This window comes from Melospiza georgiana, chromosome 3 (genome assembly GCF_028018845.1).
Source record: "Melospiza georgiana isolate bMelGeo1 chromosome 3, bMelGeo1.pri, whole genome shotgun sequence".
NCBI classification, from domain to species: Eukaryota; Metazoa; Chordata; class Aves; order Passeriformes; family Passerellidae; genus Melospiza; species Melospiza georgiana.
The window spans coordinates 76107259-76251437 of NC_080432.1; the positions used below are offsets into that span (position 1 = coordinate 76107259).

General features: G+C 40.2%; 3 protein-coding genes across 8 annotated transcripts; 1 reads left to right on the plus strand and 2 right to left on the minus strand.

Annotated features, from left to right (window-relative positions):
- Positions 1-572: 572 nt before the first annotated feature.
- On the minus strand, positions 573-54528 carry PKIB (cAMP-dependent protein kinase inhibitor beta). 4 transcript variants are annotated; one of them, XM_058021783.1, is made up of 3 exons: positions 54361-54528; positions 5101-5275; positions 573-1439 (listed from the first exon to the last, which is right to left on the minus strand). In XM_058021783.1, exons 2-3 carry the CDS (start codon positions 5246-5248, stop codon positions 1354-1356), a joined length of 234 nt encoding a protein of 77 aa, XP_057877766.1. In that variant the 5' UTR covers positions 5249-5275; positions 54361-54528; the 3' UTR covers positions 573-1353. The 4 variants fall into 4 exon arrangements, with proteins under 4 accessions (XP_057877766.1, XP_057877765.1, XP_057877767.1 ...); XM_058021782.1 differs by lacking the exon at positions 54361-54528 and adding an exon at positions 53932-54008; XM_058021784.1 differs by lacking the exon at positions 54361-54528 and adding an exon at positions 53731-53839.
- A 20694-nt stretch (positions 54529-75222) lies between these two features.
- Positions 75223-93342, plus strand: SERINC1 (serine incorporator 1). The gene is made up of 10 exons (XM_058021777.1): positions 75223-75368; positions 81734-81895; positions 83371-83564; positions 86382-86461; positions 86650-86787; positions 88058-88227; positions 88327-88417; positions 89573-89714; positions 89822-90052; positions 91802-93342. Exons 1-10 carry the CDS (start codon positions 75330-75332, stop codon positions 91938-91940), a joined length of 1386 nt encoding a protein of 461 aa, XP_057877760.1. The 5' UTR covers positions 75223-75329; the 3' UTR covers positions 91941-93342.
- A 701-nt stretch (positions 93343-94043) lies between these two features.
- On the minus strand, positions 94044-109065 carry HSF2 (heat shock transcription factor 2). Of its 3 annotated transcripts, XM_058021774.1 has the most exons (13): positions 108839-109065; positions 105454-105562; positions 105134-105261; positions 103618-103742; positions 101579-101654; positions 100367-100428; positions 100168-100252; positions 99198-99367; positions 97627-97905; positions 96953-97058; positions 96016-96075; positions 95354-95420; positions 94044-94980 (listed from the first exon to the last, which is right to left on the minus strand). In XM_058021774.1, exons 1-13 carry the CDS (start codon positions 108998-109000, stop codon positions 94691-94693), a joined length of 1719 nt encoding a protein of 572 aa, XP_057877757.1. In that variant the 5' UTR covers positions 109001-109065; the 3' UTR covers positions 94044-94690. The 3 variants fall into 3 exon arrangements, with proteins under 3 accessions (XP_057877757.1, XP_057877758.1, XP_057877759.1); XM_058021775.1 differs by lacking the exon at positions 96016-96075; XM_058021776.1 differs by lacking the exons at positions 94044-94980; positions 96953-97058.
- Positions 109066-144179: the final 35114 nt, after the last annotated feature.

The window sequence follows — 144179 nt, forward strand, 5'->3', positions numbered from 1 at the left end:
TACCTTTCAAAATTGGAAAAAAAAATCTGGGATGTTGCACTTGTTAAATGAAAACAGGTTTAAGAGGAGGGAACTAATTGTCAGTTCAGTTGAATTAAACTTCATCCTTTATTGAATGGTCCCCAAAAGCCCAGGGTATGAGTAAATGCACAGTAGGAATGAAAGTTGTGCCTTACAAGCTCTCTGCCGGGTTTAGATTACACAAATGTTTCATAGATGGAACACCAATCACATGTGGGATGTACCCATCAGAGATGCTTCTGCCATTTTCATGCTGTACATAAGTGGCTGCTGCTCAAGGAATCGTGGAGGTTCATGTTTGTACCTGAATCTTAAGTCTTCTACAACAAAGGAATGAATGCCAAGTATTTTCAAGAGGATGACTGCCAAAACAAAACAAGTCCTTTCAGTAGAGAAAAAACTTTGCCTAAAATTTTTGTAAAAGTCACAATGATTGAAACATTTTTCACTGTCAGCAGAAAAGAAAGCAAAACACAGATGAAATAAAAGAAATATGCATTATTGGGTTTTAAATATTGTCCTACAGGAGAAACATTAAGAAATCAACTGAAGACAGAAAAGATTATAGGTATTTAATTTCCACAGTGAGATTAAACAATTTTCATCATATACAAACATACCTTCTTTACTTTAGGTACACATGAAAGCTACAATATTCAGCATGAAAACAAATGGCCAAAGTGGCGAGACTGCTAAGAGTGGGAGAACTGAGAAGATCTGCCATAATCAAACAGAGGTAAGGAGAGTCTGAAAACAAACACTGATGTTTATGTAGTTTACAAAGCCTTCTGGCGACAGGAGTAGGAGAAAATTTTATTTTATGTAATTAATTTTTTTTCTCACGCCCATCTACATATGTCTAATGAGAACAAAAATCTCAGGAGATAAATTACAGATAATGTCTGTAATCTAATATATACTTAATATCACTTTGTGGGAAGTGAACACATCTCTGTGCCAGAGAGAAAGAAGCTGGTTTTGGAAATTAAGAAACAGAATTTTTATTTTGAAACAATGATTAGTTCCTGGTAGGTATATTAATTGGAACTGTCAAAGAAGATTAGTTAGGATGAATACTATAACCAAAACTAGAGAGAAAACTGAAAACAAGAGATACATTTTTTAATTGTCTTCCTATTTGGATATGTAGAACATTGCTTTAGAAGGATGACAGTGGAAAGAACTGTATGCCATCCACAAAATCATCTAGGTACAAGTGTGTTGCCAAGTCATGTCTGTGCTGCTAAAGTTGCTACCACACTTCAGAAGGGGTGACACAGGGAAACTGAGAAGTCTGTTGATGGGATTCATTAACCCAGGAGTCCTTAGGTGTTAGGAATCATTGCGTTTTCCTTCCGCCTCTTGACTTTCCAGCAAGGCTTTGGATGATGACTCTTCTCCACCCTCTGCTCCTGCATCTAAACAGAGACAGAGTTAAACATTTACACCACACACATTCTCACAGCTTTTTTAATGTGGTTTTATTTGGATTCACTGATCATCTCTGTTTGGACTGGCTCTTTACTACCAGTCATGGGTGCTTTAGAAAGAGAGATTAACTCAAGAGATTGAGAGGCATCTGTTGATATTGATTTTCCCACTTCTTGTACAGGCTGATCAATCTGCATTTGTCTGTAAAAAATAGATCGGAAATGACTTTGTATTATTGTGGTTTTTTTTTTTTGATAATTTCCAAAATCAAATTAAAATGTCACATTCCTTTGAGCACTGTGTGGTCTCAGGTAGATAACATTTCAGTTTATGGACATGCCAGTGTTCTGTCTGACCTTCTTTGACAAGAAATACCCATGTGAATTTACCCTGTCTTCACAAGATTTTTTGTTACTCTGAGTTGGAAGTTCACTTTTCCACAGATTAGAGTAGAATGCTCGCATGACTGCTATAAATAAAAGCTTCCCAGTGTTTCTGGTCATTATATGTACTGTTCCATGCTGCTTTTTTTGATCAAGTTTACTCACTGAGAAGCAGAAACTCCTCTTGCCTTGGTTTCCTTGCAAACCATAATAATAATTTTCACATTACCTTCAAGCCCCACATGGTAGCACCAGTGGCAATAGCATACCCAAACCTATGGCAGTCCATAGCTTTTGGGGACAAGGAGAGGCCTGCTCAGCACATCTGGCTGTACAGTCCTCCACTTTATACTCCTCCCTCTCCTCCACAGTCAGAATCTAAGGGGTACATTTTCGCACTTGCTATAAAATATCAAAAACACCCAAAAAAGTTATATATCTTGGTCTCTACATATCACAGCAAATACATAATGCTGTACACAATTATACAGCTAAAGCCCTTGGCAGAAACTACTTGATGTTTTAAGTCTGCTCAGAGATTCAGAGGCTTTGGAGTTCTATAGCAATAAAGAACCGAGTTACTTGTCACCCTCCAGTCTTATGTAGCACACCACTGTTGTGGAAAGGGAGACAGAGCAATATCCTCTATTGGCTTTTTCTGTGCAGGCTGGACATCGAATATCAGTGGAGCCTTTCAGACAGGGCAGAGGAAAACAGTTTGTTAGAGGAAATCTAATCTCATACTTAGTGGCACTTAGGAGTGCAATAGGTGCTAGTTAAGCTCCTGAGTGTTATTGGCAGAATGGTGCCCTAACACAGGTTACCAAATGTGGGAGACCAGTATAGCTTCTTGCTCTCAAACTTCTTGCAGCCTTTGGATCACCAGTGACACCTATCAACTATTCAACGAGGTTCCAGACCACCTGTGGAAAGTCTCAGCACTCCAAAACTTACACACCACCAGAGGAGGATCAGATATGATACAGATGGTCTGCATTTCAGAGTTAGGCTCCAATATAAATAGCTGGTGCCAGGATATCTTCTGTTCATCTCACAAGAACGTCAACTCTGTGTGGCTTACAGAGCACATGGATATTTACATCATACAGGTATGGTCCTTGTGTATTCAAAAAAAAAATAGAGCAAAGTCTCTTTTCTCTTCTAAACCAGTAAGTATTAGCACATCCTGTTCCTGACTTTTCATAGTAGCTGACAGTGTTTTAGAAAGAGGAAATGTATGATCCAATGAACAGTAGCTAAATTTGAAACAAGATGGAGAGAGTCCTCCTCACCATTTCCCGTAATCTTCACTGAATCTGAATTTGAGAGTAGCAACAAAATAGGGCATACTTTATATAGCCACATGTTCCATCTTCTCCACTTCTCTCATTTATCTGAAATCTTTGTTCGGAGCTACAAATGACTTTCCTTTTTAAACTACTTATTGTTAGTCAGAAATAGGCAAAAGAAATGCCTGTGAGAGTCCCAAATGTTTCACAAACTGTTTCCCTGCCACCACATTTGAACTTCAAAACTGTCTCTCCATTTTGATGAATTCTCCTTTGCTTGCTGCCTGATCAAAACTTTAACTTACAACACAATGAAGCTGAAATTCCCATCTGATACTTGTGGATTTCCCATCCCCAGAAAGCACCCAAGCTGTCAGAGTGGACCTAACTGCATTTTGTACTCACTTATTATCACTACTGTAAACTGCTGATAACAGAATGTGCTGCATTCCAACGTTCTCTGGCACAGCTATACATCAATGACAAAAGCCAAGGACAATTCCAGGTTCTTAATTGTTCTTCAAATCCTGGCAGTGCTGGTCCTGTATTTTTAAGAAAGCATCAGTACATTTTGCTAAAACTAACATAGCTACATTTCATTTCTTCTTCTTAATGAATTGGATGGAGACCAGGAGAGGAGGACTATTGTGTCATCTGGAGGGCTAGACACTTATCTTATGCCATGCAATAAGTTTTCTTATTGAAAGACTTGCACTCTTTCCTTGTGTTTGTTTTGTAGGGACATGACTTTCATGTTCATAGGAAAAAATGTCTCTTCAATACAAAATAGTACCTTCTTCCAGAATCCATTTAGATTCTTATTTTCCTCACTTGTTCAGGTTCAAGTCAGGATGTGGTCATTCCACCCTTCTCACTCCACCAAGAAATGTTCTTTCTCCATGCTCAGTAGCTAGGCCCATGTGGGGTTTAGATTACAGAACCCCAAACACATGACTATAAATTAAATCACCAAAATAACAATTTGAGATCAAATAAATCCTTCTCCCTGGCCTTTACTGTGCTTTAGGAGGCTGTTCACCTAGCATCCTGTAATTTCTCTGGGCAGTGTAAAAGGAGGATATACAACCCTAGAGACCAGGAATCCCTTTAATCATCTACTTCAGTTCTGAGATTCATGAACTGTTCACACCTTAGCACAGGCTTGCTTTCTCCTTTGCTGCACTCACACCATCACTGCTCCTGGATGTGGGACCACCTGTTGTGGTGACACCACAACAGCAACCATGAAGGGCACGAGAAGAAAAGTTTTTCTGAAAAAAAATCTGATTCAGATTAAAAAAAGTAGGGACAGACCATGCTCAGGCCCAGTTCATATTTTTTGTTTCTTAGGTATTAGAAATCCGATTTTTTCTGAAAATTCATCTGAAGTAACTCTGAAAGTGAAAAGAACTCACAAAGCTGGTGTTGATTACACCTGTGCTATACCATCAGAGCACCTTTCAAATTAGAGGACATGGTAAAACAGGGCACTGGTCTCAGATAGCAAAGTTGAAAGACTACTAAGCAGGAGTAAAATACTCTAAACACTGCTCTTAATGTATATGCCTGTATATTCTGAGAGCTGTCATTGTACCAACAGTACAGCTCTGCTGTCTTATGCAAAGTTATCTCAGTGCAGTAGGACACTGGAACTTATAGCTGATGTGTTTTCCAAGTTGCCCGGACACACAACTGTGTTTTCTCACCCTTAAGGGAACTGGAATTCAGTTCCCAGCATTGAGCTGTTTCCCTAAGCTGCTAACACTGGATCTGTGGGTGGATATGGGTTAATATTAACTCGTGTCATTTGGAGGCACAAGTGATAACTGCTTTGGAAGGTTGAATTTAATTCTAAATGATGAAAGGAATAGTAATATTGGTTTCAAAACTGCACGGTGGTGGAAGTCTTTAAAAAAAAAAAAAAAAAAGAAGGACGACTTCATATAAATGTCCTTTTCTGAATGCCCAGCCATTACCTTCTGAAACAGAGAGCTCAGCCAGTTTGTGTGGCAGGTCTGAAGTCCCAGCACCAGCAGGAGAGCCCAGGATATCTGGTAAGGCGTTTCGGCGGCCTGACCGTCCTGATGAGGCAAAATCTGTGACCACAGGCTCTACATCAGTCATTGCTGACTCCTTTCCTCATAGCAACATCTGCATACAGAACAAACAGAAGAAGAAAACAGCTGTAGCCTGATAGATGCTAAGCACCTGCTCAATGGTCCAATAGCCAGAGGCTTTGCCCAATGGTTCTTTTGTTATTAAAAATGATACATTTCAATACTGAGTGTTTAAGCTTCATTTCTTCCCCTGAAGAGGCTAGAAGAATGTCTGTGCGTGTCCTTACCCCTGCCATTGGCACATCAGACTACCACAATGAAAAACTCTGCATGACAAGAAACCAGTGAATAGGGTCAGCAACAGCCCTTTCTGCCAGCCATCTCTACATCCTTTTACAACAACCTATTCCCTTTTTTCAAAGCGTTTTGCCATACAACCACTTGGAAGAAACTAAAACTTTGTTGTCGTACAGTCTGTGTGAAGTAAAGCATGTTTTCCTTATTATGAATCTTGTTCAGATTCTTATTTAGAATCTTGTTAGAACAAACTTATTTCACAAAGAAGCAAACTACATAAAATGACCTCTCAAAGCACAAAATGAAACTCTTTGTAGAATTTCTTTATCCTTCACAGATCAAACCACTTGTTTTCCTCTGCTGCTTGTTAGCCTGGTTTAACCTTCACTTGAGCATGTGACTTCTATCTAATAAATAACTGAATACTGGAAATAATGAAACCAACTGTATTCAGCTCCTGTGATCCCTGTCTCAAAGCCCATTGAGCAGAATGGGAAAACTGAGGACTACAATGGGCTTTCGATCAGGCTCAGAGATGTTTGCATGGTCACTATCAACAGATGAAGTGTGAACACCTAGACCAGAAGGATACTTGGCTGCAAGTGGCACATGGAGTGTGAAAACTGCCCTTAGCAGTCCCAAAAGGCTATAATACAATCAATTTACACAATAATGTGATAATTAACAGACCAATTTATAATAATTAGGTATCCATTACTCAATTCAAAACAATAGTTACTTGCTCCATATGAATGGAGTTTTGTTTGCCATGTGGGAGCAGGAATGTTGTCTCTGTATAAATATGGTCAACATTTTGTGTGGGAAGGGATACAGATGGTACTGGAGACCAATCTGACTGAAGGCTGTCAGCTTTTGGTTGACAACTGGCTGTATTTAGACTAAGAACTGGATATGGAAAGCATCAATCATGTTAGTGTTGATCATATAAGATGCAGAGCATCACAGTCCCCTTTTAAAATTCTGCCATGCTTGGAAAATATTATTGCTTTCCTTTCATGGATAGAAAAAATTATACAAATAGATATCAAACATTACTTGCTCTGATGTGCAGGAAGGAAAGGCAGAACTTAGATTACTGATACTAACCTGCCATTTCTACCACAAATATTTTCTTTTCTCCATCAAAGTGTCTTTCATCAATCCAAAATCAAGAAGAAATGTTCTTAATTTTCTTTGTATCTCTAAGTACCTTGTAATAGAAGAAATGAATCCTTCTTGATAAGAAACAAAGGCACAAGTAGGACCACTAAGTCTGAGAGGCGACCTGAACATGCAAATAAACTGCTTAACCAAGGGCAGTAAGGGAAAGGTCTCACCTAGAAATTTAGCAGAAGGTTCCTGCTCTGCAGGAAAACAGGTCAAATCCAAATGAAACTTTTCCATCAGTGGTAAAATGTAGAAACTATACATGGGCATCAAGAATGACATTTTTCAGAAAACAAGTGAAAATCATGGAGTCATCAAGGTTGGAAGAGACCTTTAAGATGATCCAGTGCAATGGTCAAACATGCCTTGACATTCTCAGTTAGATTTAGCATTATACTATCAGAGTGTGAGATCAGCACTGGCCACAAAATATGAAAAGAAGGAGTACGAATCCATTATTATATACACAGCCTCATGGCTTTTGGGGGTGTCCATATTTATTAAACTCTAGGTGTCCTAAATCCTTTTCCTCATACACTCACCACAGAAAGTAAAGAGACTGTAAATTACACAGAAAATGTTTGGGGTCTCCTTTTGTTTAGCAAAATTGTCAAAATTACTCTCAATGCCAAAATATCAGCATGCTTGCATTTCCTGCCCATTTCATTTCATAATGAATTTCATTTCATTAATATGGTGGAGCCAAAAGTACTGTTGTGAGTAGGCTGTTGTTCAGTAAGATCTACAGAATGACATTAACATCAAAACACACTTTCTCAAGCCTGCTTTGGGACTTTTCATCTCCCCACTTTTCACTCTTGCATGGATGTTTTGGCCCCTAAATTATTACTTTTTAAATGGAGAAAATCTGGTCTACAACTCATGCCATATGAAGCTACTCTCTTCTGCAGTGCAGTTTGCACTTCTGCACTTGTTTCAAAGCTGTCCCTTTCCTCTCCAGCACATCTCCTTCCCCTCTGATGTAATCTCCCTTCACTACATAATACTAGACAACCCAGGAAAATGATGAAGGACACGGTCTGACGTGCCTCCGCATAAGTGAATTTTGATTTATGCACTTGATTAAAAAAGTATGCAAATCTAGACAAATCTAGAACATCTGTCAGACAGAAAATCAGCTGATAATGATCATTATCCATTATCCATCCATCTGGTGGCCATAATTAAAATTTGGTTATCTAAAAATACATCCTTTATATACATAATATTTACCATAAAAGGTTTTTACCTTTGTTTTTTTCTATCAACACTGCACTAGCACAGCATGTTCTCGAAGTATATTTGAAAGATGAGGGACTACCTCAAGAGGCTTAGAACTGACATTGCAAACTCTAAGTCCATTTATAGGTCCATATAACCAAAAACTTAAGCTCAACTCCCAACATATGACAGACATTATTCAAAGTAGTTTGCAGCTATACTTGAGAGAAATGCCATTTTGTTCATTAATGTTCTAAGGGATTTCTTCAATTTCATTTCTGAGGCTCTCTTTTATCAGTATTTTCTAAGGCCTACATCCAAATAAGGATACAGAATTTCTCTGCTTTTCATATGTTTCTACCTTTACATTTTTTAACACATTCATTGGAAAATATCTACCTTTCTGGCATCTCCTTGCATCTGTTAAGCACAGTATTATTCATGCCTCTTCACAGAGTAAACAACAATTACAGTGTGCACAGCAACTATTTTTCTCAAATCCACTCCTCCTCCTCCTGCTGCCAACATCTTCTTCTGCTTCACTGAACCCATTTTGCTCCAGCCTTATCCAAGACAAAGATAATGTTGCCCTGTTGCCAATGCCTGTGTGCAGTTGCTTCTTTGAGTTTCCAAATTACTGTTGTCATTTTTCTCCTGTGTGACTGCTCACCAGACTAATGGAGCACAGTTCCAAAAGAGCAGTGCCAGATTTCCAAATCACAAAGCTCTGTACTACCCCGGTTCCCTTTTTGCCATAAATATAAGGCAACTGGGCAGGGAGGGATGGAGGCTGTGTGCAGAGGGTCAATAGCAGGAAGGCAGGTGCATGTCCCAGAAGGGCTCATCTACCAGTGGAGACTGAAGGCTATGCTGGCATCCCAGATAGCACTCCATCACCAGGACTAACTTTGCAGGTCATTGTTGGGCCAAGACAGTGTTAAGGAGGTTTTGGGAGTATTAATCCTCTCATATGTGCCTCTGAAATGCCTGCAGGATCACCCAGAATGCACAACAGATGAGTCAGGCGTGCGTGGGGGAAGGAAATGCTCTGCTTGTGAAAACTCACTACAGCCAAAAGCAAAACTCAATTAATGATGTATCAGATATTTAGGTAAATGTCCCCAGACAAAACAATGGCAAGTAAACTACAAGTGGCATTTTCTCTAAAAGACAGCTAGTTTGTTAATCTTTGAGTCTTCTTTTGCTGACAGCATAGCCAGCCCTTTGGGGGGAAATGATTCAGAATCTGGTGACAATTTCTTTAAATAAATGACAGGAAAAGAGCAAATAATTCTCCTGAAACAGTTTGTGTTGAGAATCAAGGGAAATAATGCTTCAAGGTGCTCAGTGGTAGCAGGTGGCACAGTCCACATTTAATGTCAGTGTTCCTCACTCTTATCTGTTAGAAAACAGATAAATCACCATCTTAAGTGTTTGTGAAACCTAATTTTGCTTCTGATCTTTCTACTGTCTAACACAGACAAAACACCAGATTTGTTCTGCTTGGAGGGACAAACTATTCCTCAATAAATATCAAAAGGTTCCCAGCATTGGCACTGTGGCAACTCCACTCCATGCAGGAGCCTGAAAGACCAAACACATTACTCCTTGCTATTCAGGCACTTTTGTCAAAAACTTAAGAATAGTCTCTGCCTGTGCTATCAGAGAAAGCTACATTTCCTGAACAATGTTTGTTGTGAATGCCCTTTAGCAGAAAAAAACTGGAAAGCATGAAATCCTCTCACAAAACAGATGAAAAATTCAATAGCCAAGTAGTACTTTCAGAACCAGAGTGACTGATTCTGTGTCTTGTGGGTCTCTCACAGTGAGATGCATTTCAGCATCTCAATATATTCAGAAAAAACTTTAGTCCTTCAAGTGGTGTTTAGTTTGTCTTTATTTACTTGTAATGAGTCTTCTCCGTGTACCTCTACCCCAAAAGCCTGTAGGTTCAAAACTTTCTAAGTAAGGAGAACAGAAAACATATTGAATGAAGTGCTTCCCACTGTGCAACTGAGATGGAAACCACAACTTCTTGCTTGCAGTTGCCACGCTTTCACATCCACTTCTGCTGCAGCTGCATCCTCATGTCTTTGTCTCCTCTTACCAAAGGTCTCAAAATAGGAACATTCGCATTATCCATGCTCACGTAATCATTATGCTTTATCCTGAGGTGTTTCTGGACCATAGAAAAGGAAAAAAAAAACCACCTAGGAACATCCATGCTTTTAAGGAAGACAGTCTAGAGATTACGATGATGACTAAGAGTAACCTGGGCACTCGCATAAATTTTGTGAGAAAAATTTCTCTTATGTGATTTTTCACATCAGGAACATCTGTTACACACTGGCAACCCTACTGCTGGGAAGCACACAGAAAGATAAGCAAGTGTTCTTTACCAATGCATCTTTACCATATATATATCCAAAGACAGGGGTCTCCATTTTATTTAGGGCTTAGGACAAGAAATCACACATTTCTGGGTATGCAGAAGCAATATAGCTAACTATATGAATATTAGAAGTGATCCACTAAGGAAAAACAAGTATTTTGTTACTTTTCAGGTTTTTTAATGTATCACTAAACTAGAAACAAGAGTCATTTTTATTATTTCATGTAAAAAGATGGTTTGGGTTTCCTGTACAGAGTTGGCTTTTCTAAGAAAAATGTTCTCAGAAAATTGTTTTTGTTTTTGTTTTTTTTGTCCCTATGCAGGGAAACTGCTTATATCCCATCTCAGTAAATCTACAGTGAAGAAGCATGTCCTTCTACATATGTTTCAGTATTTCTGTTACGGCCCATATAGGACGTGGTATTTTTGGGATGATATTTCAAAGTTTGGTACATTGTATAACAGGTTTTCCCTCTTGGTTCTTTGCAGTGTACATGGCTGTATAGACATTTTACACAAAGGTCTTATGATTTACTTCTGCTCTGGGTACATGACCTGCTCTACACTCTTCCACCAGAAGCAACATCCTTATCAACAGTGTGCAAAAACGGCTTCCATACATGATCTTCTTAATACCAAGATGGTCAGACTGGGATATCATGATGGCACCATTCCTCCATTTCCTGCTCTCAGAAGTACCAAATGAATACCCAAGATCTTGATCCTTTTGTTCAGAAGTCCATAATTTTAGGGCACAGAATCTGAAGAACTTAGCCAAAGCTGTAGGACTCTTTTTTCCTCAGAATGGAACTTTGAAACTTTCAGTTGAATTTTCTGATCACTTCCATAGAGCCAATATTATACTCATGGGAAAAACAAGTAGGGAAAAAAGGCAATATAAGATTGATCCTGCTGCTTTTAAGCTTCTGGAGAATGTGCAGATACCAATGGGGCAGTTCACCCTCTACAAACATGTACAGAGGAGAAAGCTTGACTGTGAGCTGCATTTGACCACTGAGTATGCAAAGTGCTCTGATGCACAGGAGAACACACTACAGAACTAATAGCACTTCTAAATAATGGCACAATTTTCTCTTTGTGAAAGAAATAAGGGAGAGAGGAGAAGGGGTCATGATTCTGACAACTGAATCAGAAGTTATCTGCAGTGAGTAATAAATGAAGTGACATTAGCTGAAGGCAGTCGATACCAGGGAACCAAGCATGTCACTTTCCATATGCCTGTGAGTGACCAAGAGCAATGGCAGACATAAACGTTAGTCAACTTCATGGGAAGCACAGTTCAATCCTAGCTCATCGGCCATGCTGGAAAGAAATCAAACACATCCCCTACTATGGAATGAGAAATGAAGCTCAGTGGTAACAAATCAACTGACCAACCTAATTCTTCCTCTTATATTTCGTCCATTCATCCCCACAGAGTTTTCATTTCCTGTTGCAAATGCACACACCAGTTTCTGAGTTCAGCCACACAATTCTAACCTGCTATAAATCCTTTCTTAGAATTTGCATCAGGCCTGAAATTAAGAGAATTTTGCCCACTTTCAGGAATATATATGAGGAGTAATTTCAGAACTAGAAATCATTTTTACAGCTAATCTTGCCATGCAGAGTCCTTGCAACTACAACATTGCAGTTCAATTTTATTTATAATCTTTTGTACTTTCAAAAGCACACAAGGAAATGAGTATACCCCAACCTCTCCAATCTCCTTTCTCCTCAGCCATTTGACTGGGAATTCCTTAGGGAAGCATCAAATAAGTTTTTCCCTCTGCTTTGATATCTGCTGCCCCCGCATCCCACAGACACTTCTGTAACACAGACAAGTCTTCTACATAAACCAGCATATGTATGTCAATCTGTATTCTTCGTTAGAAGCAGCGAGGGATTTGGTTCTTTACTTGCCAGCTCTGTGGAAGAAAACTATTCTGACAAAACCACTGGGAAAACTGAGGCAAGCAAAGAGCTTGAGGCATACTGGAGTACACTTACACAATGCACTCCAGTAAAGGAATCAGCCCAGTGACATGTAAAATGTTTTTGTGAAAAGATGAATTTAGAATTTAGCAGATATATGGGAATGTAACAATTCCATGCACGAAACCAACATGGCTGTGTACCCAAAGTCTCTCACTGGGGAAGGCCCAAGTCTCCTTGAGATCTTACTGACATAAATGAGGGATGTTTCCATCTGGCTCAGAGTGAATCCAAGTGTACCAGTACGTACAGCATGTTCCCAGGAAGGGAAGTCCTTGTGGAAGTGCTTACAGAAGAGCAGTTGTGGAGCAAGAAGAATTTCCTGGTAGCAACATGTGGGCACAAAGGGTTGAAAGCTGGGAGCACAAGACCGACAGAGAAGTAAAAACCACAGGGAGCTTTAACTGTGCTTCTGTGTAGAAAAGAGAGATCACCTGAGGGTCTGTGTGAGACAAAGAAATTACACAGGAAGCTAAAGGGACATGGAAAGAAAGGAGGGCTCTGCAACTTTACTGAGGAAGAGGAACGAAATTAGTAGTGAGGAGTTTCTTGGGAAGGCAAGCAAGATGGGAGGAAGAAGCTTGTTCAGTTCTGAGGAACACTGCAGGAGACCAGCTCTGGTGCAGGATGAGCAGAGATATGGGCACAATGGAGACCCTACACTTAGCAGCAAACAGGCTAGGTAAAAGTATAAGAGGTTTGTTTGGTTTTTTAACTTAAAAATGCTTACTACACCAAGGATCTTTCTTCTCAGGGTTTTTTTGAGGGGGATAAATTATTGTGTTAATTTGACATATGCTACAACACCTTGGCCACCAAATATGTAGTACTTGTGACAACCTTTACAGACTGATAATGTTTGGAACCCTCAAAAGAACAAGCAGCTCCAATAAGAGCTTCTGCACAGATGTGCATTCTCTTTGCCCTGCAGGCAGCACCATTCCTAGGAGAAAAGTTCCTGTTATTTCATATTAAGACCTCCAGAGTGTCCCTAGGAGGAAGAAGTGGGTTTGTTGAAAGGGTTACCTTTCCATTATGGAATTGGTGAGGGACAGAAGCTTGTGCTTCTTTCCACTTTCCAGCAGTTGGGTGGTAACAGACTGGAAGCAAGCAGGAATTGCAGTGTGAATAGCTGCAGGCACCTTGCTAAGCTCCTAAGCCTTCAAAGCATGGGACCGAGACCATTTCCACTAAAAAGCAAGGACAAGCTCTTAGAAGTACTTTATTGATTTAGCTATGCAAATAAAACCTGATATTTTATTTTGTCACAGCCAAGTAACATTCTATAATTATATATAAAGCCAGATTAATTTTATTTAATTTGTATGATTATTCATTCTTCACACCTAGAAGCTGTATTTTTTTAGCCTGGCTCAGACCATCCCATCCTCTTCATGGACTTCTTCCCTGCTTATCTCAGTTTCACTTGACTGATGTGGAAATACTTGGGTTTAGCCAGTTTTGCAGTCACACCCCCCAGCATTTCTTCACCTGAGCACAGGAGAGGATACTCTTTGCCTTACAGTTTATGTCTGATGAACACTTTGGAAAAGCTAAAGCCCAACAAAATTCATACACCATAAACCTTCCTATTTAAGTTTTTAATTTCTGCATTCTGGTTTCATAGTGCAAGCACACACAAGGAGGAGTCACAATTTCCAGAACAAGAATTACTCATAGCTGTCTGTTCTAATAAAAAAAAATCAAAACCAAAACAAAACAAAACAAAAAAAACCCAAACAAACAAACAAAAAAAAAAAACCACAAAAACCCCCAACCAAACAAAAAACACCAAACACAGCAAAAATCCCAACACAAACCAAACCAACAAAAATGAAGTGAAATTTAGTATTAAATTGCTACTTACTCATAGAGGACTGGAAACAGCATTTAAAACAATGTAAGCTTAAATCTATTTTTTATTGAGTAGTAAAAGTACTAACATACTAATAAAGGCTAATTTCATTTTCTTTACCATGGAAAGCTGCAAGAAAGCCTGCTTGTCTTTGTCATAAGCAAGTCTGTAAATCTAACACTCCAAGTTTTTTTATTATTCTGCCTGACAGGCAAAGCAGTTGACAACTTCAGCTATTTCAGTAGTGCTTATTGTTGATGGGAACATCTCTACCACCCTTTTCAGCAAGTATCAGTCTGAGAGCCACGCGGGTATCTTGCAAACATCACCCCAACACTTCTCTCAAACACGGTTCTTGGAGTCTCAGTGCTCTTTGCTTTTGCCATGAAGCTCTGCATAACTATTTCCCCCCAAATTATTCATCTATTTCTCACTTCAATTATGTCTCATACTCCTCAAATGATCTGAGCTTCCTGAACTATTTTACCGGCTCATCCAAGACTGCTCCTGGAAATCCAATCTAAAAAACCTCATTTGGCATTCTTCACTGAATAGGATGGTGGAAAGAAAATACTATTTGCTCAATTCAGTAAACGTTTAAATAGTTAATAAAATATTATTTTATTAACTCAGTTCAAGGACAGTAAAAGTTCTTTGATTTTGCTTATATAAGTGAACTATTGCAGGATAATTCTATAAAGCTATCTCTACTGGTCTACCCAAAGGTTTTTCCAATTACATTTTTCTAACTAATAAAAGAAAATTTCTTTCCCTAAGAATTTTTTCTTAGACCACCACAGGTGCTGCAAAATTCTGCAAAATCATTCTGGTTCAATTTGTCCTCAGGGGAAGATGAACCAACAGAGAAGAGAACACTGTGTTTTTCAGATTTAATGTGGTGACTGTTAAAGTGAGCCCAGGCAGGAAACAGCCATTTGGCAAGTGAAGTCTAATACAAGGAAAATGGAGCTAACCTCCAACTGCAAGTCAACCTGGTGCCCTGAAACAACCTTTAATGAGTTACTTAAGTTTCCTACTGCTCTCCTTGACATGTCAGTGGCTTTAACACTCACAAAGATGAAAAATCAATAGGACATATGGATACATTTTGAGAAGTTATATGACTTTGCTGCACTGTCTTCAACAATTGCATTTTAAATGAGGACCCTCAGTTCCTTGCTCGGTATGTTCCATTTATACTATATTATACTTTACCATATTTTTTTTTTGCTTCAGAAAAAGTATTTCTTCAATATTCAATGAATAATCCTTCATTTTAATTTCATTCTCCAGCATACATCATGCTTGCTCTAATACAATTTCACTGAGGTCACAGTTTACCCGTTCAATCTTCGCAGTGGTCCTATTTACTGATTTTGATGAAATTACAGCTAGGAAAATGTGCCCCCTCTCATGGTGACTCACCAAGAAAATAGACTGAGATTTAAGAAATCCGTCTTCTTTTAGGCTTATAATTTAAGTTAGATAATGACCTTGATTCACAAGACTTTCTCAATTATATTTACAATAGACTTTAAATTGCAAGTAAAAAAATAAATTCAATCAATTACAATTCACTGAGACATATCCTGATAGCACAGGTTTACAATTTGACCCTGCAGTTCCCCACATATTTCACCTAATTGCAAGGCTTGTGTTGCTTCCACTGAAATTTGATAATACAGCCAGGACACAGTACTAGGAACAAGCGCTTTGACATTCAAGAGCGGATCACTGAGTCAGATTTGTCCCAGTCAGATTTGGTGATTAGAGCTATCTCCAGGGGAAAGGACACCTGATGATGCCGTCTCTGGTTACCTGTGCACCAGAAAAATCTGTGACTGCACCATGGGCAGAGACCACAGGGTATTTACACCCACAGGCTCAAAGGATCAGAATAACAAAACCCTCAGATTAAATCCTCTGCCAGAAGATTCAGACTGAGGGAAAAGCTTTTTCCACAGAATAAGGAATATAGGGGCGTAAGTATTTAAGAGCATCTTATTCTTAAATTTTCTGGAAATAAGCCAGCTAAGTACTGATCCACTGAGTATCACCAATGAAAGAAATTAAATAAATCAAAAGTCCACAATTCCACAATCTCTTGAGGTGTAATGAAGGAAAGAAATAGGCTATATGATTATCCATAAAGCACATTAAGAATTTTCCCCTTAAAACTTATTTTGGATTAATTTTATGCTTCAGGTGAAGGGTTCATCTGCAGTGCTATACTTGCTTCCCCCTTCCTACTTTTAGATGATTCTGTTTCCTCTGCTGAAAGGATATCATCGATCACAGCAATTTATAAACCTCCCTGACTTTCATGCTGTTTCAGAGTGTCCCTTTTTCTTAGGAGAATACGTCTAATAGGTAAAATTCATAGTAGCTACAAGCCTAAACAAGTCAGTAAAATACACATGGGATTAATTTGGTTTAATTTCTTTAGCCTTTCAATATACTTCTATTTTATGAAAATATGAATCATCTCTATTACACTCTAATGATCTTAGCCTGGGACACTAAACCAGCCTTCCTATCTTAGGTCTTCACAGTTATAGACCCTTTTTCATAAAAAGAAGACATATTTCAATCAAAATTCTACTAAAATGCTACGGAAATTATTTTATGGACTCAGCAAGCTTACTTGGCAATTGAGAAAAATTATTGTCTCTCAAAAAATCTAAGCCATAAAAGCAAATCCCTACCTCCAATTATTATAGCCTATCTGTTTTTCAAGAACAAGAACCACAAAACAGACCTTCCCAGGGCATGTATGAGAGTGGCAGGCAGGTCATTTCCACACAGCTGAATTAATGTATTTTAAATTAATTCAATTAAAAATATCTCTAATTAAGGCAGATGGCTTTCAAAGAGCCCTTTCCACTTTGATAAATGATCCTTCAATGAACATGCCCAGCTATTGAAACACCTGGATTAAGTGCTTTAAATAGGGACCAAAAAAAGGTGTATTTATATCTCAATTGATAAGGAGGCTATGAAAATCACCAGTACATATAGGATGATTTAAAAGATGACAGTAGAAGGTTAAAGTGTGCTTTTTATAAATTATTTGAGTGAAATACTCAGACTTTCAATACTGAAAGGGGATCTAGTATAAAAACTTCTAGCAGGACCTATTGTAACAGGACAAGAGATAATGGTTTTAAACTGAAGGAAATTGATTTAGATTAGACATAAGAATGGTTTTTTTACAGGAGGTGGTAAAACACTGGCACAGGTTTCCCAGAGAGATGGTGGATGCCCCATCCCTCAAAACTTTCAATGTCAGGTTGGATGGGGCTCTGAACAACCTGATCCTGTTGCTGGTGTCCCTGCCATTGGCAGGGGGGTTGGACTAAATGAAGATCCCTCCCAACCCAAACCATTCTATGTGAATGATTCTAAGTACGGCTGGAACCTTAAGCTATTTTAGCTTGGATACCATGATCCACAGAACATTTTTTAAACTTTCTTAATCTGCATGGGCCATTGACCCATGGGCTCTCATGGGCTTAAGGAAAGTGAAGGAATGAAACCCAAAATATAAACAAGCAATCAAGTCTTGTTCCTGTTTGTCATACAAACAACATTGAGTGGAAGTTCCACATACTGAATCCTTTGGATTTAAAAGTTTAACCATCAGCTTGCTTTCTCCTCATCTTTTTAGTTTTAATTTAACATTCAGCCTGCTATATTCTGAGTGAGAGGTGGGTGATTTTGACATGTTAGAGCAATGCCATTCTTTCACAAGAGAAGCAGAAGTAACAAGCAAGGTCTGTCTAAGCAAACATTGCTTCCCTTTGGAGCAGAATTGGATAGGATTTTCATCTTGAAAGCTCAGAGAAAAAGGTTAATCTGCATTTCCACTCTGTAGGGATGGTACCATGTAATTCCTGAATCAATTTTAATAAAACTTTTTCACCAGGTCTAGGAAAGACACAGATCTCTGCTCCTGAAGAGTTACTTCCCAGTATTCAGGGACTGGCACAGGGTGGGAGGACAGTGAGCTTGAGTTGCTATGGATATGGCCACTACTTAAATCATCAGGTTCTTTGACCCTTCTGAAAATTTTCACTTTGTGGTTTCATCCCTGTAAGCCCACAAACATAACTTGCTCTGGAAAGAGCCCATACACAGCCTCAGTAATACAGCACATTTTTGCATGGCAAGGAAGTGCCAGTGTCCCCCTCCTCACCCAGCTTCTCCCACCCTGCCCCACAGAAGGACCACAGCAAAATTCTCCACCATCCCTGCAAAGGCTCTTCCCCAGGCAGCACCAGAGGCGAATCTCCCCACAGAAAGACACAAGAATGAGCAACACAACCTGCAGAGGGGGAGTCACACGCGCCATTTGGAGTTACTGACACCTGCCATTTCAATCCCTTGTTGAAGACACTCTGCTGCAGGGGGATGAGGAACACAAAAGGACCCATTTCCCCTTGTATAAAGATTACTGCTCAGCACTGACATCCTGTAGCCTTCAGATTTTATGTTTAACTGGAAATAACAAACCCCTGGCAAACTCCTAAGGTTTTGCAGCCTCCACAACATTTGGTCAGAGCATGTATCTACCTGTGTAATGTGTGAATTCAGGAACTGCAGAATGCTTAGAAACAATTTTTCCCCATCTGCTAAGCTAATGACCTCTCCTAAAACGCCTATGAGCTCTGAACATTTCCTTTTCTAGTTTTTTCAGCATAATCATATTACAGTCTGACACTCGACAGTGTAAATTAATGTTTTCTTTGATTTTTTTATTTTCCATGCAGATTCCTCAGAAGTTTTTTTTTTTCTATTTTATCTTATTAAGCACAGAAAGAGAGAAAAGGCAAAAAACAGACATTATCTCTGAGCGAATCTTTCTGCAAGCTGATACATCTGTTTCTAGATAGACTGAAACCAACACCAAGACCATTTCAGAGGACATACTCTGCAAACATGTGTCTTTCCCAGAAACACACAGACCTAAGTGCATTCCTTAATGGAAATTCCATAGGAGGGTTTCTTGGGGTTTTTTTTTGTGGAAGTATGGGTTGAACATTTCAAAAGAAAACCTGGAAGTGATACTGACAAGTGTAGATCATTGAGGGATTATGCTGATGTTGTAGTATCCAAAATATTTACTCCTTGGTTCATATACTGGGATTTGTAGCCATGATAATTTTATGAAAAATCCTTTGCCAGGATTTTTCTCCTGAGAAGCCTCAGAGGAAAAGAAAAACAATAATTTGCTGATGTGGAATGCAACAGGTGCATCTTTGATTGGTCTCATGTGGTTGTTTCTCATTAATGGCCAATCACAGTCCAGCTGTCTCAGACTGTCTGGTCAGTTATAATATTTTATTATCATTCCATTCCTTTCCTTTCAAGCCTTCTGATGAAATCTTTTCTTCTGTTCTTTTAGTATAGTTTTAATATAATATATATATCATAAAGTAATAAATCAGCCTTCTGAAACATGGAGCCAAGATTCTCGTCTCTTCCCTCATCCTAGGAGCCCTGTGAACACCACCACAGGGATTTATTACTGTATTAAGACCTATATATTAAAAAGGTCAAAAATATGAAGATGCTTGTCATGGTCTCCCGTTGAGTGCATACCCTTAGAGATGGTGGATTCTCTTTTTCTAAACTTCACTCAGCATTGGAGATGAGTAGAGCCTACATCTCCTCTCTAGAGCCTTGCATGAATCTGGATGGAAAACTGCAGACAGGGAGATTTCAAGGGACTCTTTCTGCAGATGATCTCTTGTTCTTGAAGAGCTAGCAAAGATTACAGGCATGGTAACATTTTTCTCTGCTCTTCTCTGCTGCATCGTTATGTATCACTTTAAAATGAGCAGCTAAAAGGTTTATTTCTAACTTGTGTTTTTCTTTTAAAAAATGCAGAAATAGTTCTGCATTGTCTTGACTGCAGATGAACAGGCACAACCTTTCACTGAAAAGCCCCTGTATGCTAGTCTCTTTTTAAAACCATGGATCACATTCTGTTCCTTACAACATCAACCAAACCATTTCAGCTTTGTTCAATGAAATGGAGGTTTAGGAGAGCACTGTCAGAAAATAAATCCCTGTGGATGCCCCCTCCACAAAATTCCTGCTCATGTATGCTGACAGAGGGGAAAAAGTAAGAGCAAGATTTGTTCCTGCCTGAGAAGTTTCAGCACTTCTCCCTCAACTGCAGTCCCTCACATTTGTGATGACTGCGTGAAGGCCAAGGACAAGCAAAACCAGCTATTCTTGCTCAGTTCAGGGCTGTTTGTGTCCAATACTCCATCTCAGATTCTGCATGGTCACAAAGAGCTCCAGGAACCTGGCTCTGATACAGATGTCTCTGCAGGGCTGACCTGACAGTCTGCATTTTAGGGCCAAATAAATGGTTTCACCCAATGAATCCCTGTTCCCCTCTGAAGGAGGAAAAGATGCACCCACAGAGAAACTGAACTCATTTCTGTACTTCTCAGCAGGGAACTCCCTAAAGCACTGGTAGTCACAGCCAAAGACAATAATTTTAACATATAATATGGATGTTTTTTGGCTTTTAATCTAACACATTTATTACACCAAACAACAAGCTAGCTCTAGCATTTCAAAGGGGAGCCTAAAAAAGACAAATATGACACCCACAGTGTGCAAAACCCAGCAGAAGGAGAACACTGGCAAAGCTACGAACATTTAAATAAAGGGGAACTTCTCTGTTTGCTTAGTCTGTTCAAGGCAGTAAAGAAACAAGCATAGCTCATTAACTAAAGTTCTTTAGGAAAGGCAGATGCTAATGAAACCCTGTCAAAATGTTTTAAAAACAGCTCAAAAAGATACAGAATACAATACAGCAAATGAGAGCATAAGAAAAAAGCTACTTACAGGACAGCAAAAAGAGGAGGCTGATGAATACCAGAAACACCCAGAAACAACTGGAAAGTGATCTCAATGTCTGTCTTCTCAGCTGACTACAGCAAAACACCAAGGGAAAGCTGAACTGTTGCCAAGAAGGAAGATAAACTTGCATACATTTGAACAGATGACAAATTCCCATACAGAGAGCATGCCATACAGGTAGACTTCTGGACTTCAGCCTTTTCATTCAGGGCACTTCTGGTACAACAGTAAATCCTTAACAACAGTGCCATTAAAGGAATTCTCCATCCTCTCATAATGGAAGGCAAATCCCTCTGCACCAGCAGCGCTGTTACGTTCACCCCAAAGGTGGCAACTGCTGCCTGGACAGCGTGTAAGCAACAAGCCGTGGCTGTTCTGTGGCATCCTGCTATCCAAACAGAGAACACCTAACTGCGGCATAAAAACTGCCCTCACACTGCTCTAAGATGAATACTACTTTGCCAACACATTTTCAGCAAATATCTAAACAGGAGTTTGTATTCCAGCTTCTCAACATGGAGAGTTTAGCAGCAGACAAGAAAGCTAGCTGGAAATAACCACACTGCTTAATTTTGTATTAGCTGTCAGTTGATCTGGATGAAGAATCAAGAAGCTTGTAAGGGGGTGGGGGTCATTTAGTACGGCTTCTTGGTGATCTGCACAGTTCTGCCCCCCAAAATGCTAAGTACCCTGAAGTTCATGGTTCAGGTATGCCTTCAGCCCCACAGCACGCCTTCAAGAGGGACCAGCATGAGCTACAGAAGAGAGCCACTGCTCAAGCTGTGCCAGCAGCTCCACATTCCACTGTCTCCACAAAAATAACTTGCCATGACATAACTACAAGAGAAGTGAATTGCCACTGGAAAAGCCTCTCTGCTTGTAAAAATCAGAAAGGCTGCAGCAATTTGAAGCCACACACATCTTGTGAGCCATGTACGTCAACAGGGCAAAGAGGGAAAGAAACAATCAAGAAAAATTAACTTCTTGGTTGAGGAAATGATTCAATGTTCTGTACTAAGTCAAGGTTGCTCCTATCTGACATTTTTCAAGGGTCACCTACAAATAGAGGAGGGCTGAAGGGGTTTATTTACCACTGAATAGGTTTCTTCCAACACAGAAGACCCAAGCTGAATAAAACTCACCTGCTGTAAATCTAATCAATCTCACAGGAGTTATGTTTCTCTAGATATGCACTGGGGCAACTGAGATAGGGGTCTTACCACAAATTGTTCATATCAGCTGATTTCTTATTTACTAGAGTGAAAAATGGATATTTCAGTGGATATCAGTGGACACAAAGTTAGGTAGCAGAAACAGAAAATAATTTGCCTACATACAGATTCCTTTTCTCTACAACATCATCTCTATTTCAAATATTTAACCTAGACAGGAAAAAAAGGTTGAAAAAGGAAACAATTTGTTTAAATGGCTATTTATTTAGCCTTCAAACAACTTATGTATTAATTTGGGTACAATATGAAACCACACTAGAGTCTACACCAATGTATTCGACAATTCAGCTCTTGGCAAGTATAACCTTTTCTTCTCCAGATTCTCTTTTGGATGAACATTCTTTTCACTGCACTTTCATGTTGAGAAATAATGAAATCACTTCATGCAACACTGTACAAACTTTGTGAAGGGCTCAGAGAACTCCTGCCTGTTTCACAGCTGCTAGTTACAAAAATGCTGCTCCAGAGTTATTAGAATATTAACAAAGGTCAGCATTTTGAAGTAGATATGGGTATACCCCAGAGATATTACTGGATTTCAAAATACTTCAAAATAAGTTGTGCTACTTTTCAGCTTCCACCTCAACATTTCTGCCACAGCAGCTAATACAATAAAGAGAGCATAAATGTACAGGAAAACCACAATCTTGCCTGAAGCTTTTAGCACTCTGTAAAATTAGTTTACTTCTTGTGCATATCAGCTATGCCTATTTTATTAGTTTTGCTCAATTAACACCATCCAGAAGAAAATTCAGCGATGTACCTTTCTTTGGCCGCCAGTTACAAAATATGCTCCATTTATTTTAGAATAGTTGGCAAGGCAAAGCAAGAATGGGTTTCTAATTAAGAACCAGGATCTGGAGAGAGTAATGTGATTACAGGGAGACAGAAAATGTTATCAGAGTCACACTACCTGTTCTACAGTGGCAGAAAGAAGGTACGTCCTTGATACCATGCTGATGCTCACACACAGCCCAGCTGGGGTAATGCAATGGCAACAGCACCATTAGCCCTTTTCCCAATCTGTTGTCATCCTTCCATTCCCCTCCCTTCAGTAATTCATGCCTGCTATAAGCAGGGAAACATCAAATTGAATGTTATCTCAAGCTAAAATGCTGCCTTGTTCCAAATCTGTTGCTCACTTGAAGACCAAACCCCTTGCTTTTACTACATTACTGGACAAACTGTTAGTACAGTCAGTGCTTTGAACCACAGGCTTAGCCCAAAATGCTCTCTTTGCACACATGCCCTTTCAAACCTGACATTTTGTGTATTGATTTTGGCTGCTTTATAGGTACCTAAGTGCTGAGGAGAGGCAGAAAACACCATGCACATACAAAAGGTCTGCTGATAGGCTCTCTCTATTCTACTTTGAAGAACAAAAGCACATATATTACATATCTTTGCAGCTCTTTAGGGATTCTACCAGCTAAAGGATAGATTTTTCTGAACAGTTACTGCAGCTTCCAAAACTGTGACTTAGAAACCAAACTTTCACACTTTGAAGTTTAGGAAGTGGTTTGGTGCCAGATAAAATGATGATCTAAGAGCTTCCTAATATGCAGCAGAACACTTTAATGAAAGTTTGCCCATTACATATGCAAGGACAGGTTATTTGCTGTAAACCCAGATGAACTTTGTTGGTCTTGCAGCATTGAGTACATTCAGAGACTCCCAAACAACATACTTGGGTTGTGTAAAGTCCACTCTGACATGTCATCATTTATGAAATCACTTTTGCATTTCAAGAAATTTATTTTTCAGGTATTACTTCTGAGACTCTTACTTGCTGACTTTTTCTACAATAAGAAGTTCTATTTATTAATTTGTTAACATATGGGCAAAGTATTCTGAACTTGAATTTAGTGCATTTGAGAAGCTCAGTTAAGTCTCTTTAAAGGCCAAATTTTTGAAATTTTTGATGAAATCAAAATTAGACCATGAAACATTAATGGATTGATGAATGTTCTTAGGTTTATGAGACACATATAAAGGCATTTCAGCTTATTTGTAACATGCATTTATTTTGTATTATTAGATGTGGACATTCCTACACTGATGTCTGAGGAGATACATCATCCAATTTTGTTTATTTCTGAATACTCTTGCCATAGCCATTAAGGTGAGATAACTAAGGCTGAAAAGAAGTTCTCTGAATTTCATTGGATATGAAATTGTTTAGGGTTATCCTAAAACTAATAAACCCAGACCTTTGTCTAAAGCGAATAAAGGAGCAGCTAAGCCCAGTGCAAGTAGTCATTTGCAAAGTGAAACCTTTTGTGGACTGCAGTGATGAAGGCCCACTACTGTCCCTGTAACTGATGGTGCCTTTTTTTCTCATTTCACACACCACAATTCTTCACAGCATCTGGGGGTGGATTTTCTACATTCTTCAGCCAAGAACATGTCTATGTATGAGAGGTGCTGTGTCACCTTTGCTTGAGGTAGCAGATCTGCTAAGTACAGAGAAGCCAAACTGCAGAACTGGATGACAGCGTTTTTTCTCCCAAGCTGGATGCTTCAGAAAATTACTTCAGTCTACAAATTTCCTATATGAAGGGAGAGCCACCTGGAACTAACCATCAGGTAACACCTAGGAGAAGGGCCCGCCTAGGGATCCCACTCATCACAGACTTTGCCTTGCTCTGGTTGCCAGGCAGCACCTGCATCTACTCACTGCTCACTTCAGCTGATAAAGAAATCATCACCTCTGCAATGACTCCTTCAAAGCACCAGGCATGGTTCATTCTTCCTTTTGAAAACATGCACAGAGGAATACCTTGGGATTTGAAGAAAAACTGCCTAGAGCTGTTGTCTCCCAGGCGAAAGCTTTGATCCCCAGGGAAGAAATTAAATTGAGCAACAGCACTTTCCACTGTGCAGAAGTATTGTAACTGAAATTCTATTTTTTGGATGTCAACTCCAGTTTTGCTCCAGTCTTCACACTTCAACCACTAAGGCAATGCTTTTATTGAGTGAAAAAAAACCCCATGTCACAAAATTTGGGGGTCAGGACTGGCATTTGTCAGGCCACCACTTGAAATACAAAGGAAAAATATTATAATTGTAACCTCAAGAAACCTGCTTCTGTAATTTATGCAGTGACTATTTCTTATACAAGAAGAGTCCCTGGAACCAAACATTCATAACTTCCACTTTTCCAGCTGAATACTGTAGTAACTGTGCTTGTTTTCTCCCCACAAGCCATGAATTCTTACCTGTTCTTTTGTCCAATTAGCTCCTAGCTAAAAACTGGAAGCTAAAAACTGTCTAAAGCACAGAGCTTTTAGAAAGGGTTAAACCAAACATGAGCAAAACCAAAACAAAATCAAACCAAAACACTGTATATTTATTTAAGTAAGACTTGACACTAATAACATTGGCTATGCAGCAAGGAACTGCTGAATGTTTCTCCGAAGGAATATTTTTCTTGTATTGCCAACATTACATTACCAAAATACTGACAAAGGACTAAAAAGGACCTCAACAAGACACTGTTCTCTTGGGGACAAGAGTGACAAAGCATCTTATGACATTTACATGTTTCTTGCAACTGGAAGTAAATGAGATTAATCACAACACAGACCTACTGATCTGATGACAGGACATTTGTAATTGCCTCTCTTTGCATGCTATGTTGACTCACTACACCTAATAGTTTGTTTTTCTAATCTCCCTGGGGGAAAGGTTGCTAGAATTTGTCCCTGCCAATGAGGAGTGACCACATCTATAAAGAAAGTAACTGCATTAAAAGAAAGTTGAAGAGTCAGTTGCAAATTCTTTATATTATGTGCATGTACCAAACTCAAACAGTGATTACTCACACTGGAGAGAGAGTTATTTGACAGTTTTAATACAAGTATACTCAGGAAAAAAACCCTATGCCTCTTGCCAGCCTTTGGTAAAGTTTAAGTGCATGGCATACATTAGTTTCTAACTCGAGTTGCTGAGGAACACTGGAGTTAGAATTCTGAAAATACTAAAGGAGGTCAGTGTAAGCTGTTAGATACACACAGTTCCAGAGATAAAGAGACCACAAACACGTCCAAAATAAGCAGAAGTTATTTATGCCATTACTTTAGACCCTCTGGGCATCAATTTTTGTGTTTGTTATGTGACTCCTACAGTCATCCCAATTGCCAAACAATGACAAGCTGCACCAAATTCAAGAGCTGGACCATCACACAGAGAGGCCTGAACTGATGACAACACATCTTTCATCACACGTCACAAAACGCCCTTTCTTTTGCTCCCCTCACCAAATAGAAAGCTGATTTGCCCAAGTTCTGAAAAGCCTTGCTTATATGGCTTTTTTGGAGAGAAGTTTTCAGACACATCTCAAGTTAATAACTGAATTTGAAGTTAATGAATTCTGCAATTGCTAAGGAAAACAATGAGGACCAATTTTAAACGTGGCATAACTGGATGAAATGAAGTGACTTTTGACAGGCAAACTTATCATTCCACCTCTCTGTCAACCCAAGGCCCCGTGTTTTCTGGGAGAGACCCTTTGTTCTCCTTATTGTAAGCCAATCTTGCAATTTTCCTCTTCAAAGTAACATTTTTAGAGAAAAATGCAATACCAAGCACCCAACAGTGGCCAAAAAAAGTGTTCTTGTAATATACTTCAACACAATTTTAGAAACTCTACACTCATTAATCCACATAAGAAATTTGACCTTGCAGTCTCTTCAATTTCAGGAAAGAAAATAAATTCTGGAATTTTCCTAACATTATTTCAGATTTATTACTAAGTCATTATTTCAAACTACTCATAGGCACACTTTGGATGATGTCTTTGTATCTGCCCATTCTATATGAATTCTGACTCTGCTGCTGAAGAAAAGCATGAGCTTGCTGAGCTCTTCTCAAAGTCAGCTGAGGAGGAGAAGGGAACAAGTAATATAATTAGGAAAAGTACAAAGTAGCTCAACTTTATTCTGTTTAGTCTTCTGAAAAAGAGCTCTGCATATAAAAATGAATTAGGGTCACTGCTTCTGGGACAACTAAAAAAAACCTATTTAAATCAAAGCAAGGAATCCTGCTTGACTTTGCTGAAGACTTTCTGAACAGATGGGGTGCATGAGACATGAAGAAAGGTCTGGGAGGAAGCAGACTGGTGGCTTCTCAGAGGCTACAATCCACTGATGCTTGCTTCAGAATTTCAACACCCATAAATTTAGGAATACACTAAAATGTCTGCATCTGAAAAAATAGAAAAGAACAATCAACTCTTTCATGGTGAAAACAAGTTAACAAAACAGAGTTCTTCTGTTCAGATGGGAGTAAATGGATGAGGCAGTCAGGTAGAAACAGTAGCTTAAACTTCAGCATTGGTCATAACCAATGTGTTCTTCTTCTCCAAGCACATTTACAAGGCCACAGGGACAGGCTGGCATAGGTTTGAACCCTGGCACAGAATCAGTAAAGGTGTTGACTGGGTGTGAAGCATGTTTTACACTTTTCTCATGCAAGAAGTCATTCAGTCTCTTGCCAATGACACCTGGTTTTGATGTATGTGGTTTAATTTTTTTTCCCATCTGTCTTTTTGCCTAAATGAACATGTATCCACTGTCTTTGGCTCATTTCCTGCTCCTGCTCCCAGAAATTCCTCCACTTTTGGACCCTGAATACAAGTTATTTGAACTTGCTTGAGGCTGGAACTCTAGACAGTATTATTTATTCATTTGCTGAAGCAGAAAAACCCCTTCATTTTTGAGATACTAAAATACCTCAGCTAAGTGTTGGTTGGAATTCTGTTCTGCCTTCCTGCTAATTACTGCTATGGCTTCTTGCCAGCCACCATTTTGAAAAGTCAAGTACCCGATTCCAGATGAACAGCAATGTGAAAGACAACAAAGAATCATTCTAAATAAAATATATGGCAGCATGAAAGGAAAGCAAACATTTTCTTGCTGAGACAGCTGCCTAAAAGTCCTGGCTAAGCAACTCTCTTATGAAGACAAGGCAGGGTTTTGTCCACATCTCAAAACCAACACACTTTTCATCATGTCACCAAGGTTGTCTTGTGAAGAACAGCAGTGTTACTCTGCATTGCGTGTAGGTCTCTGAGAGCAGGACAGGAGGAGGTGACTGCGAAAGAGCCAGAAGCAGAGGATGTATCAAGGCTGAAAACTCACTGTTATAAAATCACAGAATAATTCAGGTTGGGAAAGACCTCAGGAGGTCATCTACTCCCACCTCCTACTCAAAGCAGAGTCAATAACTAATTCAGATCACATTTATCAGGGATTTGTCCTTTCAGCTATTGAGTATTTTCAAGGATAGAAACTCCACAACCTCTTGTGCCAGGGTTTCACTGTCATCATGAAGAAAAGGCTCCTTCTTAGCTCAGGTCTGAATCTGTCCTCTTCTAGTTCATAAGCATAGTCTCTCATAACCATAGTCCCTTGCTGTGTTGCTGTGCAACTCTGTGAAGAGCCTGGCTCCACTTTCTCAGCAACATGAGAGAACAAGCCCCTCTTCCTCATCATCTCCTCAAGTGTTCCTCCCTGACCAACTCCTTCTCCAGTTTATCAACATCCTTTTGGTAAGGCAGGAGCAAAACTGGACAGTATTCCATACGTGGTCTAATGAGTGCTGCCTAGGATGTTGTTATGCTTTCCTTGGTGAGTAAAGTTTAGTTTACTGTGGGCAACGCACAGAGCAAGGTAAGATGGTTACATTATAAAGAGTTTTCAGGTTGAGCTGCTCAACCCAACAGGTGTGAAAAAGATGGGGAACTATCCACTGATACAGCAGGAATCTGTATTCTAAGAGTCTCCATGTTTTGGAAACTGGGCACGGTGACAGATTTCCAGTTTGGCTGTGAGACATACAGAACAGAGCATGTGGTACTCCAAATCAGGCAACAAAAATCAGTTTTTTTTATTCTCAATAGGGCTGGCACTGAGTCCGGTTTCCAGACGGTTTTCTTGTTGCATGTTTCTGTTGCTTAGAGGAACACAGCAAAAGCAGAAGGGGAAGCGCTTCCCCACAAAGAAAGAAGGAATCAGAGAAACAGAAGTAAAAACATGAAGAATGAGTCAATAATTAGTAAGTTACATCACCTTCCGTGTCACTTTTCTCCACTAAGGAACCAGCCATGGAAGCTCTCACTTTTATGCCAAACAATTCAGTGTTTGATTGTGCTGTCTGTTGTAGCTTTGGCTGGCATTTTCCAGTCTTATTTACACAGTTAGATGCAAAGCAACCCATTATAATGCTTGTTATTTATTAATAAATGTAGTGTTTGAAAGGACAGATGCTCTTGTTTACCATCCCCTCAGATATCAGTCAGTCTTCATATCATGCTCTACCTTATGCAAAGTCTGACTTCTTTTGTTCTTCATCTGCTTTTGATATTTAATTATTCAAACTGCTCGATGACTGCATTAGGGTCTGGTTTAGTTGTTTCTATATTTGGAAACTTTCCTTAAAGCTCACTGATTGCACATTCATTTATTAATCTAATTAAAAGCCAATGGGAAATTTCAGTTTAAGAATTTGAACACTGGAGAAGCTGTGGCTTCTAAAAGATGCCCAGCACAGCTGCAGGGCACATACTTAATACAGTGGGGACATGACAAAGTTGACCTAGAGGACTGCTAATTACACTCACCTTCAACTCTGTGTAGGTGTTCGATTTATGTGTGGTATTAAAGCCCACTTAATACCTAGCAAAAGACATCTCAAATACAAGAGAGGATAATGTAAAATCAATAAACTGAAGCATACTATACAATCAAATGCCATTTGAAATCCAAGTTGCAGCACAACACACCATTGTAGCGCACAGCTCCGGTACACATGAGCACTCGATTGCATGTCCAGTTTTCATAGCTGCATCCTTAAAACAATTTCTTTAGCACTCTGTACAACTGGGGCCATAAATACTTATTTCATCTTATTTTATAATTTTGTCTTCCAAAATAGCAGTTGGAGGCTTAAGAGAGACTACCAGGACACAGAAGGTCCAAATGGTCAACTTCTGTTCTTAACTCTGCAGAGTACTGAGTTCTGCTGATGTCTACAATTCTCTGCCTCTGCTGGGGAGAGGTAAAAGCTGTTTAGCAACTTAAAGGATCGAGCCCTATTAAATTAAAGAAATGTGAAAGAATTAATCAGAAAGGTTTATTTAATTGGGGAAATTTTTTTTTCTAACAGTAAGAGTTTTTCCTGCCATCTGATCTCATGCAACAGACTCAGTCATTCTTGTAGGGCTCTTTTGCTGCTGTGGTCTTGAACCCAGGCCCTCTGAGACCAACAGAGCAAAGATACAGCCGGTTATAAAAAACATGGTTCCCAGGATACCATCCTGCCTAAGGGCATCCATAGGAATATGAGCCTGGGACTTTTGGCTGCTGCTGAGAAGCAGTAGCTGGGATACAGAGAAATTGGGGCATGATGCACAATAGCCTCTAACTCTACTGCACTTTTGGCCTTTGCCTCTTGACCTTCAACCCATCCTAATAATTTCCTCACTCTTTACCAACTTTTCTCTTTACCTTCCATCTTACTGATGCAGAATTCAAGATAATAAATAAGCATTGCAATCTTACTACTTTTTTGTGTCAACTACAACTTACTTGGCTTGAAGCAGAAATGCAGATTGTGGCAGGCAAAATGGAAACTACCTTTGCACAGACATAAGCAGTGTATGGAAAGAGGAGCAGCTCTGTCCCTAATCCTGCAGAACCTAAGGAAGAAATGAAGCACTGCTGCCAGCTGCACTGGTAAAAAGGCAAATGAGTGTTTGCAGCATAAGGACCCATGCAATACAAGGGTAAGCAAGCAGCATTTTGAAGGGTAATTCAATTTTAACCCCTGGTCAGAGATTTGCCACAGGCAGAGAAGGCGGTTCAGGCTTGCCACTGTCTGGAGTACAGCCACACAGACGCCAGTGTGTCAGTAAAACACCTGTTCTTCACGTGCCCTAGCAGAAGGCAGACACAAGCAGAGCCACACAGACACAGCAGAGCTCCAACCAGCTTTATCTCCTGGCCTGAGACCAGAAAGAGCCACAGACTCAAATGGGGCTGGGGAGGAAGTGTGGTGAAAATAATTTAATCTTTCCCACCATCTTGTAGGGCCTATTGTACTTGTTGGTCTCATGTAAAAGGGAGAGAGGAAAGAAATCTCTCCCAAACATCAGTATACAATCTTCTGTGGCTTGCAGTCACAAATCAGCAAATTCAGAGGCAGACTGTGTCTGAGCAAGGCTACAGCTTATTTCCGTGCAGGTTATCACAGTGCGCACAGGATTTTTAAAGCACAATTATAGCCTCTGACAGCCTGCCTAAAGGAGTGGAGTGGTCACCATGGTAACACCTGCAGCACATGGCAGTGAACACCTGATACCAATCAATCTTGAAAACATCTTTTTAAAGAAACAGCCTCCCGGAAAACTGCAGATGGAGATTTCTTTCTGAAACTATGAAGATGCTCTCTTATAACAAAAATTGAAGTTTTACCTTACCATCTTTTCATCTGACTCTCCTTCCATACAATCCTATCCTGTATAAGTTTATGAAAGTGATAAAAAATAAAAAAGGCAATGGTGCTGTGTTGAGAAGAGCAACAAACATTGAAGTACAGCTGACATGTAAATGATACTTTGCATTTTTCCCCTAGAGCCTGAATTGTGGTTTCTGAGAATACAGCCATGCTCTGGTTGCTAAAACAAAATAGAAATATGCCTACTGTAGTGCCCCCCCACCTTCCCAGGACTACAGATTTCCCTCAAATGTTTAAAAACCCCAGAAATGCCATCAGTTTCTTTCTCCCTTTTTGCTTTCTAAATCCGCAATTCAATTTCATTGATTAGAGTTGTATTCCTTTGTGGGGCTACAAGAAGAACAATATATTTAAGGAAGTGATGTTTGCACTCAGTTTGGTACTGTGGGTTTCTGAAGCACATTCTGCCCTCCAGACACATCCAGCAGCCAAAGAGCAGATATAGTTGCTAAAGTCTTTGTGGATTTTTTTGGCAGGTTGTTTTTTTTATTCAGCTCAGCTCCAGCCCAACAGCCTTTGGGCTCTCTGTGCTGTGACTGCTCTTCTACCTCTTTCAACTCTCTGACACCTCCTCTTACCCCAGTAAGGACAAATAATCACAGAAAATACCTCATGCACAAAGTTCAACAGCCTCAGCAGTATTTACAACATAGTCTTGTTTAATTATATCTCAAGTTATTACTATTTTCATTATTTGAAACTCTGCTTCTTAATTTTCCTATGAAAAAGACTTTCTTTTTCAGATGGTTTCCATCTTTGTCATCTTCCATTTCCTCTACATTCACTTTTTCAAGTAATTCTGAGCTGTAATAATCCATTCTGACAGTGCCTCTCTGTGACTGAGTAAGATTTCAGAACAGGAGAGGCACTGAATCTGCAAATACCATTGACTGACAAAAGCTGGATATCCAACTGCTGTAGAACTGATAACAAATATGCACAGAAACTCTCTGAGCATCCTGGAGATGCGTGGAAAAACCACATGAGTCCAAGGAGGTAACAAGACATGCTTTCATAGGCTCACTGAAGTCACTAGAACAGAGCCCCCTCTGCCATGCCCTCCTCACTGTGAGCAACCACAGCAGATTTTGTGCACAGGAACTGCTGCCACAGGGGGCTTGAGCTCATGTCTACACTGCACACAAAAGTTGATTAGGAAAATGCTTCCAAAACTTATTTCCAGACTTCTGCTTAACTCATCAGATGGCCACTTTGAAAAAAGATGTGACTGTTGCTGTTCAAGAAGACTGCTATCAGGATTTTTCTGAGAAAGAAAGTGTAGTAACTGGATGGGTATGATATATATATATATATATATATATATATATATATATATATATATATATATATATATATATGTCACTTTGCATGTATCCAACTGAAAGATCAAATTGTACTTGTTTAGCTCAGGCAGGTATAAAAAAATCCAATTGTCTCCCATTTTAGTATAATATTGGCCTCTACCTACAGGTGTGTTTCAGGAGAAAAGCAAGGCATGTTGCTTTGATGCGAGAAAAATAAAGGGAATTGATGATATGTAAAATTTGTGGCAGTTGTTCTCAGCCCTCAATATGTTATGCAAATAATTCCCAGCAGCTGTACCAGGTATTTATACTGTCTGTGATGTTCTACGAGTCAGCACTAGCTGCCATGCAGTCTTGTTATATATGAGGAAGTCCAGCTCTAAATCTGCTTTCATAGTGTGGAAGTTGCATTTATTCAGTGTGGTTCTGACGTTTGTCTCACAGTAAATGGCATTTCTGCTCAACAGGGCAACAGATTCCAGCAGTAGAAATACAAAGCTCCAAAACCAAAACGAAGATGTCCTTAACAGTGTACTGGGTTTTCATCTGTGGCAGGGCCCAATTATGATTTTCAACCTGCACATAATCAATGACAGAAGAGACCCATTGATTCCACTGATTTTGGCTGGGATCCGACACCATACTTCAATTATGCCCAGTATCTTTTGCAAAGGTAAGTGGCAAGGGAATATCAGGCAACTGCAAGAGAGCTGTTGAGAAAGCTCTTATGACTTCCTGTGCTTTATCAGCCTGTAAAACAGCACTCAAAACCTGCCCTTCCCAAATCCATGGTTTAAAGATAATAACACAATGCACGCAGTGAAACAAATGCACACACAAATGCAGTCTACCCTCGCTCTGGAAGAGCACTGTCGTCAATAACTAATTAACTACCCACTTCTGCCTGGAAACTGAACCTTATACTTGCCACAAAATGATGATTCATTTGTTTCCCATATCCATTTATAAATGAAGGGTCAGCACAAAAAAATAGCAGTGAGGGTCAAAACTGCCATGAATATTTTCATTACCTTCTCTATCAGGTCTACATATGCTTTTGCTGACAGGAAGATCAGAAATCTTTCACCTCTATGCAGCCAACTCATCAGTGCTGTAGGAGCTGTCAGTACTGGAAGTTTTGAAATATATGCTAAACTGATGCTTTCTGATAAGGCTGCTACTATGCTTATGTGTATGAACTTCAAATACCAGATTCCAGATAGTGGACATGGCACCTGCCTTTTAGGCTGGGGCTCATTTTTAGAGCTCCCTTACGAATACAATATTTGTGTAGGCACATCTACACCGGGAGTCTTTTTTATCCCCTTGATGCTGTGCAGTAACAATAAATAAAGAGTTATTTATACAAGTACAAACACAAACCCACTAGATTTAATTATATATTTTCCTTTTGCACTTGTGCAAGAAAGCAGTGAAAAAATAATTTCATAAAAATTTGGCCCATAAAGAGAAAGCAGGAAAAGAACAGCAGACCTTTCCAGCAAAACAAGTCACACAGTCTGCCTTTCAAGTTTCCCTGTCAGATTCAGACTTCCATTCCTGGCACCTATGGTAAAAGGTTTTTTCCCCAGTCCAGTTACAATTTCTGAGTCTCAGTACTATCACTCAGACACATCTGATGTCTTTTTTTCTCCTCCTTTCAGTGTCTCAAAAAGCAAAAGGCAAAGATAAAGCCTGGATTCTCTGACAGGGTTTTTCTTCACACTGTGATTAATGAGGTTAATGTGCTTTATTGAATTTTCACTCGAAAACATCAAAAACCAACATCCTCTGAAGCAGTGTGGAAGAAAGGCACAAATTCACCTCCTTGCTGCTGGCAGCATGGCCTTAAATTGCTTAAAAAGGCTCAAAAACATTTGGAGACAGACGGTCTGCATTACTCCTTGTATTTCCCTATGAAGTCCTTTAGACATAAACCATTGACCAAGCCAGGGACTAAGATTGGATTCAGCTGCACCAACACTCCAGTAGGAATTTAGAAATCAAAGGGGTCCTCTTAGCAACCCATGACTCATCGGGATCATCTGCCTTACCTTTTAGATCTTGATCACTTTTCATCCTTGCTCTCAACATAAATCTTCTAAAATTTGGTTCTAATCCAAGTTTGCTCTGTATGCTTTGTCTGTATAGCCACTCATAGAATGAACCTTGCCACTGAATTTTGTCAAGATGCACCTTCTCAAATTCAGATTAAACCAGATGCTGCTATTACCTTTGGCAGTGATTCCTTAAGTGACCTAAACCACTCATCTGTGACAGCCTCCTAAGAGACAATTAGAGACAATTCATGCTAACTGTTGCCTCACTCAGCCTTCAGTTGAGTTTCCATCTGTGTTAGGAGCAGCCTCCTAAGTGCTAACCTCTGTTAAGAGGCATTTTATACCACTTGTTGAGAGGCACAAGATTGCTGGCTGAACTCAGCTCCACTGCAGGGGAGGGACCAATCTTCAGCCTACACACAAACTCTTCTCCTTCATGGTTCCTCCTTCCATCCTTCCTCCTGCAATTACAACATCTTATAGGCTGTAAGAGGCAAACTTGCTCCTTCTTCTGCAATACACAAATATGGTACCAACTTAGATTGTGTACTGTTAAACTGTATTGATCTGGACCACTGTTTCCCCACTTCAGCGTGGTGCCCGGTCTCCAGAGGCTTTGAAGTAAAAAAAAGGTGCCTACGTTAAAGAAATAAAGATGTGATGTTAAGGTGGATTTAATAATTTATCCAACTCACACTTATGTCAGTGGGAACATTTCCAGGATCTCAAATGCAGAACAGGGGTCAAAGAGGGGGATTTTGTACAGGTTTGGACTAGCAGCAAGTAATTCTGCCTTCTGTGAAGCATCTTTGCAACCTGAGAGGATGCACAATGACTTAATCCTCCTCACACAGCCTCTGCTGAACATGAAGGATATTGGCAGGCAAGATTTCCACATTGTAAAGCCATATTTAAGGAGCTTATCTTTCAAAAATTGATGGAACTTATCAATTTGCACATTTTTGCCATTCCCATACACAGAGAGGGGTGGGCTCTACATCTGAACAGATACTAGAGGTCAATTCAATTTCCAAGCCCATGGTTGTAACTATTAAGCTAAACAACTTATGCCATAAGCATCATCTGCAGTGAAATACGTAAAAAAAAATGACATTTCATGAGTTCTTTTATCAAGGTTAAAAACAAATCTATAGCTCCTTGGTAGGTTATCTTATGCTTAAGCCAAATTTGCTTACAGTTGCAGTTCTTTCCTCTACCAGCAGCTTGCATAAGGACATCCTCCTACTTTCAAAAGAAATTTCACAGATGCAGAGAAAAAAACCCCAAACTTTCCATACACAGTGTTATTAATATTTATTGATAAGCATTTAAAACTCTAAATCTGTTCTAAACATTTAGGAATGAGCAATAAATAAAGATTGTTTTGAGCAGCAGGAATTATTTTTTTTAACAGAACTGTCTGTATTAATGAGGCTTAATTAAGTAACATTTCCTTAACAGTCCTGGCTGTAAGCACATACTAAATTACTTATTTGCAGAACTGCTGAGTGTCTGCACTTCTTATGTGGAATCCCTAAGAATTTAAGTTAAATGATAGAGTGTAAAAAGAATCTGCTGTAATTAGGCTTTAAGTATTAATTACACAAGTTCAGATGTTTTGTTAACATACATTTTCTTCAGATCTTCAAATACACCGATAACTGTTCTCCTCAACAGAGCAGAGTTCCTGTTTCTCCAAGAGTTGTAAATAGTTCCTGTTTCATTCTTTTATTGTGACACATCTCAACCTAAACCATTGGCATAATCAATAGATTGGTCATCTGAGGGGTGCTCACTGCACATACACCACTTCTCACCTCACACGATTTATGTGTGTGCTGAGAGGCACAAGAGCAATGCTTTTGTCTTCAAAGCTGCTCAGTCTGCAATGAACTGGCAGCATCTCTACATACCTGAAGTAGGCAAGAAAACATTGGCAACAGCTGTGGCAGAGACAATGAGAGAATCCCACCAGCTTGCAGAGGGTCATGATGAGACCACAGTACCATGCAAAAGAGAGGTGAAATATGGCAGCAACAAGGCTTGGCTTTGGGAAGATTGTGCTATCATTCCAGATGTCCTGTCACTTGGCCAGATGTCTGTCAGAAACCAATATGCTGCAAATTCACACACCTCCACAGATTTATGGTTTGCTTTCCATTACACATCATCTTAGTATTTCAAATATTCACAGAATTAAGAGGCAACAAATATCAATTGTTTGCAAGACAGAACCTGCTTGATGTCAGGAAGGTGGTTTCAGGGAGCAGTTTCTGGATATCTGTAGCAAACCTAACCTGGATTTGAAACTGCGTTCAATCTGAAAGAGCTGAGTGGGAGGCTCAGGAGGTAATCGATAATGTTGAGGAGGTAATAAAAAACCTCAAGGAAGAAAAATCTATCAAAAGCTATTAAACAGAAAAATATTATGTCTTACTCAAATAACCCATGAGCTGCTGAGCACAGAGACAATACAGCAGAAAGCAACTTCATGTGTTCATAGTGTTTTCCCTTATTTTTGACCTCCCAGCAACAAGACACTCACACTAAATACCCATTTTGTAGGAACCAGCTCAACTGTTCCCAGCTGCTCTGGACAGAAGTATAGAAACAAAAACTTCCCAAAAGAAATCTCCATTATGTCAGATCTTAGCAAAACTTCCTTTCCATACCAAAAAAAAGTCCAAGTCATTTACTCAAAATTGGTTTAAGAAAATGTATTCCTTTCTGTGAAAAGGCAGAACATCATGTTTCTAACAAAAAGAAGACTACAAAAAAAAAATTTTAGTTTTGATTTCAACCTCCAGAACTGCTAAGATAACCTCCAACTAGCCCCACAACAATCTCTGGCAGAGAGGAAGGACTATCCTCTTCTATGTCAAGAAGTCTACTGTGTCTGCTGATTTTCAAGAGGTAGAAAGCAAAATCTGAAAGTGGAAAATTACAAGGGTATTTTGTGCTAATAAGCCATCAGCTTTCTGATGAAAATGGGAAAGGATCTTATTAACTTCAAAGAAGCATTAGACAATGAAAAAGCACTCTAAAGACTGAAAGAGCTCAATCAGAAAAGAATCTAAGATTATCAGTTTTATCTTCCTATTGAAATTGTGTTACCCCTTCACTTGGGCTACACTCTGCTTGAATGGTAAAATGGAAAGTTTCACAGTGAACAAAGACATGAAGAATACATCGTTTTTTCTATACTGATAATTCCATAAACCCAGTAACACTGGGTTGGTGGCTGCAGAGGCAGCCCTGCAGTGCTGCCCTTCTGAAAGGGCACCAACACAAGCAACCAAACCCTTTAGCAGTGCCCTTAAAAGCAAGGTGATGATGAGGAAATTTAAAAGTCAAATGTCCCAAAGAATGAGCACCTGCTTTCCTGTCTACAGAGACATCTCCAGTAACATCTCTGACATTGGGCAGTCAAGAGCAGGAGACAATGACAATTTATGTGATGCCTCTACCATTAATAAAGCCATCAGCATAGATGTGAGAGCTGAAGTCAGCAGTTCCAAAACTAAATCCCTCTTTAAAACCTATGACAAAAGGAAAAGAGGTCAGAAGCCCAGAGAGACCCCAGCTGCAGGATGTGGTCACTTGCCAATGTTTAACTAAAGCAATCTGCTCTCACATGGGGGTTCTCTTGGGCTGAATGGCATTTGGAGGTGAGGGGAAGGCAGTCCCAGGGAAGACAATGAATCATATCTGATCCCTAAAGAGATGCAGAGGGACAGCAGAAGTGCAAAAGTGGTTTCTTCAGTCTTTTATTCTTGCTTTGTGCAGGCCAGACACAGCTGCAGCCTATGGGGTTCTCTAGCACTCCCTGGAACAACAGCATCTCTGCAAAGAGCAGAGAAGAAAAGCAAAGAAGAAAAGGAATCATTAAACCCCAGCCCTAACCTCTGCATATGCAATTATTGCTTCATTCAATAAACAGGATTTTTACAAGTGCTTTGCAATCCTCCCTGCAAGATTCCTTGCTGCTATCTGTAGGGGAATGCAATTTTACATGTCATGAAAACATGGTATTTATAGCTGCATGTAGCAAATAACAACAGTTAGATGCTGATATCAGATAACTGGTATTAATAGCAGAACAATTAGCCTGAAGCCTGGATGAAAAGCCTCAAGAGAAGTGTCTTCAAACACTGCTGCCCTCTCTAATTCCACGTCACACTGTCCTGCCTTGCCCTCAGGCAGTGTCCTGCACATGAATACTGTCTGTCAGCACAAGGGTACCCATCAGCCAGGCCCTGTCACTGCATTTGCTAATGCTTCTTTTGACCTCACAGGCTGTGACTGACCATGTGATACCCCACTTCTGGTGTCACAGAGATCAAACCTGAAATAAAACAATGGAAGAAAGCCTTGGCACGTGGGGTATCACACGCATGAGAACTGAAGGTCACCTGCAGACTCAGTGTGCTGTGACACCAAACCTCAGGCAGTGTGGTGGTGTTGTTGCTCTTCTCTCTGCTGTGTATGTACACCACTGAAATGGTGGGAGACCACCTGTGCGGCTTTTAGCAGCCTGTGAGTGAACATAATTCTGATATTAATTCACTGGGTATTTTTCCTAGTCCATCTCTTTCAGGTATGCACAGCAAAAACATTCTCTCTGCTCATTCCAGGAGTGAATTCTTCCCTTCACCTATGCTGAGGAAAAGGATGAATGCTTATTCTGAACACAGATCACACGTCAATGCTCTATATAGGCACGTGGTCAGGCCACACATCAATTAACCACACAGCTTTACAGCAACAAGCAGGCAGACCTATAGATTTTTTTATTTGCCCTTGGTATGGAGGACATCTAAAAAAAAGCAGAGCCAGTGTACCACTGTGCTGCAGAGATCCCTCTGAGAGGCTACTGTAGCCAGGCACGATTTGTAACAGATGTTCTGATGCATATCGGAAGCCAAATTCACCCTAATTTACCTTCAACTTCCACAAGGCAGAGAGGTACCAACAGAAAAGTCTATCCTTCAAGTCCTGAGTGGTCCATTCCTCAGGTCTTGATGAGTTGTGGGTCTAAGCTGGCTAAAAACACCCTGTGAGGCAGGAAACTGCTCTTCCAATAGCTGTTAAACAGCTCTTCAAGGGTGCACTGTTTCCAAACAAATGCATAAAACCCCCTTGAAACAGAAATAGGGCAGGATTCATCTCACATAAGGGAACAGACACGTGGCATAGGGCCTTAAGATTCCCTGTATTCAGCCAAGCTCCTTTCAGAGTTTTATTCAATATAATAAAAATATTCGTGCATAGCAATTCAAGCACATCCATTCCCACTGAAGGATGTCCAGGCTCTACAGTCAAATTATCATACAGCACTGTGAGTTTTTTCTGTTTGTCCTTAGTAATGTTTTGCTTCTCCAAAGACTCCTCAGGGCAGCAAGAAGGAGAGGAGACACCAGGTATTTAGCAGAACTATCATGTCTGTTAGTAGCACAAAAACTACTCTGCCCCAATTAACATCAGTCAGGGGTTTGTGCCTAACCCTCTTCCTACCACAGGCTCTTAGGATCTATCAGTTAACCAGTCCTACAGCATCCTCTCAGTGTCATGGTCACTGAGTTTCATGAGCTAATACTTGTCTCTTTAGAGATATGTGCTTTGATCACACCTGGGAGCTGACTGTCAAAATACTCGATATTTATAGGAAAATTGTATCTACGTGAAGAAAAAGGAAGCAACTTCTACAAATAAACTACTCTCCTGAAATTTTGATCTTTCAGCTACAGAACTGAAGGCTGAAAAACAGGCATCAGATATCACAAACTGACACAGATAAAATAACTTAGTCAAAAGAGAGCAAGCTGCAGGTACACACTTAGTCCTTTACTAGTGCAACTGGCAATTTTATCTGAAATTGTAAACGACTATAAAAAGAAAAATCCAAGTCAGGATTTACTAATAGCCTTTCTGAGATTTCATGCAACAAGAAAATGTGCTGAACCTACATATCCAGGAAAGCTGTATTTAGTAGAGGTGGTTGCAGATTGATAACAAAGTGACCAAAAATAGTTGAAGGGATCTGGAGTCAGAGGCTGTAGGGAAGAACAAATTGAGTGAAAAAACATTGCCCAGTGTGTGCAGTGTCAGAACCCTTGCTTTGTGCAGCATGCCAGTACATGTTTCTGGGACCATAAACATTTCACAATGAACTTCTATTATCACATGGTAGGCACAGCTAAATCCAGGGCACATCACTCATCTGCCTCACTGGAGGACACGAACAGCTCAGTCTTCCAAGAAGCCTCCCTGGTGACACAGTTGTCTGTTCTGTGCTTTGAAGGCTTCATCTCACAACTTAGAAGGCAATGTTTCCCCATTTTAGCAGGGACAAACTGGAGATTCATGAGAAAAGCTGCTCATACCTCAAAGATCCCCAAAGGAAGGATGGCCTTCAGCCACAGATGAACACTGCCAATGCAGGATGCCCCACAACCATCCGTGTCACCAAACCACATGCTGCAGGGCATCTTTCAGGTGCCACAGCCTAGACTGTGGCACAAAACAACTCTGACAGCAAGATGTGGCTCATCATCAGGCTGAAGTAAAGGCTGAAGATGAGCAGAAATTCTGGCCACAGATAGCCACAAATCCACCAAGCTGAGGTGGAGGTGTGAGGCCAAAGCCAGCGGTGTTTATATCCTTGGATAAGGCGGGCCTTGCTATGCTGCCTGGAGGTACTGTGAGCCCACACATCTAGGCTTTGTTAAAGCTCATTCTGGATTAACTGGATAGCTGCCCTCACCACTCAGTACCAGGGGAAAAAAAACCAAAATGGAAAAAAATCAGGGTTACATAGTAAAAATGCTTCTTCAAGATCAAGTTATGAAAAATAAGAACAGCTTTAACAAATTTCTGAATTAGAAGTAATTAATTTGGTAGTGTAATAGAAAAGCTCTTTTGATCTGTTTGGCTTTTTTGTTTCTTGGTTGTTTTTTTTTTAATTTTGAACCATCCATCCCTCTAAAGCTCTGAACAATTCCTGCATTATCTCAGTAGGCACTGCTGATTCAAAGCAAGGATTAGTCACAAATCTGTGCCACCCCAGAGCCATTAAAACAGCAAGCTGGTGGATGGGAAAAGGGCATATGCATCTGATAACTAAGATGACCTTTCCTACAATACTCGTGTTTGATTACCAGTATCTTTTCTGGGTATAAAGTTTCAGCAGTACACTTAACATCCCAGTTCTTCCTGAATTGTGGAGACAAAAATAAGACAATCTTTACCACACCACAACAGTGCTGTTTATGCAGTGCAAAATCATGCAAAATCACTGAAACAATTTTATTCTTCAGAATAATGAAGATGCTTTAATAAACCCTATTAAAACCAAGCATCAGTACCAACCCCAGCATTAAATTGTTGAATATGGAGCAGCTTTCCTATGGGAAATTAATGACCAAAGGAAATATTCTAGCCTTGGTACTTTTATAGCATCCATTAATTTTTAAATGGAGGACGGATTTACCCAAGATTCAAAATGGCATTCAAAATGTCCTCTAGCTTGAAGAAGAAAAGTACCCTGCATTGGAATACCGTGCCACAGCCCTCAAAAGATGAGACAACACCTGGGTGCAGCTGCTGTTGCCGAAGCACATTCGTTTAGTCAGGCACCATTCTCCTCAACAGACATCCTGCCCGTTTTGGTTAGAAACAAAATCATCCTGACCTTTAATCTCACTCCTCTGCTCAGCAGCATTGATGCCCACTGTCTGAGTGTACAGACAGGGGTCCTCAAGCCCCCTGCCTGTGCCACAGCCTTGTTCCCTGAGCTCTCCCTGCTCTGCCACCTCAGCTCTGCCTCTCCCTCCCACTGGTGGCTGCTTCCAAGTAAACATCCTGTAAACTCAACACCCAAGAGAAGAAGCACACACAGTTCAGGAGCTGTTTACTAGTGACTTATTACAAAGTGCAGCATGACCTGAGGAAAATAAAATAAAATAAAATAAAATAAAATAAAAAACTGTTATTTTTGTTCCTCTAATTTAGAAAATGAGGGCACAGTTTTCTCCAGAAAGCAGATGCTGCAGAATTATTAGTTAGTGTTTCCTGCCATTTTGTTCACAGTTTTAACATTCAAATTGGAGTTGCAATAAGTGTTTGTTGAATGTTTAGCACAGTTAAGCTCTATTTTTCTCTAGAGAAGTATCATTTCAGATGTTACAGTTCACCAACAAATTCTCAATGTCATATTTGTTCAGAGTGGCATTTCTCCTAGGATCTACAACTCCAGAGCTACCCTGAAACTTAATTAACAATATAACACACCACTGCAGGTCCTCTGCATCTTCCACTTGCAAACAAACTGGTGCTAAACTCTGTCATATCCCAGCAGCACTCTCTTCTCAGCTTTCTTTCCTCCTCACCTCAGCTTCCCTTCCTCCTCATCCTCCCCCTCTAAATTCAGAGACACAGATCTACAGAAAACACGCCAAGATACTTTCTGAAGAGATGTAAAAAGGAGAACAACATTGTGTATTTTCCTCACCCAAAATAAGCTTATGTGCCTTTTATACAGTCCAAACGCTTATTTTCTTAACAATTTTTGAAACTCCCGTACTGATACCAGACATGAACAGCCATAATATTCCTTCCTCAGTTTGAGGGCTATTACCCCCTGAGGATTTCACTCCTCTGAACATTTCCAGAACATCTCCAGCCTCTCCCAAGTTCAGCAGTGGCTGTGCTGGCACTGTGCAAACACATCTTGCAACACCACTGAGCTGTTTTTAGCTCCCATGCTGCCTGAGGCTGAGCATCTTCCCCCTCATCACATCCCATTTAGTGATGAGCCATCTATCCTCATGCTTCTGAATGCTACATTCTCTCTTAGGAGATGGAGCCTTAAAAAGACATGCTCCAACAAAAGAGCATGTCTCTATGTGTTCTGCTGTCGAGGCCTTTGCCCCAAAGCCAGCAGGAGGCCTCACCCTGCACCTCTTTTTGTTCAGTTGTATAAACAGACTGGTGTGATGGTGTTTGCAGGTATAAGGGAAAAGATGAGGATCTGACTCCATGTTTCAGAAGGCTTGATTTATTATTTTAGATACATATCATACTGAAACTATACTAAAAGAATAGAAGAAAGGATTTCATCAGAAGGCTAGCTAAGAATAGAAAAAGGAAAGAATGATAACAAAAGCTTGTGTCTCGGACAGAGAGTCCGAGCCAGCTGACTGTGACTGGCCATTAATTAGAAACAACTAACATGGAATCACAGATGCACCTGTTGCATTCCACAGCAGCAGATAACCATTGTTTGCATTTTGTTCCTGAGGCCTCTCAGCTTCTCAGGAGGAAAAATCCTAAGGAAAGGATTTTTCAGAAAATATCATGGCTACAGACTGGACCTGCTGTCTTGGTGGAGCAGCTCAGACTGGCACAGGAGGAGTGAAGCCAGATCCCCCTGCCAGCTCCTGGTGAGGCATCTGAACAAATATCCCCATTTTGGGAACAGCTTCACTTCAGATGGTAATTACGTTCCACTTTTGAGGGGCTCCTGCTTTTCTAAGCCTGAAGGCTGGACTGCCTCCCCTGCCACAGCCCCGGCCAAGGGATCTGCTGCCATCCGCACATCAAATGTGACTCCTGTCAGAGGGCAGCTCGGGCTGCTTCTCAGCCTCTCCTCCCCATGGAACACTGACACTGGGAAGTCTGAGCAAGGAAACTGGGATTACGGGAGAATCCTTTGCCCCAGAGACACCACTGCCAGCTGTTATCTCTGCTCTCCAGTTCTCGGGAACAGAGCAGTAACAAATGCACTCAATCCTACACTGAAAGGCAGCCATACAGAAAGGCCTGGGCTGGAAATCCCAGCTTTTTGATGGCTTTAATCAAATGCAAGAGCATTGGGAGGAGAAGTGAGAGTGAGCATGTGGTGAGAGTGGGGAGGTAGTGAGCCATTCAAATCAAAATTGATTTTTTAAATTTGCTTTGATTCACCTCTAATCTTACATGCTTTTTCCTAAATTCTGAAAAAGTACAGAAATGAGGCCAAGATATAGAAAAAAGAAAAGAATGCATAGTTAATATTTCTAGTAAGGAATAATCAAGCCATTAAGCCATAAAAAGCTTCATTTAAAAAAAAAAAAAAAAAAGGTGAATCTCTAAATCTCATCTTTCAGTTCTTCCAGAATATTTATTTAATTTTAAGCAAGAGAATTTCAGGTTCTAGGTTTTACCAAAATCTAAAGAACAAGCAACTTTTAAAATCATTAAGGTGTGAAGTTTTAATTGACTTTTTTGGTTGCCAGAATCATGAGGTGGATATCACTTCATGTGGATGTGCAAAATTGATCAGCTGGATAAATTTGCTCAGCTTTCTTCTATGTTCTGTAGACCACCAACTGCTACTAAAGAGGCCTCCAGCTTTCTTCCTTCTCCCTTCGTATGACAAAATTTACCTCTCTACAATGGCTGGATTGTTAACCAGTCACTTAACACAATGACTATACAGCTGAATGTCTCATTACATCCCTCCAAGATAACGAAGTTTCTGTAACAACATTCAATTTCCATGCTAAGATGTGTGAATTATTATAGTTGACTCAACCCAAGAAATTGCATCTCCTCAAATGAGATTACAGTAAGTAGGTCTCCATTTGGAATTATTTTAATACTCAGTAAAGCAAAATGAATCAGTATAACAATATTAGTATCATAATAATCTTTTTTTCTTTTTTTTTGCTTAAAAACTTGCTAGAATAGAACACACTGAGTCTATTGGGAAATCTGTTCAAGAAACACATCCAATTTATTCTGTTTTACTTTGGAGTGTTACTTCCAGCTACCTGTAGCTAATGAGAATCCAGAAGGAGAGAAGGCACATAAAAGTGAGTTACTCATTAATAAAAGGAACTGCATGGACAGCATGTACTCTCTCTCTTCAAACTGTAAATAATAAAACTACCAATTCAGCACAGAAAAACAGCATTGCCTTTTCAGTGATGCCTTCTAAAAGCATCACGCCTTATGATAAACATCTTCTATGTTCAAGTGGAGACCTTCCAATCACATCAATGATAGGTTGTTTCCATTAGAAATTGTCTGAGAATTATTTTTATTCAATTTAATTCCTTCCACAATTCCAGCTTTTCCAGCAAACAAATGCAAGTTCAAGGGGAAAGAAAACAAATATTCCTCCAACTCTCACACACTCATCTTTTTAACCTTTTTTTAGCTCTCTGAGGTAAACAGCAAGCACTTTTAGTGACAGTTTCTGAGTAATGATGGGGAAAAGAGGGGAAGTGGTTGAAAGCACCACTGGCTTCTTAATGCCAACTCTTTTATGTTACTCAGGGAACACATGTTCAATCACTGCTTATGAAACAGCTTTGACAACATGGAGAGGAGCTTTTTGCTTGATGTTTGCTTAAATGAAACTCCATCTATTGTAGAAGCAATTGCTTATAGTTTACTTTTTGGCATGGTTCTTTAGTATTTTCTTGTTAAACAGAAGCAACTCACAGTCTTAATAATAGATTAGTCTGTGGCTGTCTTCTCTGGAGCCTTTGTTACCGAGAGGCTTCACTGCAATCCAGCTCTTCTGGGAAGAAATTTAGAGAAAATATCAGAAGGCGGGTAACAACAGAATTTCTAACACCTGACCTTTCCAAGAAGAAAAACAAGCAAGACCCCATCCCCACTTAGGGACCTTTATTTTAAAGTCAGACCATTGCATACGATGCCTGCTCCCAAGAAAGCAATTGGCTCAGTGTTTCATTTCTGAACACAGAACATAACTATCACATTAAAGCTTTAGCAAAACATGTTTACAGAAGTCCCTGCATTTTTATTATACTGTATTGTGCCTTGGAGAAGCTTTTCTAAAGTGAACAAAGGCTGCAGCAGACTTAATTAGACTTGAAGCCTGAAATAGATCACATCGTACACTTAGAAATTGTTTTACAACACTGAATTTAACCATATCTAAGGCGGACTGTATTAGCAAGATATTTTAAGGCAGGGACTGCAAAACACTATGCTGTTGTTAGCATCTGTTATTTCTTATTAAAGGTACTGTCAACCAGCCTTCCTTCAGTCTGTTAAATAAGGTTCCTCTTCCCTGTTATGTTTTTCATGCATAGATGGTTAACAAAGGTCGCAGCAACTTTCCAGAGGTTCAGCTTTGAGCTTGGAATGACAGGGTCACGGGACAGCTCTGAACAGGCCTCAGGAGTCTCTGGTCCAGATGAGACCGTGCTCCCTTGGGGCTGGAACTTCCCAGAGCAGCCACTGTGGGCAATCCACACCTCTGCCTCCTCGGATTGTTTTCCTTGTGCACCATCTGAATCTCTCTGGCTTCCTCCTCCCTCCCCCTGGTACGAGGGGCTGCTGTCAGCACCTCCAGAGCCATCTTCTTCCAGACTGAGCCAGCCCATCCCTCAGCCGTTCCTCATGGGGCAGCTGCTCCAGCCATGACCATCATGCTTTTGATACTCTAGAAAATGGCTCCTTCCCTGGAGGAGAGTGCATCCTTCCATTTCCTTGCAGTTTTGCAAGGAAACAGGAGAGGTGAACTACACTGACACACTCCACAACATTATCTGACTCCCTGTGTCCAGGGAACCACAATGCTGTGTCCAAGCCTGGCTCTGTTACAGGCAGGGTTGCAGCTAAATCAGGATCTTCCCATCACAAGTTGTCTCTGTGGCAGCATCCCATCCACCCTCTGGAAGAAATGGCAACAATTGCAGACCTCTGCCCTGCTCCTCAGTTCCAGGGTGACTTTCCTTTTTTTTTTCCAGAGCAGTATTAAAGCCAATCCTCAAGCTTTCTACTCATACAAACAGCAGAAAAACTTCAGCACTCCCACTGTACTGTGGACTGAAATCAAGATGAAGTGCCATATGATTGCTTAACACTTTTTGTGTCATCTGCCAAAGCAAACAATGCTATTCACAACTGGCTAAGCCCTGAGAAATATGTATACTTCAAGCAAACCACCTACTTGGTAGTATGGGGAAATTCTAGTTCAAACACTATTTTCAGAACTGCTTGTCCACTCAGAGACAGAATTTCTAGGCATCATCTTCCCATCTTCTGCTTCCTTTAGTCCTCTTACCCAACCAAACTTCATCCACAAGAGATGGAAGAGACATAACAAGGTATACTTCCAGGACAAATCTTACCAACACTATTTAATGGTGTTAATTAAGGACTCAATTAAGGACTATAAAATCCACCTCTGTACATAGAAATTGCTTATGAACAAAGCATACCATGTATTGCCCAGGAACTAAAGCTATTTTTGATGAGGAAGAGGAAGGGTACAAAATCATCTCAATGACAATCTCTTTGTCATTACTCAGTGAAATACCACAGAGCACTTTCATCAGTTAGTATGAAATATTTAAGAGCTGCCAATGCTTCTGCATCTGTCTGAGCAAGACCAAGGTACCTTGTAATGAAGAAGACATAAAATATCGATGGGTCAGGTGCTCGGCTAAAGGATACAAATGACACAAGATTCCAAAGTAGGCAAAACAAAATTTAAAAGGGATGTTGAGCCTGAGCAAAGGGCAGTACTTTATACAGACAGAACACCAAGTTGTGTGGTGTTGAACACTGCAGATCTTCCAAGGGCATTTCAACTCCAAAACTGCATTACTAATCACAGTTCCAGGTTGCTCAGGAGCCTATGGACAAACTTCTGAATTTCCAACAGAATGTTGTGGATTGGTTGCAAAGGTAATTGAAAAAGGCTAAAATAAAAGGCTACCCGTTTGTCCATGGGGGCTGGAAAGCAGTATAAATTATTCCCTCTGTTCTGCCTCAGCAGGTGTTCAGAATGGCAAGCATAAACATCACTGTGTACTGTAAACCCAGTTCACCTTCCTCTGTTGGATGGAATATGTGGACAGGATGGGGAAAGACAACAGAGACAGCTTTGCTATTATTATATGTGTAGTAAATATTGCTTAATCTGTAGATTAAAAGAAGAAGCAGCAAAAAGAAAAAAGCAAGTGCTCCCTGATCTGCAACTGTTCTTCTGGGATCTTCCTAGGGACACAGAAAATGGAATATATTTCATTCAGAGCTGCATCCTTGCAGCACAGACCAGCATAGAAACTGCCCCTACCTCTGGTTTCAGCATGGAAAGATGTGTGCCACATACCAAAGCAAAGACATGCGCAAAACCTCTGCTGGATATATTCAGTGCTTTTTGTGCTCTGGGAAGCCAGCTGAAATCTTCCTGCCAAAGTGCTACAGCCTGGCTGCACCTGGCCAGAGCTCCTCATCCCAAGGCTGCTCAAAGTCTGTCTCCCCATGTCCAGCGCAAACCTGACCCTGGTAAAATCATCACCTCCCTTTGCTGACTGATCAGGCCTTTTCCTTGACTGTTTTTTTTTTTTGGCTGCTTTAGCCACAGCTAAACCATGGGAAGGGCTCCTGCTGCCAGCCCACCCCAGCCCTCCCCCTGGTCTCTGGGCACAGGCCACACTCCCTCTGAGCAGGATGTCACTGCCCTTCTCTGCCCTGCCGAGGTAAGGGCACAAGTTCGCACATCCCACCCAAACTTTCCCCACAGCACAAGTCAAACACTTCCACTGGCAGGGTTTTCAGATCCATCCCTTGGATGCATTCGAAGTGAAGCAGACTGGGTAGCACCTACGTACGATGCTACATCCCACGTTTCTGGGAGCGATGCAACCACTGGTGAGAAACTGCTGTGGGAGTTGTCTCTGACACCAGCTGGGAGGCACCCAGCCCAGGCTGTGGGGTGGCAGCTACTGGAGCACAGGGAGAGCTGCGTGGGGCTGCCACGTCAGGTCCTTGCAGCAGGGAAGGGCGTCTGGCCAAGTGCAAGGGGATGAGGCACGGCAAGACCCCACACAAGCGTTTGTGCTTGTTCCCAGAAAAAAAGACATCACTGTGCACCTTGTCCTTCCTCTTGCTAATATCTAACGAGAATAAAGTCAAATGGAATTGCTAAACAAACATGGCGGTGTTCTGTCTTTAGTGGGGAATGAAGGCTTTAATGTATACAAATGAATGTAAAAGATATAGAGGAGAGCTTTGTGCAACGTCAATACAGAAAATATTTTCAAAGAAATCAACATTATCCAGTGAGCACTTTATTAAATTAATTTCACTTATATATGCACATTCAGAGAGCAAGGCCAGTTGATACAATTTCTAAAATAGGAAAAAAGCTAGCAAATCAACTTAATACACTATTAAATCTTTCTAAAGAAAAAAATTAAAATAAAAAAAATCAACCAATCCCAAGCACCTCAAAAAAACCTACCCACAGTAATTTTACAGGGAGATAATGAAAGAGAAAAGATACACAAGCATTGTCATGCTATTAATGTTGGCAAGACAAGAAAGGAGAAAATGGGCAATTACCCGTAAACACAGCTCCTCGGTTGTGTAACAAAACAAATAATCAGAACAAAAACCACAACTTAAAAGTCAATAAAAGCACATGTATTCATGAAGGTCTTGCTAGATAAACTCACAACACCTTTTCATATTTCTCCTCCATTATCCTTCTCATGAAACAGGGAGAGTGTTACAGCATCCCGCTGTGCAGAAAAAGCAGGAGAGGACGTTCAGATGCAGCCTTAACCAGAAGAAACAGCAGTGGCAGTAGCAAGCAAATTAAAGTCTAATCAAAAACTTGTAAGCAATTGAGAGAAACTGATTGTGGAAGAAGCTAGGTTTTATTGTGACCACAGTAATCGAGTGTTTGCACTGAGTCAAGCAAACAAAGAAAATTATTGCACCACTGGCTATCAACCCTGTATCAAGAAGTATTAAATTATGAACAAGGAAAGCAAAACATCAGCTTACGAAGTCGAGGAATGACAGTGTTTGTATTCATAGCTCATTATCAGAAACATCTCAGACCTATTGAGCTTATTTTGAGAAAAAAAGGCCTGATCAAAACATCCACAACTGTGCACTCCCATGAAGCAAAGAAATTGAAAAATATAATCACCAAGCCTTGAGCAGCAAAAGTTACAAAGCTCAGCATCCTATGAAGGACCCACACAAATTTTCTGATGTCTATTAAGCTGAATGCTTTCTACAGCGCTTCCTTCAATGGGGGCATCAACCTCATCTCCATGGCCACCAGAAGCCTTGAGGTTTGGAAAATTTCATCACTTTGAAATCTCTGCTCTTCTGCTTATATTGGCAGAAATTAATCCCCAAGGGTAAACAAAATACACCAAGGCAATGAGGGGAGCTATCAGTCAGACAGCATTATTATTGTTTCAGCTTCATCTCCTTAGGAAACCAGGCTGAAATTAATATAGTCAGGGCAGAAGGGAAGAAATAACAAACATAAATCTAAAATGAGAAAAACTTCTAAAACCAGAATTTTTTAAAGTCAAGTACAGAAGACATTATTTCACGTGAGGAAAGCCGGATTTGGGAGCTTTTCACAAACAGATCACCATTTCTGACTTTCTAGGATTTCTGCTAAGCTACACTCTTAGGCTGCAATGAAAATCTGGATGATCCCCTTGTAAAAATGCAAACGCCAGAATCTTAATCCATTCTAACACAGATGTTTGACTGTCTAAAATACTTCTACCAGACAAGATCACTTGGATTTATTTTTGTAATTCTCCCCTTTCAGTGGTGGGGGTGATCTCATGGGCCACTGAGTGGCCAGTCTGGATGCCACAGAGTGCAAAAAATCAATCCAAAATCCTGCACTGTTCCACTGCTCACAAAATTATTTGGAAGAACGAGGTGCTCCCTAGGGAGAAGCTGCAATGCAAGAGGCTCTCTGGACATCAAGTGAAGAGAACATGTCAATTTCCCTCACTTTACCCCCAAATCCAGTCAAGAGGAAGCTACGCCCAGAGAATGAGTGTGGTCCTGAGGCATCTTCACCAGGAGGAGAAATCAACAAAGTACAGCAGAAAGGCCAACAGGAGTTCAGAAAACACATGATCTTGAGCTGGTGGAGATAACTATACAAATGATTCCTCACAAATTGTCCACCCCAGGTTTTAGAAACTGAAGGAAACAGTTACATTCTGAAAGGCTCATTAAAAACCCTCATCAGTATACTAACAGAAAATATTATTTGTTAGCAGGATAGTCAGTGAATGGACACAAGGGAACAGTTTTGCACTTTCAGACAGATTACCAATACGACCTGACTGAGTTTCTCTGCATTTCATGACTTGCATCAATATTTTTTAAATTTGTCATGAATTTCAAGTTCATGCATATTTTTACAGCATAGTGATGTGTTATGCTCTTTTGCCTTAATTTGTAACTGTCATGACACATCTAATTTAAAAGAAAAGAAAAAGAAAAAAAGAAAAGAGACTGGTCTCTGTTCCAACAAGATTATTACAAAATCAAGGTACAAAACTAAACCTTCACTCTATTAGTACACTCTAAAGTGTGTGCTTTTGGAAGTTATGTGAGTATTTATAGTTAAGTTTCAAATTATCTCACTTAAATTTGTAAGTATTTGTATCAACCACAATGTTATATTTCAAAACCATCCTGGCATGCACATTCAAGTTCAAAACTTAAAAGAGAATATTATAAGTTAAAACAAAAAGCTCAGTAACTCAGACCATTCTCATCCCCATGACTTCTTCAGCCAGAAAAGATAAACAAAGTGTCATTGTCTTCCCTTCAGCTGTTTTTAAGGTCTCTGTTTTGATAAAATTTTTATCAAGATTTTTTTTTTCCTAAATACAGAAGGTGATGAAGTTATACTGTGTAAGACAATATGCCCTGTGTATTTCCACATTACTAATCCTAACCACAATGTCCCCAAAGGTAATTTTATCCATTGCTTCAGGAATTTTTAATACTTTTTTATTTCTCTCTTTGCTAAAAACACTTGCCTGCTCTGCAGAGTCCAAAAATAACTTCTACAACTAAGAAGCATCATTTATAACTGGATTAAGAAACAATTCTCTTACGGTCAACATTCTGTGGCAATCAGAAAGAGAAAAAATACTGACTTGCATGTGATCTAAATACAAGAACATTCCTTGCAAACACAGAAAGCTTAAAGTCAGTGATGTATTTTAACTGATCTTCCAGGAATATATTTTGCATTCACAAACTACATGTCAGTTGTTCATTATCATGTCCGTGTAGATTAAATTATGGACTTCAAGCACAACGTTATATTTCACATGTGTGTTGTAATATATCTAAGCAGTAAAATACTCTCTAGCCTTCGTGTTGTCACCACTGATTAATTTGACCATATAAACATAATTTGAGGAAAGAGACGTGCTTAAAATCGCACCTGGCGTACTTCTGATTGCTTTTCTCCCGGAGAAAAAGTCACTTCAGTTTCCTTCCCGATTAGAGGCAGCCCACGAGTGACACCGATTAGCGGCTTCCCCGACAGGTTAATAATACCTGGCGCTAAGGTATTATTAACATCAAACCGGGTCAGTCCGGAAGCATCCCGGGCAGGGAGGCACGGCCAGATCGCCCGTGACCTGTCCCGAAGAACGCCTGGGACGCGGTGGTCGGACGCGGGACATCCCGTCCCCAGGACCACCCTCCCCAGCAGCTTCACCGCTCCTCGCCCGCCCTCTGCTCCAAACTTCTCCCCGTTCCCTTCGATGCCCCAAGGGCTGCCCAGGGCCGGGAGGGACGCGCTCGGTACCTGGGCACTCCGCGTCGCCGGGAACGCTCCGGTTTGCGGGCGGTCCCTGCCGCGACCCCACCGCTCCTGCGGGATGTTCCCGTCCTGCAGCCGGCCCGGGCGGCGACCCGGCCCCGGCAGCCACGGCCACGGGACCCCGCCCGCGCCTCTCGCCCCCCGCCCGGCCCCGGCTTCCCCCGCCGCCGCCGCCGCCGCCCTCACCCGGCGCCGCAGGTCCGTGCCCTGGGATGGCGCTGCGCCGGAGCCGCGGCCGTGCCCGGGGGCGGCGGGCTGCCGCGGGATGTGGTGCCGGGCGCCGCGCCGGGAGGCGGCGGGAAGCCGTGCCCGCCCCCCGCAGCCCGTCCCGGCGGGAGCAGCGGGGGGCCGGGCCCCGAGGGCTGCCGGGCCCGGAGGAGGCCGGCGTGGGGCACCATTGCCCGAAACACCGAGCGGGGCTGACTCGGGCTGCCGCTGCCGCCGGGAGAGGGGACCGCGCTGGGACACCCGGCAGCCGGCGCGGAGGGACGCACCCTCCGAGGGTCCCTGTCCCCCGCGGCCCTCACAGCGCTCAGAGCTGTCCCGCTGCAAACTGAGCTGGGGGGAAAGAGCAGGTCCCGGTGCCCTGAAAACAATGGGGAGAACAGCTCTTACCTGGAGCTTTGCTGACTTTACTCCCTTTTCTTTCTCCTCCTTTTGGCTGCAGTCCCTCAAACTGCACCAGCAAAATGACACAGGACATCCTCCCACTCCTGCCCGACGCAAGCAGCGAGCGTGTGACAAAAAGTTGGCACCTGGATGTAGCCATATGTGACCCTTTTTGGCTCCGAGCCTCGTTGTGTCGCACGGGGAGAGGCCGTGGTGCAGCTGCACGCCTCTGTCAAGGCTGCTGGCCTCTGGGACATGCCTTCATGCAGGAGTTTGGAAAAACCCAGCCTTGGCCTGGAACCAGCAGTCTTTGCCGTTTTCCGCTTCAAATGGTGCCCTGTGAAGAGTGCTGCAAGTTCTCTGCCTTAAAGATTGTGTTCAGTGGAAACACAAAATTAACATCTTCAGGCATATTCTACCATATTGTACCAAAGTGGCTTTGAAAGCTTTTTAAAAGATCTAGATTTTGAGCATAGCATAGATTTGTTGTTTTTTTTTTTTTTTAATTGTACCAAAAGGACTCTAGATTATCTATTTTGAAATCACTTTAAACAGTTTTGAAAATCACACTACCATCTATCAATATACATATGTGACTTCATCCAGCTGTTTCCCTATATCCAGTCAGAGCCAAATGACAAGAGAATCTGCACAGAGATTTTTCATTTATACTCAGAAACTTTCCATTTATACTCTGAGAACTGGACAAATGCAGACAAAGGTGGGTATCTTACCTGTGCTTTTCAGTGTTTAGACTACAAACCATGTCAAGCTTTTTATCATATTTATTTATGATAACAAATAAAGAGAAACAGAGGATTAGAATTCCATTCCATTTTGAAAATGAGGTTGGCTTTCATGAACCTAAAATCCCTTGGTTTTATTTCTTACATATTTCTGGCGTGACCTAGAATACTTAGGATCTATTTTTAACATTATTTAAGCCATGTTGTTAAAGTAATCCTATTTACAATGGGAACTCTAAGCACCAAATAACTCAGGTGATGGCTTAGAATTGGTTGATTATGTTGCATTTTTATCAGATCATTCCAAATGTCCTCTTAAAGTACAAGAGCTGTAGTTTGGAGTCCTGCCAATACTCCCTCTGAAATATTTTTCTTAGAATATAATTTGCTGTATCTCCTTTAATGATTAGTTTCTTTGCAATTTATTTCATTATTTGGGCAGATGGCTTGATTTCTCAAAAAAACCTCTTATGACTACTATTTTTAGCTTAATGACAAAAATAACTGGTAGGTGTCTTTCCTTTTCCAGGTTATAAGGAAGGTTTATTCAGAAGAATGATTCTGCAGTTATTCTCTCACAAAGTTAGTCTTTGTGCTATAGATTTACATTCAGCAGAAACTGAAATCCAGTGTGCTGGTCACCTTCAGGGCTTTGTTTCTGTGAGAACACATGAGCTAAGGAGAATACAGAGATATTGGTGCCAAGGTCCTGTCCTGCACTTAGAATGGTAACATGGAGGCCTTGACATCCTTCTAGCCCACCTGTATCTCTTCTGAGGGAGAACCCAAGCCGTGTATTCCTTCAGGCTGAGGCAGTGGTGGGAGTTGTGAGGTAGCAGGAGATGCTCCTCACCTTTCCTGGTGCGGCTGGCAGATGCTGTGTGCAGGTGGGACTCCGTTTGGAGTGGAGCCCTGCAGACACCTGCCCTGAATCAGATCCAACATGAGCGCCTGGAGGAGCCACTGATGCCTAAAAGTGAGATGATTATTCCATGACAACAAGTTCTTCGGGGATGTGTGTCTTCCCAGTGTGGCACTGAGAGATAAATCCTTTCTGCAAAGGAGTGAATCAGATACCTTAGTGGTGTTCAGCAGTGGAAAGCTGCTTTGAAGCAGCTGGGATCAACTTATTTTCTGCTGTGGGCATGCCTTGACAGAAATGTGGAGCTTCCCTACTTAGCGCCACAACTGGGTATCTCTTTCATTTCTTTATTATAAACTACTATTTCTTTGTTTTAATTTCTCCTTTCTTGTAGCAAAATCAATGTCACTTGAAAAAGAGATTTTGTATTTGTAAGTCTTGCTGAGAATATTTTCATATTGTAGCCCTGTGCAATTTCTGTATTTTCAAATATCTGCAGGATTAGGAAAAAATCATAGTGTACTTTAATCATAATCATGCCAAATCTATCTTTCTTTATATTATATTGTACTTATTGTTGGGAGTTTCAGATTCCCAAAGACACTTCTAATGAAATCAATTGCTGTCACAGGAAACAAACCAATGAGGAAAATGTTGTAGATGACTGTGCTGAATTCCAGTTGTGAAATTTATGAAGGAGATTATGGTTTACTGTGGTGCCAAGGAGACAGAGAACGAAGTCCATGGCCCAGATCCTTGCTAGTCCTGTGACCATGTTCCACGTTCCACTTAGCATCTAAGATTTTAAAGATAAACAGGACATAAGTAAAGTAAAAATGGAACAAAAACAAAATTCAGACTTCTATGACTGTTTTGCTCTTTGCAAAACTGGCACTGGCAGTACCACCAGGAGGGGAAGGGGATTACACCTGGGGAGCAGTGGGGAGCTGCAGGGGCACCATCCTTCTCTGTCGGCCACCTCACTGGGTGGGCCATGCAGAAAACTTCCTGCCAATGGCCCTTCCCTGGGACAGAGCTTTGCTCAGTTGGGTTTTCATAGGATCTGAGCAGCTGTGGTACTGGATGTAGCAACATATCAGAGGCTGAAGGTGCCCTTTAAGCTGGAGACAGAATCTTGCCATAGTAAAGGCTTCTGAACTCTCTCCCTTCTGCTAGAGAACTGATTTTAGAAAGCTGATATTTTGGACTCCTTAAGAGCATCAACTTAAGAGGTGCAAAAGAAATCAATAATCCTTGGAAAAAAAAAAAAAGAAAAAAAAAAGGGAGAAAGATTCTTAGAAAGACGACAAATAAAAGAGATTTTAAATAGAAGATTTTATCTGAAGGTAAAAGACATTTTTCCAGAAGCAGAAGTCATATGCAAACTGGGAAGCTTACACAGATCCTAAACCTAAACAAATTAGGCTTAAAATATAAATGAAGAGTTTGTAGAACAACTTGCTAAAGGCAAGTATAAAAGTTACTCATAAAACCTTAGACAAGAACTAGGAACTTTTGCAGAGCTGAGGGATTACCAAGGAGTAGGAGGACCACAAAAAAGGCCATGAAAGAGATGCTAATGCTACTCTTTCTTTGCAGTTTCTCTACCAAAGAGCTTGGAGACATTCATATCCATCCACTTTCTTCACAAAAATCAGATCTGCAGAGTTTTCCCATATTGAACGGCTTTAAGGAGGAAAAAAAAGATCATATAAAGAAAATGGATAATAAAATCAACTTGCCTGAGTCCTATTCACCTCTAAGTATCTTGAGAGGTCAGGTATTGAACAACTGTCCCACTAAATTTGAGGTAAATTTGCCATTCAAATACTTTTTGAACTCAGCCAAATGGAAAGGTGCAAAATCTTGAGAAGGGCTCCAGAGGATATTTGTATTTGAGACAATCCACTTAAAAATAACCTAAAAAATAGTATCACTTGGCATATGAATGACTCTGAACTAATACCAACCTGGCCTGCATCAGCAATAGTGTGGCCAGCAGCACTAGGGCATTGATTGTCTCCCTGTACTCAGCACTGGTGAGGCCACACCTCAAATTCTGTGTTCAATTCTGGGCCCCTCACTGCAAGAATTGAGATGCTGGAGTGTGTCCAGAGAAAGGCAATGGAGCTGGTAAAATTCTGGAGCACAAGTCCTGTGAGGAGTAGCTGAAGGAGCTGGAGTTATTCAGCCTAGAGGAAAGGAGGCTCGGGGGAGCCTCCTTATCATTCTCTACAACTGCCTGAAAGGAGGGTGTAGCCAGGTGGAGTTAGATCTGTTCTCTCAGGTAACAAGCAGTGGGATGACAGGAAAAGGTCTCAAGCTGCACCAGTAAGATTTAGATTAGACATCAGGAAAACTTTCTTCACCAAAAGGGTTGTTCAGCATTGGAAGAAGCTACCCAGGGAAGTGGTTGTGTCCCCATCCCTTGGAGGTGTTTAAAAGATGTGTAGATGTGGTGCTTAGGGACATAGTTTAGTGGTGCACTTGGCAGGGCTGGGTTAATGGCTGACTTGATGATCTCAAAGGTGTTTTCCAACCTAAATGATTCTGCGATCCTATTGTATGATTCTATGGTACAATTCTTATGAGGAAGCTGTGCCTCCTCCTGTCTCCTGGAGGCTTCATCAAGCTCCTCTGTATCTAAATGATCCAATTTATAAAAACTCTTATATTTCATTAATACTTCTGTCTAGGTTTTTCAGAAAAGAACTATGAAGACCTTTATAAGGAGTCTCAACTTGAGATTAAAAGGATTAATAACTACTTAAAGGCCCATCACAGGATATTAAAGAAAGTCATCCAGATTCAACTTCTGTCTCACAAAACAAGAAAATAATCACTGAATGAAATCCTTAGGCATTGTGTTTGAAACAAATAAAAAGAAGTACTTGTTCTATGCCACACATTCTTAAATGACACTTTGCCCACATAATCAGAAAACAAAAATCATAAATGGTTAAAAAGTGCAAATTATGGAAGAAATATTTATCAGGTGCAATTAAATGAAATATTAAAAGAAATATTTATCAGGTGCAAAAATTGAGATTCCCAGTTCTTTATATATATAAGAGGCCTCTAATAAATGACCCAAAACAACAAGGCTTATAATAGGCTACAGAAACAAAAAAGCAAGTGCATCATCTGTATCTCAGCTCCTTGCAGCTTTAATACCTGTCTTTTCTTGAGGAAAGCTCAGACTCTGGAGACATTCAGAAATCTTCTCAGAGAGAACGTTAATTGGGAAAGGTGCATACTAGGAATACTACTTTTTAAAATGTACTTATTTACTAATATTTCCATTAAAATACCAGCAGCATGAGCAGTGCATGCTCCCTCCCTAATTTGCACAGCACACTTACTCTAAATGACAGATCTTGTTCTTGTTACCATCATACCCTCACATTGATCCAAAGCAGGACACGGCCTCCAGCGTGCTGGCTTCCAGCAACTGGCCTCTGAATTAGCACAAAGCAAGAGTGAACTCCACAGACGTTGAAAGGAACTGTGAAGCAAAAATCGAGCTTCTGAGATTGATTACATGCATGCATCCAAATACATGGAAACTGTCGGCTGTGATACAGCATTAAGCATCATGCCTTGCTGCGACCTCGAACAGAACTGACAGCTCTAAATGCACTAACAGTTAAAGCACTCTGAAGAGAAGGGAGAAGATTACATTGCCCAGAGGATCTGCTGCTGAAATGTGTGTTTGCATCAGAATGACAAAGCCAGGGTTTGACCAGAGATGCTGCTTTTTCAGCCCAGAGTTGGCCCTGACAGGTTGCATGTGCAATGTGCTTTGCAGATATCCAGTTCCTGCCTCCTGCCCCTCTTCATGTCCAGGCTTGCACATGAATTCATAAAAGCCTTAGAGGATTTAAATAGTCTGGTTACAAAATTGCATTGAAACATAGATACTGATGCAAATTGTACAGCCTGTTGGCACTGCATGAATCACGCCAGGCCTAGAAAGAGTCTACATTAATTCCAAGTGTATTTCCATTTCCAAACTGTTCTCTTTTCATATTCATATTGTGTGTTGCCTTCATTTGGATTATTTTCTTTCTTTTTTTTTTAGTTTTCTTTTGCATCTGTTAATGTTTTTGCCAAGTCTCTGTATACATAGCTAATTTCCAAAGTTTCCCTCATCCTGTTCTGTGTTTGATCTCCAGTTCTTCCAAAGAAATATATACAATGGCAATCAGAAATTGAGATAAAGAAGTATCTCTTGAACTAGTTGTTACAAACAAATCCCTATTATAAACAGAACCAAAAGAATAAGGAAAGGATCTTTCCCACTATAAAGTTGGTGTTTTGCATCCCAGATATACACACAGTGGATTGGAGTCCTACGATTTTGGTCACCCTTACTTCTTTTGTATGAAAAGTTTATGCTACCCTTTGAAGGCTGTTTCTGGTTTCCAAGGGAAGGGGAGCAGCCGCCAAGTCACTGCCCTGGGGAACACAGGCACACAGGCAGCCTCACCAACAGCACATGCACCATGCCATTGACAGCCGTCTGCTCTTCAAAGGATGGAGAAGAAGGAAGCCCAGTCTGGCTGGGCTGGTGACACTGCCACCGAGCAGGCACCTCGCTGAGATGGCTGGTGTGAAGCATGGCCATGTTCAGGAGATGCATTTGAGAGGGGCTATAAAACACCTGCCATTCGGAATCTGCATTTACAAAGTCAGACATAACTTTGGTGAACCTGATGCCTGTGGGGATTAATGGGCAAGACACGCAGCTCTGTGTGCTGCAGCAGCTGCCATGAAGTCACGACACTGTTGTTCGATGTTAGCTTCTAAAAATTACAGAAGCACTTGTAACAAATACAGTTGTTCATAAATCCCTGGAATAGCCTGCTGGGTGAAAAGTTCATTAAAAGTCACATTCAATTAACAAATGACTGTCACAGCCAGATGTGTATATCCTGAGGTACAGTTTAATATATGTCAGACACAGGCAAAATGACAGGCTAAATGATGATTAATGCTTAACTGACAATTTCACAAAGCATCACACTAAGTAAAGGAATGCCTCTGAAATCAACAGCCTAATTTACACAGCGCCAGCTAACTCAGGTGAAAGCATGAAATAAGGAAAAATAGATGATATCCAAAAAATGAAGGAGAAATGCAATGTGCTTGCAGTCATTCCCCAGTCTATATTTCTGTTTCACCCAGCTGGGGATGCAACATTTCCCTTTCAGGTCAATAATTAGAGAAAGATTTTGTTTGAAGTAATGAACCAAAGCAACAGAGCTGTAAGTACATTTCCCAAAAGACAAAAAAATGCAAGGTAGGGTGTCAAATGTGACTGGACTTCTGGAGAGAAGCAGTGTCACACAGAGGCTCAGAAGACCCAAAGTGGATATGTTCATGAGCCTTTCCAGAGCTTTGTGAAACATCCTCCAGGCCTGACACATATTATTGCGATGTTACAACAGAAAGACAGGCAGCTGAGACTGTGCTTTCATTATCTGAATGTGCTGGTAACAACATTGAGTTAAGGATTTCTTCTGCCTACTTCACAGATGGTCACTTTTAGCTCCATGAAAAGGTGCATCACTTCCCATGGGCTCATGCTGGATCCAGGAGCAGCAAATGGAGCATAGGGTGGGCCACAGGCATTAGTGAATATTGCCAGAGGCTTATCAGGAAAGCATGGTCTCCACTTAAGCTCTGCTCCACTGCAACCATCAACATGTGCTTAATTGCATGGGTCAAGACCTGGGCTGACTTGGCAGAGCTGTGTGTCACCAGCTGGCGTGTGTTCAGACATGGTTGTGCTGGGGTGGCATCCAGTTTATGCATCATCATTTAGAGAGAAGACACTGACTCCTTTTGTCACACAGATCCAAGTTCCTAGTGCAACTGAAGCAGTGCAGAAAGGTTGTCAGGCCATTACCTGTGCCCTAATAGCTGAGTTTAGCAGCATGAGGCACAGAAAAGGCACAATGCAGGCACTAGGAAATTTCTGTCTGTTGGCTTTATAGCAGTGAGGAAAACAATCAAAATTGTTCTTGTTTTGTGAAATAGTTTCTTAACCATCTCTAGTGTTCATGATTTTGTCTTGTCTATTCAGTGACCCCTGAACTTCTGGTGATGACAGAAATTTCATAGCAAGTTAGTTCAGTTGGAAGATTCACACAGTTCCTGATCTCTGGGGTTAGAAGACATTTACTTGTGTGGCTGTCTGGAAGGTGTTTCTTTACAACTAAGGTCAGTTCAGTCTCTCAGAGCTGCTAACACTGGCTGCTGCAGTAATCTCAGAAACTGTATGAATTCCTGGGCTGAACTTTTTCACTTTTTCTGAGCTATCTGTCATTTGCACACCACAGCAGATAGACAAAAGGATCATATGGGATGGGGATATGAACCAGTTGCAGGTAGAAATGTTGGGAAATTTTCCTACCAGGAGCAGTTTTGTCAAATGCCCAGAATAAACTGTAGTTACTGGGAGAAAGTGCTAAAAAGGCAGTAAACTGAGAAAAAAAAAATAAGAGAAAGAAAAATAGTTGCATATGAAGAATAATTTTCAGTTTTCACAGTCTGCAAGGTTCACAGCATTCCTCTTGTTCATTTGTTTATGTCATAGATATACAGGCTGCAGTGACATCTCTGAGGTCTTCTCATGTTATTTATAATGTCCTTGATACTTCTGTAAGTGTTTTACAATATTATTGCCTCAGATTTATTTTTTTTAAGTAAAACAAATAATAAATTCTCTTTTAGCTCTGGGAATTGACCTAGGAGAACTGCTCCTTTCAGATGGCAGTCCCAGCTAAACATGTGGCGTGTTAAGGTACTCAGCTTACCTTGGTCGTCTGGACAAAGCCAGGCTGATGCTCAGACTTCTGTTAAGTAGTGAGCAGTGTGTAAAGGAGCTGGAGCTTTCAAAGGGACAGGAACATGACTCTCAGTGGTTGCAACAGCTGGAAGAGCAACCAAGCACCGAGATGCATCAGTGACAAATGAAACACGAATCAGTAGACAGACAAAAGACAAAAGAAATAGCACTGGGGAGAATTAAGTGCATGTCATCACAAGGTGATTGGAGAACTGGTATTACAGGCTTCTAAGCACATCACTAGCTATTAATTTGGTGTTAGCTGTCATTTAAATTTAGTATCTGAGTAATCTGGACTAAAAAGTTCCAGTTATAGAAGACACTAAATGCAAGTAATTTGGACTAAAATAAATCAGACAATAGAGTGGACTTGAATCTGAATTTCCACTTCAGATGTAAGGATCATTATGTTAAGAATGATGTAAGCAGTAATAAGCTTGCTTTTTGTCTTCCTGGGAGGTACTGATTTCATGGCTGGTTGAGAGAAGTCTCCAGGGAGAGAACACGTGGATACTGAGATACTGAAAAGCAAAAAAATAAATTGCCAAGAGGGGTGAAAGGACTTTTTGTCTTAGAAAAAAAAAAGAAAAAAAAAAAAAAAGAAAAAGGACAAGAGAAGATGAAAGAACCTCTCAGAATGAATCAGCTCCTTGGAGTGCATCAAGTTAGCTTTACAAAACAGACTGTTTCTACATATTCACCATTCAGGAACCTTCAGTGATTCAGTGAATTAATTTCTTTCAGGAAGTTTCTCAGAAGTGCCTCACCAACATTACTGGAGAATTAATCTTTATAATTCAGTTGTCAAGCAGTGTGACTGATCACCTGTAGTCTAATTCTTGCTCCCTCATTAAATGGTCTGTGTTTCAAAAATACATTTTCTCCTAAAAAAATCATCACCTAGTCACAAAATTAATCTCAAATTTAAGCAGCCTTGAAGATCAAAGTTCTTAACTTTGTGTTTATTAGTCTCAGGAGGTGAACATGTCTAGGGCATAGACAATGGATTTGAAGATACAGGCTGACCCTCTTAAATAACCTTGTATAAGATTATCCAGGCTCTTGTAAGATGGGAGTATTAAGAAATCAGAAAATATTTAAGATCTTTAAGAGAATGATGGATTTGGAGATCCAAAGTATCATACCAGGTAATGAGACTGTAGGGAAAGAGATTAAGGATGAAAATACCTGAGATTTGATCAGTTCTGAGGTAGGCAGTTTGAGCTAGAATCTATCCAACAGAAAAACCACCAGTAAAGGGTTGGGGAGAGATAAGAAGTTTTAGAAAGCAGAACAGAGATATGTCTCCCTTGGTGGCAATTAAAATGGGAACCTTTCCAACCAAAACTACCAAACAGTTGCAAGAAGAAATCATATTCATTGTCCTTATGCAGAGCCACTGAACAGGCCTATCTCCAATTTATTCATACATTATTGGGCTGCCAGAGCAGCACCTCCATTCGCAGGCTCTCCAGGATGGTGAGAACAGCTGCAGTGATTCACACAAAAGTTTGATGACTACAGAAATCGTGCATGCAGTCTTTCCGTAACTCACACTTACAATGAAGTTCCTTCCTACCACAATAATTTAGCAACTGTAAAGGGCTTGGTTACTGTAGAATGCTAAATTTTCAAACCATCACTATGCAGGGGACACACAGCCTGAGGGTTTTTTCCACTTTCATAATCCCTGAAAGACACATTTCCTCTAATTGTCCACTAGAAAATATTATTTCCTTTTCAGATTTGTAGACGTACCATGGGACAGTTTACAATGTGCAGAGATGGCTGGTCTTCTACATTAAGTAACCATATTATTTGAGGGGCTGGCACTGAAAAGTTCATTTGCTATATTGTCTAGAGTTTATGCAATGTTTACTCACTTGAATGTGATTTTAAATTTAATAGAGCTGCTACTATAATTAAGTCTTCACACAGAGGACAGACAATGTGGTTCTTGCTACATGGGAAGTGCTAAATATAGACTTATATATTTTTTCTGGTTTGGTTTCATGCAAGAGAACCAAGAATTTCCTCTGCTACACTACAGATGTGAAATATGCAGCAAAAATATATTTCCCAACCAGAAAAACTGACATTTTCTTTTCAGTTTGTGTGTGGGGGGGTGTTTGGGGTTTTTTTTTTAGTTTAGTTAATTTAGAACAATACAACTTGATCATGAGAGAATAATGCCTGGAATTGGAATGTGAAAATAACAAAAGGAAAAAATGCTTTTCATTGAAACACTGAAATGCAATTAAAAAAAAAAAATTCCAAACTTTAGTTTTAATTAACACCTAATTAAGTACAGCTCCACATCCAAAACAAAGTATGACATCTTATTCTGAAAAATCTAAATGGCAAGATATAACTTCTATAGGGGTTTTCTCCATTTTAAGGATTTTCTAAGGATGCTTAAATGCACATGAACCTCTTAATTATTTTGCTCTTAAGCATTATCTGGATAACCAGGTTATATGACAGATATCAGGAGCAAAAACTAAAATATAAGTTATCAAACATAAACAGTTTGAAGGTGAAACTACCTTAGACTTGATTGTTCCAATGCACATTTTTGTTGTGGTCAGTTCTCCTTCAAATTCATTCTATTCTTACTTCATCTAGGTTTTCTTTCTCCCCTAGATCACACAGGGCAAATTGAGGAGGCGTTGCTGCTTTAAGACTCCCTTCCACAAAATCCCCATGAGATGGTCACAGATGTGCCAGCGTAGGAGTACAATGGATCTATAGTTTGCTCCCTTTTTTTCACCCCTGGAGCATGAAACTTTCTGGGACTGGTCTTTTCCCTTTCCTGCAGTCATCTTTAAGAGCTCCACTTTTTCTGCTAATGGCACATCTAGTCTTGACATGAGAATGACAGAGTGATCCACAAAATGGTGCCAGCCTTCCCAGCTCTTCTGCACTTTCTATCTGTTGTGTTTGCTTTAGGAAATGTGCATAAAGACTTGTATAAACATGAGTTCCAGCATTTATACTATTGCATATGAAAATACCTGCTACTACATGGAATGCTAGGAATGTTACCTGGGGATCAGGACAGCATCTGTCACTAGCAAAGCTGACAAGGATAAAAACATAACACTGTAAATTCAATTTATAAGCATGGTATAATGGAAAATAGTCATTATAGGTTTAATGTACTCTTTTTGCACTAATGTCTGTGTTTTATATGCAGAGATATATGCTGCATATTTATAGGCCCAAATTACATCACACACATTTGGACACCAGGCTGTGCCTGCTCAGATGTGCAAATCCAGATTCATCCCATCCCCATCCCTGGAAGTGTTCAAGGCTAGGCTAGATGGAGCTCTGAGCAATCTGGTCTACTGAAAGGTATCCCTGTCCATGGCAGGGAGGTCGGGCTAGAGGATATTTACGGTCTCTTCCAGCTCAAAGTGTTCCATGATTCACTCCAATTCACTGATTGTGCCCTTGTAGGCGCTCTTCACTTTCATTCTCTACCATCTATGTTAGGATATACAGGCAGGAGAGAGATTGTCTGCCTTCTGAAACATGTCTCCAGTCCTGAAACTTGGGGTCCCATCACCAATAGCCCAAAGCCCTCTGCCCCAAGTCTCCATCTTTAAATCAAAAAGAAAAACACTGGTGGGTTAGCCACCATCTGCTCACTGACCACGGAGGGTCGGGGAGCTTGGGGAACCAGATGTTTATCTCAGGCACATCATTTAAGAAAGCATTGGGAAAGCTTTAGAGTTGCCTTCTATTTGGTATATTGCAAGAGATAGATGAGGGCATCCCTGGGCCTATAATTTACCCCAGATGATGAACACTGGATAGTGACCTTTAATCCAGCACTATCTTGACCACTACACTTGGGCCTTTCTCTTTGACCATCCTCACTGTCCTAAAACTGTACCTGACCTCCTTCAGGCCTGTTATATCATCTGCCTCACTTGACACAATGCTGTCACAGATTTTACCACTTCAGAAAGAAGACAAATTCTATTTTATTCCTTTTCTTGGAGCACTGAAATTTAAGTCTGCCTCTGTTGTTGGGTAGCTTGGAGCTGGCTCTTCTAACCTCAATTTCAAGTGGGTAGGCAAGAACATTTTTATCCTCAAGCTCTGGTTCACTGCTCAGAGCTGGCAGAAAATCTCACTGCCTTTTTTACTAGACCTTGCATGCCCACCTGAAATAGGTTTGCTGCAAGGAGATAGGAAGTTTCTGTCTTGGCTAAAGTCCTAGAGTCAAAATTAGGAGTTAATCTAGTTCAGCATTTGGAAGGTTCATGTCAGGATAGATGTGAAAACAGTATGGCTGCTTGTGCAAGACAAATGAGAGTGCAAAGAGGAGCTGGCAGAAAGTGTCTATTAAAAAAAGAAAATTACTGAGAGTCCTGTGTTTCTCATAACAAACCTCAACATGCTGTGTACTGAAGAAGATGTGTGCAACAAAACCTTGCTGTGCTTGTATAATCTCACTGGCACAGAGAAGAAATCAGTGCTGAGCATATTCCAAAGCAGTCTCAGAAATAACAATGCTTCTGAATGCTTCCTCTAGCTTTTCTATCATTGCTACTAAGTGGCTGCTCCAATACCACTACTCCAGTGCAGAACACCATGAATTATGAAATTCAGATTTAGCAGATTTAAAAACTGTTCCAGAAACCAACCTGTCAAGCCAGAGAAGAAAAATGGCAGAAGTATGTTTTTGTTGACCAGTGTGTGGTTTTTTACTTTCATGGTATTAAATCAGTTTAACTTTGGTTTCTGCAAAATAACTAAGTTGTCCATCTTCACAAATAAGCAAGTGTTGAAAGAGAATTTTGGATCTAAACATTCTCTCAAGATTGTTGTTTTTTTTTTTTTCTTTGAAGTAAGGACTCCAAATTATGCATGATTGGCCAGAGTGATCTGCTAGCAGGAGATCCAGAGAACCAGACAGTTCAGCTGAAGTTAACAGGACTGCAGAGGAATTTTTAACATATTAATTTATATTGCTGAAAACATTGATTCTTCTTCTCCCTGTTTAAAAACTGGTTCCATATGAAGTCAAAGTATTCTGAAAATAAACTCTGATTTACTTCCTTGAATGCTCCTTGATCAGTATATCCATGGTGTGTTTTACTATTAGGCTATATTTGCACACAGGCAATTTGTTCCACTCCAAAAAATAGCAGCAAACTGTTGTTGCTTGCCAAGAGATCATTGCGACAGCTTAACAGATTGAGAGAGCAATTTGCCCATTTGGTACACAGACATAAATCTTTACACCTAACAGCTTTGTTTTAGGGCCAGCACTGCTTGCTCTTACACCTGAACCTGCCTCCAACACATGTATGGTCGCGCTGGGAGAGAAGAAGCAGTGAGGGAGAACACTTGGATTTACAAATGTTGACTTGAAGAGTGTTGCTCTCTTAAGTGAGTTTACACGGATGCAGAGCTCATGCTGTCATCCAAACTTTTTATATTCAGTCCTCCGGTGCTTGTGGCTGTGCGAGCCATACATGTCCAAATTCCAGCTTCGCCTTCCCCACACAAGTGCAGCTCTTTGGTTGAAGGATTATGGCCAACTTGTGCCCCTCATTGGTCTCTCAGGATTCTGCAGAGAAGGGATCTTGGTACAACTTAGCAAACTGCACGTACCACGTTCCTTTCTCCAAAATCTTCTAAAAACAAGAGCAATGACAGATTTCAGCACTGCCCACCCCCTCCCCCCCTATATGCTCAGAGGGCTAGAGCATCTCTCCTACAAAGACAGGCTGAGAGAGCTGGGCTTGTTCAGCCTAGAGAAGAGAAGGCATCAAGGAGACATAATGAGGTCCTTTCACTTAAAGGAAGCTTATAAAAAGAAGGGAGAGGGACGTTTTATATGGGCAGATAGTGACAGGACAAAGTCAATGGTTTTAAATGGAAAGGCAGCAGTTTTAGGTTAGATGTTAGGAAGAAATTCTTTACTCAGAAGAGCCTAAACAGGCTGCACAGAGAAGCTGGGGATGCCCATTCCCTGGAAGTGTTCAAGGCCAGGTTGAATGGGGCTTTGAGCAATCTGTCTAGTGGAAACTGTCACTGCCCATGGTAGGGGGCTTGGAACTAGATGATCTTTAAGGTCCCTTCCAACCCCAGCCTTCCTATGGTTCTATGTGAAAATTATTGCTCAATTTTTGACTAAAATTATTAAGTTACAAAAGGAAGAGTCCTTTTATCATTAAAAAAAACCCTACATAGTTGCTACAACTCAGTGCACAGTAAGACACTCAGCTAAGAGTTCAGCACTAGGTCAGGGTAAGCATCCTCTTGCCCAGCATTATGTCCCTGAACAAGACCAATAGCAAATGCTTCAGGAAAGAGTGTAGCTGAAGGACAAGCAGGTGGTGACAGCCTTGCCATTCCAGTTCCAGCAATTACCATTTTAAGGATTTTCTGAATAGAGATTGGAGCTGGACAATTATGCTTAATAGCCCTTGATGGATTTTGCTAGTAGCTATTAATCGAAAAGGGAGCCTCTTTTGTCATTTTGTGACTGATTAGTTGCTTTGAAAGCCCTTAGTGAGGACCTTGTGTAAGGCTTTTTTAGAAATCTAGGTAACTGCAGAAGCCAAATCACCTTTATTCATACATTCACTAACGTTTTGAAATAATGCTATTAGGTTTCTGCAGCACGTGTTCTCAGAGGGGTAAGTTGTGCAGGTGCCTCAAGAGCCTTTGTGGCACTACATTTGTTGCTCCATTTTCTGGGACAACAGCCAGTTAAATAACAGCTAGCGGTTCAACATGTTCACATTTTAATTTGTTCAGAATAGATGGTAAACTGCATCTGATCCCATCAGTGTTATTAATGTCTTCAAAATTGGCCACAATGCCCAAAATATCAAAATGATTACAGCAGAATGATCCCTAAGTTCCTGCTTTCTTGTTCCAGCAAAATGCTTTTATGGAGCAAATACTAAAATCCTACATCTTTAGTTCCTCATGATTACCTTTTAAGAAGATCAGAACCTCTGTATTGCTGCTCCTGACTGGCAAACTTTATTCTTAGCCAAAACTCATAATTGAGTGTAATAAGTCTTCACTGCCTTTAAGAATGAAAGGAAGGCCATTGATAAAACAGATCACTAACAGCTAGTGTGAATCAATGTAGCTCAAATAATATCCCTGCAGATGTATAAAATTAAAAAATTATATTATCTTCTCTTTAAATACATAAATGTTCCCCAGTGGTTCTGCTGGATGACTGGCTGGTTGGATGGACGAATGGATGTATTTTAAGGGTTATTAAAAAAAGAAACTTATTTCAGTAATCAATTTGCTTCTGATCTTGGCCACCTGGGAACACACTGGCTCATGCCCAGCTGACTGTCAACCAGCATCCCCAGGTCCTTTTCCACCAGGCAGTTCTCCAGCCACTCTTCCCCCAGGCTGTAGCGCCGTGTGGGGTTGTGACCCAGGTGTGGAACCCAACACTTTGTCTTATTGAACCTCATCCCATTGGATGTGGCCCATCGATCCAGCCTGTCCGGATCCCTCTGCAGAGCCATCCTGCCCTCCACTAGATCAAGATTCCCCCCCAGCTGTGTCACCTGCAAACTAAGTGAGGGACTACTCAATCCCCTCGTCCCTATCGTTGATGAAGATATTAAACAGGACTGGCCTGTTATAGGTGGATAATGAGATGATTTGCTCTCACAATTAAAAGATAACTATTGTGTGAATATTAAGAAAAGCTTTAGTGATGTATAGTTATGTTATTGTAGTTTAGATGTCCTCTGTTCTCCCCACAGTTCCCTCTCCCCTCCCTGTATTGTTGTCTAGGTCACATAAAAAGAAGGTCTGCACATGTGTCCCTTACCTGGGGCATTTGGGAATGGAAAAGCTTGTTGCTTAGAGGGTGTGGCATGGCAACACCTGATCTCCAATCCAGTTACAAGAAAGCAGTCTCCACAGATAAATGGCAAAGAAGAGCTGACTGACAGACCTTGGGAAGGGCCAGGGCTGGATGATACAACCCCCAGGGGTATAGAAGACTGAGCAGCCATCTTGAAGATGAACTGGCTGTGTGGTATGTGCAAGGGGCAGATCCCAGTGCTGTAGCTTTTTCCTTATGTAGTCCTTTGTTGTATTTTTGTTAAGGTTTAATAAGCCTTTCTAAATTTTTGAAGTGAGCAGTTGTTTCTTACAGGCCCCAGCCCTGAGCTGGGGGGGACACCACTTGTGGCCAGCCTCCCTCCAAACTCATGCTGAAGGCTGCCTGCAGCACAGCCACTGCGAGGATTCTCTTTGGAGACTGACTGGAACCTGCCTAATGCCCTGCCAGCCAGGCATCCTCAGGTACTCTGGGATGAACCTCCCAATGCACAAGGCAGGGTGATTCTGAAGAATACAGATGGATTCTAAATTCTTGCTGGCTGATGAAAAATAAGGGTAATAAATCATTCCTTGATGAATTCAATTTGTTTCTTTAGACTTATGCCCAGGATAACGAATGCAAACACAAAGCTTCTCATGGCTGGACCAGTAGGGAAGGTGGAATTAGACTGAAAGTTGTCAGTATTGGGTTTTAAAGGCATCCATCACACCCTGTTACAATGCTAGCAGCAGTCTCCAAAATGCCAATTATTTAGAAACACTGAACCATACTATTCTATACAAATTGAAGGGGGCTTATTTTATTACAAATATTTCTGTATTTTCCAATTAAGAATATAGCATTATATAGTGATGTGAGACTGTCTTGTTAATTTACCCTCAGAGTGCATTTATTCCAGGCACACAATAACATTAACAGAGTAGAAATTAGTTTTCCTCTCTCACTTGCAATGATTGTGATAGGCCTTAACAGGAACGTTAATAACAATCTTGACCCAAGCTGCATCTAATCTTCTGCTGCTATAAATGGAGTGACAGCAATTTGCACAATCTGATGATATTTTGTTCTTTGCTTCATGGCAGTAGCTGTATAAAACAATTTCAGATTATCCACTCTTTTCTAAAGAAGGATTAAATCCATATATATTTAAAAAAATAAAAGTTGTTAATCAATTTCTACTCAGTGATGTATTTTTCAGGATGATAAAACATCATTTTAGAAGCATACCTGATAATGCTTTACCATTTAAATCCATTGCATTGTTTGATTTTGATCTACATAAACAGGTATTAGAAGAAAAAAATTACAAAATCCACAGAGTTGTAAGAGGGAGATAAGAGGAACATTTATTCTATACTCCTATCTATTTGAATCTATTAGATTTATATCTAGGTCAGTCCTTGAATAATATAGTCTCTGAATTCCATTAACTTTCTGATAGCTCTATTACAAGCCCTTACATAGTCTATCAGAAATAAGAATTTTATTCTTTCGTGTTCCACTTCTCTCTCACAATAGAGATCAAAACCTGGGTATTACAATCTGTTGTCACAGACATTATTTCAATATTACTTTTCATTTAGAGGATCAAGAGGGGAAAAAAGGGGTGAGTTTTGTAGATTTCCCTTAAAAATGACATAAATTAAGTGAAATGTAGAATCGTACTGCGTGTACAGATTCATTCCAGAAAATACACCCTCGCAGAGTATTTTTCTGTGCACATTGTTGAGATAAAAACACATCATCTCATTGCCGATTTCCACTTGAGCGCTGCCAGGAGAGATTTCAATTCTTTAAGTTGCACTGCCCTCTAGGGGAAAGGATCTTCGGCTGTCGCTGGGCGAGAACAAAAGCCACCCTGGCTTTTCTCCTTCCAAGGCTGAACACTTTGCTTCCTCCAAATGCTACGCACAGAGATGAGCTTTGTACAGTACAGCCGCGTTTTACTTGCATTTTTATTCCCTTACATGTTCTGTTTGTGTGAGTGATGCCTTGCCCGAAGCATAAACCTGTTTAAGTAGTGAATCTTGCCCTGTGGAGCTCACCCTTCCTCTCAGTGGTCTGGGGACACAGACTCGGGGGACAAAATGGTTACCAGGGTTTTTCTGCTGGAGGTTAAATCTTGTGTGGCTGTGTTTGGGATCCTCCACAAGGCAGCTCTGGGCTCCCTGCAGATCTGGGGTGCACTGAAGGAGCTGATCACGGTTGCTTGTGCAGACCATGAAACTGAAAGGTGGTCTCTAGTTTGGAAAAATTATCATTTTCCAACAAACACCTGACAAACAGGCAGGTTTTAGTAAGAAGCTCCCAAATACAAACAAGAAAAAAAAAAACCAAAAACCTTTTCTGCTATTTGAGTCCTGGTATTTTCTAAAAGGAAATAATCAGAGACATAGTCAAATAATGGACAACCATGATTATCATATTCAAACTCAAAAGGGTTACAGGGAATCAAGGTACCACACTGGGAAGCCATCTGGGTATGATGAATTCCACCCCCCTTCCAATCAAGTAAAACTGGTATTTCACAATATAATTTAATGCTGTCAGGCAACTGTATGGCTTGAAAATGGAATACAATTCCAGAAGAGAAATTCCTATAGCAGATCTTTTCTCTTTTACAATGTCTTAGAAAATATGTGTATTGAAGGAGGAGCAGGATGTGGTTCAGTGAAGCGTACATAATGCTTCAGTATCTTTCCACAGTGGATACTCCAAATAAGATAGCAGAAGTAATGACTGAATCAGAGAACAATGATTGGATTTAGTATTTGGAACAAAAAAATGAGATCAGGTTGGTATGGAGAGAAATAGGCTGCCATGGCTATCAGAAATTCTTGTAAGGAAAAAGAGCACACTGTGAAAATTATGGGAATACTGAAGCGGAAAAAAATCAGTAGCTAATGAAAACTCATCTTTGAAGAAGATTAAAGGTTCCACAAAGGAGAGGGAATGGAGATTATGCATTCATCACATGAAGCAAGCTGCAATGTTGGCTGTGAGCTGATGCTGTGCCTCCAGCACCTTGTGGCTACTGCGGTGGTGTTATGTGGGAGATGAGCACAGCACACCTCGCTGGCTCAAATCAGTGCACAAACAAAAGTGAACATTAAGAATTACTGTTCTGGATCTACTGGCTGAACTAAAGGTACTCCAAAATTTTTAATGTCCACTGATTCTGTGTACTTACCTTTCAAACAAATAGCTATAACAATTTTATTAATTATTTACACTTTTTCTCACTAGACAATTGCAGCCTTCAACCTTCAGCCTGCAAAAATTCCTTCTCAGCCTTTTCATGTTTGATTTTGAAAATAGGATTGCCTTTAAAATCAATTAAAAGTGACAAATTTAGCAACATCCACAGATAAATCAAATCTGAGCCCAGCATGTAGTAGTGTAATGACTGCATGTTAGTAAGAAGAGAAAATTGTAAGAGACAAAAATGTTCTTAAATTGCAAAACAATGTATACTTCTAAGTATTTTATTTTTAAAACCCTGTTTCTTTATGTATCCTTCTTAAGTGTCTAGTTTTGATCTTAAGATTTTTTACAAATGAAAGGGTTGTACTGAGACAGTATCCTTGGTATTATAATACCCTTATTATTAAATATTTTTAATAAATATAAGTATATATTATAATGTTTGTATTATTAAATATATAACCTAAATTTTCTGGTCCTTGATTGATTGTTTTTAAAAGATTTTCAGGCCCTACTTTTTCTTCCAGGACTATTTTTTTGTGGGCCTTTTCCCTTTTTTGGGGCTGTGCTCGTCTACTGTGATTAGTTGGTAATTTCCTTACAGTCTACATAACCCCAGCTAACATCTGTGCACACAGAGGGTGAGGGTCTGCACCTGGCCAGGGGTCTCTGTGACCTGTGTGACTATTAGTATTATAATGGACATAGTTCAGCCATAGGACGCATGGACATTAAATATTTTGCCAAGTTAATAATGTATCCATAGGCGTGCATCAACACCTTAATTTACTACATCCTCAAAGTTTGTTAGCTCCTAGGTGTCCTTGGCTATCTGTTTTACCGTCATACAACAATTTGCTTTACTACATCCAGTTCTCTGCACCTTGATTTGCTGCATCCACAGCTGACAACTAACAAGCTTTAGGCTTTAGCTCCCTTGACTGAAGGATGCTGGCTGCTGCTGTTGCCCTGACTGGATCTCCTTTCCTGATCACTGACAGAACAAGAGGACACAGTCTCTCTCTCAAAGCTACATCAGGGAAGGTATAGGTCGGACATTAGGAAGAAATTTTTCACCGAAAGGAGAATAAAGTACTGGAATGCTCTTCCCCGAGAGGTGGTAGAGCACCATCTCTGGATGTGTTTAGAAAAAGACTGGACATGGCACTAGGTGCTATAGTCTGGTTGAGGTGTTAGGGCATAGGTTGGACTTGATGATCTTAGAGGTCTCTTCCAACCTCGTGATTCTGTGTTTATTAGGCCTGAGGCGTGCAGAGCCCCGATCCCAAGAACCGGCCCCACAGAATCCCTGCGTGCGCGCTCCCGCGCCAGGCCGGCAGTGACGTGCCCGCGCCGTCAGCGGCCGGAAGCGCCGCTGGCAGCAGTAAACAACGGCGTCGGGAGCCGCGGCCGCCGCTTCCATCTTGGAGGAGCCCGAGCCCGAGCCCACCGGGGACCATGGGCAGCGTCCTGGGCCTCTGCTCCATGGCGAGCTGGGTAAGGTGGACGCGGGCGGCGCGGGGGTCCCTCCCTGCCTTTCCCTGCAAGCCGCAGGCTCGGAGCCGGCAGCCGGCGCTTCCCCCCCTCCGCACCCGGGCCTCGCCCGTCGCCTCCCCGCGGCTGTGTCACCCAGGGCGGCTGCGGCGCTGCCTTCCCTCCTGCTCCTGCGGCACGGGGAGGCTGCGGGCCCCTGCCCGGCCCCGTCCGAGCTCGGTCCGCCCCAGTGGCCGCGGCCCCCGCTCCGCCGGGCAGGGCTCTCTCCCCGCCGCGGGAGGGGGCGGGCCCCGCCGTGTTCCCTCTCGGGCTGCTCCCGGGATCCGCGGGGATCCGTCGGAGCCGTTGGGCCGGCGCTGTGGGGAGCTGCGTCCGTAACCCCGACAGGCCGGCCTGCCGAGCTGCTGTGCGCCGCTCAATCCGCGTTGCTGTGCGGGAGGTGCCGCGGTGTCCGCTGAAATCACCTGCCCGAATCTCCAAAGAGTCCGGTCAAATGCTTTGAACTCAGCCTTTCTTTCGGGAAAATCAAAACCCGCACGTTTCCCCGATTCTAATATTTGTATTTAATGCCTCTTTCTTACGGCTTTGTCTGTAGCAGCTCCACCCTTTGTAGCGTCTTTGTCTCGCCGAGCCATCCTTTCCTGGCGGCACAGTAATCCGTGGTAATGTGTCACCACGTCAGTCAGGTGATGTTTGCTCACGGGAAGCAGTAGATTGAGATGGCATTAAGACTCTTGGCACGATGAAGGAAAGCGAAGAAGTTGGTAAAGAGTCTTCAGCTGAGACACTGCTTTTATATCAATAAGTGATATGTCTTTCCAAGTCTTGTCCCTGTCTGTATTGACACAGTCAAGTGGTTTGTGAGTTTTTAGATGTTTGCAGTAAGAATGTCAGTGGGATTGTGAAAATCTGAATTTTTAATACCAAAAATAATTGTACCATGCATGAATCAAATTACATTACCTATTATTAAAGCGTTCATGCACACACTTCTAGTGATATAACAAGACCTCATATTTATCCAGGCTCCTACATCTGAATGTATGGGTTTTGGCTCTTCTAGTACAGAGTGACCTTTAATTAAGAGAGATGATCCATAATCCCTTAATCTCACGTACAAATTATATGAAATTATCATAGAAAATCTGCATAAATTAACTTCCAGGCTGATATGCCTGTAAATGATCAACTAGAACACTGATAATATCCTTTTTACTAATTAGTGTCAGGGCTCATTTTGCTCTCATTAACATTTTACATACTACTTAATGGTTTAGCCAGTTAGGTTTGAATTACTAACTGGATATAGTTAACAGTATTATTTTAAATTATTGTTAAATACTTCATGACATTGTAACTATAGGCTTTATTTCAAATGCTGGAGTTAATATATACTGTGTTTTCAAGTTCATAAACAGGCTTTCTGACAACTGGTTGGTGTTTGTAGTGTTTGAAGAACCCCTATCTACTTGTTCTTGATTGTTTGTTTTTCTGCAGAGAAATTTAGTCTGTTAGATAAAATGATTTCCATGAGATCATAATCTTAAATCAGATTTACTGTGAGTAGTTAACCCCTGTCCCTTCCTTTGAAATGCTCAAACAAATCAGGATGGGTAGTTTTTGTTGGTATTGCTTTTCTCTTTTTCCTGATGGCTTTAAAGGGATCATTTTCTTTCCACATTTAAAGCCACAGCTAATCAGCACTTAGAGCCTGTACAGCAGTTCTGAGCAGGAGGAATCTGTCCACGCTGCTCTCTAGGGATATGTCAGTACAAACTCAGTCTGTGGCTCTGAGGAGGAAGCACCCAGTGAGGGTGAGGGAGCCGCAGGACCAGGTGCAGTGGGGTTGGTGTGGTGCGGGCTGTGGCACTGCCAGCAAAGCTCCCCTGCCCCTGGGGACGCTGCTGTCACTGCTGCCCCTCCGCAGGGCCACAAAGCTCCCCTGCCCCTGGGGACGCTGCTGTCGCTGCTGCCCCTCCGCAGGGCCACAAAGCTCCCCTGCCCCTGGGGACGCTGCTGTCACTGCTGCCCCTCCGCAGGGCCACAAAGCTCCCCTGCCCCTGGGGACGCTGCTGTCGCTGCTGCCCCTCCGCAGGGCCACAAAGCTCCCCTGCCCCTGGGGACGCTGCTGTCACTGCCTCCCCTCCGCAGGGCCACGCGGTGTGCTGTGCAGAGCCTCTCTGCTCAGCCTCCTGCCGTGCTTGTGTCTTCTGTGCTTTTGTGCTGTGCTGCTGCTGTGTGTGACTGCTCTGCACTCCCCTGTGCTGATCAGGCAGTGCTTCACGGTAGCATTTTTAAGAGCAGGGGGAGCCTGTCAGAGATGAGGTTGAGGCCAAAGCCATAAGAGCAGAGTCATCTGAGCAAAAGTCTTCTGCTCCTGACAGCCAGGCTTGATAAGGCAGCGCTGTTTTCCCTCTGCTGTGTCTTGCCTCTATTGTTCTCTTCTCTGAAACAACTGAGCTGCTGTTTTGCTCTTTTAATATTCTCTGTCAAGGCAAAGATCTTGATTAATTCAGTTTCTATAAGCTTAAGAGTAGGGATAATGTAGCTAAACCCTGGCTAGGCCCATCAGGGGTTTAGTGTTTTTGCAAATAATTAATTCAATATATAATCATTTAGTCATTATGCCAGTAGGAAGGTTATGTTTAATATTAAAAACTTGTTCTGTGTGCATCAAGGGCAGTAAAATTTGTCCTTTCATGATTTTGTGGGGTTTTCTGTCTCCTTCTCTCTCCTTCAGTATGCATCTTGTTACGTGTTCCTCATGCAATTTCCACTGCCGTGGGGAATGAAATGACTCTTTGCGCAGGCATGAATTAACTTGTAAGCCCTGCTGGCTGCTCCCAGAATAGGTGTGTGGGTTTGTCTTTTCTTATTTTGCCTTAGTAAGCACCATTGAGCTGCTTATTTTTCCTCAAAAATATAAAAGGATATGAGTTGGTAGGTAAGTAAAGTAAAGGGATATGAGTTGGTAGGTAAGTAAAGTTTCTGGAAGGCAATAGATTTTATTCAGCTGTGTCTGAGTAACTTTTGTCTAAGCTTCCTTACAGAAGCAAATGAAAAAGTACTTGTGGAGTAACTTTTTGTCTGCATCTGTCACTAAGCTGAGTCACACTGGGGAGTTGAGCTTTGATCTCCATGGTAGTATCTTGCAAGTCAGGGTGAGTAGTTTTTGTTGGTATTATTTTTTTGCTGAAATTTTTGTGGGAGATGTGCTTTAAATTTAGGAAGAAAGTGGCACAAACTCACCTTGTCTCCTCTGCTGATAAGGTGAATTCCATGGGCTGAATGTTCCTTGGTTCCTGTTCTTTGTGAAGTCTGTAACAAGTAGTTTTGCTGCTAGTATACTGCTATTTTGTTGGAATGGTGTGCGTTTTATTCTCTTTTGCCAAAGAGAGAATTGGACTGTAACGTGATTCCTTGTATAAGAAGCCAGCTTGTATAAATAGTGTCATGTATCAACAGGTGTCTCTTGTTCAGAGATGGATATGCATGAGCTGTGTAGGGGCAAAACATTTTAAAAGCTGGTGTTGGAGCTCAGACACTCCAGTGAGGTATATATACTCTCTTGAGGCACATTGCTCCAGTGAAGTGGAGACAATCATCTTCATTCCAGCTGCTGCAAGTCTCTCCTGTCTCCAGAAGCATTCATGCTTGCGCTTCCACTGCGGCAAGGAGCAAGTTGCTTGAATTATTTAGGTATCTAACAAACACTGGGATGCCTTACAGAAGTGAGTTTTTGTAACCAGTGCTTCTGTCCCCGTGTTTTCTGCAGCAGTTGAGCCTAATCATATATTCTATTCTGCCAAACTCAACCTTTTATTCAAAAGTATGTTTAGAAATACTAATGCAGACAGAATTAGTTCAAGAAAGTAATTTTTTGAACAGAGAACTGAGATATTTTTCACTGGAAAGGTTATTTGTGTGTGTAGGAAATAGTGTAAGACTGTAGAATTCTGATGCATTTGCAGACAATATTTGGCATACATTTCCTGCTTACAAAGTGTAGCTGCACCTAGTGTAGTTGCTTGCAGTTGCAGAGCAGCCTCAAAGGTCCATCTATGTCAGGACATTCCTCTGGCTGCCCTGGGTGATCCAAGACCCTGGCAAGGAGCTCAGAGACCTTAGCACAGAGTCAAAAACACCTGTCTTTGATTTTAGTCCATAGAAAAAATTACTGACTTTGTGTGAAGATTTACAAGCCACAAGAGTTTAAGTAGAATGATAGTTAATTTGTCACAGAGTGAAAAAGTAGAATTTTGAGATTTTAGAAGGGGGGTTCAAGAAGCAAAATAAAAGAATCTGAGCATCTCCTCTCCTCCTTCTTGTCCTCCATCTTCTGCTGTGATGGTGACATTTTTCGATTGGTTTAGAGACAGACTGCCTAACATAAGTAAAAGGTATTGGAAAATTATTGTAAATAAAGTACACGTAGTTCTTAGTATAAAAAGTCAACACCACCCCAAAGTCAGTCAGTGTGCCACAAACCAACCTGCCAGACAAATCTCAGCAGGTCAGAGAAAGAATGTAATAGATAAAATAAACAACCTTGGAAAGCAGAACCAGTGAATCTCGACTTCTTCTTCAGTCATGGGGCTAGAAAAAAAGACTTTCTAATACCTCAAGAGTCATCTCAACCACAAAAGCCCGAGACACCTACTCCATCTTTTATGAAGAAGAGGGCCTGAGTGGGATGATCTGGTACTCTGTCCAGTTGCATCCTGAACACCTCCAGTGGTGGAGACTCTTACCATATCCTTGGGGAGGTTGTTGCAGGGACTGGTTGCTCTCAGTGTAAATAATAACTGTTAAATCCTGAAATACTTTTAATGAGAATCTGCCTAGTTTCAGTGGTTTAGCAGACACATGTAATGGTGAAGTTTGCCAATTCAAAGATGATTCTGTAGCGTAGTGGAGTGAAGATTGTTGGCTCCTTGAGAAGGAACACGTGCCAAAAGAATACAGGGGAGTTATTTAGAAGATGAAGTTTGTGTGAGTCTGGTTGAAACTGTAGGAATGCTAATCGGCCTTGTCCGGAGGGTTTCCCAGGAGTGTTGTGGCAATCTGTCTGCTTTTCCCGGCAACCCCTGGGGCTCTTCCGGTAGCAGCAGACTGCTTGCATTTTTGGTTGTCATATGATTAAACTGCTGAGAACTCCTTCTGACACATGCCTGTCATACTGGGTGACTGGAATGTCCTGGTCATGTGGCCTTCTAACTACTCCTGTCCTTAGGTGAGTGTGTGTCTCAAGCAGTGATGGACACCTGTGGATTTTGTCCCATGGTGGAGTTGTCCCTGTATGTGTGTCGGGGGAGAAGCTGGGTTTTAACTCTGTTCTGTATCTTCGTGTGTCATGGTTTCTTGTACTTCAGAGAAGGGCAGTGATCACACATTTTGACTGTACCTTTCCTCCTTTGGCTAATGTTTGCTTGTGGGACCTTGCCTTTCTTTTACTTCCCAAGTTGTCACACTGCACGTGGCAGAGAATTGTTCCCTGCTTCCCAACCCTCTCCTGGTGAAATAGCTCCCTTTTTTTCTTCCTGTAATTTTCTATGTGAGAATTAAATATAGGTAAATTTTGTCCTGTTTGGTTTTCCCCCCTTGTAGTATTACAACTGTACAGCATTCCCCATGATACCATGATATTGGTATCAATATCATACAGTATTGATAGCAAATATCAACTTCTGCTGTTGATATTTGGTATCAATAACACATGTTCTGCATATTTGCTCTGTTCTTAGTTTGTAACTTTTACATTGCATAAGTTAATTTTGCAGACTAACAGAATCATGTGATATGTGAGTAACTGCTAATATGAAATAGTTTGCAACCTAAGATTTAGGCTCTATCACCTTTTTTTTTGTGTTTTGGAAATATTTATGGCCCCAGTGAGGATTTTATCCCAACTGTGCCAGGTGCTGAGAGTGTACCTACATAACAGTTGTGCTCATATCTTTTTCCTGTGGTGTGTTTCTTTAATCTCTGCAGCTGTGGAAGGGAGGATGTAGTTGCTAACAAAAGCATTCCTTGCATGTCATTTGACTGAAATGAAATAAAATTCAAGAGAGCAAATGAGCCTGAATCCAGTCTTTATTTCTTCTGAATGGCTAAATGATTACTTGCAACTATTGAGAAGTATTAGAAATCACTAATTTCACCTAATGTGCAGCGGCGCATTGGGAAGCGCTGTTGTTTGGTGGCAGTGTGGCATGTAGCAGTGACTTAGTCTGCACCAATGGTGGGATGCACAGGATGAGTAATTTTCCATCATATGTGATGATCTGTGCAGCCTGATTAAATATTGAAATCTAGTAATATAGTAATCCAAAGCTTTTTAAATAATTCATGTTCTGTCTTTTTGTCAGATACCATGCTTGTGTGGAAGTGCCCCGTGCCTGCTGTGCCGATGCTGCCCCAGCGGAAACAACTCCACCATAACTCGGCTGATTTATGCCTTCTTTTTACTTCTGGGCGTCAGCGTTGCCTGTGTGATGCTCATACCTGGCATGGAAGAGCAGCTGAAGAAGGTCAGGTTATTTATTGCTAGCATTTTTGGGAGAACAAATCTTACAAATAATAGTAATTGACATCTTGAAAAGCATGGGTTTTATTTGGAAATATGTCATTTTGCTACCAGCTGTGCTTCACAGTCACCATTAATTTGTTTGTGAGTCAGAGATGTTGTGGGAAGATCCCTCTATAGGTGAAAAGCACTCTTTTGAGGTAAAGCCTCTTCTTCTCCAGAGCAGAAAAGATTTTGTATCAAACAAGAAAATTTATGTATGTGTACTTTCAAATTAAGTATTATTGAGATGCTTGTATTTATGGCACTTAATTGATTTTTATTGTGGTTGTGATTAAAAAAAACCAACCACACTCTAAGATGTCTTCTAGTTTTGTCATGCTGTGCTAGTTAAAATTCTATTTTAAATTCTGCGGTGTGTAACAAAAGTATTTTTCACTCATCATAGTAGCCTGTTTTCCACCTAGGGAATTAGGAAGTGTTTGTAGCATCTTACAGTTTATTAGCTATATGAAGGTGCAATATAAAACTGGAGAATGGTAATGTGAATTACAGTAGAGCGTACAGGTTCACTGAACTTGGGTTGCATGTACTTCAGTTCTGTTTTGCAGTCTTCAGTTTTTTTCAGTAGATAGTAGCTTTGGTTAGGCATGATTTTCATGGTTTTCCCCCCAAATTATTCATCTGTAAATGTGTATTGTAGGTTGGTGTAGTTACCACTTTAGAGCTTCAGTGAGAGCCAAGTTAGTTACCTAGGAAAGAAAATTACAGCCTTCTGGAGTATGATTTGACTTCTGAAAGATATTGCTCATGTCCTGGTAGTGACTGGAGAGAATGTTCTCAGCTGTTTCATATGGAAATTACAGACACACCTAATTGATAGTGAGGGTACTTTTCTTGGGAAAGGCTGTGTCTGTTTTAAAGAGATGTAAGTAGGCTGCCACCTCCTAGCTATGTCATAAGCCTGATAGTAACTGTCAAGTCAAATTTACAAGTTCACAGATCTTTAATTATCTCTTGATTCAGATCAGCAAGGGAAAACTGCATTTCTTTGAGAAGTTCTGAAATTGCTAATAACATAAAAAACCTGTTAATAAGATCCCTGTCCCACTCATGGAAACATTCAAGGTCAGGTGGAATGGGGCCTCAAGCAACTTGATGTAATTGAAGATGTCCTTGCCCATGGCAGAGGGGTTAGTCTAGGTGAGCTTTAAAGGTCTTCTCCAACCCAAACTATTTAATGGAAAGATTTATTTCATTTTATCCCGCCTATGCAGGTTTTTTTTTTTCCTTGCGTGTGTTTGATATTCTAGTTGGACTGTAGCTAATGATGCAGTCCTTCAATATCATATTTTCTAACAGTGTTTATAGTTACATAATGTTACAATATTAATAAATTGAGTATTGGAAATGTATTAATATTCATTTACTGACAGTAAGTCTTTTAATGATGACTCATGTGTCTTGTATTTATCACAGATTCCTGGATTTTGTGACGGAGGGTTGGGAACAAGTATTCCTGGTGTGCAGGGCCACGTGAACTGTGATGTGCTGGTTGGCTACAAGGCTGTGTACCGCGTGTGCTTTGGCATGGCCATGTTCTTCCTGCTCTTCTCCTTGCTGATGATCAAAGTGAAGAGCAGCAATGACCCCAGAGCAGCGGTGCACAATGGGTAAGATGCAGAAATGAGTGCTGACATGAGTTAGTGATTAATTTTTGTTTCATTCCACAGAGAGTTTTTCAAGAAATAAAAATATTTAGGAGCCTCATCTGAATTATGTTCCTCTTAACTTTGAAGTTTGTAAGAACTTTTTTTCGTTTCTGAACAGTTTTGTTTTAAAGGTTATAGTAGTTACACATATATATGGATATAGATGTATAAAACATATCTTTTCTCTTTCTGCTATCTTCTCAGTTGCCCCTCTGCAAAACGAAAAGAGTTATGTGTCTAGGTTCTGAGCTTCCCAGTGAATTTTCATTTGTATTTCATTTTAGTTAAGATTATCAGATGGAAGAATATAGTGGAATTTCAGCTTGTGTATTGACACAAGCAGTAGTTTTCATCCAAGTTCTGCCTATGTGTAATGAAGCTCCTTGAACCAAGGAAGTGTAAATATTTGTGAGAGGACATGATGCTAAAAAGCTTAAAACCATTTATGGTGCCTAATCTTGGTGGTCACAGTGTTTGCTTAGACTACTGCTTTTTAGAGGTGACTACATTTAACAGAAGCTATGAACAGCTAAGCCAAGAATTTTATTTTGTATTCAGTATAGTAGGATTAAACGTGTCTAACATAAAAAGAGAAAAAGCTTCAAATTATTTCTGTAGGGGAAAATAATTAAGACTGAGCAGAATATTGCTTTGTTTACTTTTGGGTTTTTGGAAAAGAAAAAGAGAGTACATATTAAGGTATGTTAGCAAGAGTAACTCAGTTCAGCCTTTCCCTCCACCCTGCTTTGTTCAGGAGAACATGCTTGTTGCAAGCAAAAAGAAAGTGGTTCAGTTACATTCTGTATCAGAGCTCTGTTGTTTTTTGGTTCTTTTTCAGAAAAAGGCACATGGTGATTTCCCATAATGAGGAATGTTTTTTACCTAAATTTTTTCTAAAGTGTTTGGGATCTTCTTGATAACCTTATTTGGAGTTGTGCTCTCCAATACAAATTTAGGTACTGTTTATGCAACCCATAGCAGTGTGCTCTTCTTAGCCAATCTAACATCAGCACTAGGATAAAAGGAAAAATTTAACTGTTGCTGGTAAAATATTTAAATAACATTACTTTCAATACTTCTGTAATAACTCGTTGCTTCAATAATATGCATTACAGTGAGCTTTACGAAAAGCATTATGGCTTTTAATTTTTGAAATTGTCTGTATGTTCAGTAATATTTTGAGATGTAATCTTTTTTTCAGTGATTTGAAATATTCAGAATATTAGGGTTTTGCATATAGGTGTATTAACTTTTTCATGCTTGCATGCAAGTTAAGCTCAATAATACAGTCTGGTGCCAATGCTCACCTTCTCTGCTTTTTTAATGGTAGTCAGAGTGGTTTCTTGTCTCAGGTTTATGATGACAATAGAAAAAAATAAAATATATCCACAAGATAATTACTAGCTTGTACAGAATGCACAGCAGCTTTAGGTGTTATTTCAGATGACTGTTGTTTTCAGTTGTAGAATGGGGTAGAGCAGTAAGATCCATCAAAAAAGTCTAGAATTAGAGATTAAGTATATATAAACTTGAACCCATTTCTATTTCTATAATTGAGACTGACATTGATTAAAAAAGTGGATTCTAAAACTACTTTTAGTGGGGTTTGTATTGCACTGTAAATGTTACAACTTAACTCAACTTTCAGACTGGATTTTGTCACCTCTCTGTATCCCAGGGAGTTAGTCCATTTTGTTCTGTGTTCTACACTCCTGTCATCTCACATAATTCCTCTCCACACAACTGGAATTTGTTCTTCTGGTATCCATCACTTGATTGTAACAGCCAGCAGGAGAGATTAAACTTGCTAAAGTATGGGAATAAATGGGAAGGGATAGAAAACTTGAAAAACTGACAAGTGGTTGACATTGTGGGGGTGTGGTACATATCTTTGTGGTGTTATATTCAGTTTTGAAGTGCATGTAGATGGCATCATGCCTGTTTTTGGAGCGGCCTGTCACTGGGATCAGAAAAAATAGTCTTTACCTCCTTACAGTTTAGTTGGCATAACAGTTTGAAGTTCTCTATGCAGGGTATATTTATACAGTTAGTGTTTGGGGTGAGTTGTTGTGTCTTTGGTGAAGGATATTCCCATGTATGCTTTCTGGAAACATCTGATCTCTTTTGATGGTCTGTGAGTTCATGTCTTTTACTGGAAGAAAAATTCCAATGACACTGCCCTGAAGCAGGGACTTGGAACTTGATTGTGTCTTTTCTGTGCAGGATAAATGATTTGCTTTTGTTTTTGTGGTAAATCCTCATCAGCTCAGTAGGCCTAAAGAATCTGAAGTTGGATGGGAAGAATCTAGACGTTTGTAAATTTCTCTCATGTAGGAAGTGAACCAGGACTGGTAGGGAGCTCCAGCATAATATTTTATGTCATTGTAGGCATCAGTGTGATCTTTGATATTAAAAGTACAAAGAGATTTTTTAACCCATTTTTCTGATATGCAGACAAACCAGCAATCTCACTGCTCTGGTTTAAAACATTCTTATGAAGAGAAAAAGCAGCTCAAAATTGGCCTAATTTGGAACTCTCAAGTAAGAAGATACATCTGGGAAATGTGTCAAACTCTGTGTCAGTCTAACACGGGTTAAGCATAATTTTTTAGAGAGCAAAAATCTTGGGCAGATAAAATTTTTATTCTGCTTCAAGTGAGGCAAGTTAAGAATGAGCAAATTAAAAAAAAAACAAAAAACAACTCTTAAAGATGTGTATTTTATATATGAATTAGACCAGACTTAACAGTTGCCTTATTTTCTTTTATTTCCCTTTAGATTCTGGTTCTTTAAATTTGCGACGGCGCTTGCAATTAGTGTTGGAGCTTTCTTCATCCCAGAGGGACCATTTACAACTGGTGAGGGAATGTTGTCTTCCTCTGTATCATGGTGCAATCATACTTAGTTTTAAATAAAGTAAGTGCATGCTGATGTCATACAGTTTTAATTGTAGCTGTGTAACTGTAGTGCTTCTGTGTGTTTAGGGACACTGCGATGGGGGGTAAACCTATGGTTCTTAACTGATTTTGTTTTACTTCTCTTCTAGTGTGGTTCTATGTAGGTATGGCTGGAGCATTCTGCTTTATTCTTATTCAGCTCGTCTTGCTTATTGACTTTGCCCATTCCTGGAATGAATCTTGGGTTGAAAAAATGGAGGAAGGAAACTCAAGATGCTGGTATGCAGGTATGGAGGGACTATACTACAGTCAAGTTTTAACTTTAATTTAATGTGCATTGTGTTAAGTAAGTTACTTACTGAATAGTTAATTTTACCAATGCAGAAAGGGCTGCTTCATGCAGGAGTGTCATTTTCTCAGATGTGTAGTTCAGCTCCATTGCTGTCATTCTGTTGTCAGGTTAAATAAGGGGAAGCAGGGAGAGATGCAGCAGCCTCTGAGTAATAAGATCTGTTCCCTGGGTGCAAGGCATGAGTTTCACAGAATCACAGAATGGGTGAGGCTGGAAGGGAGCACATCAGCTCATCTGATGCAGCCTCCCAGCTCAGGCAGGGTCATCTGGAGCACACATGGCACAGGATTGTGTCCAGATGGTTCTTGAATATCTCCAGTGAGGGAGACTCTACAACCTCTCTGGGCAGTTTATTCCAGGGTGCAGTCATACACAAAGTAAAGAAGATCTTCCTCATGTTCAGGTGGAGCTTTCTGTGCATCATGGTATCAGAAAAGTGGCAACTGCAGCTTTTAGGATTTTTCTTGTTCTGTTTTTTTTGGGTCAGTTTGGGGTTTTTTTGTTGGGGTTCTTTGGTTTTGGGTTGTTTGTTTGTTTGTTTTGGTGTTTTTTGTTTTTTGTTTTTTTTTTTAGTCGTAGCTTTTGCTAGCTCTTCAGTGCTTAGTGATTAAAAACAAAGTAACCTGCTAGTGCATCATGTTGAGTAGAATCATCTCAAACAATTGTTTTTTCTGGTTGCCAGTTAATCATTCTTTGGAGGTGTACGCTAACTGAAAGGTCAAGGTAGTGAAGGAGAGTAAAGTCATCTCACTAGAGAAATGTTATTTTAATAAAGTGTTTCAGATTTTATAATTTAGGTGTTTCTGAAGACAGTATGGCCTGTGTTAATTCAGTGGCTGCTTCTCTATTTAGTGTTTGTTCTAAGATGTAATTTGGAAATGAGATTTTGTGTTAGCCTCGGAAGCTGAAGTATTTCTTCAGTTTCTTTTTTAAGCTGTTAGCCAAAGTGTGTCCAGTACAGCTATCTGTGTTCCTTTGTCCTCCTTGCTCTTCCTGGTTGCTGTTAGGGCAATGGAGAATGAAGCATGGCCTCAGGATTCCAATGTATTGTTTCTTCACAGGCTATTTGAGAACTTCTTTTACATTTCAGTACTCAGAATTCTTGTTGTATATTGTATCCCACACTTGATAATCATGCAGTATTTATTCCAATCATAGTAGTCTCTGTTATTAACCAGTTTAACTGTGGTTTTGTTTCTTCACAGCTCTCCTCTCAGCTACAGCTGTCAACTATCTGCTGTCTCTGGTAGCTATTGTCTTGTTTTATGTTTATTACACTCATCCAGAAGGTTGTTCTGAAAACAAGACATTCATCAGTGTTAATATGCTCCTGTGCATTGGTGCTTCTGTAATGTCAATTCTGCCAAGGATTCAGGTACGATTTTAATTCTGTTACCTCCTGTATTATCACAATATAATTGTGCCTGCAACTTTTGATTGCCTAACTTACCTGTTCTGTGACTCCTTTGTCTAGGAATCTCAGCCAAGATCTGGTTTGCTGCAGTCTTCGGTGATCACAATTTACACCATGTATTTGACTTGGTCAGCCATGACCAATGAGCCAGGTAAGTGTAGGAACAATGTAGAGCATTTTGGGTAACCAGTTCAGCAATAAATTGTGCTTCCACTTCTTGCAGGGCAGCATTAGAGCAGGGTAACAGAATGTGCATAAGGTAGGGCTCAGCTACATGTACTGCTAGGAGCCCACTCTCCTGAGGGATAGGAAGGGATGGGCAGCAGGGAGGGAGGGCAGGGTCTGCCTGGCTGGTCCAGGCAAGTTCCCTTGAGGGGGAGAGGGAAGCAGAGTGCCACTTCTTCTGGGAGGTGCTCACCTGTTCCTCCCCCCAGAGCCACACTCCCAGCAACAATGTGGGATGTGTAAAATAGCAACATGGCCTTGCCCACACATCTCTGAGCCCACCCCCCTGCAACCAGCATGCTAAGATTGTGTCTTTTCCCCCTGCTTGTATGGCATGTAATTTCTGCTCTTTACTGGCAGAACTGCAGTATTCTAAAGCTTAGATTTTGCAGATCAGTGCAACTCCCCTGAGGAGTCTAGGAGTTTCATCTCTCTACCAGTGCAGAAATTATGATGATTAAAATAAATCACCAGATATTGATTTTAGTGGTTTTAATTGGGTCTCTGACCCTTTTGTCTTAGCTGTGGACAGTCTTCTGTGCTTCTGTGTCATGGAATACATGAGTCATCTAATTCAGGCAGTGATTATGGAAAAATAAGATTGTCTACTACTTTCAGCTGCTTCATCAGTGTTACCTGTGGATGCTGTGGGTTGGGAACCACTCATAATAAAAAACTGACTTACTGGCATTGTTTTCCATTTCTGGGATGACTTGGGTACCCCATCTATAGAATATGTTTGTCAAACCTGTTTTCTAGCAGTAGAATTTCTGAAGCTTATACAGAAATTTCTGTTTTGTTGCATCTAATTATGTCAGATGGAATAGTAAAGCAGTTGATGCATATCTTACATAAGTTCAGAATCCTTTTATCTGCCCAAAGACATAGATTTTTATGCCATATACTGTCATTTCCCTGCTCTAGAGAGATTCAGTAGGCTAAAATTAAATTCAAATTTCACTTAAAGACTGTCACAGTCACGACGTTCCTTTCTATTTCTGTGCATTCAGCATGGAAATGTGCTATTAAATATTTGTCCTGTTCTTGTTTTATGTAAGTTCTAATGCAATTTCCCTCACAGACAGGCGCTGTAACCCCAGTCTGCTGAGCATCATTGGTTACAACAGCACCACCATTCCAACCCAAGGTCAGGTAGTGCAGTGGTGGGACGCGCAAGGGATTGTAGGACTGGTTTTGTTTCTGCTGTGTGTTCTCTATTCAAGGTAAGATTCCTTTAAAAAAATACATTAATTTGTATCACTTCTTATTGTTGGATATGAAATTGTATTTATTTGGGTATCTGTACCATGTCCTTTCCTGTCATATCCAGCATCCGGACATCCAACAACAGCCAGGTTAACAAGCTGATGCTGACCAGCGATGAGTCAACGCTGATAGAGGATGGAATGCCCAGGAGTGATGGCTCCCTTGATGATGGGGATGATGTTCACCGAGCTATAGATAATGAGAGGGATGGAGTTACTTACAGTTACTCCTTCTTCCACTTCATGCTTTTCCTGGCATCACTGTATATCATGATGACACTTACCAACTGGTACAGGTATTTATCTTTGATTAGATGTTGTGCTGATAATGAGCATACAAGAGGCTGTCTCTTGCTGGAAAAGGAGGCACAAGTTGCATGCTCTGGAATGTCAGTCTTGAGTGAGCCTTCTCAAGGGAAGTGTATCTGAAAACTGTAGCCAACCTTGTTCACAAGTGCCTGCCATATTTTCTAGGATGATTCGTGTTATTCACTGAACTGCTGAAATGCATCCTGCTAAAGTGAACAGGATAAAGTCTTAAATTATATAACAATTAAAAATTAGTAAACACTAGGCCCATGTCTAGTACAGAGAGCTAGAAAAAGGACATGTTATATCAACAGGTCAAGGGGAAGGTGTTTCTTCCCATCTCCTCCAGTTCTGGGGCTTCCCAATATGAGAGAGACAAGGGCATATACTGGAGAGAGTCCAGCAAAGGGCCACAAAGATGATTAAGGGACTAGAGCATATGTGGTATGAGGAGAAGCTGAGAGAGCTGGGACTGGTCAGCTTGGAGAAGAGAAGGCCCAAGGGGTGTCTCACCAATGTGTAGAAACACCTGAAGGAGGTGTGCAAAGAGGATGGAGCCAGGACTTCTCAGTGGTGCCCAGTGACACGGCCAGAGGCAAAAGCCACAAACTGAGACATATGTGGTTCCCTCTGAACATCAGGAAACATGTTTCCATTGCTAGGGTGACTCTGAGCACTGGTGCAGGTTGCCAGGGGAAGTTGTGGAATTTCCATTTTTGGAGGCACTCCAAAGCTGTCTGAGGCAGCTGGATTTAGGTGTCCCTGCTGGAACAGTGGAGCTGGACTTGAGAACCTTCAGTAGTCTCTTCCAATCACAGCCATTCTCTGATGGGGCTTGGTGGAAGGAAATTATGTTGTCTGATCCTTGGAAAAAATCCTAACAATAAAATAGTCCTCCTGTGTGTGAACTGTTGCTAACAGCTAGATCAGATCAGAATTAAAAAATACAGCTTACGGTCTCTAGTTACATGGCAAAGAACAATTTGTATCGAAAAAGCAACACTAAAAGCTACTTCCTTCAGAAATAGCTCTTAATAGATAGTCCTGCTGTGAAATTGATTTGTGGCCCTACTTGGGTCCAATATGACATCAAGATGATCAATTTCTCTAGGTGGTGTCTTGTCCTGTTCTTCTAAAGTTCTTCTAAGCCTTCTGATGTTTACATTTTTGTCATGGAGTTTCTTGTAAATAATGATTGTTTTGCATTCCTTTCTGGAGGAGGAGAGAATTGATGGACTGTTGGTTTGACTAGTATGGTTGGAGAGGTGGCAATTTCATCCTCCAATCCATGGTCACTTTTGGAATTCTGTAAATAACAAAGTCGGGAAATGCACTCTTTTTTGCCTTGGACATATCAGTGTGTGAGTGTTGTTCATGTCATACTGCAACAGTGGTGTCCTTTGGCAAGGCAAAATACATTCTCTTTGTCTCGAAGTGCTATCGATTTACTGCCTTTCTGCAGATTTGTTAGAGATTCCTTGTAATTATTTCTGCTTTTTGGCAGCTTCTCATACTGAGTATTTTTTGTGCTGTGGTTGTTTTTCCACCTCCTGTGACACCTACATACAAGTTGTGTTCTTGTACAGACTGGTGTGAACTGCCTGGGAGAAGGGTCCTTTGGTGTGTGAATTGAGAATGATCTCCTGTGAAAACAGTGTTGAAGGGTAGCTTAGAACACAAGTATGTTATATTGAAAAAAATTGCAAATGATCCTTTGTCTTTTCCTTGGTTCACAGCCCGGATTCTTCCTACGAGACAATGACCAGCAAGTGGCCGTCGGTGTGGGTGAAGATCTCTTCCAGCTGGATTGGCATCGTGCTGTACGTGTGGACTCTGGTGGCTCCGCTGGTTCTCACCAACCGCGACTTTGACTGAGCTGCGCTGCTCTGGAGGAGGCTGTGCTAGCACCACGCGTCCCTGAAACAAACAGTATTCCAGCTAGTAGTGCGGGTGTAAATACATGTGTGTGTGCTGTCCAGGTAGTATTCCCTGCTTTGTCCTGCATGATTACCTTGAATCATGTCTTGTCATTTCAGTAAATGACTTTTTCTAGCTCAGCTCAGTGGTAATTGCTGTAACGATGGTTTTCAGAGGATTACTCCTCCTTTGAGTGCTTTGGGAGCACAAGATGTAAGATCGAGAGCTTTGGGGGAAGTATGTTTTCTTCCCCTCAATTGCATTAAATGGTTGTAGGAAAAGAAGTGCAAGTGTTAATTAGGGTAATTAAACAGCGCTAGGTCAGGCTTTACAAGTGAAGAGGGTCTGCCTTTGATGATCCCTATTGCCTTGATTCCAAAGTAAGCCTTGAGTAAGTGTTGTTAGACTCAAAGGAGCGCCGTGGGTTCACTGGATGTCTTGCAGCACTTAGACACTACCAGCCTGACTTTTCCCATGCCGAGGGCAGCGGTACCTTCCGCACAGATGTGAGGGGGAAAACTTGCACCTGGAGCTGCAGAGGAGCCAGTCCAGTGTGCCCCACTGCACACAGGACAGGCACCCTGGGGAGAATATCCTGGTATCAGAAGCATGTTTTTAAGGCACCTGTTTACAATGTGCATCTACATAGTATTATTGGTTTTTTAAGTAGTTTAAGTAGCATAGCTGTGCTGTAATTTATTGCTGTTTTGTGTGCCACTTTCTTGGCTAAGCTACAATCATGAAGTTTGCAAGGAGCCGAGTGGTAAAAGCCTGTAAGCCCTTTAGAGGAATTGAGTATTGCGATTAAAAAAAAAACGTGGAGAAAAAGAAGCACTGAAGTTACAATAACTAAAGGAGGAGGTTTGCATTTACTGAGGCTTCAACTGAAGGGTTTCTTAAAATATTTGGGGCTCTGAATCTTGAAATCTTTTACTGTATTAGATATTTTGCTTGTTGTCCATTGCCAGAGATGGACTTGAGCCTAGAAAGTCTAAATCTAGGCACTTCCTGTGCAGTTACGAAGTCTTAAAATGCTTTTGTGCTTGCTGCTTTGTAACTGAAGTACATAAGCTGCATAATTTCTGTTACTTGCTACAACTTGAGCCTAGAGCCGCCTGACTGGGAGTGACCCTGGAGCCTGCAGCAGATGTCATGCTCATCCCTTTCTGTGGTGTTGGTAACTGTGACTTCCTGTTGCTATTCTCTAAGCTTTTATTTTAATTCTGCACCTGAACACTGACATTTACTGCAAAAAATCTGACATGTCAAGTCAAACTTGAGACAGTAATGGAAGGATTAGTAAAGGCTTGTAATAATTTGGAATATGTTGTTACCTTATTAATAAATAAATTTGGATGAAGATGTCCCATGACTTTTGATGTCTCATGCTGCTGCCGGATGTGGCTATTGCAAGGGTTTGTATAACCTTCTCATCCTCTCTTCTGGGGATGCTTTGTAGCACTGTCAGGTTCTGAGAAGAACCAACAGTGCTGCAGAGCACACCTGTGAGTCCCTGGCTCTTTCAGGAGGTCACCTGTAACCCCCTGGGTGAAGTTCTCTGACAGTCCTATGCCCTTGGCAGCCATGTCCCAGTAAACACTAACGTGCTTTGCACCTGGAACTGCGTTCTTGCCTCATCAACTGCTGCCACCTCACTGGATCACACCTGTTTGAATTCAGGTAAAACACCTGAACATCACTTCTACAGTCCTGTAACAAAGTTCCTGAGTCCTGTAGCAAAGAACAAATTGCTGAATTCAGAAAATGGGCAGACTGCTCTGTCTATGGATTCAGCTCCTTGTACAAGTGGCCAGATTACTCTGGAAAAAAACCTTGGATCCACTTCCAGAGCTGGGGAATGTGGCTTTTGTGTTGCATGTATGAAGTTAAGAAAACCTAGTTTTCTTTTGGAGCCTTATCAATAAACCTGTCAGGCTGAACATAATGAAACTACTTTCCAGGAACTGTGCATAGCAGACCTTGCACATGATAGGAAAACAAGATGCTGTTAAATCCATAACCACCTGGCACACAGAATAACAGAGAAACTTTTGACAAGTATCACACTTAAGTAACATTTATTTTGTCAGCATAGATGGTCCAAGTTAAAAGTACTCATGCAGTCATGGGGCCTGGCAGCTGTCAACAACTTTTCCCCAGTTTGTGCTATGTGTGAGCACTTCCACTGAAGTGAAAGTAAGGCAGAACCAAGATTTAGCAAGGTACAGGCACTTTGTTCCCAGTTGAAGCAGGGAAAAAAAAAGCCTACATCAGGTCCTGGTCCCCCCACCCCAAAAAAGCCTCATGTGTGTTAAACAAAATGTAAAAAATAAAAACCCCAAAATACAGAAAGTCAGTGTTCCCTAACCATACACTACTAGTTTATGTCATCATATGTAAGACAAGAAGTATAAGAAACCATAAACCAAAGCTCACTATTGACAAGTGTTGGTTACTTGCAGTACAAGCAATGTGGGCAACACCAAGTGTTCACAGCAGTGCAGCAGGAGCCGGGCTCAGCAGTGCCAGCTGTGCCTGGTGGCTTGGCTAACTCCATAGCTAAACAACTGCTTGTATAAGATAGGAAAGGTACTTCAGATTCCACATATCTGGTTACATAAAACAGTGATGTACAAAAAACTCTCATACCAAACAATATTCTAAATAAATAGTTCATCTTCATGACTATATACAGAGCCTCCCTCACATCAGTTATCCAAGAAGGACATGTCTGTGTCCATGGGTGCTGGGGCAAGTTCACACAGGTAGAACAGCGTGGCCTCGCTCGCCTCTGCCTCCGTCAGTGGCTCCAGACGCACCAGTTTGCTCTGGGTGGGCTGGGGATCCAGGCTGCTCTCCAGGAGCTCATCCCCTTCCAGGGACTTTTCAGCAGTGGAAAGAGTTTCAGCTGTGAAGCCCCCACTCTCAACAGCAGAGCCTGGGTTCCCATCGAGGAATGCAAGGAGTGGAAAAGCAGTGTAGTGTATCAGCTGCTTATCTGTGGGGAAAAAAAATGCCCAGAATATCAATTCATGTGCCTTTCTACATGCAGAAGGAAAAAACAAAATCCAACCCACACTATTTACCTAAAGAATAATTACTAAAATAGATAGGTGTTTGTGTTTTTAAAGAATTGTTATGTTCATGTGTAACATTATTAGTGCAGATTCACCTGCAAAACATCAGTTTCTCTGCATCTAGTGCAGACAAAAATCTAAAAAGCAAATATACTAAGTATTGTGTTTTGGTTATTTATCAGCATAACATAAAATCAGATAAGGAGCAAATAACTGAGATGGCTTTTAGAGTAATGTTCAACTGTGGAAACGTTTCAATAGATGACTACAACTAACTTGATCTGGGCTTAGTACCTTGTGTTTCCTGTGAAGCTGCTGGACCAGCATTATTCTTGTTAGCTTCTTTTCCCTTTGTCTCCACCTGGGAACAAAAGCAAACTTTTAAAATATACTTTTAAAACTTGTTCCAATGCTACTGGAGAACAGCTGAATGACTATGACAAATATTTTTTTATTTGCGATAAGATGCAGTGGCATAATCAGTATTATCCACACTAACATACCTTGGCTGAGAAAACATGAAATGGAAACACAGACTACAAAGCAAGAACCAAAACTAATGCTTTAAATGAACTGGACAAATTCAAAGCACTACATCTTTGCTTCACTGCTTACTACTGGTTTCTCTTCTCACCAGACAATACAGATGAAATCATTCTGATAGAAGTGTATACCATGTTTGCAAATAAAAACATCTCGGGGATATAAAAGTCAAGGGACTGGTATAATGTAGAGGTAATACAAGTTTTAAAGGGCACTGCTAATTAATTAGGGTGCTTTTTACTTTGTTGTTTAAAGCCCAACAGGATGAACTCAGCTGCAGTCTTCCTATTCTCATGCAAGTCTTAAAAGCCAGAGCACAAAGTGCCATGATTCCAGTAAAGAAAACAGCAAAAGATGAGTGAATTTTGCATCTCTCACTAGTGCGTATGTTGAGCAATGGATTTAAGACTTACTTTGGTATTAGTGATATGATCATGATCTGTGGGATTCATCTGCACAGAACTTGTAAAAAGCTGAATAAGACAAAAGACATCCAAGTTTTAGGTATCTCAGTGTTGCTATTAAGAATACAAGACCATTGCTTCTGTATGTGTGAGAAAAACCCCTGTACTTATTCCACCCTCTATGAGGACTGGAGACTGTGTGGAATTCCATGAACCCTGATCACAAAAGAAACAACTGTATGGCATCTAACATGGTTTGCTGCAGTCCTAAAACACCAATTTCTACTGACACTGCTGCATGGATAATTCTGTCTGCAAGATGGATGAAATTGCAAGTGACACCAAGCTGGAAGGAGCCATCAGTAAGTGGAGAGCAGAGGTGCTTTTAAGAGGGATCTCAGTGAAGTGAGAGGGGGCCAACAGCACTCCAGCAGGTTCAGCAGCCACATGTCACCAGGACCCAGTAACCTCATGCACTGGGGCTCAGGTTAGGCTTAAGGAACAAATGGACAGGGAGCAGCACTTCAGAGGGGACATGTGAACATGGCAGACAACACCCTGCTACCAGCCAGCAAGGTGGTCTTGCAACAGGGAGGAAGGTTCTTTTTAACCCCAGTTCATTGAGAAGACCAAAGATAATGTGCTGGGTTATTTCCAAGCAAGAGTACTAATTGACTTGACATCTAAGTTCACATCACAACAGATATCAGCATTATTTCATTAAGCAAGCCACTGTTCAGTAAGAAACTTAAGCATTCACTTGAGCAGTGGTGTAGCATTAAGACTTATACCAGTGCTCCAGAAACTCATAAAAATTTATAACTTTGCTTTGTAAAGGGAAGGAAAAAAAGATAATCTGTGATTTAAATCATATTAAACAGCAACAATACACACAAATGTTTCCTATAGCCTATTATGAAAATACTTAATTTTAAGTCAAAATTACATCAACCAGGAGATCTGGATCTATGCTGAACTGTCGTCCTGACAACATAGCCTGGAAGTCCTCTAAACTGCAGTCGATACTGTCCAGATAATCCAGAAGTTCAACTCTAGAAGGCAAACAGTATTTTATTGCTGTATCCCTTAATAAAGTAAGAGAAATCCTTAAGTAAGCTTTACACAGATGTACTACATGCATCTAAAAATCTTTACCAGAACTAGAAAGAACTAAGTCTTTCACAAGAAATGACCTCTGGAAAAATGAAGACTTTTAGCCTCTTTAGGAGAGAACCCAAGTCAGCAGACAGGTGCTCTGGAATAGGTATCACAGGAATCATGTCAACATAACACTATTACATGACATTAGCAGAGATGCAATTCTTGCACAGCCCTTATGGGTCTAATCCACCTGCAGGAATGACAAAAATAAATCCTGACGATTTCAGCAATCTCCACAACATTACACTGCCAGATTAAACAACTCAACTCACTCACTTAACAATTAAAATCAGAGGTCGCATCTTAAAATACTTAAAATAGAAGAATCTTCAGAAACTGGATGGAATATCAGTAGCCTGTAAGTTTAAAGTTCTCAGCAGAAACTGCTTTTCAGTTCTTTTTACTTCAGTCAAATAATCAGTTCTAATACTAGAAAAAACAAAAGACCAGACTACTTACTTTCCAAGAAGATTTATATTCTGTGAAATTACTCCATTTTCATTGAGTATGGAATCCATCACAGAGACTGGGTCTTCAGCAGCTGAAGTTGACTGGTTATTCAGCTGTACAGCACTTGACATGAGCGGGCTCGTGCTGTCACTGACATGGCTGGCTGGAGCATTACCTGGGACAGCAACTGATTCAGTGTTTTTATCCCCTTGAATTACAGGGGCATATTCATCTTCATTATCATCTTCCACAATTACAATATCGGGAGAATGGTAGCTACAGCTACAGCTGTAATGTGAGATAAATTAATTACAGCATTTCATACACACTTAAATGGGTATTATTCCACAGGTTTAGTTACCTCTCACTTCAGTCAAGCTACTATCAGGAAAGAACCTTTTCTACTGCTTTTTAATACTAAACACAACAAGATACTCAAAATATCTATTTTTCATTTATATAGTTCTGTAATGATCAATACAATTAATGCAGCTCAGTTAGCAGACACTCTTGTGCCAGACTACAGTAACCAACTGCTAAAGAGCTATAGGAACACTGACACTTTTGTCATTAGAACCACTATAAGCTTGCATATAAACGTGAAGTATGTACCACATCATACAAGGTCACCAAGACAGACAGACAGACAGAGAGTATATATTTTGCCTATTTCCTGTTGAACAGCATCAACTCTGGAGCACCCACAACAAAGCATCCCAGTCAACAGGTTTGTAGTTAACCTTATTATGCATACCAGGAACAAAACCTGAAAACCAAGCGCGAGCCTCAAATTATTTGCTTTCATGCCTATTCTGGTTCTTAACCCTTAAGAAGCTGTTAGTTACGCTGCCTCTCTATCACAGCCTTTTTTTTTATTTAGCTCTTCTATCAGAGAATGCATTCCCAGGCATCAGCTGAGCAAGAACAATAGTGCCAATTCAAGTATAAGCTACAAATATTATTTTTTTTTCTTTGAGGCATAATACAGGCCCTATCAGTCCAATGCTACTCAAGAAGAGAGTTGCATCTAAATCCTTGGACCGAGTTTCAACTTGCTTGTAGCTGAAAGATGAAGAACTTCTGTAGCACTGGAGTACAGACTGGAAGGAACTCAATTACAAAAAACAACTGGACTGCAAAAAACCCAGTACCCTGAAATTAATTGGCTTAATGCAAGGACCAAAATCTGACATACACCACATGTAAATTTTTCTCCACAAAAACCTGGAAAAACAAGGGAAGTCGTTCCTATATGTACACACAATCAAAAAGTAAAGAAGACTTCTCTTACTCTGGCTTTAGTATATTTAACTATTATGCAATAATACAGATTGCTTTCACCAGTTTCTATCTATCCTCCCGATATTAAAACTCCAACAGCCAATTAACTATTTTGGAACAAATCCAGAGGTCAGTAAGTCAAAAGCTAGTGTGAATTCACAGATGAAGTTTCTGTATGTGCAGGAGTGCTGAATAATTCTAACCACTTCACCAAAAGAATTATCTAAGACATCTGAATTAGTGCATGTTATACAACACTGAAAGTCAAATATCAACACAAACATGTTGAGACTTCTTACTTGGAAGAATCTGAAGTGGTATCTTCACTTGTTTCTGGTGTAACAGGAAGATTTTCTTCATCAGCCATGGGATGTTCTTCCTCACCCACATCCTCAGTGACATCATAAATAACAATGTCATCTGAAATCTGTTCCCTTTTTTTTAAGCCCTCATTTCTGTTGAGAGGTACCTGAGAATTATTTTTAAAAGAGTCAGGGTAGAGGGACAATGAGCTTCAGCATTTTGACAGTTATCATTGTATCTTAAAATGCTTCACATCTCATGAAGTCTAAGAGCTTTTCTACACCTTGGAGATTACAAGCTGTTTGTATAGATCTATGTTTAATAGAAAAAGCTATACAAGTAAATAAACATGCTGGAGAATAACAGCTATAGGAAAAAGAATTGGTAAATACTACAGGCGTAGAAATAAAATTATACTAGCACTGTCAGACATTAGAACTAAAAATATTAAAACAGTGAGTGCTGTTTAAACAATACTTTGTTATAAAGCTAATTCTAGTGCCACACTAGAGAGCTTGTTTTAACAATTTCCTCACCAATTACTATCTGGACAGCTGAAAACAACTTTCAGCGGTGTGACTCATTCAAATGTAACAGGAACATGACATGACTCAGCAGCACCCTGGGCCCTTGTCCCTGTATGGGGCCAGGGATGCCACATTCCCGAGATAACACTGAAACATTTTATGTGCTATTTCTAATAGCACCACTCTTAAAAGCAAACTGCTTTCAGCACCATCATGTATTTAATACACAGATAACTGGTTTATATATGCTTATGTTGGAAAGTGAATGGTGATTATCAACCCCTCCAGCTTCTGAAAGGAAACAACACAGCCTATCAGCTGTACAAGCTGACAGCTCTCAGTACACAGCTGAGTTATAGTCTCCACATGACAATGAATTTGATCCATGTGCCCACCTGCACTCCATCCAAACAGAGAGTACCCATAATAGAAAACTTACATGGTGGCTACTGTCAGTTGGTTCTTTCACAATTTTCTGAAATACATTCGACTTTGTAGGTCCATTAGTGTTCAGAAGTAGAGGCCTACATTAGAAAGAGCAAAGTGAGGCAGCCATCTCAAACCCACCTCTTTGGTCATGAGTCAACAAGGCGTGTCAGTTTATCAAGTGGACAGGAGGTGTCCAAGATCATAATTACCTCTTACGTTTTAGGCTCACTAGTTGGTTGTTCTGCACCAAGGTAACAATGAATTGTACAATCTGTAAGGGAGAGAACACTACTGTTGGTTGCTTTACTTTGTAATTGTTTCTCATAAGCACCAAGGCATCTTATAGCAAAAGACACCAGTAATAAAACCTATACATAAACAGCAGAACACTTTCTTTGCATAATAACTTTTATACAAAGCTGTTCAGAAAATCTAAAAATCAAGGTATAAACCAGTGCTGATAATACCTAAATAGTTACTCAATTGTTAAAGACTTCACATAGCAGGTGATAAGAGTCAGCTTTTATACAACATCATACAAGACACAGAAAGACATGCAGCAACTCAAATGATTAAAAGAATTCTAATTAGCAATGACAAAAGGCATATAGGGATGTGGACCATATACATAACCTGAATCTGTAAATACTGGTTCTGGTGAAAGACATTTTTGACAGATTCAGAAAAAAAATTACATGTACAATTAACAGTATTCGTCACCTGTGATTCCTTCTGAAATGTTAGCCTTCCCTCTCTTATGCTTTAAATCTAAGGCTTTAAAGTATGTATCTAGCTTGAAGAAACTGGGAAAAAAAATCAGCAAGTATTTGCTACAAGACTACTTGCAGCGATGCCCTGATATGTTAAAAAAATAGATTATAAACTCTACGCATTTATATCAGTTTTGGTCGATCATAAATCTAACTGTTAAATAATCTAAGTTAACATATTATCAATAGGTTCCACTCAATTATTTATTCATCTGGTAAACAGAATGTACAGTCAGTAGGTCAGTTAAGTGGGTCAGCAGTGAACTTCCAATACAGAATCTTGAAATTCTTGCAGTGAGCAAGTTACTCCCAAGCAGCTGACAGAGAATTAGACATCTGATTCCCAAAGTAATAAAAAAATGGATGGACCATATTAAGGTTAATGTAATAACAGATGTAGGATGTTCTTGAGCCTCTTTCTTTGAAAATGTTCACAAGACTTTGGCCTTATTTTCTACTTATGCAATAAAATACCCTGAATGTTTGTATTACTAGGGTTTGTTCATCATATACCACCCTGCTGTTTTTTCTATTAAAGAGAGATCTGACATCATAAAAAGCTGAGTGAGGGCAAAGCAAGATAACATGGCAAAGCATTCCTGTTTCAGAAGCACTCACTCAAGCACACACAACACCTGAATGAAGCCTTACCTTTCGAATAACTTGCTGCTGTTGCAAGTGTTTTGCTCTCAGTTCTGACACTTCCCTCCAAAGGGATTCATTCTCTCTGTTTAAAAATGATGATTTAAAAGTCACACTAAAACTAGTATTTAATTTTTGTTAAAGATCAGTTGGCTTCATTGAAACACTCTGAAATGTGTTTCTAGATTGGGGGTTGGAGTGGGAGTGTCACACAGTCACCAAGCAGCCTTGGAAAGTTAACTGTGAAACAAAGACTCAAACACAACAAATAGCCTGCAGAGAATTTCCATCTGCTTTAAAGGAAAAAAAATCAAAATTCCCAAATTTGGCAATAATCATTACCCATACATTCAGCACTTAAAAATTAACCATCAGCATTTAACAGTTACCTCCATTAGCTCCAGTAAACAGGCATGTTAGGTGACCAAAAATAACAGGAGCATGTCAGAGGTAGCAGTTTTCACAAAACACTGTTTTAGAAACCTTGGTTCTTCCAGTACTGACAGGACTCCAATTACTGAGACAGTGTAAAAACTGCACTACTGTAACCATAAGCCTTTTTGCTTTCACAGTGTATGCCATGTTAAGAGGTAGATAATGAGTACCAAAAGCCTCAGTGAATATGGGCAGACAACATACCACCCTCCTCTCTTTTGTAGTTTAATTTTCAACACAAAGAAGCAAACTGCACTGGTGTATGGGGTTTTAGGAAACCTTAAACTACACTTTCAGAAACAGCAGCTCATATGCAGTGTGATGAAGGGTACCACTCACTCCTCCAAGTGCTCCTATGTCTAACACACAATTTAAGAGTACGGTTCCATCACAAAATTGACAGAAGTGAGGGACTCTGAACTTTCTCAGCTTTTTCACTAGCTTTCTCAACATGTTTTGTAGGACCAGGTGTTCTGATTTAGCTCCAGTTTCTACTTCATTCACTTTAAACTGATGAGATGACAATATGGATGTCAAAGACCAACCCCTAGGTTCTCATCTCTACAAACTGTCACCTAATTAGCAGCTGGCTGTCATTTCAGTGAAAGCCAGCCCTGCTCTGGGCAGCAGTTTGGACCTGATGGCATTCTGAAGTTCCTTTCAACCCAAATTCATCCAGGATTTCAAAAGGGCAAATATGATTTTGACTCTAGACTGTCCAAATTCTAACAAAGACTATGGCCTAAGCAAAAGAAGTTTGCCTCTAAATATTCTACCACTCAAGTCGTAGAACTGAAGTCTAGAAATGAGAGAATTTACTTCTTAAAACCTGAACTAATCACGGACCTCTGCCACAGAGGTACACTGTCATGAAACCATCTTCTAGAAGATGAAATAGAAACTCTAATAGTTTCTACTGAGAGGATGTGACTTACAGTGCATGACCTTATGCTTATGTATCTAGTCTGTATGTACATATTCTAAAGAATTAAGTAATTTGTGACATTTATCTCACTGTTGAGAATAAATCATAATTTCTAAGCAGGCAGTAATGAAATTCTACAAAAACTCTATTTACATTTGGATTTTCAATTCCATTTCTTTGTCAATAAGATAACTAATGAATTTCCAAATTAGATTTTCTAAACACTTTTTCATGGGTATTAACACTTCCACAATTTTTAACAGTGGGGTGTAAGGACAAAACAGGAAAATAAAAACAATGAGCATAGACATTAATTGTCCTACAAAATTATTATATGCAAGCTGCACAAACGAAACTCTGCCTCAAAACAATACATTAGCTATTTTAAACTTGAAGACAAAAATACTCAGCATACTTTATACTAAGAGCTGATTTAAATATTCAGACTCAGCATCTATATGGAAATATTATTAAAGGTGTTATTTAATTGCCTAGTTACTGCCTGTAACTTTTAATAATATCAAAAAACTCAATTTTAAAGCAATTTTTATGGAAGTTTATGTTCCTAAAGCAACAACTGAAATGAGGCAACCAGAAACCAAGACACACCTAGAAACATGTCTTTGTCCAATATCTAGTATCAACAATTACTCAGCATTAAGGATGAGATACTGATGAAGCAACTTACCTCTTCAAAAGAGACAACTGAGATTCAATAGTTGTTTGCTTAATTTGCACCTTTTGAGCACTACATATTATTTTAGAGAGATCTTCCTGACGGATCTTGTTTTCCTCAGGTCTCGAAGAAGAAACCTTTAAAAGATTAGAATCCAGAAACAATACTTCCCTTAACTCATGCTTAACTATTATTCTCTTTTGGTGATGAAGTATATTTTCTTACTAATGTTAGCAAAATATACACTTTCTTTAATAATAAACCAAGCATCAAAGAAAACCCCCAAACCAGAAACACAGCGGTTACCACATTAGCTTTAGTTGTTACAAATATTTGTGTACACTCCTGACTCTTCAGGCATTTTCCCAAGTGTTCTATTTCATCATAACTGCGTCACAAAACCTGGTGATAACCAGTACATCACCCTGTGCTGGTTTTGGCTGGCATGGGGTAATTTTCTTCATAGCAGCAAACACAAGGCTCTGTTTTAGACTTGTGCAGTTGTGCTGCAGTGCTGGCAATACAGAGATGTTTCTGTTACTGCTGAGCAATGCTTACACATGGAGTCAAGGGCTTTTCTGCTTCTCACCTCACTCCACCAGCCAGTTGGCTGGGGCTGCACAAATATTGAGAGGGCACACGCACAGCTGGGAGAGTTATCCCCACCTCACCAGAGGAGCATCCCCTACCATATGGTGTCATGCTTAGCACATAAAACTGAGGGAAAGAAGAAGGAAGTGGAAGGGATGCTCAGAATGATAGCATTTGTCTTCCCAAGTCACCATTACATGTGATGGGGCCCCGCTTTCCTGGGGATGGCTGAACACCTGCCTGCCCATGGGGAGTGGTAAATGAATTCCCAGTTTGGCTTTGCTTGTGTGTGTGTAGCTTTTGCTTTATTTATTAAACTGCCTTCATCTCAACCCAGGAGTCTTCTCACTTTTACTCTCCCGATTCACTTCCACATCCTGACATGAGGGTAGTGAGCAAGTAGCTGTGTGGGGCTGCACTCTTGGCTGGAATTAACCATGACATCAGGTTTCATTTGCCATATTTCTATTTGCTATCCATATGCACTTGACTCAGTAACAGCAGAGCACATTTCAGAAGCATAACAAATGTGTTTATACATTTGCCCCATTCTCTTGGGTGTACAGTCTAATGCTTACAGTAGCTTTGTTCTGAAACAAGCTACATAAATGAGCAGTTTCTTACATTGCTGATGGTAAAGTCAAAGTATGCTCTACACTCCTAATACTCATTTGCAAATTGTCATATTACATAAAACTCACACTTTTTTGCCACCTGTGAAACTTTACTACAATGACAGCAAAGTAGATAAAAAAAGCCTTGTCAAATTCCCCAAAATATCTTTACAAGCTCAAGATCTAAATGAAAGCAGGGAAGTTTGTTTCCATAAAGTCTGAACTTATTTGCACTCACAATCCTAAATTAAAATTTGACATGAACTTAGCTATTTATCAATACTGAACAGTACAGGTTTTCCACACACTGGATTTTCACTAACCTTCCTTTTAATGTGTTCCAGCAAGTCCTCCCGGCCCTGCCTAAAATATGCATGCCGAAACTCTACTGGACCGTCTCGCTCCAGTTTGACAATTCCAGAATCAACATGGACGACTTTACGGAAGCCATCTTAAAAAAAAAAAAAGAAAAATCTCAAAACCCACATTAAGAAATTCAAAATATGCTGTCCCCACTATCTTTGAGAATAAGACAGTATCCTAGTTGCAGAGAACACAAAGCACCTGCTCAGAGGAAATGACAACTTAACTTTTATGTACAGGACTTAGAACTGTGCTAGAATGCAAAAATCCAGGAACTTACACATGTTTAACTGTCTGACAAAGCTTGCCATGTTGTTATGCTTGAAGTACTTGGGAAGAATCTCTTTTGCAAATCTCTGTTCATCCAACACCAAGAAACTCTTTCCATTCTAAAATGAGAGAGACACATTAAGCTACTTAAAAACCATAGCAGAAAACACACTGGGCTTTTAGAATTAATCACCAGATTGGAATGTTTCCTTTGTGCACGCAGTACATTACTGATCTGCTTGCCTACAATTTTCCAAAACAAAAAGGGTACAAAACCTTGCAGTTGCAAAGCAACTGAGTACTATCAATTACATCATTACCTGTATCTGAAGGCAAACATCTCTACTGTTACACACTGCTCGAAGATATGAAATAATTGTTTACCAGCAATGATCAGTTTCACTACAGGACAATACTATCAATTTTGAATGTAGTCTTGAAGCCCCGGTAAGGAATTTTAACAAAGAACCTGAGCAAGGAAAAAACACCAACAACCAGCTGACAGTCCCATCTGCTTTTCAGTATAAAACCATGATTGGTTTGATAGGATCTGTAGAGCAGATGAAGCTGTCAAAGAGGTGAGAGTGTCCACTGGGTTTTGAAGTTACCAAAAAGGCAGTCACCTAAAGCAAGATTCCCCTCCTGGAATGCCAGTTGTGAGGGAAGACTGATCTTTAATTTAATCCACAGGCTTTAACTAAAATAGAAGGATCAGATCTTTGTTCTTCAATGACTGCACTCCATTTAAACTACAGGGCAAGTAATTGGCAGAATGCAAATTACCTACTTCAAAATGGTTTAGGTTTTGTCTACACATCCACAATACTCTCACTCTGTAGTTAATAAAAAGTCTTATCTTCAACAATGTCAACACTTTTCCTGCATCTTCTTAAGAGGCCTTTCTACTTTACTGAGTCACTTCTCTTATCCTCAAATGCCAGCAGCTCTGTGATCCCAAGAAGCTTAAAGAACCAGCTGTAAGACCATCTGTAGGTCCTTGTCCAAAGGCAGGTGTCCTTGTTTCAGCTAGGATAGAATTTTTTTTGTAGTAGCTAGTAGAGTGCTCAGTTTTGGATTCAGTGAGGGAATAATGTTGATAGTAAGTTAAGTTTTAGTTGTTGCTGAGCAGTGCTTACCCTAAGTCAAGGTCTTTTCAGCCTCCCAAGCACTGCCAGCAAGCAGGCACACATAAAGCTGGGAGGGTGCATGGCCAGGACAGCTGACCCAAGCTGGGCAAAGGGATACTCCATATCAGGGAACATCACGCCCAATATATAAACTGGGGAGTTACCCAGCAGGAGGGCCAACTGCTCTTTCCGGATGGGCTGGGTACTGGCCTGCAGGTGGTCACCAATTGTACTGGGCATTTGTTTCTCTTGTGTTTTCTTTCTGTTTTATTACTGTTATCACACACTTCATTTCAGTGTTAAATGGTCATCTCAACCCACGAGTTTTACTTTCTCTACCAGGGGGTGGGGAAGTGAGCAAGTGGCTGAGCTGTACTTAGTTACCAGTGGGGGTTAAACCACAACAGCTCGTTCCAGCAGTCAGCAGGGAGCATCAGAAACAGGATGTTACACATGGCTCTCCACTGGATGACTTGGGCCTTAACACTGAGAGGAAGGTGGGGAGATTAAAACTGCCCATAATGCCTACCTACCTCCTGCTGAGAACCAATCAGTGGAAGAAAAACGGGAAGCAAAAGAAATGCAAGAACAGACTACTTTAGCCAATGCTGTGTGTTAAATGCACAAACTGAAGGTGCTGAAGCAAGTGACACTACAGTGACCTGTGACACCAACAGACAACCTCCATGCAATGCCTCACTTTATCAGCACCTTGACATTGTCCAGGCCTAGCACATGAAAAATGTGGGAAACACATCCACAAGCTCTTGTTGCCCTGACAGTCACTTACAGCAAAGCTGCACGGACATTAAGCCTGTAAGCTTCACTACACAGCTAAATACGAGTGTCAGCTCCTAGTGCCAATGACTCCAGCACACAGCAGTCTCCCAAGCCCTTCATTTGGTACTCCTCACCCACATCACAAGCAATCCCTGTACCTCTGGTTGTTAATAATATCAACTGTGATGGGTGAACCTTCCCCTCTAGAAACAGCTTTGCAGAATCTCAATTATTTTTACTGTTTTTAATTTAAAAAATAACATAAGGATACCTACACAGGTATTGGTACATTTACTTTAAATAAACATAAAAACAGATTTGGAAATACGCCATCAAAAGCATAAGGCAACAAAACCAGCATTTTTTAATGTAGACAATATCAATCTTCATAAAGCCTTTAGTATCTCTCTTCCAAAAAAAAAAAAAAAGAAAAAAAAAAACAAAAAAACCCGAAAAACACAAAAAAATCCCATCCTAAAATAAAACAAGAAAAAAAAAAAAAAAAGAAAAGCTGCCATAATCTCTTGAGGCCTCCTGCCTCCCTCCTTGGGAAGTTTTGGTTGAAGGTATTGGTAAATAATTTCCAGTAAAATATTAAGACATTTCATTATTTCTAGAGCATTTAAAAAAAATTAAGAAGTTCTCAATTGAGTTTCACTCAATACCACAAAGATATTGATACGATTTGAGAACAAGATTTTATTGAAAACAGCATACAGGGGGGAAAACGAAGAAGTTATTATTAAAATACGTGCTTAGAACTGTCAATGATGCTCACTGTAGCAACGTGCCAGCCCTTCATTGCCCTGTGAGAAAACTGGGGCCCAATTCGAGCTCCCCCATGGCCCATCCCCTTCCCGCCACCCCAGCAGGTGGACACCGAGCCCGGGAAGCCCCCGGCCATGCCCCACGTGGCCGCCCCCCCGTGTCCCAGCGGGATCCGGCCCGGGGGCAGCACACAGGAAACAGCACCGGGCCTGAGCACGCCGCTCTGCCATCCCCCGGAGCTCTCCCGCAGCCCCGGCTCACAGAGGGCGAGCCCCGTTCCCGGCGCACCCACCACCCCGCAGCCCCACGTTCCCCACACGCTGGCTCCTTAACCGCTCGGCAAAATCCTCCGCCTCCCGGGCCCCTTCGCACCCCCACGGGCGCCCGAGCCTGCTCAGTCAGAGCCGCCAGACAGACACCCCCGCCCTCCGCAGCGGTGCGGGGGACGCGCCCCCAGGGCGGGCACCGCAGCTCCCACTCCACAGTTAAAACACAAGGGAGAGGCTGAGGGCTGAGGCGAGCCGGCCTCTGCCGAGCAGCTCAGCTCAGCCCGGCCCGAGCCCAACCAAGCCATGTGGCCGTGCCCTGATTTTCCATCCTCCCCACGGGCACGCCGAGGCCCCAGCAGGCCCCGATGCCTGCCGGAGCGAAGCGCAGGGTGATGGCGGGGGCTCGGCCACACGCGGGCGGGTAGGAGGTGGGGGGGGAGAGAGGGCCGACCTGGCTCCAGGTGATGAGCTGGTTGCTGGGGGTCTCGCCCAGCAGAGCCCACAGCTTGCTGAGGAAGGCCGGGACCCCCGGGCTGGCGAAGGGAGGCGACGGCTGCTGGGGAGGCTGCGGGGGCGGCGGTGCCAGCGGCTGCTGCTGCTGTTGCTGCTTCATTGTCGCTCGGGAGCCTCCGCGGCCTCTGTCCGGGAGGGAGCACAACCAGACCGGCCTGGCCCCGCCCCTCGCCCTCACCCCGCATGCGCGGCGGCCCCGCAGCTCGCGCGCGTGCCGGCCCCGCCCCTTCCCCCTGCGCCTTACATAACGTCCCCACGTGCGCCGCCCTCACGTGTCACAACAGCGCGGGCACGGGAGGGGGACGGGGCCAATAGCGACGCGCCTCGCAGCGGGGGGGGCGGGGCCGCGGCGCGCGGGCGCACGTTCCCGGCGGGGCGGCGGCGCGTGGCGAGGGGCGGGCGGGCGCGCGGCTGAGGGGGGCGGGCGGTGAGCGGGAGCGGCCCCGCTGCGGCTCCCGGGGAACGGCGGGCGAGGGCCTCGAGCGGGCCTTCTAAGGCCTCACCCCGGCCTGGCGTTTCCGAACCGCCTGGGAGAAAGGCGAAGAGTAGCTAATAGCTCAAGAACATGAGTACACAGGGCGTGTGCACAACAGGAACGTGCAAACCAACTCTCCCCAAAAGCATCTCGGGCAGGCCCTAAGCAGACCCCTCTGCATGGCAACTTGTGTTTAGACTTTAGACTTATCAGCTGCTGAAACTGTGAAAAGAAACTGGGTATCTCAAGGAAAAGAAAATAATGAATGGTGAAATACACTAATTATTTTTATACTCTACCAAGTATTTTGCAAAACTTAATCACATATTAACTGCAGATAGTTTTTAAGAAGTTGTTCTATTGAACTAAAATTAGTATTTTCACAACAAACCTTCATTGACTGGTAGTGTTACTAATATTTTTGTGGAAATTTCTCAAAAAAAGTCTCAAAAAATCTCAGTTTTACCTACTTCAGTTTACAGTGAAAACGAAGCACAATGGCAAAGGGAAGATAACAGAACCTTTAACAGGGTAGGCAGCAAGAAAATGAAGTTTAATATTTCTGTTTCAAGCTGTGTATCACACAGCTTCCCTTTTGTCGTCATTAGCAGCCTACCACAGCCTGTAACAAACCCTTGGACTGACATTCACTAGATCATTCCTGAAAGAAGTCACAGTTGCTAAGTTTAAGGTTCAGCTTTTCAGGGTCAGTATTTGGAATGAGAAAACTTAATGCCTTTTGAATTTAAACACAAATTTGCAGTAATTTTCCCAGTAATTTTTCATCCTGACATGCATGTGCAGCAAGCTCTCGCCAGATTCCGTTTATCCAGATACAAATGCTAGATAAGCAGAGAGAAGAAAATGGTTGTGACTTAATCTGGACTCAGTATTGCTCTGCATCTTATATTTCTTGTTTACAACTTTCATCTGAAAACAGAAGTTGATTTGCAGAATTGTTGGACAGTATTTCAAAAGGTAAACCCCTATATTGATGTCTTTGGCTGAGACAGAAGTGGAACCACACACTTAATTTTTTTCATTTCCCCAGTAGATTGAACATCACCACAGTGAAAAAGACTGCTGTGTAACTTGATTTCTAGTGTCTTACAGTTGAGGCAAGTCTTTAAATCTTTCTTTCTAAACCTCAGTTTAGGAAAAAAGTTTTCTTCAGAAGCCTCAAGGCTTAAGAACTGGAAGTCATTTATTAATACTTCACATAAAATGTTAGCAATGTACCACTCAAGTAAGGCTTCCATTAGGTTTTTATTTTACTGTCTTATAAGGTCTGAGCACAAGGTACTTGTTTGTCCCTGTTCATAAAGCTTTTGGTCACATTTTTTTACAATCCAGCCATTTCAAGACTCACTAGTCTTTAATCTGGGGCTATTTGACTTCCCAGTATCTTCATAAGCAGTCTGTAATCTTTTTCCACACTGCAGTAAATTTTTCCTCCACCTAGCTTGCAGAAATCTGGTAATTATCAGCTCTGAGATGGGTCAAGCTATTTAAATCTTCCATGATGCAGTTCTCACCCTGCCCTCTCCAGAAAAACATTACACTTTAAAACTTCTCAGGTACTGTGAAATGTTGGGAATTCAGATCTCTTCCCATATCTCTGAATTAACCCTTCAAGCCCCAGCAGATTCTGTTTCTCCTGTTCCCCCATCCCTTGGGCCCATAGATCCCCCAAATGTCAGAGTTCCAACTAAGACCTAGTGCTTGGGGACTAAGGGAGCACTGCCAACAGGAAACATCTGATTTCCAGCACTTTTTTTCCACAGCTTTCACGGAGAGGCTACATAGTTAGTAGCACCTCAAATCTGGGCAGGAGGCCAAAGAATAAAGTTAGATAGCTGTTCACATCACTGTCTGTTTGTTTTGACATCCCAGATGCCTAAAAATCACATCCACTGGTCTCTTCCTCTCATGCTCGAGCAGCAGGCAGCCCCACAGCACTGCCATACTCTTATAGGAGCTTTGACCACTTATAATCCAGTTTTGATGTGCTTTAAGAAAAATAATTTGGGATGGGGACTCTGTTCCAAAGCACATTTACAAATAGGGGTTGCAAGGCAGCCCTCACGTAACAATACTTTTCTGATATGAACTTAACCTATCTTCTCTGACTTCCTATTTTCTTCCCCTACAATGGGATATGCAGCAGGGGTCAACAGCCCTGCTTGTGCTGTTAGTCTGGCTCTTGTAAGTCTGAAGTGCAATCTCTGTGAACTCCAGTTACAGCAGACCCTGACTAAAGCCTGAGTCAGCTCCCCAAGGGATAGCAGTCTGCAGATTTTCCTTAAGACAAACAGCATGATGCAAAACAAGAAACTTGAAATGACAGGAGAGACAAAGGCAGGGGGACAGATTTCAAAGCAATACCCTCTTCTTTTTGCAACCAATATTTGTCCTGCCTGAAAGGCCAGCATTTGAAGGTTATCTTTATTGATTCACTGTATTGATCCCTATGAAAGCAAGACACAAATAAGACACTGAGCTTGCACAAATTTTACCCCTGGAACAAGCACAGGCAGCCAGCCACAAGTAGGCCATCCTGGATCAAACACTGCAGAGCACCTCATAGCCAAATTTCATGCAAACCTTCCACTTTTAAAAATTATTACACTACTTAAATAACTGAAAGTGTTCCTGGAAGTCCCAGCTCTGCACACACTAGGATCTCCTTGAATCAAAAGTGGCCCTAAGAGGCCTAGCTTTAAATTAATCCTTCTTGAACCAAGGATTGTCTGAGATAGCTGTATTTGTAATGAAACCAGCTAGTGTAGGCAAGGTAGATGACATTTCAGAGAGCTTCTATAGAGATTAATTGTGGTTTAGGGCAAATTTAGGAGGAAACCTCCAAATGGGGTCCCTCCAGAAAGCAAACTCAAGCAGGCTCACCTCCAGTTGGTTTGGGAAAAAATTCCTTGGAGAAAAGTGGAAAAAACTTTTTATTTAACAAGAAAAGTATGCACAAGCATAAAAATAAATAATATTAAACAATAAAACCTCTCATTGTTCTGAAGAGATGGCAAATTCAGCAAGTCATTGTCGTAGGCTGTAGCTCAGCTTGCTCAATCTCTCATCAGTCCCTCCTGCACTGTAAAATGCCACATCCCAGGCCCCAGTGGGCCACAGGTGTGAGCTGCTGGTGCTCCTGTGGTTTTTCAGTCCAGAGCATGTTTGAACAGTTCCAAGAAAAAGAAAAAACATAGTCCAGGGAACTTCACTGCCTCAGCTAGCTAAAAAACACTAACTAAAAAGCAAAGGAGAGCTTTCTCCTGCTGCCCATAACACAGTCCAGGAGAGAAAAATGCTGAAGCTCTCTATGTTTTGAAAACAACTGCCTCAGACATTCCACTGTTTCTCCTTCTCCCCCCACTTCACTAGTTTTAAAGGTGCAGAACTTATTTCTGGGCTAAACAGAAGAATGGGCATACCAGTCAGCATCATAAAGTTACCCTAAGACAATTAATCTTCCAAAGTAATATCTATTCAGTTAGTGTTATGCCATCCTTGTGCATCTGATTCAAGTACCACTCAGTGTTTTGGATGGCTGAGTGATTAATTTTCCTTCTTAGGCCCTGCAGGAAGAACAGATGGCACAGTCAGCACACCAGATAGTGATAAAACAAAGGCTGACATCAAGTTTCAAAATTAAGTTTTGATAACTGATCCCCGCAGTATATTTAAAATTAAGCTATGATAACTGAAACCATCTTCCATTCATGATCAATGGCTTTTCTTTCTTGAAAGGAAAATTCAGACCTACATTCATATTGACTACAAATCATCAAAGACAGCTTGCTTTGCAAATAGCACAGAAATGGTATCCATCTCTTATTTGCTTATGTGTGAGGAATACTTGAAACAGACTTTCCCAATTAGACAAGATCTTCCATACACCTTGAAAATGCTTGGTGTTTGGTAAAGACTGTTTTCTCATAATATGAGGAAAAGTTACAAACTTGGAAAAGATATATTCTAAACAAGCTATAGCATTGTTTAGTGGAAATAGCATTTAATTAAACTTAGTGTCTTTAAAAAATTCCAGATTTAAAATGCCTGAAGCTATAAAAAACCTATCTTAAAAAAAGGAGGCAAGAAATATCTGAGTTGAAACCCATTTCTTAACCTGCTAACAATGAGTTCAGGCCAGATTACCTGATATTCAGCATTTTCTACAAAGTTAATCTTTATATTGAAGCTTTCAAAAATGTGGTAGATTTGTAAAAAAGAGGGAAGGGGATTTCATGGGCTGTACACCTGGGAGAAAACTTCATTGAAGTTTTAGAGCAGCTTGCTGTGACCATGTCTTAGCAATTATGGAAGTTCAATGGTAAGAAAAAACCCCAAAGTATTTGTGCTCATTTGGTCATCCAAACGTAACAGTTTTACTCTAAAATGAAAAGTAGATACAAAAACCTGTTAGCACAATTTTCTGTGCTTCAAAAAAGATTTTGTTGCATAGAAGTTCAGAACATTGTGACAATGAAGGGCTCATAAATCAGAGTAAAGCATGAAAAGAAACTTTCATCTCTCCGGAAGCTAGTTTAAAACCACATACTACATGCATGATTTACTTATTCTAAGGCCTCCACTTCATGCAATTTCACATTCCAAACATTAGGACTGGAATTAGGAATTTCACATTCCAAACATTAGGACTCCATATAATAACTGTTCTATCAGCTCAGTTCCAGAGCATGGCAAAGCTTTCTTCCACGCAGAATTGCATTGTTTTGCAGGTCTCTTGCAATGGTTTATTCTTATCAAAAGCACAGTGGAAATTCTTTGCAAAGTACCAGTTAGCAATCTTAACCATGTATTTGACACAGAAAAGTAACAACGTTCTCATTAAGTTTTAAAATTAACATTATTTCAATATTAAATTAGATTAGTCTGCTCTCAAGGCCATTCAGAGATATGATTTGAATGGATAAAAACCACCTGCTCTGTGGGTGTGGAGTCTGTCATATCATATCTCCCCATGCTAATCTCCATTTAAAAACTCTCTTCAGCCTGTTTAAACCCTAAAACACCGAGACTGAAAACAAACCAAACCAAACTGGCTAATTTCAATCTAATTTACCTGAATCTGAATAGATGGAACTGTAATATCCTATGTCAGTACCTGATCTACTGTTCTCATTGTTTGTTCAGGCTCCCATAAGTTTTTATAAAGAGAAAAAAAAATTTGATTTCCAGAAACATGCCCAAATTTACTAGTTTTCCTGTATTGTCAGAAATGCTAGGAGAAAAGCAATGATTTACTGTAGTTTCCACAGGATTTTGCCATTTCCTTCCCAGTTTGGTTAAAAGTACTGCTGAAGCAGCCACACACCAGAATTGAGTGGACAGCTGGTGACCGAAAGGCTATCTATGCTGTAACTGCAATTGCAGCTGTCATCACCTTTGGTAAGTTAGTCAAATGTAATCAAGCCCTTATTGAATGTGCATCAATGTTGTCTGCTGTGCTAGGCTGCTTATTCTTCCCCACACAAATTGACCATTAAGTTGAGAACCCCCTGCAACTGGTTGTTTTCTGTATTATGCAGATGTAAGAGCTCAACACAGAGCATCTTGACTTCACAGTTCTGGCAGATTCTGTCTGTGGTTTACACATATTTGGTGCCTTATCCTGGAATTTTAATGTAGTCTCAACACTGTCTCTTTCTCCTCTCCCCTGCTCTAGATAAGAGGTACAGTCATAGCCCATCTATGGGTATGGGCTAATACATCTTTTGGGGACATAACAAATAAATTAATATTCATTTGACTTTACTCCTCATCATTAAGGTCCATCCTTCAGTGCTGGGGTACAAGTGTCAGGTGTTCTTAGAGCACCTTGTGATTGTAGTCATAATTTGCTGTATGAGCAAAGCACTTGAAAATTAGAAAATCATGGAATCATTTAGGTTGGAAAAGACCTTTAAGACAATCAGGTCCTGCCATCAACCTAGCACTGCCAAGTGCACCACTAAAACATGTCCCTAAGCACCATGCTACTTGTCTTTTAAAAATCTCCAGGGATGAGGACTCCACCACTTCTCTGGGCAGCCTGTTACAATGCTTGACCACCTTTTCAGTGAAGAGATTTTCCCTAATATCTGATCTAAACCTCCCCTGATGCAACTTGAGGTCATTTCCTCTTGTCCCTTTGCTTATTACTTGAGAAAAGAGACTGACCTCCACCTGGCTATACCCTCCCTTCAGGTAGTTGTGGACAGTGATAAGATCTCCTCTGAGTCTCCTTTTCTCCAGGCTAAACAATCCCAGCTGCTCTTCGTATGACTTGTCCAGACCCTTCACCAGCTCAATTTCCCTTCTCAGGACATGCTCCAGCACCTCAATATTTTCTTGTAGTGAGAGGCCCAAAACTGGACACAGGACTCAAGGTGTGTCCTTATCAGTCCCGAGTACAGAGGGGCAGTCACTGCTCTGGTCTTGCTGGCCACATTATTTCTTTCACAAGCATGACATTACTGGCAAGTATTATGAACCAGAATCTGTACTCTGAAAGCTGTATCCTATGTTCTTCTTTTACCAAGCCAGTAACACACAGTAGGACATTCCACTTGCACATTTACTAGTTACATTCAAATAATATGTCTTTTAAAGAAACAAAGGTTTTTCTCCATGCTATTGTTAGGACACTGCTCCTCTTAACTTCAACTAAGTGCTGCTCCTTCACAGAGAAAACGCTGCAAGAATCCTAAGAACATGAAAGACTCTACTTCAATAACAATTTCTCCCTGCTCTGTCTTCCCTTACAATGCAGTGTTATTCAATGCTTTTCACTCTCTTACTGCTGTGCTACCTCCCACACTAGGTTGCAATAACTATTAGATCAAGGCAAATTGAATTAAAAAACACACACACAAAAATAATTCTTTAGATACCTGGGGGGGAGTGAGCTTTTATCCTGTATCAGTTCTACAGTCCAGTTCAAATAATTCAGATCCAAAAGCAGTTGCAGCATCCCAGCCAAAACAATGTCCTAGCACTGGAAGTGAAGAGCTAAGAAGCTTGAGTTAGGGCACACTATACCTTGGGATTCTCTCCACCCAGCAAAGGATTTATGAAGAGAGGTGAGGCACAATAAAAGCCAATTGAAAGACAATTCTATTTTCAAGTACTTGAAAACAGATCCTGACTAAAGGAGATCTCAGGCTTAGTAACTTTATTATACACACTAATTCCTTTTCACAACTATTCAGCAGACTACTCAAAATCCAGCTAGCTAAAAAAAACAAGCAAAAACAGTTGAAAATTTTATTATTACTGCTGTAAAAGCTGCATTTTAAAGATAATAATGAAAATGCTAAAACTAAATATCCTTTCCTGTGTGCATTTCTGTTGAAGCCTGTAGTAGACATTGTGGAAGTAAAATGAAAGCATTGTTTGTGTAATAGTCTTAACATTACCTTGAAAGCAAAACCAAAACACAAATCTACTCAAACATGCAGCCATAGTAACCATCAACAAAACCTCAGGAAAGCATTGTTTCGTTATTCCTACAGACCTGAAATTTTAAATGAAATTTTAAAACAAATACAAATTTAAAAATTGCTGTTAGATCTGTGGAGTTTCTTTGGATCAGGGGAAAAAATATATGACCATAGCAGATTGTAACTATGGCTAGTTGAAAAGAGTAAAATCACTGTTGTATATGCAGTTGCCCGGTGGTCATGAAGTGCAGAGCTCCCCTTTGGAAGGCCTCAAGGCAGCAAAGGCCACAAATGCAACTTACTCTAACTACAGTTTGCAGAATGGCTTTCTATGAAGTATTTTCTTACTCTCACTGTGAGGAAGGGTATTTCTACTTAACATCCATAGGACAGTGCTACAAAAACCATCACATGTATGAGACCAGTACCCCCTGCTCCTGACCCTACATTGTATGGTTGGGATAACCAATGCTGTTCTATAAGCCAAGCAGCTGCTCTCTGTAACCAAGTAGGTAATGTATTTATTCACTTTCCCTCATTATCAGGCCCTGAAGGTCCTATGAACCAAGCAGACAAAGCAAAGAGATTTCTTCTTCCCCTCCCAACCCGCCTCAAGGTTGCTGGGCGCCAGGATAATTACTCCCTTGCCTGCCAGCCCTGGAGGCCCCAGGCACCCAGCCAGGGAGGTGCTGTTGATGACCCTGAGGGAAGCCTAACAGCACACAGAGCTGTAATTGTAAGTTAGATTGTATTATAAATGCTGCATTAGGATACTTCTTAATTGGACTACCTTCATTCTGCTTCTAGAAATCCAGTGCCATTCTAGCGATAAATTCTTTGATATACTAATTTTAATAGTTTGCTAAGAAAATAAAGCTTTAATTACTACTACAGGTTATCATCATGATCATCCTTCTGCCTAAGATCCCTATAAGAACTTGTCTGTCACCTTAGCATTGGGTGACACAGGTATAGATATCTCAGGACTGAACACATTAATTCAGTCTGTGTATATGCCATATATGTATATATACATATATATAAATATATATCTACCAAGCAGTGGGAATGCCCAGTTCTTAATGGAGTCCTCTCTGCCTGGACTAGACACCTTTCTTCAGACTCCAGGGGACCACAGACCAATCAGCACCTTGCCCCAAATGCCAGCGTAGGAAGTGAACAAAGCATTCCATACTGTCAGCCTCAGAAGTTACCAAGGTCATTGTTTCTACTATAGCCCAGTCAGCTCAGTTCCCTTGGAAAATACTGTTTTTACTACCAGTGTAGAATAAAACAAAGGACAAGACTTTCCTCTCTTCTCTGAAAGATGCAGGAGCACTCTGGAAAAGCTGCTGTCACTTCAGTAATACACCAGTCCCCATCCTGCTCCAAGCTGCCAAATCAGTTATGGCAACAGCTGAGCTTTCCACATTTAGGGCGTGTTAGTTGTAGGACTCCAGTTTCTGACTCATCCTCACTGACAGGACAGCTGGAGAGGTTAAAGACATCTGACAAAGGCATTTTGAGTCACCCCACTATCTAAAGGATAAAATCATTATGATTTGAATCAATGAGTCTAACCCTTTAAATACTCATTTGAGATAACTCATGTAAGCCATCATTGCTATACTTAACTAGCACACGGATTTGAAGAAAAGGCTGCATTATAGAAGAAAATAATATCAAATCAGTGAAGTAAGTGAACATGCTTTTTCAAAAAACCTTGGTTAACCCACCAAGATTTGGATACTGACATGCCAGTCATGACATATTATGCACAGGTATTTAAGCCTCATTTCCCTGAGCATTCTTATAGGGAAGATCCAAATGTGGATGCAATGCTCATTTGAGTGTTGAAGAGTCCTAACATAGTATCTGCTGTGGTGATACAGATAAAATAGGATCAGTTCTGCTTGTTCCTTCTTTCTTGATGCAATCTAGGTTTGTGCCAGTGACATGGTGCTCTGCTCATCCCTGAGTGGCTGTTGATGAGAACAATACCAGTGCAAAGCTGTTTATACTGACTCAAACACATACAGAATTCTCATTTCAAAACCTTTTCTACCATGAGGGAAAAGGAACTGTGTTAGAAGACACTAATATTAAATACATAAGAATTATTACATAGAAGACTGTGGGTGTATGCAGCTCTATTTAGATACTGGTCTGGATCTGGTAAAGAATATAGAGATATTGCATTGAATCAATTACTCAAGAATTTTTTTAAAGCCATGCATAGGCATTGTCAGACATGTCCTACACTGACAACAAAAGTTTGGCTTTTTTTCAAGGAAGAATAAAATGTTTTGTTGCTGCATAAACAAGTAAAGGACCAATTCTTAATTTATAGTTTAAAGGTTTATGGGAAGAGTCAGAGGCTGACATGCTCTGTATATGCCTGGGCAGTTCTGCGTACTATTTTATCTCTTTTCTAAAGGGAAAGCTTCCTAGGGCAAGCTGTCAGAGCATTGGTAAAAATGGAAAGAGCCATTACATCTAGCCCTACCACCTGTTTTCTTTTTCCACTGTGGGATCACAAGATCTATGACTTGCTTAAAAGCAGTTTAAGTTCAAGGATCCACCAGTGGAAGCATTACTTGTGAAGTATGCTCAGAAATCCAGGGGAGCCTGCTGCAAAATCTACAGTTTGTGAGCTGCAGGCAGCTCTAAATTTGTTAGTATTTTTAGATCAATAATTACTGAGGTAAAGCAAGTAGCAACCTCTGCTGCTTTGTAAATATACAATGCTTTATACCACAACATCCCAAAATAACAGTGTTGTTTTGGATGAAGATTATCAAGTGAAAATCACTCACCTCTCAGAAAACAACTTGCTAGCCAAACAGGAATATATCCTCTTTTAGGCTCCTTAATTTCTTAGTGTCTTGGAAAACACATTCAGATTCTCCCCAAGTCTGAGACATTTCACACTGCCTGCCCTAATCACAAATAAACTTTTGCTCTTTGCTTTCCACAAACCTCAAGTCGTTTTACTAGAAACAAAAATGTCCCCCACAGACATTATCAACAACTGTCACAAATGCTGATTTTAGATTAAAAGCTTCCAAATAAGATTTTTATTAAAAATAGAGGTTGGTTGATTTTGTAGTAGTAGTGGAATGTGTTTGGGCAAAATGAGCCACAAAATTTTATGTTTGATTTTTATTGTAAATGACTTCACACAGCAGTATCTTAGCATCATCATTTGATGTAGTCTAAAAACATTTATAGGCAGATGAACTGTAAGGAATGTGACCAAGGAAAAAAAAAGCCAGCTCATGCTGTAGGATGGAACAGATAGTTCTAGCATACTAAAAATAAAAAGAAAGCATTAACTCATCATGTGCTGTGCAACCCCAAATTATTTAGAAGTGTTCCAATAAAAGGTAACCCCGATAAAAGTTTAGACCTACTGAAAAAAACAACCAAAAGTGACTGAAGCCAGCCACATGCCTCCTTGCATAAAATGAGCACAAGTTTTAACTAACAATTTAGTTTCTTTGATTTTATGCACACGTTAGGATAACATTCATCCAGTTATGGAGTTTTTCTTGGTAACATGATTAGTAACCATGCCAGACAGGAGTTGAAGTGCAAGTGATGAGCAAATTTTGGGTTGTACACAGCCCACAGCTGTGTTTTTCTTAAATGACTGACTTGTTTTTCACATCAGTTGTAGTGACTTCTTATGGAGTAAATTCCATTTTAACCCCTGTGTTCATATTACTGTGCTTAGGCACATTCTCTCTTAAACTGTATGAGCAAAGGAGTAAAAAAGGATAGTTTTTCACTAAAGCAAAGGATCCTATCAGCAAGTCAAATTGTTTGATATCACAGAATCATGTCATTTCAACTATATGTTAATTTTCAGCATTTTTGGAAGTCACAAGCACCATGGGCACCTCTGTGTGCATACACAGTAAATAGTCAACAAACAAATAATTTTTCCCATAACTTTACACTGACAATAGGGACCAGATCTGGATTATTTCTTAGAATGTTTCAGCTAATGATCTTGCAGTTGGAGGGAAGCCTAAGGAGACTTAGGAGAGGTAAATCTTTTAAACAACAGAAATGCTTCAAACTTCAACAGAGTAAACAAATTCTACTGACTGTAGCAGGGAAGTTGGTGAAATAATTTAATGACACCAAAACTTTGTGCAAATCTTGATCTAATTTTCACTTTGTTTATAAAGTGCTGGCTGTTTCATATACCCTGCAGCAGAGATGTGAAATAACTTAGTTGTACTCTGAGTTCCTCAGAATTAGCAGCAAGCTTCTCAATCTCAGCCTTCTTGAAGTGCTCACTCATACTATTTGGGTAGGCAGCTCCAGGAGCATACAGACTGCAATCACTACATTTTCTTAAACTTTTGTTCTGTTCTCTTGGAGTCAAAACACAGTGGTCTGCCTATCAACTTATTTGGTCTTTTGATTCTAGCAAAGAAGTTAAAGCATGACTACAAAATAGGACACATTTGCTCAACAACTTCTCAACACCAACCCACCAGAAAGTATGGAGGAAAATTTATCCATGTAAAAAAAGCTTCATTAAATTACCATTCTGCAAGATAACATGACATCAGCAAAAACATGTGCCAAAGATTAACACACTCTTAAGCATATTCTAGAGAGGCAGTTTTAAACCAAAGGACACCTGGTTCAAATTTGTTGGATTTTGCCTGGCACATCTCAAGTATTACCTGAGCTCTCTGAAAGAACAGCAGTGGATTCAAAACAGCAACAGCTTCATGTCTTTGTTTTGTTCAGGAAGGTGTATCTCATTAGCATGTCAGATGGTAGTTCCAGAGTCCACAATGTACGTTCATTCTGGCATACCCATATGCTGAATACTATTCAAAGTCCCTTTTAAGAGCCTAACTAGAATACCTGTTCTTAACAGAGAAGTTGCACTAACAACTGGCACGTGCACTCCTTGGGTAGGGAGCCAAAAAAGCCCATTCCCACTTCAGACCAGCACTGAACCCAAGCTGCCATTCTGAGGCCTTTACTTTTGTACATGGCAGAACTCCACACTCAACAGCAAGAGCTGAAATGCATCTGTGTCATGACTCACTTGGAGCAACTGTTGGAACACAACAACTTACAGTGACTGAACACACTGTCTTCATCACTGCCCATATCTGCCTTAACTCCACTTACAACAAAAACAGAAAACCCAAGCAAACAAAAATCCCAAAATTCCCTTTTCAACTCATAATTTACTAAATAAAAACAAGCAATACCCTGAGAACCAGCAGGTCTGTGAGGAAAGAGTCTCTACAGAGCCAGAAAAATGTCAGTGTTTCTCACCCTTGTTCTGCCACCAGAAGGGACCCTTCCCAGCCTCCTTGTATCTTACTAGAACTTGCAAAAGCTCTATTTCTTGTTCTTATTCAGGAACAAAAAGGACAGGTAGGGTTATGGATCAGCCCACTATTCTTAGCTATCTCATTACTCTTTTCAACATTCAAACATGTGTAATATCTACTGATCCTTCCCAACATGCCCTCCTACCCCACACAATACTCTTCCTTTCTCCTACTACTAATTTTCCCCTTTTTAGTTTAAAATCAGTTAACTCAAACCAGCTGTGATCACAAGCTTGAAAATGCTGAACCAGCTGTCATGAATCAGGGCAACTTCAGCCACAGCTGAAGGCAAACAGGATACAAGAAGGAAGGACATTACTTCAACTTGGTTACAGAAAACCTCTCTCCTCCTTGTTGCACAATGCTAAACTTCAAGATCAAGCTAAGCTTCCTTGCTTAGCTAGATCTAAAAATTCTGGAACTGTTTTCCTCCTAAAATTAAATACACTGCTCTTACTCTTTAGCTGTCCTTTTCTGTGTTTGAGATGTGTCTGCTCCAACTCTTCGTTGATCAAGACCACCAACTCCAGCTTCAACTTTGGTTCTGCTTCCTGTCCCATGACATTAATTTTCCAAACTCTGAAAGGAAAAAAAAAAGGCATCTCAATGGTTGCTTTTAGGCAAAAAAACCCTCAAACAGAAACAAACAAAAAAATCCCAGCCCCAAACTTTTCCCTGTACAAGGCTGCATTTTTCTTTGAAACAATTAAATCTTTAATCAATGTAAAGTGAAATAAAAATAAAATTCATAACTGTATGGCCCTATTTAATTTATGTTGCAAGGAATTATTGAAGTTTAGCTTAGATTATACAAGAAATGTGAGGAAGAGTGCTACAGTCACAAACAGAAATGACAGTATTGAATAACCTCTAAAATGGCCTTGCTTCAGCACAGCTTAGGGACAACAGAGAGCGTAGATCTTCTTTGAATGGCAGAATCAAGTAGGTTGGAAAAGACTTTGGACACCATCAAGTCCAGCCTATGACCTAACATCACCTTATCAACTAAACCATGGCACTAAGTGCCACATCCATTCTTTTCCTAAACAGCTTCAGGGACGTGGCTCTACCACCTCCCCGGCAGCCCATTCCAGTAGTAGGTTTGCTCTTAAGTGTAGGTACTACAGAGCATATGAGGGCTTTGAGCTTCAGTCATTAATAACACAAATGAGTTGATCAACATCAACAAGGATCACGAATGGGCTTCCTAACACTGTATTTCCAAATTCAGAAATGTGATTCATTGAATTTACCAAAATCCCTTTTTCAGAGAAAGGTAAATTTTCTGGCATTTTGATCTTCATCCCTATATTTAACAATATAATTTTTTGTCAGCAGGGTTGTTTAGTGCTTTTATATGGTCCTCTTATGACTGCAGCTCTAAGGCCACCAATTCATTTTCCTGCTCTTTCAGTAGAGCATACTATTTTTATATAGTCCCTCAAAAACCCTCTCCTCTCTGAAGGCTCCAAACCCCATTTCTTTCAATATTTTAGTTGTATCAGAAGTTTAAAATAAATAAATCTATTAAAATTCAGAAAATTGATCTTTTCTATTCCCAAAAAAGGATCTGGCACTTTAAAGTTCAGTAGGGAAATGAGTGTTCCCAGATGAAAATCCAAAGGATTTGAAAAAAAAAAAGTACTCATTTAATTTAAAATTTTTACCATGCTTGCTGAATTACAGCCCCTTACTAGCATGTAAAAGATTAAACTCAAGTTACATAACATTCTTGCTCAATAGTTCAGATATTAAGTAGCATAGCAAGACTTTATGTAGGATATCTTTCAGGAAGTGAATATTTTCCAGATGAGTCTAATAATAAAGCTTACTCCTCAATTTCCAAATATTGAGATTACTGTGCTAACAGTATAGTGTGACTACTAAAACATTTTGTTCAACTTTGAGATTCTTTGTCTCAGGACTGGACAGATGCCAATTCAACACTGCATGATATTAACTTGAAGGTTTAAAAATATTTTAAAGAACAGCAAGTTAGAATGACCACATGTAGGTAGTAAGAATTACTGTCATATGTGGCATATTTTCACAATGCCATGAAGAACACACTTTTTTCAATCAGATATTTGACCCTGAAAAATACACAACAGAACACATGAGAACTGTTCCAGTTAAGCACCTGGTTTTTCCTTTTAATTTAAACACCCACACCCCTTAACACTGAGACTACCCAAAAACTGCACTGGTGCTATACAGAATGGAGTGAGAGCACTCTTACAGGGAGGTCACAAAAGTTACTTCATATTTTTCAGTGTATACACTCCTTGTTGTTTTCATATTATTTAGATCCCCGTTGGCAATAAGAAAAACAAACACTGCAAAAACTCCATTAGCTGCATCAGTATTAAGTGATGATAGTTATTACTAAGCTAAAAAGCTAATGAGAGTTAGAGCCTAGGGACAAATGAAAAACCTCTGAGAGGAAGAATTCCTTTCTCAACATCTTTAGGGAGGATCAAGTAGAACTGACTGTTTACTACTATGAATTAACTACTTTGTTAATTGTAACATCTGTCCATAAGCTGTGAATTCAAACGCAGACTGAGTGAGCTGGAGGCATGACAGCACAAATTTGTGTTGAACATCACCAGTTAGTCTAGAGAGGAGTGTAAGTTCTTGGGGTTTGTGATAGAACAGTTACTGGCTGAGAATACAGGGAAAACAAAGAAACAAACAAACAAAACAAATTTTATGGGAATAGAGACCAGTAGTTTTAAACTTCTATCTCAAGGGTATGGATTGTTTACTTTTAAGGGACCTGCAAAAGACATCTGGTAAAAAACAAATCTAAATCTATTAATATTACAAGTGCTGTATGTGTATGTTCTTACCTACCACTTTCATGACCAGTGACACTAATTGAGAAAATGGCATGAATCTGTGTCAGGGGAGGTTTAGGCTGGATATCAGGAAAAGGTTTTCCACCCAGAGGGTGGTTTGGCACTGGAGGGCTCCCAAAAAGGTGGTCACAGCATCAGGCTGACAGAGTTCAAGAAGTGTTTGGACAACACTCTCAGGCATGTGGTGTGACTCTTGGGGCTCCTGTGCAGGGCCAGGAGTTGGACTCAATGATCCTGATGGGTTCTTTCCAACTCCGCATATTATAAGACAACAAATTTTTCAGGAGTTCCTTTCAGAAATAGGCTTGAAACAGATTTAGACGTAGAATTCAAACACCAAAAGGTGTTATATTAAAAAAATGGTTCGGAAAAAAGTGTCTGTCATTTGCAAGCACTTGTGTAGAAGTATAAATTTTAAGTAACTCAAATAACTATGAAGCAAAAGGACTAAAACCCCGCTAGCCACACATTTAGATTACTTGACTATCAAGAGATGAAATTTCCTAAATTGAATCTGAAAAAAGAGACTGAAATTTTAAGAGGAACCCATAGGAGATACTATAGTAGAGATACAGACAATGCAGAACACCTGGCCAAATGTTTTCAGAAAGTGAAAGTTTCACTATTGCTTTCATTTAGTGGTTTTGTTTGTTTGTTTGGGTTTGTGTCAGGCCAAGAGTTGGACTATAAGATTGTAATGTGAGGGGTTTTTTTGGGGGGTGGGGAGGGGAGGAGGGAATGTGATCTGGAGAACAGACCACTTGCCACTCCAGTTAGTAAAAGTAATTTTTCCTACATCAGTTGAACTCCAGATGTTCATTCATAATCAAGCTAAGCAACATGTGAGTTATTGTTTTCACTTATAAGACAAAAACCTCAGAACCATGAGGTGGCATTAACTATATTAAATTCCTCTGTCCTAACATTAAGAATGCTGTAACTTCCAAAACAACAAAAGAGATATGAGTCAGAAGAGTACTGATACCCAGGTAAGGATAGATAAGGTAAGGATAACCTACTAGCAACTGACCAAAATTCATTTAATACATAATTTTCAAGAGCCATAATAAAAGAGCCTTGGAGAAGGCTACAGCTGGAGGTTTATATATTACTTATGAGAGTATTGTAACTTCAATAACATCGAAAACACAGAGCTCTGACTTCAGATAGTCATTAGAAGACTTGAGGAATGGTTGCACATTTTAATAGAAAAGTAAATGCACACAGTTTATGAAAATGTATATTTTTGGGCTCTATGGCTATATTTTCTGCTCTTACAAAAATCAGTTTTCTCAATAACTAATTAGATTACAGTTAAAAACCCCAAAAACTTACATAATGAACAGCCATGAGCCTTAAATTGCCTGCAAAAAAAAATATTACTAATGAAGCAGAGGTACTACAGGGATTGTTGACAGTGTGAAAACCACCAGAGCAAAGGTGTCTTGCTGGCTCCCTCCTCTTGATCATTTTAATTGCATAGACAGATATGTCATATTGATACTTCTTATATACAAACACATTTCTAAGATAAGGAAAGACATTAAATATTTAACCTGAAATACCTCAGAATAATCAGGTGTAAGTAAAGAATTCTGGAGAGAAGCAAAATAAACCTCCACAATATTTTACCTGTTTGAGCCAAAATTTGTCTTGGAAGTCCATACAGTTGGCAAACACAGGTGGACACCAGTATGCTCCTCCGTGTCAGAAGTACTTAAGTAAGCTGAACATAATGACACAATTTTAAACCATAGCAAGTTTTATGTTTTAGCATCACTCTGGAGCTATGGTTACTCACTGCCTCAACGGAGCTGTTGATGCCTCATTGTTTCTGCATTAAGATCAATAATTTCCTTTCAAAGGGCTCTTTTTCCCTTGAAAGTTCAAGGGAAATATTTCAGTGGACCTTAAAAAAGCCTAGCATTTACAGAAGAAAAGGTGAAGGGAGATTGGAATGTTGTAAGCAACATTAAACTCTTTAAAACAATCATGCTCCTGTAAAGCCTATTTACATGAAAAAAGAGATCTGTGGAGATAAAACAGGGCAAGTAAAGAGACCATTACTGACACATTCTAACACTTCATTAGTTAAACTGCTTTTAAGTGTAATCATTATCTCAAACAGGAAATAATCTTGCATAAATTAGACCTTGTAAACAAGTTTCTAATATCCCTCACTCAGTAACTGGAAGGCCACAATAAATGTCCCATGAAGCATTGTACTGCTGATGTACACAAATTAGTTTTAAAGCAAACATGACATGGTGATAGATTACACCTGCTTATACCTGAAACATGGATGACCTTTAGGTTCCCAGAGTTAAAAATCTGGATCTCACTTACTAAAAACGTGCTCTAAATTGATGGTGAAACATGCCAGAGGCATTGCAAAGCAAAATTTTCCATTTCAATTTAGACAGATTTTGTTTCCCAATTTAATTACAATTCACAGTGATTAAAGAGGACTTTACACCTCAAGTATAAAACCCCCTAGACCTGAAAAGAAGGGTGCATATGGCAAACAAAAGAGGAGAGAAATGGTGTGATTACATAGAAAAGCACGCTGTTCAGACTTGAAAATGGTTACCATGTTGCTGTACATTTAGACCATGAAATCTGCAAGTCAGGCAGTGTTTCTATGGAGAGGTAATTCCTTTTATTAGATTAACTAATATAGCTGGAAGAAAACCCTGATGAGCGTCTGGGCACATAAGCCTTCTGAGGTCACCATGTGACCAAAAGCTTGTGTGGCAGCTTGTCCCATTACAAGCCAGTGTAATAAAAGACAACTACCTCCCTCCACAAACCTCAGCTGATATATATCATTTTACCACACTTAGTCTCTGCAAAGAGATGATAGTGAAAAATCAGGATACTGGTTTAGCAAGATTCATGTAGTTTCAAGACTGTTACAGCACTTCATCAAAATGTCATGCACAGCAAAAAATCTAGGCCAAATAAAAAGTGCCTTGATATATCAGAAAGCATTGCATTTTTGGGAACTCCCTAGATTGAGAAAGCAGCACCCTTACACTATGTTAATTTTGTAATGCAATTCAGTGGAAAAAGGCAGCAGGAAGAAATTGAATCCCTGGGGACAGGGAAGAACTTCATTATTGTAATGGTGTTTAATAAAAGAATTTTTTGTATTTCAGAAGCTGTTTCTCTTAGAAAACATGAAGCAACATGGGAGAGGAAGTTGGCTAACAATCATCATGAACAGATGATTCACCTGAAGAAGCAGAAATGATGTACTGACAAATTATCCAAGGTACTGACACCGTCTCCTGAATTAGCTTTAAAGATCAACTCTTCAGGAAAGTGTTCAAAAGTTGTGAAAAGGTCTCAGTGAGGTACCAGCTCTCAGATGGCACCTTGGCTTTCACCACTAGAGGTTCTCCAAGAAAAAAGGTTGTAGAAGAACATGACATGCTAAGCAATTTAGATTCCCTAACTTTCTTTTACAAGATGTTAAATTCTGCTTAAGAAATGCATTCTCATAAATCAGTTGCACATCAGACTCAACTAACTGCAACAGGCATAAGGCACTCCAGGCATGCTGCATTTCAGCCACCTTCAGGCCTCTCAAAAGATGACACCTAAGCTAATGAATCCAGATTCAGGGAGCCATGAACATCTAAAAAGTAATTTATTGCATACTGGAAGAAGGTGACTTTAGAGATCTAATTTTCAAGTTAGAGTTCTTCAGTTTAGTAGTTTGATTATTTCTTGTCTTCCCTGCTTGATACCTGGTCACAAATAAAATTATTACTAAGTTGGTTAGTATTGGGATCCTAAAGATGTTATTTAGGAATGTGGTTCAGCTAAAAAAAGGCAGTGCTTTACCTACATCAAATTCAGTGGCCCAGCCTATGAAATGCAGTACACAGTAAGCTGTTAGCTACCACATTTCATTAGCAAATCAGTCCAATCCCATTAACCAGACCCCTATGGCAACCAGCAGTGGTGCAGGTTTATAATGGGATCGTTTTCCAGAGAAAAATTAGAATTACTTTTCCCAGCAGTACCCAAACATACAAGGATTTTGACTGTTGAGGATGAAAATAAGAAAAAAGAAAACAAGTAGCCTCCCACCTATAAACCAAGAGAGAACACATATGCTCAGCTCTGATAAATACCTACTTTAGAGGGGTTTAACAGACTGTTTTAATGGTCAAATTGGAATCAGTTACATCGTGCTTTCCTTGAACCTGATGAACTAACACCTTGTCAATCTCCTCTAGATCATGCTTACCAATTTCTGTGCAGGATAAAAGTCCCTAAAACAACCAAAATGGTTGTTGCCACTGAATAAAAGCAGTGGGAAAGAGACTAAACAAACGCTTAACAACTTACTGTAGTCAGTATCTTGTTGCTATTGTATTGAGTATGGCTAAATGAAGCAACACATAGAATCCTAAGCCTCAGAAGGTAAAAAAAAGCCAACTTTATAAAAAACTGACTTTATTAAAAACACACATTTTTGTAGACAATAATGATACAGGTGGACCTGGCTGGTCCTCAATCAATATTACTCACACCATTGGCTAATTAGACACAGTGCCCTTTTGTAAACATCCTTATGAGAAAACAACACCAGCTGCAAAGATTAGGAGTTGTTTTAATTCCTTCTCTGAAATGTCCCAAAACTTCAAGGAGCCATGCCTGGGAAAGTTTATCTGACTTTTTCTCTGACCAGTTGTCAGCATCCACAACATCTCCCTCATATTCTCAAAAGGCTCATGGAAAGGAAAGCACATATCTGTGACCAGTATCCCCCACTGTGGTTAGCCTAACTAACAGCGTTTTGTAAGTCAAGCCACCACTCTCTGTGTCTGAGCAGAGGATTCATTCCCTTCCCCCTGTTATCAGGTTCCACAGGTCCTGTGAACCAAGCAGACAAAGCAAAGAGATTTCTTTTTCCCCTTGACCCGTCTCAAGGTTGCTGAGCACCATGACAATTATTGCCTTGCCTGCCAGCCCTGGAGGCCCCAGGCACCCAGCCAGGGATGTGCTGTTGTTGACTCTGAGGGAAGCCTAACAGCACACAGAGCTGGCTGCAAAATCAGCAAGTCCTAAGTGGAGAACTTGGACCCAAACTGCTGCTGGACTGCAAGGCTCAAGACATCCCCATGACCAGGGATGCCTGTACTGCTGGAGGTTTGAGGGAGTCACTTGTATTCTTGTATATGAATGTGAGTCTAGATTATGGTTATTATATTGATACAGCAAACCACATATTAAGACCTGACTCAACCTGCAGAGGGTCCAGGTGATTAGGAATTGTAAGAATAATTGCATTGCAAGTGATGTATTATGCAGTTATAAATTGTACTACTACTACATTGATTCTGCTTCTAGAAATCCTGTGCCATACTAACTGTAAATTCTGTTCTATACTAATCATAGTAGACTGTGAAGAAAATAAAGTTTTAATTGTAACTACAGGTTGGTGCTATCATTGTGATGCCCAGGATCCTTAAAAGAACCTGTCTGTCCCCTTTGTGTCATATGACAGAACAGAAGGAAAATGAGCTTGAAGAACCAGAACAAACAAGTTTGTGCACTTCTAACATTCACATTAACTGAAATGAGGTCTTTAAATTCCAAAATAAGAACATTGTTTATACAGCTCTTTAGATACAGCAGTTAGACTTGCATGAATGGTCAGCATTTCGGGATCAGACACAAACTGTGCCTTCCGAGACAGCAGTTTGTGCCTTTTCTTCATTTTTAACTGAAGATAATGTGTTAAGTGGCTCACCATGAAAAGTTTTTTTGTACCACAGTGCCAACAGAGGACTACAGAGGCTGTAGCCACAGTGTGCGACCAGAAAAACTTCATAGTAGCCATACTGACACTCTCCAGCAGCACCTATAAAGGCCTCTCATACCTTACAATATGAATATGACTGACCAAAAGTCCAAGGCTAGAAGATATCTGTATCTGATCTGTGAGATGCCCTAAAACCAAGCGGATGTGTGATATTTCAAACCAAGGAACAAACTCAAGCTATTATTACCAGGAAGCTTAAATTAAAGTTACTTTTCTTTTTATCTTTCACAGCAAATTTTCCTGACCCTTATTGAAAAAGGAGTTGCTGCTTTCCAGAACCATATTGTTCTTGCTTAGCAAAGCCCCATATTGTATATGTACATATTGTACACAGTATGTACTCATATTGTATAAATTGTTGAAAGTAATTTAAAAGTAATGAAAAACAAACACAAAGTTTAAGGCAAATGGCATGTCTTTGTGTGCAAATAAAAAGGAAAAAAAGAAAACAGTTAAGACTTGCATTAGTCAGGAGAACAGTACATTCAGCTACTGAAACTGGACACACATGTGGCCAAAGTTTTGACCTTTTATGAAAAAGAAAAAAAACAAAGCAAAAACAACAAAACAGACTGAAGTTTTTCTCCAGAATGGGACTAGGAAGTGGGGAGAGAGAGAAGGAGAGAAATCTCCTCTTGGAATTTGAAGGTCCTTTTCAAATATTCTAAAGTCTAAATGGCAATTGAGGTATCCACATTTTGACAAAGACCCAGAGTGAAAAAACCCAAACACCTCCCACTAACCACAAAAATATGTCCCCACTAAAGTCTTTGGCCTATATTCTTCACTTCTGTACAAAGATAGTGCCTGGATTCTCAGTCCACGGAAATTGCATTATGGATCTTGATACCCCTGAGGAACTACTTTAAACAGTCTCTAATACATAAAAGTTCTTCGGCATTAGACTAAAACACTCAGTGCTTTGAAAAGAATGACACACCTTTACTCCAGCCAAGGACCCCAAAATGAGGAGCTGAAAAGGACAGAGTTCGCAGCAAAGAAAACTTACAGACTCTTATTTGGGGGCAGAAAACAGTTAGAGGAGAAAGTTACCAAAGGAACTGAAAGATGAACATATGACAGTTGTACTCTGCCAAAATCAGAAGGGCTTCTGTTACATAATGTAAACATGCACATGCATTCTTTTTCCTCTCCTGAAATCTTATCTTTTAGTAAGTACAAAGTCCTTTTCAATTTATTTTAAACTTTTTATATCTGTTTCTGAATTCTGCCGCAGAATTACCAAGCATAACATATAAAATATTTTTTACCTGTTAAGCTAAGATGAATGCGAAAATTAGGGTCAGAAGTAGTCAAGTGACAAAACACTTAAGAAAAAACAGCAACAATGAAAAAAACCCCCAACACCAAAACTCAAAGACAAAAACTTTTATGCTGTCTTAGGATAAATAAAAATATTTATGAAAGTTGTCAGAATATTTGGAACTGTTTTCTTGCATTAGGATGTGACAGACATTTTATGCAAAAAGAAAACAGAATCACAGCAGGTTCTTCAAATGTATCTATGAAATGTTAGTAAAACATTTTTGCTGTGTTAGCTTGAAGCTTACATGTGTATGACATGCTCCTAAATTTTACTGTAACCAACAACAGAAGAAACTAGGTAGGAAAACTAAAGAGAAAGAACACTGTGAGAAATTATCATAAAAAGATGATGTTACAGTCTTGTAAGAGGAGAACACCAAAGTAGGAACAGATTCAGCAGATCAATAAGGCCTCATTGAATACAAAGTAACCTGTGATACATTAATAAATTAGACAGTACACGTGATGTCCTGTAAGTGGAAGCACTGCATTTTTCTGCAGAAAAAAGAAGAGGAACAGTCATTTTACTGACAGGTTAACAACACAAGCCTTTAGACCAAAGCAAGTACTTTTTGTCCCAAGGGTATGTAAGGCTTTAAGGCAAGGCTTTAAGTACTGGGCTTTGAAGCTGTAAAGATTAATCCTGCCTGTGCAGCTAATAATTGTCCTCTGTGCCTGGGCTCTGATCTACTACATTGGACAAGACAATCAAGCAGATATATCACAGTAAAGCTGATAGAAATGTGACTAAGACAAAACAATGTATTTATTATGGTAACAGTATTTTATAAATTCCAAAATGCCAGATTTCAGCATGTAGGGGCTTAATCTTTGCACAGGAAAATAATCAGACCCAACTCAGAGAAAGAGAGGATGCAGAGTAAATAGTTTGGTAAAGGCTAACCTATATGGAAGACAGAACAGAAGCTAGATTTTTAGTAACTCTTCATTACGAGCAATTATTTGAAATAACCAAAGTAATGTAACATTTTGAATAATACTAATCATTTTTTTAAATTGAGCTAATTTTTTGTTTTCATTCTTGCTCTGTACTTGTCAGAAAGCTTAGCATGTCTTTCAAAACCTCATATTGCCTTTCCTGCCAGTGGAATGGCTGAGCTAGTAAAACAAATGGCCAGAATGGCACACTGCTAATCTAACAATATGGGCCTTGTATTTGAGATCTGGTTTAATAAACATATTCTGTTTTCAGCCTTTTGAGTCAAAAGAACGGCTTTAGGTTTATACTGTTTAGTTCCTTAAAAAAAAAAAACCCAGAAAACCAAAAACCCAAATCAAAAACCAAAAAACAACCATTCAATCCAGTATTGAATGGTATTGTATCCAGTAATCTGTCCATACAATTGCATTCAATTTTTCATTCCTATCTCTTGCCTTAGAAGACAAAAGGCAAACTAATTCTCACCTATTCAATGTGAAAGTTAAATTACTAGACTGTTCTTTTAGTCTTCTCTACATTATAATCCAATTCTGGATGATTACTTCCACTTTGATGTAGTACTCTGATTGAGAATGATAGTGTAGAAGCACTGAGGGCTTTGGTTACTATCTTTTCACCTAAGAACACACAGAGTCCTTAGCAATTTTACAAAACAGTATGTTGTTTAAAAAGAATCATCAATGTGACATCATTACTGAAACTGACCAAAAGGTAATCAGTACCCTCAAAAAAAGACTGTCATTTTCCCATATTAATGAATTTTGTTCTCTTAATACTGTTTGAAAAGCAGAATAAAATTGACAAGAAAAGTTGGCATACATCTTTCCCAAACTGTTTGTGAGACTCAGTCAGAATCACTAAGTCTTTACCAGGAGCACTCTGTGATGCCTTGAAGTCACTGACATGATATGGATCAGGAAAAGTATATCTGAGCCTTAAGGAGATGCTGAAGGTGGCTGAGCTTACTTGAAAGACATATCTGATAAACTGTGTTCAAAGTTACGTTTACTAAGACTGCCATTTTAGTGCAATTTGTTAATTTGTTTAAAACAGAACAATTTGTGGGTTTTGGCTGTCATTGCTGTGGAGAATTTTTCCATTCAAATGATATGAAAAGAAATCTGAATTAATTTTCTTTCTAGGTTTCTTTCAAGGCAGAAGATAAAAGCAAACAAACATTCCTCTTTTTGTGATTAAAAATATCATGTTTGGTGAAGATGTTGGAGTACAATTTTATATATGAAATAGCCTCCAAAACAACTGGCCCAAGGGAGCCTCCCTAAACTAAAGAGATATGACACAAAGGCAGTTTCAAATGAAAGTCTTTTTGGGTAAGGAAAAGACGTATTCAAGTTAGTCTTTCTGGGCAAAAAGTAAGCATTTTTTTACATGTGCCTCTAGGTGGTGCTAACGCTATTCCAGTGGTTAAGAACACAGTTTTGGGAAACATTTCAAGCACCAGCGAAAAACTTCTGCCCCCAGCTTTTGAGTAGAGGGAAGTGCATCATTGCAACAGACCGTATATTGATGATTTGCAACTACGGAGAATGCCCACAATTTCTGATAAACATGTTTAAATAATTTAAAGGTCTTGTTCAAACCCACAGAAGCTTATTGTTTCAGAAATGGAGTTAAATGCCCTTCTTTAAGCAAATGTCAAATTAAAGAGCTGCAGCATGCTGGATATTAGTTTGCTTGCTATTTGGAGCAGCATCTTACACAAGCACTAATCTAATGACTGAGTTCATGTTTTTGCCATATTACAGATTGCATTTTGATTTTGCCTGAAAGTAGGATAGAGTAATTCTCATGTTGTAGGATCTGTGGCACAAGACTCACAGCTCTGTCTACCAGAATTTTGAAGGCCTTTGGGAAAACAAGCCCTTGTAAGCCTTTAAGTATTTTGGTGAAAAAGCAAAGTAAAACTTTCTTTCTCTTCTTTTTGGAAGAGATTTGTGCAGAGTATGCAGAAAATGAAGAAGCCTTTTATGCCTGCAGTAAAACGGACTGTTCTTTCATACTAAATAAGACATGATTATTCATTCAGACATGTTTCCTTTGGACTGTACTGTAAAATTTCTACATAGTTCAGGATACTTTTTTATCCTCCTGCCTCATTCACACATACTTCCCTTGGCAGCCTAGGATACTTGGCATTCTGATGCTTACTTAATGGCTTTTGGATACCAAAAAGTGGGAACTCGCTTCTGAGTCACTGTTGTTGACTGATAATTTTCTTTTTTAGCATTACAGTTTCCAGTTGAGGCAAGGTTCAGAGACAGGTTGTCCTGTAGCTCACCTCAATGCTTTATTAAATCAAAAGGAAATCTATTCAAAGCAGTGTCTCATTTGTGAGATGTAGGTGGGCTGCACAGCCTGGTGGGAGAGCAAGAGGAGACGGCTGGGTGGCAGCGATGTGCCTTAAACTCACCCTGATCCAGTGCCATCCAGGAAATGCTTTGTGTTTGGGGCTGTGCCTGGTGCAGTGCAGCATCAACAGGCTGTGAACCCACTGCCTTCCTGCCACACATCTGTTTCAGGTCAGGTCACAAAATGACCTTATGGATTCACCAGGGAGCTTGGCTGTGCAGTGTTGTCAGGGGAAGTTTTGGTTTCACTGTATACAGTATAGTAAAATTCCACAAATTTCTCCAAATATAATCAATAAGGTTTATTTAACCATGGGTAACCAACTCTGTTGACCTACAAATTGCAAGTGTGTTTGTATGACTGAAAACAACAGACATGAGCTAAAGAAAGTTCAGAGGAACTCTGTGAATGTGTTTCTGGGCAAAAAAAGAAATTTCTCATTTTCCTGGAGCCCCAGGATGAGGTGGGTGCAGGCAGGGGATGTTGGCATGCATATGGTTGGCAGCTGAGGCCACTCCAGCATTAGTGTTTGTCTCATTTCCTACAGCAGATGATTCCTGTGATTTCATGAATACTGAATAGACAATAAAGCAAAATTATTATAAGCAGAAGAACAAGTATTTCATTTTGCTGTGATGGGGCTCATTCACTGAAACTTGCCTTTCCTTTGCTTTTCTTGACTCTATTATTTTCAAAAGTATGTTGTCCTAGGGCATCCCATCCATCCCACCACACATTTGTCATCCATTAGGAATCTCTTTTGGATTAGGTGTTGTGCACTGTTGTAACAACAACAGGACTCAAGGACAGACAGTGCCTTGAAGGGTTGATCCTTTAATTTGTAGTGCAACACAGACATGTGCAATCAGCATGGGTCTGAGTGTGGTGAGCTAACCACATAGGTAATACAAATTACTCACTCCTTATGGGTAATTAACCTGCTAATTATTCACAAAACATTTTGCTCTGTGGCAGTCTTGTAAGTTGACAGGAATCACCCAAGCTGAAAGAAACCTTTAAAAAAATCTTTTTACCATTGCCTCACTTCATGTCAAATCACATCATCTCTCAGAAGAACGTTTTTGTATATACAATGAGGTAATAGTGAAAAAAGAAACTCCTTCCTTCCACATGAATGCCAGTTGTCATTTCAAGTAACCAGAGATACCCATCTGTGTGAGGAATAAAGGGATATAAAGAATGTGCCTTTGAAGACCCTTTACCTGTTCCTGTTTCAGATTTTAGTATTTGGATAAATTTTAGATAAGGTCTCTTTTAGACAGGTCTCTTCATTAATGTCTCTTTTAGAAACTTAATTGTGATTCTAACCTTTTATTCCTCAATGTTTATTTTTTTTCTGATGTTAAATAAGAGAGTTTCTTAATGCTTGTATTTTCTTTACACTTATTTTGCTCATAATATTCCACAAAGGGTGACCTGTATGCCTTCTATCAGTGCATTCTTAGTACAAAAATGATGATGAGTACCTGAATCTTCTATATAATGAACAAGGTAAGTATAGAGCTGCACCAAATATTGTGAGCTACACCGTTTTCCTGGGTGTGGGATCTTTGGGGCTGTTTGGGCAGTCAGGTCCTGTTTTCTCAGGACTTCAGACCGTGGTGGAGACAGCTGCTTGCAGTGGTACTGGGCTTGCTGTGGCTTCATTTTTATCCTTCATATCAAGAGGAGACAGACTTCTGTCCATCACAACCATCTCCCTTCTCCTCTCTGCTGGGATACAAACACTTAAAACAAAGCTCCCTGGTAACTTCCTTGTTTAAATTAAGAACACCCTAACCCACCTTTTCTGTTACTTTCCCAGAATTGCCATGTTTTCTCCCTACACTGCTGCAATATGTAGCATTTTCCCTAGTTCTGTTGCAGCATTTTAAAAGCAAGAAGGAGCGGTGATACTAAGAGCTATTTTGAAACCCCCATCTTTAGGTTTATAAAGTACACGGCATTATTATCTCAAATATGACAGTGCTTGACAAATAGCTGTGCTCTGAAAAACTCCATTCTTTCCCTTAAATGACAGAATGTGAATATCTCTGAAGGTTTTTAGACACTTAAATGGTGTAAGCACTGTAGCTAAGCTATAAGGATAACACAAAAGCTCCTTTCCAAAAGGGCAGGTGGAGGACAAGGCAAAAGCCTTTTAAGATTTGTTAGTTCATACTAAACCATTTGTCCATCATTCTTTTGTTGCCTTTGAAAACAGCTATTGTTCTGATGTGCAGGAGTAGTGGCACTCATATCATAATGCCCTTGATCAGTTGTGAGTTGCAGTGAATTGCCAAGCACAGGGAGAAAAAGCGTCTTTCAAGACTCTGTGCTTATTCCTTTCTTGTGGCAGTGTAAAAAGCACAAAAAGCACTAAAATTAGACAAAGTATCCTGAATTCAGGATACTTTGGAAGTACGTGCCTGCCTTATGGTGTTTTGATATATCAGGCAAGTGATGGGGATCATATTAAATATGGGTTTGTTACAGTCATGCTGATTGAGTGGCAATTGCCTTTTATGAAAACATATTTTTTAAAGTGCTTTCCTTTATCCTAGATTTTTAATTGCTCTTCAGTTAGTGATTGCCTTGAAAATTTCAGAATTATCACCTCTATGCTTTCTTCTTATTGCCAAGAGAATTTCCATATATGAGATGGAACTGCATTTTAACACTCATTTTGATCCTGTTATTCAGGTATTTTGTATATTGGTTTTTATGCTGTGCTTTGCTCTTTGTATTATGCATTCAGGTAGGAAAAGGATTTTGGTTTACTGTTTTCATGAATAAACAGGGAAAGGGCTAATAAAATTACTGATGTTTACCATTCCCTACTGGGTTTCAGCATTAAGAATGTAGAGAATCACAATAGAAATGTTAAGACTGACAGGAATGAGAGTGTCTATATATAAAAGTACCCATAAAATTAATTTTAAAGAACCCCAAAAATCAAGAAGAAGGAATAAGAGAATGGCACATGTTCATGGCATTCAGATTAGAAACTGGTAAGTACAGTTATTTCCATATTCTCGAGACATTGCAGGAAGGAAAATGAAGGACAGAGTAAGATAAAGGACAGGCTACACATGGAAATGGAATCCAAAGCAAAATCATCAGTGTTACCTGATGACTTACAGGAGTGCTACTTGGTGGAAAAGGCAAAATACCTGCATTCCTGTCAAGCCCTAACAGGCACAAAAGGTAAATCAGGGAACAAGCACATACATGCTTGATTTGTGGTATCACCTAAGTCAGGTGATATTACAAATAGCCAGTGTACCTTGTCTTGTCACTGAAGTGTCCCTAGCCAGACTGTTTGAAATGAGAATGGGGGTATGGGAGAATCCATGTGAGTGAAATCAATTTTGTTTCAGTTACCATTGGTTATTATAAAGTTGCATGCTGAGCTTTTTGCAACAAGAGTATTGCAAAAAGCCTAACTAGTTTGTGGCTGTGCTCTGTAGATATCCGAGAGGTAAATGAAGAACAGAAAATATTATGCACAGTTATTTGGTCATTAATTTTCACTACATACAATGTGAACTTTGTAAACACTGGTGTAAACTTTTCAGCTGCTTTCTGTGTTAGAAACAAGGTTATCCCAGAATATCACACTGCCTACAGGACGGTGCTGAAGCAAAACACAAGTTGAGATCCAAATGCCTAAAAGATCTTTTTACTTTGTATTTGGTAAGGGTTTTCAAGCCTAATCCATTCAGTTTCACTTAATTTCTTTGATTGTATCCTTTGCTTGTATTTGTGTCACAAAGATAATAAAAAGTACTGTAAACTTCACCATTTAGCAATGCCAGAAACTGAAGGTGAAGCTCAACAGCAGTTTATAAGTGAGTCTATCAAAGACTTTACAAGGAATCAAAGAGCCAAGTCAGCTGATAGCTTACACACATATACCCAGGACTAGTCTGTCATGCATTTCATCCTAAACATGCTTTTCTCCATGCTGCTAAAGGAGTGCAAAATTTTCTGGAAAACATGACCACAGTCCTGCTTAAGTAAATTGGAGTCATAGAAGATTTGTTTATTGTATAGACTACTTTGAGAACTTCTTTGAAGAAGTTGTTGCCAGTAGGAGTTTGCAATGGCCAGGTGTACTGGGTGCTGTTTTATTGAATTGTCAGATTATGAGAAAAAAGTCACACCAATGGTCTCACCATTCTTTCATTTATGCCCTATTTGACACAGAGTAAATGGGCAGGATGGGAAAGCTGGAAAATAATTTCTGCAGAGAAGCGATGGTTTTGCTTTGTTGGTTTGTTTCCTTTTTGTTATTTTCTTCCCTCCTTCAAAACACAGATGAAACTAAAAGATACCAATTTGGAATGATCTGGGTTATATCTTGCTAGGTGGATGGCCAATTACTGTGAACGAGTGTTTTCAGAGATGGAAAACATTTCATCTTTTATTGAGGCCAAAATGTGGTCTTCATTTGATCTTCTTAATGGCATCTGACAACGAAGTTTAAAACGCAATATAGAGATAAAATGCCAAGCACAACCATATTACAGTGCATCTACTGCCTTCTCTGTTGAATTCATAACAGCTAAAATAACAGCTAAAATTTTCTTTCCTTTTGTTTGGAGGAGTGATATTACCTACAGAGAAGTCATGCTGTTTTCATGATTTATGACTTCTGCAGTGTGTAATGGCAATTCTTACCAGAGTTCAGGAAGTTTAGTGGAACTCTGCAGAAGAGTAGAAAACAGAAGAGGTTAAAAGACTAATCAAAGTATTTACTATCTGACCTTTTCAGCATAGCTTGTAGTACTTCAGTTTTTATTTCTTGCATCATTACTTGTGATGGAGTGAAAAATATTGGATGACCCAGGAGTTAATATTTATTTGTACTATGGGGGAAACCAATGTCATATCACAGCTTATTTTTACAGCACATATATATACACCTGCCTTAGTTGCTCACCCCTTGTGGAGAGTGGAGCTGAGTAAATACTTACAGTGCAAGTCATCTGATTTATTTCAGATATAAGACTTTTGGAAGTAATGGAGTATAGGTAGAAGGCACACTGCTCAGTATTTACTTAACCTTGAGGTCTGTTGCCCACAGCATAATCTCTATGGCAGTCATCTTCCATTAGAAAAGGAGACTGCTGTCAGAGGTGCCCAATGACATTTCAAATGCCTGATGGCATCTCTGAAGGCTTGGCCCATGTGGAACAAATCCTACAGGATGCTGTCCTGTACAGGCAACTGAGGCCAAGTGGGATACATTAGGACATGTAAAATGACATTAGAGAATAAACTAATAATTTTCTGTTTATTTCAGTTTATTCTGCTTTTGAAAGATTTACTATATCTTACCTCACCCTCTCTTCTAATTTTGTTAGCTTCCCTAACTAAGAGTATTTTCTACTTCTCATTGTTCTTATTGCTCTGCTCTACACTTTTCTAGTTGTTCTTAGTCTTCCTTGAATTTTGGTAAACAGATACATTTTATAGAAAAGCTCTTGATGTTGGATGGAACAGAAGGATCCCTTTGTAAATCTTGCAATCTGTAATCCTAAATACGAATCAACTGTACCTTTTTTTTTTAAAATTTATTATAACAACAGCATGAAGTTATTAACTTGTGTTTAACTTGTTATCCTTTATAACCTTTCCAATCAGCTCCCACAGAACTGTGATGTTTTCAGCAGCTTATAATTCTGTTTCAAATAAATTATTTTATAAAATGTTTCATACCTGAATAACGCTTTACTTTTCCTGAACAAAATAGTTTTTTTGATCTAATGTGATTTCAATCCCTTCTAGTTTAGTGTTGCCAGTGTTTTTATTAAGTGTACTCTGTATAATATCCCTGAGGTGGCTAATATGAATACTGAACATATTGCATCCAGGGAAGACCCTTACAGAACTTTAAAATTTATTTGGTAGGAACAAGCAGGCAATAGATGCTTTGCTAAAGTCAGTTATTACATTGCCTTAGAAGACAGACAGAATGGTTTAAAACAATACATTCTTAAAAAATTCCCAGTCTCCTCTTTTACTTCTGCATAGTAATTTAATTTTTTTTTTTTTAATCTGAAACAGAACAGAATTTCTGTCAACTCAAACCATTATCTTCTTTTAATGAGTGGCACAGTTTTTAATTTCTGAGGCCTCTGATGCCTCCCCCTTCCTTCAGGAGTTCTCAGGAATAAGTGCTGATACGCTGGCATCTTAGAAGCAACTCTACAAGGTCAAGCAGATTTGAAGACATCTAGCTTATGTGATCATAATTTCAAGCTATTCTCCCCATCCCCTTTTCCTCCTCTTTCTTGTACTGGGAATTGCCGGCTTTGTCATTTCTCATATACCAGACCTGCTCATCTGTGGTGTCTTTGATCTGATAATGGACACTTCATTGGGAGTCAGTCTAAAGTGGTTTTACTAAACTTGATATTTTCTGCTTACAATTAGAGTAAATAATATCATCTTTACATTCTTCTGTTTTCAGACCTTTTCTTTCTTTCTGTTACCTGGATAAGGAAACTTCCTTGCTAGCTGGGCAATGTTCAGTTCCCAAAACAGACAGTAGTCAATAAATCCTGATTCCTGGAAGGCAGAAAACTCTTTCCTTCAGGCTCCTTATAGACAAACACAAATAAGAAGGTAAACCTGAAATGTTTAAGTTTTTAACTGGAGTTCCTGAAGGACAACTGGGGAAATTTGTTTTACCTCAGAAATGCACCCTGTTTATATGTGTGTAGAGTTGGCCTCAGGACTTGGCCAAGGACCCCCACAGCCATTCACTGCTGACAGCAGGACAGGGGGAGAACAAGAGTGAGAACACTGTTGGTCAAAATATAGGCAAGGGAATAATTTACTACTTAATCTAAGTATTTCTGTATTGGGAAACACAGATGAGAAAGACAGATATTTAAAACATCCTTTTTCAACACCCAGGCTAACAGACTCCTGAAAGGTCACAACATCCATTTCATGTCATCATACTTGTTTGCACTGTTCTGAAAAACAGTGAAAAACTCTACATGGAATTTTTGGGAGACCAAAAACTTCTGTTTTTTCTCAGTTCTGAAATGTTGTGATTGCCATCTCTTTAGGGGTGACAACTATGGCTGCACTGGTCAAAACTGAGACAAGAAGTAACTCATAATGCAAAAAGTGATGATCACAATATTCAGGGAGAAAAGGGTGAGAGGAGAGGGTTATATTGCCTGTAAAGACAACAGACTTTAAATATTAAAAAGGGGAAAACCTGTGTAAGATGAGCACTACAGTCTGTGGAGAAGCACAGATAGACTCATCCAGGAATGGAGAATGTGGTCTCTGACTGTCAGAGTCTGGATGCTCTGGAATAACCTGCTAGGACAAGTAACACAGACCAAAACCTAAACTGCTTCAGACAGAATTTCTGAAAAGAATGACATGGCAGGGTGTGATAGCAGATGTTGGATTCCTAGGCTTCCTTTCCCAGCTTTGTATTTTATTGGCTTGAAAAAATGAGGAGTTAAATGAGCATTCCATGGGGGTTTTTTTCCCCTCCACAAATTGGGGTTTTCAGATTCATTAAATATAAGCAACTGTCTAGATAACTCCTTTCCAATGCAAGTTTCTTTTCTTGATTTTCAGTCCTGTCATCACAATCGTCCAGGTTTTCATAATGAGCAGCTGTTGCATTTTTGTCTGTAACTTGTTTTTGTGCAGAAAGTTTCTTCAACCTTAACGACTCTATGATGATTTTATCATAATGCAAGCTGCTAACCTCTGCTTGGCATTGGCAATGAATCCCTGAATGGCATTTCATGTAGGAAAAATTTATTAAAATAAACTGCTAGTTACTTGTTACACTGGCCATCACACTTCAGAAGGGATTGATGTATCTGTAGTCAATCCTTTCAAGTAGACTGGACTAAACCTGGACATTGTAAATAATGGGGACTGTTTTTCTGCTGATGTTGAGAGGACAATTTCCAGTGGAGATTAGAAGCAAGAAAAAAATTAACATAAAAGTCTTTGAATAGCTATAGGTCATACATGAATAAATTGTATTTTGGCGGCTGTTGTCATAGCTGAAAAAGGGGAAAAACCTAAAGTTCCTGCAGATTCAACCATTAATTTCTCAGACCCATAAAAGGTAAATTATCATATCCAGTTACCAGTCACTGGGTATAGCTGCACTGAGGAAATGGCCAGCATGCTGACAAATTAATTATACTAATTTCTTGCACTAGAGGTAGCTCAAATTGGAAAGTTGCATTTGAATTTATCCCAAGTTCAACTTACGTTTGGTTAGGGCAAGAGCAATGAGAACTTAAAGGCTGATAAATTAGGTTTCATATATCCCAGAGCAATACTGACCAACAGCATCTACTTTCCTAAGTGAATTTCGATTATAAGGTTTAGTTTCAGTGTTGACCCTCAAAATAGAAACATTGTATGAATATTAAATTCATTCTGGACACACTTTTATGCTGCATAGTTTTGCTTTAAAGCACAGGCCATAATTCAGTTTATTTTACAGTTATTTGACCTTTCCATATCCCTTTTGTTTTGTTGCCTGCCTTCTTCCAGGCCAAAGGGACTGCATTTCAGTGATAATTTTTTTTCTCATTTGAAAAAGAAAATAAAGCAAAAGA

Excerpts from the sequence above, each read along its gene's own strand:
- PKIB (XM_058021783.1), bottom strand. The coding sequence starts at position 5,248 with ATGACTGATGTAGAGCCTGTGGTCACAGATTTTGCCTCATCAGGACGG. Across the intron at positions 1,440-5,100 it reads TGAGCTCTCTGTTTCAGAAG|ATGCAGGAGCAGAGGGTGGA; the intron begins GTAATGGCTGGG and ends GTCTCTGTTTAG.
- SERINC1 (XM_058021777.1), top strand. The coding sequence starts at position 75,330 with ATGGGCAGCGTCCTGGGCCTCTGCTCCATGGCGAGCTGG. Across the intron at positions 75,369-81,733 it reads TCTGCTCCATGGCGAGCTGG|ATACCATGCTTGTGTGGAAG; the intron begins GTAAGGTGGACG and ends TCTTTTTGTCAG. Across the intron at positions 81,896-83,370 it reads TGGAAGAGCAGCTGAAGAAG|ATTCCTGGATTTTGTGACGG; the intron begins GTCAGGTTATTT and ends TATTTATCACAG.
- HSF2 (XM_058021774.1), bottom strand. The coding sequence starts at position 109,000 with ATGAAGCAGCAACAGCAGCAGCAGCCGCTGGCACCGCCGCCCCCGCAG. Across the intron at positions 105,563-108,838 it reads AGCTCATCACCTGGAGCCAG|AATGGAAAGAGTTTCTTGGT; the intron begins GTCGGCCCTCTC and ends CTCTCATTTTAG. Across the intron at positions 97,906-99,197 it reads ACCACTTCAGATTCTTCCAA|CTGTAGCTGTAGCTACCATT; the intron begins GTAAGAAGTCTC and ends CTCACATTACAG.